Source organism: Ascaphus truei, chromosome 3 (genome assembly GCF_040206685.1).
Source record: "Ascaphus truei isolate aAscTru1 chromosome 3, aAscTru1.hap1, whole genome shotgun sequence".
Classification (NCBI taxonomy): Eukaryota; Metazoa; Chordata; class Amphibia; order Anura; family Ascaphidae; genus Ascaphus; species Ascaphus truei.
Window position 1 is genome coordinate 419,471,095 of NC_134485.1, and position 115,761 is coordinate 419,586,855.

At 47.5% G+C, this 115,761-nt stretch overlaps 2 protein-coding genes and 1 long non-coding RNA gene across 11 annotated transcripts in view; 2 read left to right on the forward strand and 1 right to left on the reverse strand.

Annotated features, from left to right (window-relative positions):
- Nucleotides 1–1,398, forward strand: part of PPME1 (protein phosphatase methylesterase 1) — a 27,015-nt gene extending 25,617 nt beyond the window's left edge. For all 7 annotated transcript variants that reach the window (XM_075592746.1, XM_075592747.1, XM_075592748.1 and 4 more), the window contains one exon: nt 1–1,398. This exon is cut by the window's left edge and continues 130 nt beyond it. The gene's annotated coding sequence lies outside the window, so the exon portion shown is untranslated.
- A 20,605-nt stretch (nt 1,399–22,003) lies between these two features.
- Nucleotides 22,004–95,732, reverse strand: P4HA3 (prolyl 4-hydroxylase subunit alpha 3). 3 transcript variants are annotated; one of them, XM_075592753.1, is made up of 13 exons: nt 94,870–95,728; nt 74,489–74,631; nt 62,038–62,261; nt 60,018–60,167; nt 47,358–47,409; nt 44,309–44,475; nt 39,857–40,033; nt 35,349–35,413; nt 31,049–31,208; nt 28,154–28,216; nt 26,597–26,665; nt 25,006–25,102; nt 22,004–23,755 (listed from the first exon to the last, which is right to left on the reverse strand). In XM_075592753.1, exons 1-13 carry the CDS (start codon nt 95,052–95,054, stop codon nt 23,685–23,687), a joined length of 1,623 nt encoding a protein of 540 aa, XP_075448868.1. In that variant the 5' UTR covers nt 95,055–95,728; the 3' UTR covers nt 22,004–23,684. The 3 variants fall into 3 exon arrangements, with proteins under 3 accessions (XP_075448868.1, XP_075448870.1, XP_075448869.1); XM_075592755.1 differs by lacking the exon at nt 94,870–95,728 and adding an exon at nt 74,765–74,850; XM_075592754.1 differs by lacking the exons at nt 22,004–23,755; nt 25,006–25,102; nt 26,597–26,665; nt 28,154–28,216; nt 31,049–31,208 and adding an exon at nt 33,499–34,500 and having other exon boundaries at nt 94,870–95,732.
- Nucleotides 74,941–82,315, forward strand: LOC142490440 (uncharacterized). Its single transcript, XR_012800054.1, has 2 exons — nt 74,941–75,051; nt 76,496–82,315. It is a non-coding gene; the product is annotated as an uncharacterized LOC142490440 (long non-coding RNA).
- Nucleotides 95,733–115,761: the final 20,029 nt, after the last annotated feature.

Here is a 115,761-nt window from a genome sequence, read left to right on the forward strand (position 1 = left end):
ATCAATATTCAAGCAACCAACGTCACAACAAAGCATACTTGTTTTTCTTTTCTGTAATATGCCTCTGAGCTGTGTGTGACCAGGACATCCCGCCCGGCAGCCAGCTCCAGGAGCGTGCCACTCGCAGCCTCCCATTCAGACCGTGTGTCCATTTGGTCAGTTCTCAGGCGTGGTTGATGATGTCAAATCTCGCAGGGCCGCGTTGCCACCTCCCAACACTTGTGCCTCGGCGCCCATCTCTTTCTGCTTCCCGAAAAAATGTGTGTGCAGGGTGAGGGTTTTAAAGGGAGAGGGGTCCCACGTCCCAGAACTATAGATCACAGCAGCAACACTGCAGGGGTAACTAGGACGGAAGTGACATAGGAGGATTGTCAACTTTCCGCGATGTAGCCAATGTTTAGCAAGAGCTGCTTTAACTCTTTGCTTCCAGCGGTGCCCAAAAGCAACGCAGAGATCTGCCAGAGAGAGTTAAAGGGACACTGCACATTTGAGGTCACTTCCTGCTTCGTGAGAATGAAGAAGCAGCACTTTATTGTTGTACTAATTATCTTTTACACCTCACTAACCGTAACTTATTTATATAGTGCCTGTCTGTTGATGGCAGTTCTGGGTTATTCTTCAAAGGCATTCATGCAGCCACCTCTGGGGTGGAATGGTGGTTACCCATTTCTTACACCACTGGTCTGCATTAGTTACCAGAGAGAGAAAGCAGCAAAGATTCTGTTGTCCTGCTCCTGCTAACCAGGCAGGAAGAAATAATGTCATTTTGCCCAAACGCACATTGTATAAGCGAGGTTACAACTAAATCCTCAAGCTTGTGACTGTGTGTCCAAGGTCCGCACTTTACCCATTACACCACACCATTCCTCCTGCTTACAACTTCGCCTCAATGACAGTAGCACTTAACCCTGTCACTGCTTAGATGGGCCAGCAGTGCATAGCTCTGCAGGGGTTAGGGTGGCCTCAGTCTGCAGACCGTGATGACGAAACTGTTGGTCTGTGTGAGCACTGCCCCATAACACTCATTAACTACACACGGGTGATATCGTCCACTCCATAGCTTTTTTTTGTATTGGTGATTAGAGGGCTGGTAGAGTGTATTGGGCATCAGCCATTGTAATATGTCGAGGAAGCCCAGTATTTTGGGGTTCTCCGGTAGCACATTACACCCGTGTTCATTATTGCTTTCTACTGCTGCAAGTTCATTTTTGAGATGGATTGGAGAGTGTCAAAAAGTAATGCATCTTCAGTATAAATGACATTCCATTCATTGGGAGTGTTCAATATAATACCCCTTATTCACTCATGTTTTGGACTTTTATTTTCAATTACGTCTTCCCTGCTAGGCAAACCTGGACTGTGTACAGAAGCAAAGGATGTTAAAATATTTTAATTGTTTTTCTTTGTCATAGTGGGTTATTTGTACTAAGTGAGGGTAAGCCCCAAGCCATCTTATGGGCCATTCACTTTAATTAACCATAACGTGTCTTATGGCCCAACACCCTGTAGTAAATATGGCCTAAAATACCCTTTTTTTCTGTCTGGTTTCTATATTTCTCTCAAACACACATACAGTACACATAATTAGAAGTTTGATCAATCAGACCAGATTTATTCTGCACAGAAAGCCAACAGTGGCCCCAATTACATTTTTTGCAATTTGGGGAACAAAATTATACTTTAATATCTCAATGATATTCCATAAAATAGTTTTTTTTTTTTACAGAAAATGGAAACATACCCTCCTGTCACTAATTTCTACTCATTTTGTATTCAATACCCAACACTTTATTTTGAAACATGGATGGGCTATTTCAACGTACATTCTGCAACAATCGGCTGTACCACAAATCCATCGGAAGCCAAGATTCATTACTTCTTAGTGAGAGTTATTATGGAACCTTAATTCCCATTGTGTCGCCAATAGTCTTGAAATGAAAGTATATTTCAGCCCAAGGCTATTCTCACACTGCTGTAAGAGGTGATTCTTTTAGAGCTTCCACCATCGATACACCATTGAATCCTTTGGAGCCATTGCAGGGCAATGTTGGTTACCTCTTCATTAATAATAATAATAGCACGTTCTTGTATAGCGCTGCTTGTTATATGTAGCGCTTTACAGAGACATTTTGCAGGCACAGGTCCCTGCCACGTAGAGCTTGCAAGCTATGTTTTTTTTGGTGCCTGTGGCACTGAGGCAAAGTGTCTTGCCTAAGGTCACAAGGAGCCGACACCAGGAATTGAACCAGGTTCCCCTGCTTCAAACTTGGTGCCAGTCAGTGTCTTTACTCACTGAGCCGTTCCTTCTCCATAGGGGACGGCATACAAACCATGATCTGTTAGTAACATTGCCAGAGAATTGGTGTGACACACTTATTTTCAACCCACAAGGCCACAGCAGTTGGCTTTCTCCTGGTCAGGTGCCTTGTACTTTCTGTCTATAGTTAGTTGGGCCTGGCATACAAATTGAGCAGTTCTCTCAAACAAAAAAAGAGAACTTTGTGGCTGTTGTCCTGTATAAAAATAACTTATTTTAAAGGTGCAATCCATCCGAAAAATAGTTTATGAAAGACACAGGAAAGTATTTTTAAAAAAAAAGCTTTTATTTCACCTTAAAAATCTTTAGTCCGTTTATAAATACTTGTGGTTTGGATCGTTACATGACAAAACGATCAGTGCCGATGAGAGGAAACTGGAACCATTTCTCGTCATGGGAAAAATACGAAAACGTACAGTACGGGGTCCAAAAGAAAGTGAGGAATTGCTGTAGAGTGCATAAAAAAGGTTAGATCATCATAGCATTGGGGATTGGACCTTTAAAATAATTGTCAGATGCCGTATAGACAAAAGTAATAGACAGCACTCACTCAAAGTTGATAAATATACACAAAGCGGGGTGCCACGGACTAGAGAGGGCCCAATCCCTCTCAAACACAATAAAGTACTGAAGAAAACCCAGCACACCCTAATAATAGATACAAAGTCACTGGTATATAACCAATTTGAAAATGTAATCAGTGCACAAATAAGTCAAACAACTGACAACGCCACACTAGGAGAACAGATAACATATAGGTAGGGCCATACGTGGGATGTACAGGAGGATAAGGGATAAAGGAAAAGTAGGATGGGACAACAAAGGGAAGGTGAGGTGAATGGTGGAAGGGGAACAAAGAAAACAAAAAAAGTGGGTCACAACGGGGGAGTATAGGGGGGCAACGTTTCGGGACTTGTCCCTTCGTCAGGCCCGTTCCCCTCAGTCCCAAGGGGACAAGAGGGTACTTCCCTAGCCCCAGAACCCACAACAACAGAACTGACCCTAAGTAAAAACAATAGAAGACCCTCCACAAATTCTAAGTAATATTCTAATTAAATACACATACAATATCCCTAAACTAATTGGCAAAATAAATCCACAGTTTAACTTTTGTATAGATATATTCAGGGACAAACTACATGCAAACAGCTACAATGTATTGGTGAACTAGCAACAACTGAGAACACCAGAGAACAGCAAAGAGAGGAGGCAAATCAGGAGTAATGCAAACCAAACAGTCCTTAGTTAATAGGACACACGAACCACGAGCCTGCTCCTCACTCTGGTGTTCACTAATACATTGTAGCTGTTTGCATGTAGTTTGTCCCGAAACGTTGCCCCCCTATACTCCCCCGTTGTGACCCACTTTTTTTGTTTTCTTTGTTCCCCTTACCCCATTCACCTCACCTTCCCTTCGTTGTCCCATCCTACTTTTCCTTTATCCTTTATCCTCCTGTACATCCCACGTATGGCCCTACCTATATGTTATCTGTTCTCCTAGTGTGGCGTTGTCAGTTGTTTGACTTATTTGTGCACTGATTAAATTTTCAAATTGGTTATATACCAGTGACTTTGTATCTATTATTAGGGTGTGCTGGATTTTCTTCAGTACTTTATTGTCAGATGCCATTCCTGTGGAATCTTATTTGTTAGTTTTTAGCGCCTGTGTTTGCAGCTGATTGTGACATCCGTAGAGCTCTACACGTTTATCACTGACATCACTGAATACAATCTTGGCTGCCATCGGGGCCTGCAGTACAATGTGTCGCAGAGGACAGGCTAACTGATGTCTTCATAAAGTACTGGCTGTTTTATTAAAGTTATTTTTTTTAAAATGAATGTTAAACACGTTAATTATAAAATGGGATGGCAGAACATGAATAAGCTAACGAGCTTAATGTGTAAGGGACAGCCCTGCAGCACACGCGGATCTCCAAGAAAAGCAGAATAAGAACCATGACATTAGACCTGGTTATTGGGGGATTGGAACTCCCGCTGAAATCTTTCAATGGGAAACATTAAAAGGTCAAACGTGCTGTTTTTATTACTCTGTGTTCATGAGCTCATTGGCGCCACAGCAACACGAGCGTTGCGTTCATCGCTGGCAGATCGGACTCCCTGCCCTCCAGGCCAGTGGGGCTCAACTCCAGTCCTCAAGACGCCAGTCACTCCCCTCAACAGTGTGTATAGAAAAAAACCTTATCAAACGTGGCGCTCTGTATATCAAAGTGAGGTGAGTAAATACAACAATAAAGTGTAAAATCAACTTATTAAAAAATATTAGTGATACTCATACAAACACATATAACGAATGCCGCTGTAACCCGGTGTAGGACTGCTCTCTCAGTCCTCGTGACAAATGGAAAGGTGAGGATCATCAGGAAGCGCAAACATGTGAAAACAAAACACAAAGTCTGATAGTGCAGTATAGTAATAATAAATGGCGTGGGTGATATATTATCAGATCTATATGCAGAATACTCATGGATTAGGACACGTAAAGGTATCTTTGGGTGGTGTGCTGCAAACAATGCAATCAGAACTGCAAACTGTCACCAACCAGGTGGATCACTCTAATGGACCTTAATATAAAATAAAACCGGACATAGTGCAGACTGTACAGGATAATTTATAAGGGTAGATAAAATCCAATACACTCACATGGTCAAAGGTTTACAAAAGCATTTAGATCTCACGCAGTGGATCTCTGCAACCGGATGAGTGGTGTCTCTGCTATCCCTCTGTGCTGGCGTGCGTGTCACGGATGCGTCTCACCGAAGACCGGAAGTGGCGGTGAGATCATCATATGCCTGTACCTCTGATTCCTTATTGCCTGATATTCTCTTATACTTTGTAAGTAAGCACTTGTGAAGTGTCCTTTAATTCATTAAATTGTTGCACAGTTCGCGCTATGGTGTGTTCTTGTCCTCTGCGGTAGTGCACCCTATCCATCCCATCCTGGTCCCCAGACGCCCCTCTACGTGGGACTACTGTTTCGTGTACACTTTATGTGTGAAATGCCTTTACTCACTGTCTGCTTGTGAGTAAAACCTTTGCAGAATTTCATAGTATTATCATTTTTGTGCTTTACAGTACTGTACTATTTTTGTGATCTCTCTTCTGTTACATGTGCATGGTGTCCCGCTCCCTTGTCACCTCTACCCACTACATCCCAGGGGAAATGAAGACTTTCCCATCTTGTCTAGGTTGAGTAGGTATCCTTTGTTTATTCATTTTAGTTTTATTATATATGTCTATCGCACTTTTTGGGGGTTAATTTCTTGTAGTGAGCGCTGGTTACCAGAGGGTGTCACTATTTTACTATTTTAATTTGGATTATTTCTTTGTGGCACTATCTCCTCTTGAGCGCCAACCCTGGTTATTTTCTTGCTGTTGGATACAGTAACCCTACTTTTTAAAGTCACAGTGTAAAAAAAAAAAATGCCCGTAATGTATTTATTTCAAAGTTTACCAGAAAAATACATTCAGATATAAATCATGTTTTAGAGTAATGTGCTGGGATACAAAAATAGAAACTCCACAAACACACAAAAAAAGAATGATCAGATACAGACACTTCGTCTAGCAGCGTGAACATGTGGGATATGCTGATCATTCAGTGATATTCTGTAAGATATCTATCAGCAAGGCCCCTTTAATATCAAATGAAGCCTTCAAATGAATGTTAAGTGCCATTGCTGCATGAGAGGTGTCTTATGGGGTAACAGTGCTTGGTAAATGCCCTTCATGGCCCATTCCCTTGAGTGGGGCCCCGGGTCCCTAAGTGGTCTTCCAGCATAGGTTACTTCTGGAATAGCAGTTCTTCGTAAGTATGTCCCTGTATGTTACTATCACACTCTGCCACTCCTAAGACTTCAGGTGCCAGGAAGGGTCTTATGGCATAGCACCGCTTAGTGAATAAAGACTTTAGGAGCATCAGGCATCTCTCACACAGTGAAAGAAAGTAGTGGTGCCGTGTCTTATTTCGAGGAGTTCTTTACCTCACGAACGGCGCGGCAAAGCACCTCCGCCCTCATTGTTACAGGCTTTATTCTCCACTGAAGGTTGATTTGTAAAATGCTGCTTTTCATACACTGGTCTATTCGTTTTAATTGTATAAATGGGCCTGCAGTTAATGAGTTAAAAATACTTGTCCTTTCCCTAGCCACCCTACCCCCCACCCCCCTCCCAAGCGATCAAACATTGAGGGGGGGGGGGGGTTCATTCAAGTCTCCCAGCTGCAAAACTGGGGATCCACCAGCGCACACGAGTTGCCCCAGATTTATCAAAAGCAAAAAAATCAACTTGTTTTATAAATATGGCGCCATTTTTTTCGGGCAGTCGAGAGGCTTTATTAAATTGACCACATTTGATAAATCAATGTTATTCTTCCAAGCTGTAGTTTCCTGTTGTGACCACTTGAGGTCTCCTCTGTCCATCACAGAACAGTGTGTTCCTGGTCCGCTTCTAGAGGCAAGCCGAGGCCTGTTTTTATTTTTTTTTTAAATACAGAATTGACGCAGGGGGTCTCCGGAGCCGAACCCCATTAATTGTAGCTAAGGCGACCCCGTGCTCCTGGAGATACCTGCGTAGGGGGTGCTGGTAAGCCACTTCAGGGTTCACCATATGTCTGCATTTGGAATCTCCCAGGAGCTGCGGGCCAATAGGAAGCCGTGATGTCATCAAGTTCCACTTCCTGTTGGCCCATGTGACCAAGCTGTAAATGCAGAGATAGTGGAACCCCCCCCTCTTGGCGGGATGTATCTCCGGAAGCAGGGGGTCCTCGGAGCTGAAATGAATGGAGTTCGGCTGCGGAGACCCCCTGCTTCAATTCTGTATTTCAAAATTAAGTTAAAGGCTTGGATTGCCTCTTTAATAAATAGATTATCCATTCCATTTATACTGCAAGTAGCCCCATTTCACTTCCTTTAACAGCAATGAAACAATTATGAATCCGATTTTGGCCAGAAGAGCAATTATATCCAGTAGTCAAAGTGTAATGACCAATTTAGTGGCAAATAATATTGCGTCCAATTTCATGGAATCGTTAACGCCTTAAAGCAACAGTCCAAAAAAAAATATAAAATTACCCCTTTAATATGTACATCAATACAATCCACACAATGATAAGTAATTAGCTAAGTTGTCGATCGATCCGTTTTCCTGTGATTGGTCGGTGAAAATTCAGCTTGGGGGTTCACTAAATGGCTGTCAGTGCTGCAGAAGAGGACGAAAGATGCAAAATTCTGTGGGGAATGTTCATGTGACCAGGCAGGCACTAGATACAATTGGTGCACTGCTAGCGAGAGGGCAGGGCTCAAAAAAGGGTGTGCCAGAGCCTGTTTCTGAAGAGGAAGGGGGTATAACGTTGTAAATGGTTGCTATAGAAACAAAAAATGCTTGTTACATTTTAACACAACAAACAACAACAAACTCAGAGTTTAAAAATAAATAGAATGCTTCAAGTATTTAATCATCTTACAGAACTGTGGGGAGGTCTTTTCCTTTTGGGAGCCCATCAAACTCCAGCTCAATCACTAGCCCCGTTTTAATGAGTTCATACTTTTATTTATAAAAAGGTTTGACCAGGAACTAATACATTGAGAGTTACCGCCCTGTTTTCAAGCCTGTCCTTGGCACAGACTTCTGATGACAATACATGGTTACATTAAATTAATGAGGTTATACATTCAATTTACAGACTTTTCAGGACAGTTAGAGAAGGTAAGGCTACAACCAACCTTTCAGTTAACAGCCGAACGCGCTGACCAATTGCGTCACAGCAACGCAGGGCGAGGAAGTGACAGCTTCTACGCGTAGGCCCACCATTCGCTTCTATCTTAAGATTTTGCTGACATAATCCATGTTTTTGTTTTGTTTATATTTATTTATTTATACAATATTTTACCAGGAAGTAATACATTGAGAGTTACCTCTCGTTTTCAACTATGTCCTGGGCATAGAGTTATGATGGCAAATAATACATGATACAAATACATAGTTACATTAAGTGAGCAGGGTATACATTATATACACAGAGATAATATATATTATAGGCGTAATGTAACTGCTACAGACCAGATTAAAATGTGAGACAGCCTTAGTTTTGAAAGAACTTAAACTGGTGGTGGCAGTGTGAGTCTCAGGTAGATTGTTCCAGTTTTGGGGTGCACGGTAAGAGAAGGAGGAGCGGCCGGATACTTTGCTGAACCTTGGGACCATGAACAGTCTTTTGGAGTCAGATCTCAGATGATAAGTGCTGCATGTGGTAGGGGTGAGGAGCTTGTTCAGATAGCTGGGTAGCTTGCCCAGAAAGTATTAGAATGGAAGTATTGTATATGTCTTGCTTGCTATATGAATGATACCGCATGATAACAGAAAATTGCAAGGGAAACACATGGGCCCAATGGGGCTGCTAATCAAGACGATAACTGACAGCAGAGATCCACCTCCTAATGCAATAAGTAAAGAAGTCCTCGGAGATACTTCAAGCAACATCTCCGCTGACCTATGCTCTACGTCGGTGGCCGTTCAGAGAGATATTATAAGCGAACTTGCATAGATACAGAATAGGGTAGCGGACTTTCAAGCATTCATTGACAACCTGACATCTTCACCTGGTCTCCCCGGTGTGTGTTGTGAGTAATGGTGAGTATAAAGTGTGACGTGTGTGTGTGTGTGTTGTCTCTTGTCTGTTGAGCAGGAATGCCCCGGTATTTTAAAAATCCTGCAGGAGTTCCTATGCTCAGAAAGGTTTGGGAACCACTGCGCCATCAAAAGGTGGGACGCTAATATCATTTTCATACAGGGCACGCAGTTTCATTCTAATGAGGCCCCTTCTTAATGTAAAGGCAACGTTTACCCTCAGTCTTTTCTCAGATCAGCCAGGCCTATGAAAGCTGGGTTGCTGAATAGGAATTTGCTGTTTCATCCGGAAGACCAGACTTTAAATGATATGGACATTGTGCTTATGGCTGGAGGTAAGATTTTGACGCCACCAACGAAGGGCTGTTTTTCCATTTTCTTTTCCCCCATCCTACATGGCCACTTATTTAACTTTTACTGTGCCCCTTAAGGTCGTAAGGGGCCTGGTGCGTTGCCCCTTCTAAGTAAAAGCGATAGTAGAAGCCTGTAGGAACTATATTAGGGCTGTTATATACAGCGTGCAGCCGTGCGTGCCTATGCGAACGCGCGTGCCGCATGCTTTTCCTGTCTATAGAGCCGGGAGCTGTGTATGTGTGTGTATGTGTGTATGTGTGTGTATGTGTGTGTATATGCGTGTATGTGCGTGTATGTGTGTGTATATGCGTATATGTGTGTGTATGTGCGTGTATGTGTGTGTATATGCGTGTATGTGCGTGTGTGTATATGCGTGTATGTGCGTGTGTGTATATGCGTGTGTGTATATGCGTGTATGTGCGTGTATGTGCGTGTATGTGCGTGTGTGTGTGTATATGCGTGTATGTGCGTGTATGTGCGTGTATGTGCGTGTGTGTGTGTGTGTGTATATGCGTGTATATGCGTGTATGGGGCCTATGCAGAGAGCAGCGAATTTTAAAATTGACGAATTTATTAAAAAGTAGCTTTTTTGGAGAGTTTTATTCTCCATATGCAGAAAAGTGCGAATTCTGCTATGTTTAACATGGATGCGTGTGGCGAGTTTAAATTGGCGAGATGCGCGCTTCAGAAACGTGTAAAAACAAATTCGCGCCTTTTTTTTCCCTTTGCAATGGCCGCAAGCGGCAGCTTCTTGCCAATTTTTTCTGGCGAGGCAAAAAGGAGACAATCGCGCCATTTTATTGGCGCGAACAGCCGCTAGATGCCGTTCGCGCCTCTCTGCATTAGGATATTTTTAAAAACTGGCGAGATTGAGGTTCTCGCCAGCCGCGAGGCGAGTTTTACAAATAGAAAAGAAAAATTGGCGCGTTTTTCGGAACTCGCCATTTTCTGCTGCTTTCTGCGCGATTTTCTCCAAAAAATGGCGAATTTCGAAATAGCGCTGCTCTCTGCATAGGCCCCTAAGTGCGTGTATGTGCGTGTATGTGCGTGTGTCTGTGTGTGTGTGTGTGTGTGTATATGCGTGTATATGCGAGTATATGGGTTGTGTGAGTGAAAGGAAGACCTAGGCAAGATTTTTTAAAGAAAAGAAAATATTAATATTTTTTTTAGTTCCGCAATCATTGACACACACACACACACACACACACACACACACACACACACACACACACACACACACACACACACACACACACACACACACACACACACACACACACATTTCAGAGCCGGTAGCGGCGCGAAAAGATGATTTTCTTCATCTTCGCCGCTGTCTGTCGGCTCCCCTCTCCCCGCCGTGCGCGCGCGGCCCTTCTATAGAAAGGCTGACTGATGTCAGCCAACTAAAATTCCGCGCGCGTGCCTGGCGCAGCACACGCCCGGCACTATAGAACGTGCCTTAGATATCTGGTTAGTTGGAACAGCAATAAATCAGATGGCTACAGTTCCCAGTGTGTTTGGGAAGAGAATCCATTGGCACCCACAGATAATGCCCTCAGATCTCAGCTCAGATTTACACTGAATTCCTCTCTGATCTACTCAGAGGTGAGAACTGATAACCTTAAGGTGATAGTAAGGTGGTCTAAAAGCAGATGGGCCTGAGATTATCAATCACCGTCCCCAGGCTAAAGTATGTCTCCTGGCTGCTTTGTCTTTCACCTTTCCCAAGAAGTACTCTCACTAAGGGCCTCATGCAGAGAGCAGCGCTAAAATAAAATGGAGATGTTAATAAATTGTACCTGTAATGGCGTGATATTATCTCCATATGCAGAAAGGCCCGAAAACTGCATTTAAAATGATGTGTGAATATGGAGACTTTCAACCGGCGAGATGCGCGCTGGGGAAACATGTTTGAAAAAAAAACGCGTTTTTTTCTCTTCTTTTCCCTCTCACCGGTGAGCTCCAGCTTCCAGCCAACTTTTTTTGGCGGAGCAAATAGTACAATTTCTCTCCATTTTAATGGCGTGAACAGCCACTAGATGGCGATCGTGCCTTTCTGCATACGGCGGTTTAAAAGACTGCAGAAATATAGGGTCTCGCCAACCGCGCGGCGCGTTTTTCAAACAAAAAAAAAAACTTGCGCTTTTCTCTCTTTTCCCCTCATTCGCGCCAGTTCTTTACTTTTGGATGAAATATTTCGCTGCAAGCTGGCGAAACACAGCTTCTCGCTGCTCTCTGCATGAGGCCCTTAGAGGTTTTATCAAAAGAAAATGTGTATTTCTCTGTGACATCCGAAGATGTATTTTTACTGATTGTTAACGCATATACATCTAATCATGCAATATTACGATATGGGCCTTCATTAACAGTATACCACAACTGTGACAATTCCGGTTTTAAACGTAACCTCTTCACTGCCAGGTCGTCCCGGCGCAGAACGGCTGAAAGGTTCAGTCTCGCTTCCAAAAATGTTTTCCTGCAGAAAATGGTCTGCGTGGTTTCACTGCCTCGTTGTATATATATATATAGCTTGTGTAATCCTGGTGTTTACTGAAGGGATAGAGACGCCATAAGAAACAAGCTGGGCGATAGGCTAACTCCTACAGTGCGTTACTGGATAAAGAACGTACACATTTCATTACGCGATGGATAGAGTTTATGAATCTAATGATGTACAGACTTATTTTCGACCATAGAATATGTTCACATTGCCCTAAAAATGTCAACGCAAGGGGACAAAGGGTTAACCCTCACATGCCTGGGCACCTGGGAATAATTTTCCGGTTCCATTTCCTTGTTTCACCCGCAGACTGGCGTTTGATCTGTCTGGCGTCAGAATAAAGATTCCTTTTCTTTTCCCATCACTATTGTTCAAGATCTTTTTGGGGGGGGGGGGGCGGGCATATGTTCTATATAAAATGTCCTACAAATACTAAGAAGTGATCTTTTGCATTTATTACGCAGCAGAGGCCTCACATTTCTGATCCACATGCGGACTTCTCACGCGTCCCGGCTTTTCAAGGTTTCATTGCGTTTTTAGCATTACCGGTGTCAGAAGCTCACTGTTTTAAACCGAAAGGTAATTTGTTGGGGGGGTGGGGGGAACCAGAACCCCCACATGTGACCCATTGAGATCTATAAACGCTAGCATCTCTGAAAATACTAAAAATCGTCGTCACTATGCAACGTTTGGCTTTTGCCATATGATGCACTGTAATAACTACCTCTTAGGGCAGCCAAACAGTTAAAGGGCTTTGTACCTGAGCCCCAGGGGTTGCATGGGAGTTTAACTAGGGGTGTAATTCCCCGAACACGGTAAATGGCAGGTATTGTATGTATCATTTTATTCATATAGCACCAACACTGTACACAGCGCTGTACCACATTACATTAGGAGGTAAATTAATTACAAGCAGTGGGAGCAAGTGCCACAGGTAAATGACAGCATAAGCGCCTGCCCCGAGAGCTCACACTCTAAGTGATGTGTACTTTCATGATGTTCATGTTTTTAATATCCAGATGTTGCGCCTGACTATTATTCCCCCAGATAATACAAGATATCCTGCACATTGTGAGATATATATTTATATAGTTCAATCACTCAGTTTCCATATGATTCAATGGTGTATTATATCATAATTAAACATACTGCATCAGGGGGTGATCATAAAGCCTGATACAGCTATATATATTTATATATTAGCGAGGGTAGACGTAGGAGAACAAATAATCTGCAGGCTTTCTGAAATAGCTCTGTTAACACCCCCCAGAAGCCTGTATGTTAAACTTATCTTAGTATCTTGCCCCCCTGAGCATGTCCTGCTCTTAGAAAAAAAAAAATTAAAAAAAATTAAAAAAAATGTACTGTTAAAAATCATGAATTTCGTAATATCTTGCATCGGTTACCATGGTAACCTTTATTCTGCCTTGGGCTCTAGGGAGAGCTTCATTTTAACCTCCCTGAACCTAAAATGTCATATATCTCCAGCAGCTGTTCCTATTTTGGTCTATACAGTGCTATTTTCACTGATTTAAAGGGGCTTTGTGCATCTACATTGGGCGGATGCTTTCAGCAGGATAAACAGTAGCCAAATAATACTTTCCCCCTCAGTAAGGGAGTTTCCTGATGTGTGGGGAGCGTCGGACATTATGGGTTTCAGGATCCCTGTTGTTCCACAGCAGTTTGTTCAGAAACCTGCTGTGTAAGGCCTCCTGTTTCTGCCTGGTCACCAGATGCTACTGGGGAACCAGGGTTTTTCAAAGCACACAGGCACAGAGCTGGGAAGATGAATGTTGAGCTGCACATGTCCGCAGGTGTCTTCAGAGACTCCCAGAAAGAGAAGTCTTGTGTGTGTGTGTGAAGTCTGAGGGGAGGGGGGTTGGGGGCAGCTGTTCTTGTTCATATACAGAGAGCAGACAGTTGAAATCTCCCTGGAGCTCAGCTGTGGGGCTGGGAGCCAAGCGAGAGTGTGCAGCTGTCAGACTCTATCCCAGACAGGCTGGCTGCATACTGCAGCGTTTGACTGTACATGCTGATATTATCATTTATTCGTGAAGCGGCCAACATACCGTATTTCACAGCGTGGTCCAGAGTCTGACAATGAATAAATCAGAGTTATATACAAATAAGGACACATGGCTACAAAGAGGTAATGAGGCCCCTGCTCGCGAGAGCTTACAATCTAAAGCAGGAGCGGCCAACTCCAGTTCTTAAAGGCCACAAACAGGTCGGGTTTTTCAGGATATCCCTGCTTCGCCACAGGTGGCTCAATCAATGGCTCAACTCCAGTCCTCGCGCCCACCCCCCCCCCCCAAGAGGTCAGGTTTTCAGGATATTCCAGCTTCAGCACAGGTGGATCAATCAGTTCCTGCTTCAGCACAGGTTGCCTTTGATTGAGCGGCTCTTATCTGCCGCCAAATTCTGTGTTTTAGATTCTGAACAAAATAACATAATAATTTGTACAAAGCGGGATTGCAGCATTAACCCAACTCATATAAATGGAAGATGAAGTAACGATGTGTCATTGTCTTTGTAGCGTGTTAAATATTCAATGCATTAAAAGGCCGGGTAACAGTAAGGCACGTTCTATAGTCCCGGGTACGTGTGCTACGCCGTGCGTGCGCGGATTTTTAATTGGCTGGCGTTAGTCAGCCTTTCTATAGAAGGGCCGCGCACGGCAGGGAGAGGGGAGCCGACAGACCGCGCGCTCAAATGTATGTATATGTGTGTGTGTATGTATGTATATATGTGTGTGTGTGTGTGTGTATTTGTGTGTCTGCGCTAATCTAATACATTTTTTATTTTTAACAATGTTTTTTTTTATTAAATAATAAATTACACACACATACATACACAAACACACATAACATACACACACATACATACACACATAAACACACACAAACACACAAACATTATACTCACACAGTATACTCACGAAAAGCATGCGGCACGTGCACGCGCTTTCGCATTGGCACGCACGGCCGCCTGCGCGCGTTCGTCACCAACCCCTCAAGTGAATGGAAATAACTATCTCAGCACCTGGGCAACCAATATGTTACTCAGCCAGGAGTACTTCAGTATTAGGCAGGGTGACCACGCGTCACGGGTTTTAGGGCTCTGCCTTGACTTTTTGGGCCACTGTCCGGTTTGCTATCGGCGCCGGCCGTGCATGTACAATGGGCAAGCTCCGATCGCGCATGCGGAGACGGTGCTCGCGCGTGTGCAGTCGGCAATTCGCCGCTCGCCATGCGCAGTCAGCGCTCGTGCGACATTTCTCGCGGGTTTTGCCGGGACAGACATGGTCACCCTAGTATTAGGTGACCCTTTTTTATTCGGACTAAGGGCCTCATGCAGAGAGCAGCGCTATTTAAAATCTCACCATTTTCCGGAGAAAATCGCGCAAAAAACAGCTGAAAATGGCGAGGTAGGAAAAACGCGCCATTTTTTTTTCTATTTGAAAATCTCGCTGCGCGGCTGGGAGATATTCGAAAAATATCCGAATTCAGAAAGGCGCGCTCGCCATCTAGCGGCTGTTTTTGGCGCGATTTTCTTCAATTTTCTCCGCCAACTAAAGTTGGCAAGAAGCAGGAGCTCGCCGGCTATAGGGAAAATAAAAAAAATGTGCGATTTTTTTTTTCCCTTTCAGCTGTGCGCATCTCCTCATTTACAATTCTCCACATGCAGTAATGCTAAAAATAGCGGATTTCGCCCATTTCTGCATATGGAGAATAAAACTCTCCATTAAATCTACTTTTTATTCCCTCTCCAATTTTAAAAAGCGCTGCTCTCTGCATAGGCCCCATACACTTGATATTATTCAAGATTTCGAGAGTTCCCTCTCTTCCTCGGGTCAGCGAGACTCGAAATGACAATCTCAGGTCACTAACGAACTTATCTCACGTACAAAACGGTGACATTTATAGGCAACACACGTATTCGTAGCCAAACGGGCACGCAAAGGGTTAAAGAACTGAAAGAGTTAACAAAAAACTGAAAGGATGCATCATTTGCTGGTGTAAAATGTATCCCTTATCCCACACCACTAGAATTCAGAGCTGTGAGTGTACACAGGTATATGCACCTGTATATAATGTATAATGTATAACCCTACTCACTAAGGGCCTCATGCAGAGAGCAGCGCTATTTACAATCTCGCCATTTTTCGGAGAAAATCGCGCAAAAAACAGCTGAAAATGGCGAGGTAGGAAAAAAGCGCCATTTTTTTTTTCTATTTGCAAATCTCGTTGCGCGGCTGGCGGGAACCTAAATCTCTCGTGTTGAAAACGGCCGTATTCAGAGAGGCGCGATCGCCATCTAGCGGCTGTTCGCCCAAAAAAATGGCGCGATTTTCAACATTTTGCTTCGCCAACAAAAGTTGGCAAGAAGCTGGAGCTCGGCGGCCGGTGGGGGAGAAAAAAAAAAAACGCGATTTTTTTACAACAAGTTTCAACAGCGCTCATATCGCCGGTTGAAACTCTCCATATGCAGACAGGATTTTAAATGCAGTTTTATGACCTTTCTGCATATGGAGATTAAATCACGCCAAAAAAGGTACTATTTATTACTTTCTCCAATTAATTCCACCGCTGCTCTCTGCATGAGGCCCTTAATGTAACTATGTATTTGTAACCATGGATTATTTGTCATCATAACTCTGTGCCCAGGACATACGTGAAAACGAGCGGTAACTCTCAATGTATAATTTCCTGGTAACACATTTTATAAATAAATAAAATAATAACTAATAAAACGCGGGGCACAAACAGAAGCGCTTTGTACGCGTCCAATAAATGATGTGGTAATAAAACCCTTTGTCGGACAAATCTGCTCCGACCATTGCGCTTTCAGATTGCGCTGTCCAACGTCGAAGTAATTTATATATACAATATCTGTACAATTGTTGCATTGCTGTAATCCTGGTTACAAAGAGACGAGGGTCATATATAACCCCATTCATTGCTGGAGGGTACTGCAGTGTATCGTGGGCCCACCCGGCAGTGAAGTGGTTAATGGAAGAGCTGGTGTTCACGGCTCAGCCCGTCTCCCCTGCAGCCGGAATGAATCGCCGGGCCTGACACGTTAGTGCACAGCGTGACCTGGGCCTCCGGCAGGGTGATACCGAGCCTGCCTGCACCGAGGTCTGATCCGCCAGGAACCCCCGGCTGTGTGGAGAGGGGCTTCTATCTGCGCTCGCGCCCCGGTGCCAGATGTTAGGGAGACTTCCCGCGCATCTGCTGATTGATTCTGTGTGTTGAAAAATGCAGCCGTCAAACAAATAAATGAAATATGAATAACTGTGTCAGGGTTGCACAATCTTGGCAAAACAAAGAGGCGCCACAGCAGGTTGATAGCGGGTTTAATGGAAGAGCTGGGCGCTCAGCTCCAGCCCTCAAGCCCCCCCCAACAGGTCAGGTTTTCAGGATATCCCAGCTTCAGCACAGGGGGCTCAATCAGAGGCTCAGTCTTAGACTTGACCTCTGATTGAGCCACCTGTGCGGAAGCAGGGACTGATTGAGCCACCTGTGCGGAAGCTGGGATATCCTGAAAACCTGACCTGTTTGGGGGGGGGGGGGGCTTGAGGACTGGAATTGAGCCCCCCTGAGTTAGAGCAGCGTGCAGATGAAATGACCATGCTGCACAGTGTATCAGTGTTGAGTATCTCCTGCCACGTCCCAGCGATGCGCCTCCTGGGAGACAACGTCATTTATGGGAGGCCCCACCCCCCACAACATACAAACTGCACAAACACACTAATCAATGAGGAATGGTTGGCACTGAAGTGGTTACGTAACCCCTCCCGCCCCTGAAATCTGCTCCTTCGTTACTGCCTGGTGACGGGGTCTAGTTTTTCCTTGATACTAAGCGTTCTTCCCTGCCCCAGTCCTACTCACTGGGCCTTCTCCATCCTCTCCCCAGGGTTGCCACCTTCTACTGAAAGCTAACCCGCAGATTATTTCGCTCTTAGCTTCGGCGGCGCCTAACGGTGTCCTCTGGCATCCTCCCGGCATCTCCCCCTGCAACTGCTGCCAATTCGGATTTGCGCTGCGTTGCCATGACACCGGGACGCTGTCATGGCAACGTGGCGCCATTTGATGCTGCCCAGAGCCATATTGAGAGCAGTTGCAGGGGGGGTGGGGGAGGTGCCGGGTGGATGCCCACGCCGACGCCACCCAGACGTTTACAGGGTAAAACCCGTAGCCCGGAGATACGCAGCCGAAAACCCATAGTCTCCGGGCCAAACCCGTAGTGGGGGCGACCCTGTGACTCTCCCCTGTATGGGACCTCTCCGGCCCACTCCCTTTCCTGCAATGCAGAAGAGATCAGTGGAGCCTCGGAGACAGCTTCAAATCCAGGGAGAGGGGCTAACTAATATTTGAACCCATGCGCTGCCTATAAGTGCCGGCGACGCATTACAAAGCATTGCCGTGCTGGCCCCTCTGGCAGGGAAGGGGTTATACCACATATCAGTCATGCAAATACTATTTAATCCGCCCCGGTTCACTCAGCTCCTGGGAAATGTGCAGGGGGGCGCTGCTTGCTGTAACAGGGTTACTACATCTGAATAACCAGAACCACCTGTGATCATGTTGTTTGCTTGTCTGTGCGTTAGCTTCCCCACGCCTGGGAAGATTTCAGCCCCTCTCTGCTGGCATATTCAAGGAGTGGGGCGCGGGCCGAGGGAGCATGTGATCCGGATCACAGAGTCGGTCACTTTATCTCCCAATAATTCAGTTGTATGTTCTTGAGCGAGGTATTCATCGCTCCGGCATTATTCTGCTGGGTGCAGAACACATAAGAACTTCAGCCAGTACTGGTTCCTAAAGCCCAGTAATCCTGTCTGCCGAGCGGCAAGGATTGGGAGCAGCTGGATGAGAGCAGCAGTCATCACTCCCTGCAGCATGGTGTATCCCTCACTCCCTGCAGCACACGGCATCCCTCACTCCCTGCAGCACACAGTATCCTTCACTCCCTGCAGCACACAGCAACCCTCACTCCCTGCAGCACACAGCATCCCTCACTCCCTGCAGCACATGGCATCCCTCACTCCCTGCAGCATGGTGTATCCCTCACTCCCTGCAGCACACAGCATCCCTCACTCCCTGCAGCATGGTGTATCCCTCACTCCCTGCAGCACACAGCAATCCTCACTCCCTGCAGCACACAGTATCCTTCACTCCCTGCAGCACACAGCAACCCTCACTCCCTGCAGCACACAGCATCCCTCACTCCCTGCAGCACATGGCATCCCTCACTCCCTGCAGCATGGTGTATCCCTCACTCCCTGCAGCACACAGTATCCTTCACTCCCTGCAGCACACAGCAACCCTCACTCCCTGCAGCACACAGCATCCCTCACTCCCTGCAGCACATGGCATCCCTCACTCCCTGCAGCATGGTGTATCCCTCACTCCCTGCAGCACACAGCATCCCTCACTCCCTGCAGCACACAGTATCCTTCACTCCCTGCAGCACACGGCATCCCTCACTCCCTGCAGCACACAGTATCCTTCACTCCCTGCATCATGGTGTATCCCTCACTCCCTGCAGCACACAGCATCCCTCACTCCCTGCAGCACACAGTATCCCTCACTCCCTGCAGCACACCGCATCCCTCACTCCCTGCAGCACACAGTATCCTTCACTCCCTGCAGCACACAGCAACCCTCACTCCCTGCAGCACACAGCATCCCTCACTCCCTGCAGCACACGGCATCCCTCACTCCCTGCAGCACACGGCATCCCTCACTCCCTGCAGCACACAGCAACCCTCACTCCCTGCAGCACACAGCATCCCTCACTCTCTGCAGCACACAGCAACCCTCACTCCCTGCAGCACACAGCATCCCTCACTCCCTGCAGCACAGTGTATCCCTCACTCCCTGCAGCACACAGTATCCTTCACTCCCTGCAGCACACAGCAACCCTCACTCCCTGCAGCACACAGCAACCCTCACTCCCTGCAGCACACAGCATCCCTCACTCCCTGCAGAACACAGCATCCCTCACTCCCTGCAGCATACAGTATCCTTCACTCCCTGCAGCACACAGCAACCCTCACTCCCTGCAGCACACAGCATCCCTCACTCCCTGCAGCACATGGCATCCCTCACTCCCTGCAGCACACGGCATCCCTCACTCCCTGCAGCACACGGCAACCCTCACTCCCTGCAGCACACGGCAACCCTCACTCTCTGCAGCACACAGCAACCCTCACTCCCTGCAGCACACAGCATCCCTCACTCCCTGCAGCACAGTGTATCCCTCACTCCCTGCAGCACACAGTATCCTTCACTCCCTGCAGCACACAGCAACCCTCACTCCCTGCAGCACACAGCAACCCTCACTCCCTGCAGCACACAGCATCCCTCACTCCCTGTAGAACACAGCATCCCTCACTCCCTGCAGCATACAGTATCCTTCACTCCCTGCAGCACACAGCAACCCTCACTCCCTGCAGCACACAGCAACCCTCACTCCCGGCAGCACATGGCATCCCTCACTCCCTGGAGCACACGGCATCCCTCACTCCCTGCAGCATGGTTTATCATTCACTCCCTGCAGCACACAGCATTTTTCACTCCCTGCAGCACACAGCATCCCTCACTCCCTGCAGCACAGTGTATCCCCCACTCCCTGCAGCACAGTGTATCCCCCACTCCCTGCAGCACACGGCATCCCTCACTCCCTGCAGCACACGGCATCCCTCACTCCCTGCAGCACACGGCATCCCTCACTCCCTGCAGCATGGTGTATCATTCACTCCCTGCAGCAGTGTATCCCCCACTCGCTGCAGCACACGGCATCCCTCACTCCCTGCAGCACACGGCATCCCTCACTCCCTGCAGCACAGTGTATCCCTCACACCCTGCAGCAGAGTATCCCTCACTCCCTGCAGCATAGAGTATCCCTCACTCCCTGCAGCATAGAGTATCCTTCACTCCCTGCAGCAGAGTATCCCTCACTCCCTGCAGCATAGAGTATCCCTCACTCCCTGCAGCATAGAGTATCCCTCACTCCCTGCAGCATAGAGTATCCCTCACTCCCTGCAGCATAGAGTATCCCTCACTCCCTGCAGCATAGAGTATCCCTCACTCCCTGCAGCAGAGTATCCCTCACTCCCTGCAGCAGAGTATCCCTCACTCCCTGCAGCATGGTGTATCCCTCACTCCCTGCAGTACATGCAGCCCGTCCCTCCCTGCAGCATAGAGTATCCCTCACTCCCTGCAGCATAGAGTATCCCTCACTCCCTGCAGCATAGAGTATCCCTCACTCCCTGCAGCATAGAGTATCCCTCACTCCCTGCAGCATAGAGTATCCCTCACTCCCTGCAGCATAGAGTATCCCTCACTCCCTGCAGCATAGAGTATCCCCCACTCCCTGCAGCACAGTGTATCCCCCACTCCCTGCAGCACACGGCATCCCTCACTCCCTGCAGCACACGGCATCCCTCACTCCCTGCAGCACACGGCATCCCTCACTCCCTGCAGCATGGTGTATCATTCACTCCCTGCAGCAGTGTATCCCCCACTCGCTGCAGCACACGGCATCCCTCACTCCCTGCAGCACACGGCATCCCTCACTCCCTGCAGCACAGTGTATCCCTCACACCCTGCAGCAGAGTATCCCTCACTCCCTGCAGCATAGAGTATCCCTCACTCCCTGCAGCATAGAGTATCCTTCACTCCCTGCAGCAGAGTATCCCTCACTCCCTGCAGCATAGAGTATCCCTCACTCCCTGCAGCATAGAGTATCCCTCACTCCCTGCAGCATAGAGTATCCCTCACTCCCTGCAGCATAGAGTATCCCTCACTCCCTGCAGCATAGAGTATCCCTCACTCCCTGCAGCAGAGTATCCCTCACTCCCTGCAGCAGAGTATCCCTCACTCCCTGCAGCATGGTGTATCCCTCACTCCCTGCAGTACATGCAGCCCGTCCCTCCCTGCAGCATAGAGTATCCCTCACTCCCTGCAGCATAGAGTATCCCTCACTCCCTGCAGCATAGAGTATCCCTCACTCCCTGCAGTACATGCAGCCCGTCCCTCCCTGCAGCATAGAGTATCCCTCACACCCTGCAGCAGAGTATCCCTCACTCCCTGCAGCATAGAGTATCCCTCACTCCCTGCAGCATAGAGTATCCCTCCCTCCCTGCAGCATGGTGTATCCCTCACTCCCTGCAGCACACGCAGCCCTCACTCCCTGCAGCACACAGCATCCCTCACTCCCTGCAGCACACAGCATCCCTCACTCCCTGCAGCACACAGTATCTTTCACTCCCTGCAGCACACAGCAACCCTCACTCCCTGCAGCACATGGCATCCCTCACTCCCTGCAGCACACGGCATCCCTCACTCCCTGCAGAACACAGCATCCCTCACTCCCTGCAGCACACAGCATCCCTCACTCCCTGCAGCACATGGCATCCCTCACTCCCTGCAGCATGGTGTATCCCTCACTCCCTGCAGCACACAGCATTTATCACTCCCTGCAGCACACAGCATTTCTCACTCCCTGCAGCAGTGTATCCCCCACTCGCTGCAGCACACGGCATCCCTCACTCCCTGCAGCACACGACATCCCTCACTCCCTGCAGCACAGTGTATCCCTCACACCCTGCAGCAGAGTATCCCTCACTCCCTGCAGCATAGAGTATCCCTCACTTCCTGCAGCAGAGTATCCCTCACTCCCTGCAGCATGGTGTATCCCTCACTCCTTGCAGTACATGCAGCCCGTCCCTCCCTGCAGCATAGAGTATCTCTCACTCCCTGCAGCATGGTGTATCCCTCACTCCCTGCAGCACACGCAGCCCGTCCCTCCCGGCAGAACACAGCATCCCTCACTTCCTGCAGCAGAGTATCCCTCACTCCCTGCAGCACACGCAGCTCATCCCTCCCGGCAGCACACAGTATCCCTCACTTCCTGCAGCAGAGTATCCCTCACTCCCTGCAGCATGGTGTATCCCTCACTCCCTGCAGCATGGTGTATCCCTCACTCCCTGCAGCACACGACATCCCTCACTCCCTGCAGCACAGTGTATCCCTCACACCCTGCAGCAGAGTATCCCTCACTCCCTGCAGCATAGAGTATCCCTCACTTCCTGCAGCAGAGTATCCCTCACTCCCTGCAGCATGGTGTATCCCTCACTCCCTGCAGTACATGCAGCCCGTCCCTCCCTGCAGCATAGAGTATCTCTCACTCCCTGCAGCATGGTGTATCCCTCACTCCCTGCAGCATGGTTTATCCCTCACTCTCTGCAGCACACGGCATCCCTCACTCCCTGCAGCATAGAGTATCCCTCACTCCCTGCAGCACACAGCATCCCTCACTCCCTGCAGCACGCAGCATCCCCCACTCCATTTCTCCCAATGTATCCACGTTTAGCGTTCCTCTCCATGAGCAGCTGAATCCCTCCTTTAATGTCCGGGATTTGCGTCCGCGCTTTCCCCTCTGGATGCTCGGGTTAGGTGTCAGATGCCCGCGCAGTCCCTCTCACAGGTACTGGCACCAGCTGCCCTTTCATATCCAGGCGACAGCTTTCCGAGGAGACCCTGTCTCCCCCTCTTCCTGCTCTCCTCCTCCCTGCAGCAGCGAGCTGCTCCTCCGCAGCACAGGGCCCTCACAGCTCCTCCCTGCAGCAGCGAGCTGCTCCTCCGCAGCACAGGGGCCCTCACAGCTCCTCCCTGCAGCAGCGAGATGCTCCTCCGCAGCACAGGGCCCTCAGAGCTCCTCCCTGCAGCAGCGAGCTGCTCCTCCGCAGCACAGGGCCCTCACAGCTCCTCCCTGCAGCAGCGAGCTGCTCCTCCGCAGCACAGGGCCCTCACAGCTCCTCCCTGCAGCAGCGAGCTGCTCCTCCGCAGCACAGGGCCCTCAGTGCTCAGGGCTCTCGGTGCACGGCCGGGCAAACTCCTGCCCATGTTCATGGATCCATTTATTTGCCACTGCAGGGAGACAAGTGAAGCACAATTACATTCTCAGATAGAGAGGAGATCCGTGGGGGGGTTGGCTTCAATTTATTAATGTTTGCTAAACATTTCTTAACGGTGCAATTTCCCTTAAAAATAACATTGAAAGAGAATTCAATGGGATTTCTAGCTGTTTTTTATTTTTACTTAAAAAAGACCTAAAAGCCTGCTCATGGCAACTCTGATCATGTCCACTTCCCCCACCCCAGCAGGAAGCATTGAGCTGTTTTCCATGCAGACTACAAAGACTCTTATCCGTGAAGTTGTGCCATTCTCGGCTTGACATATTTTTCTTTGGCTTCCTCGAATTCTAATGAAGCCAGTAAGTGAGAGTAGGGGAGTTGTTTAAGTTTTTGACCCACTAATTATGAATAAAAAACCCACAGTTTAAAAACCGTGTATAATATGGCGAATAAATCTTTAAAACATTTTTTAAATTATTTCCCTGTCATTGGAAGAAAAAGTCCCCGTAACATACGTATCAGTCTCCAAGCTGCACAAAGGGTGAAAAAGGACCCGATTTATTTCGAAAATTCCCATTATGTGTAGTGGGATTTTTAAGCCCCTGATACTGTCCCAGTTTTAAAGCTGCAGACCAAGTAATATCCCACGTGTGTTATTTTGATAAATTAGTTCTGTACTATGAGAAAATACTTGTAGCATTTTTTTTTCTAAAACAATTCTGAATGACATTTATAATGTATTATAAGGTAACAAGCATTTTTTGTTTCTAAAGCAAGTATTTACAAAGTCACATCCCCTTCCTCTTCTGAAACAGGCTCTGGCACCCCCCTTTTTGAGCCCTGCCCTCTCTCTAGCAGTGCACCAATTTTATCTAGTGACTGTCTGGTCACATGATGTTCCCCACAGAACGTTGCATCTTTGGTCCTCTTCTGCTCCACCAGCAGCCATTTAGTGAACCCCCAAGCCAAATCTTAGCCAAACGATTACAGGAGAACGGATCGATCGGCAACTTGGCTAATTACTTATCATTGTGTGGATTGCATTGATGCACATATTAAAAGGGAATAAATAATAATAATTAAAAAAAAGGACTGCTGCTTTAAAGCATTGAAAACCAACAGTGTATACAGATCAAAGTAAAACTACCTTTTTACTGGCACTTCAACCAATAGTTATGAAAAAACCCCAAATTAAAACGGTCAGAAGATGTGATAAGCTGAGCGCTTTCACTTCATTGCAACTGCGTTCCCTGGAAACCTTACCCCATTTGTTCCCGATTAGTACCGGGCAGCCGGCGTGCAGAGTGTCCTCATCGCCTTCGCCGTTCCTGTGAAGATTCCACCAGAACAGCGCTGCATTCTAAATATAGGAAGCAAGAGACCTGGGATGTAACCAACAAGCAGAGCCGGTTTGAGAGCTAGGCGGTCCCCTAGAGCGGCAACATTTTTGGGGTGGCTGAAAACAGATGAGAAGAATTTTCCACTCATACACATTATCTATAGCCTTGGTTTCTGTAAGAAAAGCTTGCGGACAAGCCGATTCTAAGAAAACACAGTACTGGTGTCCAGACAACAGAACAGTGCTGCTTTTCTGACAATAACTGGCGAAAGCTGATGAAACGGCCTGCATGTTTGGAGGTCGTTTCTTGCGTACATATATCACTTAGTTCAGGGAAAAAGTTCAGACAGACAAGATGGAGGCTTGGAGATTCTGGCCGCTCCCTTTCAGCGGTGGTGGCAGAGAAGAAGGGTGGTGGGGGCAGAGGGTAGCGAGGGCAGAGCCCACCCCAGTGGCCCAACCCAGAAGTCAGTGAGAAGTCCCAGTGTCTGCCGCCAGAATGGACCTCCGCCGCTCCACGGGTAGGGACTTTATAATGGAGAGACGGGAGGGAGAGAGAATGGGGGAAGAAGAATAGAGAGAATGACGGGAAGGAGGATGGAGAGAGAGATAATGGGGGGGGGGGAGAGAGAGGGGTGAGGGAGAGGGGAGAACATGCGATTGCACAACTCATTGACCTGAAGAAACATGTTTCTGCATTTGCTAATCTGAAAGCACGGAACTTGTAATATGCATGTATTTCTAGTACATATCCTGTGATATGTGCAAGTTCATTGGGGGGAGGGGAGCACAAGGCTGAAGGCACGCTTGGGGCACCTAATACCCTTCACAACAACTGCTGGGTGGTGGGGCCGACGGTGAAGCTCGGTGGTAAGAACACTGGAAGAGTATGAGCCGGTGTAGAATCCCAGTGTCAGCTTTTCTAGGGCTAGTCACTTAGAGGCGTAACTACTGCCTGGGATGCCCGGGCTCGTCCTGGGGCCCCAGCTTGGCGGGTGAGGGCGCCCCAAAGGGAGTCATAACCCTCCTTGCCAACTCGTAAGCAGCGGCAGAGCGGCATTCCCACGTGACCGCTGGGACCCAGATGTGGTTCAAACGAACCTGGATGAGGTTTAGAGGGGAAAAGGAGACAGAGCTGCTGCACTCCCTCTTACAGCCGACTGGTTTCCGAGAGTAGAAGTATAAGAGACTCCTTTCCCCCCCTGAATTGCGTGGCCTCTTGAGGACTGGAGTAGGCAACATACATGGCGATATTGTGGTACATCACCGGACTGCTACAGCATAGAAAGTAAGGCATATTGAAAAGGGATTGGATTGCAACTGGACGTCCCTAGGACGATATGTACCTGTGTCCCCAAGTGAGTAGAGGTTCCTGAGTGTGGCTAAGAAGTGGCTGCAGTGAAGTTGCTGGCTGCTCTGGCAGTGGAAGGGTTAATATAATAGTTCCCGTGGCTTGCCGTGCTGTGTGTGAAAGGTGCCCCGCTCACACTGCGCGAGCCGGGAACACGAGCTTACCTTTACCACCGGCACGCTGAAATTGGCGTAGACAAAGGCCGTGGACCCTCCAACATCTACCGAACTGAGCTAAAACAAGAGTGATAGACACGAGGGCTTGGTAACTCTGGTTTTTGCCTCCGTTTTGCAGACATAAGACTGTAGTACATAGCCCCTTCTGCATCCTTTCTATGCTGCCTCATTTTCCACGTCCTACTTTACTATAAGTATATTTAAGGGGGAGGTCCCCGTTGTACAGAAGTGACAGCGGCCTATTCAATAGGTCAAAGGGAGTATTTTTACATCCTTTTAAACGTTTAACATTTCCATGGTAAACAAATTTTTTTGAGGGTTTTTACAATGTTGTCAGTCCTCAAAATGATATGTAAACTGTTCTAATGGTTTTGTTCTTTGTTTGCAAATTATGATACCAACATTAGTCAAAAAGATAAAACATTAGTAGTTGGTATGCTTGAATTCAACGGTGGCAAAGAAAAGCAAAATGTTTCTATTTTCTACAAGGCACAAATAAGTGAAATAGTTACTTTAAAGATGATTGAATCTTTCTAAGAATCCAATTACACGGATAAGGTGTCTAAAAAAAGATTTTTTTTGATCCGCTCCCTGGGACTGTCATTTAAAGAACATACATCAATCCTCTACTTCCAGTGTCCGTACAAGCAGGCTCCATAAAGCTGACGCACCAGGGTCTGTCTAGAATAATGTCAACCACCATTGTAACATCAGACCTGAACTAGAAAAGTGTCACCCTGCAGCAGAGGTGTTCAATCTTTCTTTGGTTAAGGAACCCTATAATTATATTGTGAAGTTCTGCAGAATCCCCAACCCTCTCTAATAGCGCGTCTGAGATCAGATGCATTGTAAGGAACCCCAACCCTCTCTTATAGCGCGTCTGAGATCAGATGCATTGTAAGGAACCCCAACCCTCTCTAATAGCGCGTCTGAGATCAGATGCATTGTAAGGAACCCCAACCCTCTCTTATAGCGCGTCTGAGATCAGATGCATTGTAAGGGAACCCCAACCCTCTCTAATAGCGTGTCTGAGATCAGATGCATTGTAAGGAACCCCAGCCCTCTCTAATAGCGCGTTTGAGATCAGATACATTGTAAGGAACCCCAACCCTCTCAAATAGCACGTCTGAAATCGGATGCATGGTAAGGAACCCCAACCCTCTCTAATAGCGCGTTTGAGATCAGATGCATTATAAGGAACCCAACCCTCTCTAATAGCGTCTGAGATTAGAGCATTTTAATGAACCCCCACCCTCTCTAATAGCGTGTCTGAGATCACATGCATTGTAAGGAACCCCAACCCTCTCTAATAGCGCGTCTGAGATCAGATGCATTGTAAGGAAACCCCAACCCTCTCTAATAGCGCGTCTGAGATCAGATGCATTGTAAATTCTTTTGTATTTCAAATGACCTGAAAATTACAGGGAACCCTTTAGAGATCCCTGGGGAACCCAAGGGTACCTAGAAACCACCTTTGAAAAGCACTGAACTATAGTCTAGAAAGGTCGTCATCAGATCCAAATGCAGCAACAATTGGATACTTACATAGATCATAATGGTTGCTAACCGGTTTCCAGTGTTTGTTCTGTACAGCGGGCTCTTTCTTGACTGCAAGAAAAAAAAGAAAGGGTTTTGTTTCTGCAAAGTGGACAAGTCATGTGAAATACTGTATAGTCCTCTCAGCTGGCTCGTCTGTTGAGTTAGTTAGAATACACAGGTGGGGGGTCGGAGCCAGAGGATGGCATTGAGCAGACAATACATACAATCAGCATGGCTTTGTGCCCTAGGAAGCCTGGTGATGGTTGGTGTGGATTTCCGGGATTCTGATGATGTATGTGACCGTACTACTGTGTGGCACATGTAAGTCTCCACCACGTAGACCCAAACATGACACGGTGTAGAACGCACTATTTCTCACGTGAAGTTTGTTTTACTGGATTGCTTTGTTTTGCCACATTGGGATGAGTTTCCAAAGGTTACACATATTAATTACACAACTGAGGTGAGGGATCTAAGTACGAGTAAGGTTAAGTAAACGTAGCCCTCCGGTGAGATTTGGCACTACCGCGCGCAAAGTCCCATTCAAGCCAATAGGGGTGTCCGTGCAGCCGTGCTGAATTCTCACTATCAGCCTTTATTGAATAAGCCCCTAAAATGGAATATTCCAGGCAAAAGGTGACACGTGTGCTCATTTGCATGTCATTTCCCAGAATCCCTTGCTGCAGTGGAAGCACTGTATGCTAGGTGATAATGGTTGAAAGGCAGGGTTGCAGACCTGTCTAAGGGCTGGGACCCGCTGCGCCCGGCGGCGCGGGCGGCTGCACGGGCACTCCCCACCAGCAGGGGAATCCTCCCGAGCCGGTCCCGGTCCCTCCTCACGGCACAGTTCACTACACGCTGTGACGCGTCAGCCGCCAGGGGATTCAAGAGAATTGTGATCCCGAGCTTCGACGAGTCACGTGGTGTGGCTGTGAGCCAATGAGGAGGGGAGGCTTCGGGAGGAGGAGAGGCTTCGGGGAGCAGGGAGGAGTGTGGAGTGAAAGCAGCGTGAGTGCGTGTCTGTGTGTGTGTGTGTATGTGTGTCTGAGTGCCTATCTGTGTTTGTGTATGTGTGTGCCTGTCTGTGTTTGTGTATGTATGTGTGTGTGTGTGTGTGTATGAGTCCTTGCGTGTGTGTGTGTGTGTGTGTATGAGTGCCTGTGTGTGTGTTGCTTTATTTACTGTACCTTCAATCAGCTGCTCCACCCCGAGCCCGTGGAGGGAGGGGGGGAGAGAGTAGCGGGACCCTCTGCTCAAGCCACGCCCCCCCTCCCGCTCAAGCCTCCCACTCCCGCCCACCTCCCGCTCCCTACAGTCCGCATATCGCGGTCTGTGTCTATCAGCGCCCCGCCTCTCTGCAGTGCGGGAGCGCTGACGGAGGGAGCGGGGCCTTAGCCTAAGACATGTGAATGTGCTCACAAGTTATATTCTTTATTGGAGATATATATATATATATGTATATACACACATACTGTATTAAATGTGTGCATTTTGGCATTTGTGCTCTTATTGACATTGCAGTATGTAAGTATCATTGGATTGATTACTTCTCTATGACACTAACATGTCAACAGCCTTTGATTAGCCTACATGTTGATGCAGAAGAACTTGGCACTGTGGAGACGCTATGAATGCTGGAGCGCTCGTGCAGCTGTGGGATTATTAACCAGCCCACACCGATTCTTTATAACATTTGCCTTCACTATTAAAGAGCCTCCGTTGTGCTGTTTCGTTGAGGTTGGATTTTTAAATATGGGACTTTTATTGATGAACTGGACGGAGTGATGTGCGCTCCACCTCGGGTACCTGTGCCAGGGGTGCGCAAACTGTTTAGTCTGCACCCCCTGCCTGCTCACCCCCACTGCTCGCGCCCCCCTGCCTGCTCACCCCCCCCCTGCTCACATCCCCCTGCCTGCTCACCCCCACTGCTCATGCCCCCCTGCCTGCTCCTCTCTTACCTTGTGTCCGGCGTCATCTGACATCTCATTGCCATGACAACGCGGTGTCATTTGACCCCACGGCGTCAGATGATGCCACGTTGCCATGACGCTGCATTGCTAGAAGCCGCCCAAGACAAGGTGAGTGAGGCATACAGAGGCCTTGCTCGCTCCCCTGGCATTTAATTTAAATGCTTTGGGGAAGACCACATGGCTTCTGTAAGTGCAGTGCCCCTCCCCCCCTGAAACTTTTGCGCCCCCAGTTTGCGCACCCCTGCCCCGTGCTACCCTTACCTTCCCCATTCCTATGCTGTACACACGTTTTGATCCTGTAGGTGTAGATTGTAAATCACTTCCTCCTGCGGCTATGTTTACTTATTGATACGTATGCTGCGGTTAGCTGTTATATGGTTACAGTACATATGCTCCACTTGTGTGGTTGATTTATTTACTGTTAGCTGTTGCAGCCTCTGAGTGGGAGAATGGAACATGGTCAGCAGAGATTCTTACTTTGTGCCTAGTAGTACTATGAATTTTTTTTGCCCGAGCGCTCTGTTCTCATTTGCATTTTGGGCCCTTTTGGCCCAACTAGACTATCCTCTCAATCTTCATGATGTCAATCTGGGTTCACTGTGTTTTTGGCGCCCTTACTGGGGCCACTGGGTGTGGGTTAGGGTATTTCTCGGTGTGCTCTGTACGACTTTGGTTGCTCTTGAAAAAGGTTCTAGTGTGAGCCGAAACGTTGACACAAAAAACACCTTTTGGTATTTTGGAGTGCATGTCCTGTTTTCCACTATTAATTGTGTTCCAGCTGAAACTTTGGATGGTATGCACCAAGCATGAATTTTGCCTACTACAAAGTGAGTGCCCTGTCTTTGGACTGTATATATATTTACATATACAGATTAAAATATTTATTGCTATAAATTGATGTCAGTTTTCGTCTGCGTGTTTCAGTACTTACCGTAGCATGGTCAAAGTGAGGCTCGTAGTGCCCACCTATCCCATAATTTACCACCTGCAGGTACTCGGCATACGGAGCTTGGGCATTTAAACCAGTGAGAGCTGCAATCTGAAAGTCCATTTTCCTGATGACCGGGTGAGCCGTGTCCTTAATCCAGGCACTAAATGACACCACATGAAAGAGCAGATTGACGCAAAACCCATGCATGAAAAAGTAATAGCTGCAACTGTATTAAACCACGTCTCAGCATTTTACCTCTTAACTGACTCATGTAGTGTAGCATTGAAATGAATGATACAGTAATGGGTAACAGTCAAACCACATGATTTACAGGTAACCCTCCTTGCCCGGCTCTAAAGGAGGTCACATCAGATTGACTACATACATTGGCCTTTGCAGGGTGCTGGGTAGGTGCAGGCTGGGCGTGGATGTAACTATGTATATACATTGGCAGTGCTTAGTGTCTCGGGCCATTGCAGGGTGCTGGGTAGGTGCAGGCTGGGCGTGGATGTAACTATGTATATACATTGGCAGTGCTTAGTGTCTCGGGCCATTGCAGGGTGCTGGGTAGGTGCAAGCTGGGCGTGGATGTAACTATGTATATACATTGGCAGTGCTTAGTGTCTCGGGCCATTGCAGGGTGCTGGGTAGGTGCAGGCTGGTCGTGGATGTAACTATGTATATACATTGGCAGTGCTTAGTGTCTCGGGCCATTGCAGGGTGCTGGGTAGGTGCAGGCTGGTCGTGGATGTAACTATGTATATACATTGGCAGTGCTTAGTGTCTCGGGCCATTGCAGGGTGCTGGGTAGGTGCAGGCTGGGCGTGGATGTAACTATGTATATACATTGGCAGTGCTTAGTGTCTCGGGCCATTGCAGGGTGCTGGGTAGGTGCAGGCTGGTCGTGGATGTAACTATGTATATACATTGGCAGTGCTTAGTGTCTCGGGCCATTGCAGGGTGCTGGGTAGGTGCAGGCTGGGCGTGGATGTAACTATGTATATACATTGGCAGTGCTTAGTGTCTCGGGCCATTGCAGGGTGCTGGGTAGGTGCAGGCTGGTCGTGGATGTAACTATGTATATACATTGGCAGTGCTTAGTGTCTCGGGCCATTGCAGGGTGCTGGGTAGGTGCAGGCTGGGCGTGGATGTAACTATGTATATACATTGGCAGTGCTTAGTGTCTCGGGCCATTGCAGGGTGCTGGGTAGGTGCAGGCTGGGCGTGGATGCTTGAATGTAACCAGGATAGGCGCCAGGAATTTTTATAAACAAAAAGGTGCTTTAATGGACATCCGTCAGTAATGCTTCCCAGACACTGACACGATGGTTACTGGACAGAAACACGTGGCAAACAATATCATGATAGAATTCATCCCCTGGTATCTCTCACTCCTACGCTGGGGAGGTACTTAAACTTCTTACCCACAGCAGCAGATAAAGTGGCAGTCTCTTGCATAGAGTCAGTAATGCCCCATATTGAATGGGCCTCTTAGGAATACACTTAGGGCTCTTGGATTAGTAAACCGCTACTGTGTACAGCACACTTCTTCCATCTATGTGATCAGGATTGCACTAGGAACCCTTCGGTTGGGCCGGTCCCAACAGACTCCGGGGTTACTATGCAGAGAACTCTTACCAAGAGCACGCTTCCTCCTTTTCAATAGCGAGAACAATCTTGGACACCACTGGCACTTACATAATGGGCCCGTTTCCTAACTGAAAACAACAAACGCTGACAGGACACATCTTAATACACATAACTATACACAAAAACCTATTAACAGGACTCCCAGTGAGAAGTCCGAAGAACCAGCTTCTAGAACATAGGATGGAGCTATATATACCCTCTATACTCCTTAAAGTGACATCATTGGTCACAAGTCATACAAGGGAGTGGCAATCCCTTTTACATAGTCATCCTACCTCACATGATGGGGAGGGGAGTAACCTGAGTGTGTCCACACAGTTAACCCATTAAGGCCGTTAACTCCTTTTACTGAAATAATAGCCCCCAAAGAGGGGGCTACACACTCATTTACTGCTCATTAGTAAAAAGTGGAAGAAAAACTTTTCTTGGAGATGGGGAACCCATTGAATGTATGTAAGTGGTTCAGGTTTAAGATTGCAAGAGCCTAAGTGGTGATGACAAGAGTAAGGCTGCGGCCATGCTGCCGCGAAGCGCACTCGTGCTCGAGAACGGTGACGTCACACCTCTCTAAGCATGAGTGCTACGCTGTCCTTCTGCAATTTGGGAGCGCGAGTGGGGGGGGCGTGGTGTTTAAGGGAGGGGGCGTGTCATTGGTTGGATCGGGTGTGTGTGTGCACGAAGTGTCAGCGTGACCCTGCACATTTAATAACATTACAGTGAGCACGCCAGGCGCCAAGCATGAGCGCTCGTCGCGGCAGCATGGCCGCAGCCTAAAGGACCTCATGCTTTTATGACCCACATGTATGTTTCTGCCCAATCTACTATCCTTTGAAATACTGCCCTCCTATTAGTAAACAAGCATTGTAATGGGAAAAGGAGAATACATCTGAGTTTCAAACATCCCACTCAGACCGTGGAGGACACTTTGCACTTATAGGACTTCTCCGTTGTACCGGCCTCACTGTGGGCCAATCAAATTTGGTGCTGATATGTTAAATATTTTTTTTAAATATTACATTTTTGTCACACACAGTAAGTAGCGTGTAATTAGTGGGGCAAAGTGTTTTGGACGCCCATCTTACAATATTTCTACTGTGCAGACAAATGGGGAGGGACGCTTTAAATGAAACCAATAAAACCATTTTTGTTATTAAAAAGAAAGTGGAATTGACTTTGCATGTAAAAAAGTAGTGGCACTCTGGATTTGCATATTAATAGTACCGGTTACACTTCCGTTACACTTCAACCACTGCACATACTGTACGTATAACAATTTTACCAAGTTGTAGGCGGCAAATAAATATGCTATTTGCATTGTGTTGAATATACACGATGGGTGGTCACTGAACCTCCCTTAAAAGCAGCCCTATTACCAAGCGTCACAAAGGAACATATCCTAACGCACAAAATAGAAACCACCTGACTTTTTATGGCCCCAGTAAAATGTGTGTCAATTCTTTCCCCAGCTTGTTCTCCATGGCAGCTTTTAATTCCCATCAGGGAGGAGGGAATGTTCCAGGACTTGCAGTGTTCCAGGACTCGCAGTGTTCCAGGACTCGCGGTGTTCCAGGACTCGCGGTGTTCCAGGACTCGCGGTGTTCCAGGACTCGCAGTGTTCCAGGACTCGCGGTGTTCCAGGACTCGCAGTGTTCCAGGACTCGCGGTGTTCCAGGACTCGCAGTGTTCCAGGACTCGCGGTGTTCCAGGACTCGTGGTGTTCCAGGACTTGCAGTGTTCCAGGACTCGCGGTGTTCCAGGACTCGTGGTGTTCCAGGACTCGCAACTCTGCTGCCGTAAGACACCTGCTAACCCATTGACTTGAATGATTTGTGATATATTATCCAGTGCGAGAAGGTGCATTGTGGCAGAAGACTTCTTAGTATGACAATGGCTGGTTCTTTGTAGCTGTATATAGCTTTTCTGATTAAACATGTCTGCATCATACTGAAAATATATTTGTAGCCTTGAAGCCTCTTTTATATATACAAAGACTAAAGGCCCTTTTTACTAAGCTGTCCTCTGTCACAAGGAACCTTCCGACTCTGGTAGACACCTTACAGCATTTTCAAGTCAACGGGCTGTACGGTGTCTTCAGGAAAAATACTGCTTATTATATAGGATGACACCGATTTTATTTTACCCACTGATAATGCAGAATATTGTATTAAAATGCAGATTGTCAGAGAGTTTCCATAGGATTAAATTAATAATCTCTTCAAAGTGCAGGTCTCCTCTAGGACAGAGATACAAAGCAGAGATCTACTCACACGTTCATAATGAGGTTCTCCTTTAATGTGACAGCCAAGAACAGAGGAAAGATGACGTTTCAGGTGATGGAAGGTCCATATGGTCCTAAAACTTCGTCTTTCCACTGTTCTTGGCTGTCACATTAAAAGGAGAACCTCATTATGAACGTGTGAGTAGATCTCTACTTTGTATCTGCCTTAGAGGAGACCTGCACTCTGAAGAAAATGTTTGTCTGTGTTGTGTTGGCTGCACAAGCCGGATTCTCCTCGCCTGAGGCTGTTTCCCCGCACTTTGGTATCAGAGGATTAAATAGCAACCAGTGATAACGCAGAATGTCACAGAATACCCCTCCATAACACACCAGCAGGAGCAATAGGCCTGGCTACATTCCCTTGCTACATACCTCTTGCTGATGCGATATTCAACCTTAGACTGCTCCTCTCCGGACGCAACCACTGATCTCTGCAGCTAGAAAACAGACAAAACAGTAACAGCGCAACATATTCCCCTGCATACACCCCGCGGCTAATATATGACAGGTTACATTCTCTGTGAGCTGGAACATTCTGTGTTGAAGTAGCACAATTGTATATATAGATGCTGTTCATGCAGTTTACTACATATCACAATATGACAATAAAACTGTGCAAAAGTAAACACTGATTATTATCTGCATTCCTCTGTCACACGGGCGGGCCCTTCCAATGGATGCTGTAGGGCCTCTTCTCCCCCCCCAACTCAGGCATCACTAGCATCATCCACCTATCAACAACAATATAATACTCTGTCCTGGGCCCCATTGGTACTGTCAGCAGGCTTTCGTCCTGTAGTAACAATGGAGCATCACCTACATTGTTTCTTGTTTGTTGTATTTTGACCCAATGGGGACAGTTGGCTTTTTTTCTCTAGGTTTTATTTTTTTTTGTGTGTAATATTCATAATTTCTGATTGACTGCTTCTGGCACATATAGAATCAGCCCCTTACTGTATGTAAAATACAAGAATCACTCACTTCCCACGGATGTATTCAGTGCAGACGTGGCGACAACTTCCCCAGAAAGGAACCCACAAAGTTAAGTTGAATGTATCAGAACAGTTAAAATCCCGCACTGTTGCCTCTGGGACTCAGTACCCACAATGTGAGCCGTTCGGTTACGGAGCACTAAAGTGGAGCCGCTGACGTCACCAGAATCGCCCTGCACTGATGCGCCCAAATAGTGCTGACTCAGAGTGGCGTACCGCAGGCTCCGTTAAAGCAGAACACAGAGAATTGGGACAAAAAAGCAATGGTTGCTCCATAACAATAAAACTCCTACGCGTTTCATAGAGTGAGTCTACTTCTTCAGGGAGATCCCTGAAGCTTGGATATCGGAGCGGCCGGATACTAGGACGCCCTCAACTACCTGGCTGGGACTGGAGCGATGACGACGGCGGCTTGCAGAACCGAGACCGGTTGTATTTCTGTACGTGTATATAATACCACCCTTTTCATATTTCACAATATATTTTACATTATTACGCTATGAGAGTTGTGCGCTGTCTTTTTTGCTTTTCACACCTTACTGTATGTGAGTGTGGTGCGAATTTACATCATGTTTAAATGTTCCCATTTGTTTTATTCCATGTCTATTTTGTGCCATTATAATGCTAGGATCTATTTTGTGCCATTATAATGCTAGGATCTATTTTGTGCCATTATAATGCTATGATCTATTTTGTGCCATTATAATGCTAGGATCTATTTTGTGCCATTATAATGCTAAGATCTATTTTGTGCCATTATAATGCTAGGATCTATTTTGTGCCATTATAATGCTATGATCTATTTTGTGCCATTATAATGCTAGGATCTATTTTGTGCCATTATAATGCTGGGATCTATTTTGTGCCATTATAATGCTAGGATCTATTTTGTGCCATTATAATGCTATGATCTATTTTGTGCCATTATAATGCTATGATCTGTTTTATGCCATTATAATGCTATGATCTATTTTGTGCCATTATAATGCTAGGATCTATTTTGTGCCATTATAATGCTATGATCTATTTTGTGCCATTATAATGCTATGATCTATTTTGTGCCATTATAATGCTATGATCTATTTTGTGCCATTATAATGCTAGGATCTATTTTGTGCCATTATAATGCTAGGATCTATTTTGTGCCATTATAATGCTAGGATCTATTTTGTGCCATTATAATGCTAGGATCTATTTTGTGCCATTATAATGCTAGGATCTATTTTGTGCCATTATAATGCTATGATCTATTTTGTGCCATTATAATGCTATGATATATTTTATGCCATTATAATGCTATGATATATTTTATGCCATTATAATGCTATGATATATTTTATGCTATTATAATGCTATGATCTGTTTTGTGCCATTATAATGCTATGATCTATTTTGTGCCATTATAATGCTATGATCTGTTTTGTGCCATTATAATGCTATGATCTATTTTGTGCCATTATAATGCTAGGATCTATTTTGTGCCATTATAATGCTAGGATCTATTTTGTGCCATTATAATGCTAGGATCTATTTTGTGCCATTATAATGCTAGGATATATTTTGTGTCGCCATCTTGTAGTTCAGAATTCCAGCGGTTCCAGTAGTTGTTCTAACCCTAATCCTGGAGAAGAGCAAATTCATTTTGGATGATATATTAAACTCCAATAACTTAATTTCATGTCTGTTTATATTGTTTCCGCACTGCAAGGTTCCCTTTAATTTAATTTTTTTCATTATCTTTCCTATTTTATTTTCTGTGCTCCAAATATATATTAGAATTTATTTTTTCTTTATTTAAGCAAACAGAAAAACATTAGTTTTTTTTTTGTCCTTTGCATATCTGGTCATTGGTATTCTCATTAGTTCAACTTTCAACACAATATAATGTACGGGTTCCTTGGAAATGACACATTTAGAAAACACAAGGTGTACAACAGTATTTTATCAACATTATAACTGCAGTGAGGAACATATGTGTCACGCCTGCCCCAAAGCTGCAATCCAAGCAGCCTTCTCCCCCCCCCCCTTTAATATGTGCATCAATATAATCCACACAATGATAAGTAATTAGCTAAGTTGCTGATAGATTTGTTCTCCTGTGATCGATCGGTGAAGATTTGGCTCGGGGGTTCATTAAATGTCTATCAGTGCAGCAGAAGAGAAAGTTCTGTGGGGAAGTTCATGTGACCAGGCAGTCACTAGATACAATTGGTGCACTGCTAGAGAGAGGGCAGGGCTCAAAAATGGATGTGCCAGAGCCTGTTTCAGGATAGGAAGGGGATGTGACTTTGTAAATGGTTGCTAAAGGAAAAAAAATGCTTGTTACATTATAACACGTTAAAAATGTAATTCGGAGTTGTTTAAAAAAAATGCTTCAAGTATTTTCTCATAGTTCAGAACTGATTTATTAAAAAAAAATACACATGTAGGATCTTGCATGGTCTGTAGCTTTAAACAACATCCGAGTTCGTTGCTGGAGAGACAAAAAACATGACGTTTCACCAATATGCAAGCCAAATCCCGACCCCTGGCACAACAAGCACCAGATACAGTGAGACAAGGGAAAACTGGAGTCATTGTGGGAACAGCCTCGTATAAGCTCAACGTTTCATAACGTGCAACTGAGACATTTATGATCTGTTTTTGCAGCTTTGAATGTTATAAGATCCAGATGAGGACATCATTATTTTGTAACCAAGGCAACTACTTCCGTTATCATCAGGCTCCAGCAAATGGAAATGTTAGAGTTAGTTTGAAATGATTATACTATAAATTACACCTATGTTACGCATATAAGTTCATTTATGTGGGGAAAGGGAAAGAAGGAGCTTTCCTGATTTGCATAATGAATCATTGGAACACATTTCATGTGCAGGTAACTGTGGCAATACATTCAGATGATCATTGCAATGTTAAACTAGAGGGGGATTGCTTGGGACATTGTATAGTAATAATAAATCCATCATTAGTCGAAAACATAAACATAAGTAGCTGATACAGTGTGTTTTAATTCAGAGCACCCACAAAAAAAGGAAACAAATTCATTTTTAAAGCTGAACACCAACTAATATCCTACGTGTGTTTTTTTTAAAAATAAATCAGTTCTGTACTATGAGAAAATACTAGTAGCATTAAAAAAAACTCTGACATTCTGAATGTATTATAATGTAACAAGCATTTTTTGTTTCTATAGCAACCATTTACAAAGTCACATCCCTATCCTCTTCTGAAACAGGCTCTGGCACACCCCCTTTTTGAGCCCTGCCCACTCTCTAGCAGTGCACCAATTGTATCTAGTGACTGCCTGGTCACATTTTATATTTAAAAAATGCAGATGTACACTGAAGCGGTTCAGATTCAATGCAGCTGTGAACACAAAGTTCTTTGTGTCCTCCTCGCTCATTAACATTCCAGTGGGTGGGGTTGACATTCCACAAAGTACAAGCAAATGTTAACCCTTAGCACGCTGGTCCTGTGCAGAGAGGAACAGCTCCTGGGAAGCCCCATCAGGCTGTGCGCATTTGGGGCGATGCAAATGTACACTGAAGGGCATCTTCCCCACAGGATTGTGTATCTTTGATCCTCTTCTGCTGCACTGACAGTCATTTAATGAACCCCTGAGCCGAATCTTCGCCGATCGAACACAGGAGAACGGACCGATCGGCAACTTAGCTAATTACTTATCACTGTGTGGACTGTATTGTTGCACATATTAAAGGGGGGGAAACAAGCTTGGACTGCTGCTTTAACAGGATGCAAATAGGTAAAACGGTTACACTCACAGGTTGTTTAAAAATCTATTTGTGACCTTCTACATGTGGCACTGTCCCTTTAAGTAATACAGGAATACAAACTGGACATTGTGGGGTTATTACGTGGACAACTTACCCAGGGAGCTGCGATTTCCTTAATCTTCTCAGCCTCAAGGTCGCTGACGAAGTCATGGTAGAGGACCACGTATGGCTGCAGACTCACTATCTCTTTCTTCATGGGCTGGAGCATCAGGTGAGGGCTCTTGTTTGTATCGTACGAGCACAGCATCCTCGGGTTTTGATGGAGCATTGGCTGAAACCATTGCAACAACCATATTTAATGTGTCCCTTAGGCAATGATGTAATGCAACATTGTAATGAACTTGTGGGGCCTGGAGAAAGTGTACAATTCCTGCAGAATACATGAAGGCAGAAGACATGAAGAATGGGAGCTGTGAGGCTTCCAGATCCCGGGACACATTATTACAGCTAGGAAAAGATCTCCCTTGTTGGCCTCCCTTGTGGAAGTCTAGTGGTTGGAGTTCCTTAAAAAAAAGTAATAGCGCTGTATCTGATTTCAAGAAATTGTAGACCTCATAGAGATGAAATGAAGACACAGTATCTATTTTAACCGAGAAGCGAGTGATCGGCTGGTACATTATGTGTTATTTTAACTAAGACGCGAGTGATCGGCTGGTACATTATGTGTTGAAAGAATAGTGTTATGGTGACGGATGACAACAGAAGCCATGACCTTGAGCACTGCTTCCACTAGTAATGGACGTACAGATGTAGCACGGGTTACTGTGTCCGGCACCGGGGCAAGCTGCGTGACCGTGGCTGTCCCGGTGCCGAAGGATTATCACTGCAATGGGTCCGATGGGGAAGCATGAACCCTCTGGAGCTGCGGCTTTGTTCCTCTTCAGGATACCTTACATCCCTAAAGAAGCTAGCTGTGATCTAGCTAAACGCGTAGGAGGAAAGGAGAAGTCATACTTTGCGGGCATGCACTGTGTGAGTGTATTTTAATCATTATTTTTTCCATTAAAATCCCATACTTATCTCACCATGGTGGCATTACGTAGCGCTTTCTTCTAGGCATTCTTTATTCCTTCTTGGGGTCCAGGATTTCCCCTATGCAAAGCAGCAAGAGCCTGGTTCAACAATTACTTAAAGTGACTATTCCTCCTTTTTTTCCCTTCTCTTTCACCAACTATTTTTCAACGTATATTTTTTCCTACTGCTGCCCGTATATTACTTATATTCTATATATTTTTTTAATCTGCTTTTATTGATATATAGTGGTTTTAACACCATTAACTTTGTTTATAATACCCACTAGAGTTTCCTCTGAGCGCACAACGGGTTATTATTTCTCTCTGCTTAACACTTCCATACATATTACATAGCTTATGTTATCGATGCTTTCAAACTGTTGAAATATAATAATTTTCAAGTCTTTCAAATCTATGTAAAATGACATTGCAACGGCTTGTGGCCGTTCTACTCCCAGATATTTTTCAGATCTGGCTCCTTTGGAGAACTAGTGGATAAGCCCCGCCATTCTGATTAACGCTCTGCGAGACCCTCCGTTAAGGGACATGTCACTTTTTTAGAGGTGGCCCCTTTCTCGCATGGTGAGAAAATGAGCAGCAAACTCCCGTTGTGGTAATATCAGTGAGCGCAGTGCGATGCTTGTATGGGATATTGAGTACCACTCAAACCTACAGTTTCTGTATCATTAAAAGATAATGTATGTACAGTATTTTGAGATGATTTGTCTCCTTCTCTGTCTTAGGAGCCCATATATCGTATAAATATTTATAACATGTGGATGAATAAATGCACTTTCATAAAAAGGTTTGAAATATCTTCAAATCAGGCACAGCACCACTGCTATTTTAAGGCACTTCCTCCAATGGGTAGTGCATTGAATGGCATATGTTACTGTATGTAACTACGTTGTCCTTAACTGGGTGATTCAAAACAATATGTAAATACAGGTGCAGCTACGAGTATCCGAACACTGCTTTGAAAAATCTGGAGCAATCTCCCAGTAATGCTGCAACATTTCTCTGACATTTCTGCAGAAAGACTAATGGCCTGTCGGATTAACACAGCGGGGGTCCCTGGTCAGTTTGAATGGGACTGCCAGCATTACTGGGACATTGCCCCAGATTTTCCAAGGCAAGTGTTCGAATACTCGTAGCTGCACCTGTATTGCATTTCCAGTACTATATGTTCTCAGTGTATACAGTAGAAGCACAATACGGTTTCCCTTATTAGGGCTGCACCTTCAGGAATGTTACTCTTGTAACCCCTTTTGCTGCCACAAATCTATTTCTAGTCGGTCCAAATAGAAACAGCCAATTGAAATACTTGTTGGAAACAGTGGCAGCTGCGTGATATAGTGAGAGGTGACGTAACACCATTAGCAATACAGTAAATGACATTGCCTTGAAAGTTATTACACAGTTAACTGTGCGTTACCCTCCTGCTTCTAACAATACTGAATATGGGCAACATATAAAATCGTATCTTGCTTGATTTATTTAGCTAGGATGGATGTTATCAAAGGAGCACATCATCATTTGTATTTCTATCAGTATTAATAGAGCTGTTAACTCCCTGTCTGCCATATATTAAAAGGCTTTCAAAACATTGACTGGGTCAAATAGTCGAGCATGGCAGGTTTGTGGGAGTGTTGGAAGCATGTGTTTGCCTTGTCCTGAGGGGATTATTACTATTGTAGGATATGTTTTTGTATTGTTTATGCTAATAATATGACAAACATTCCTAACAGCCCCATCCCTGTTCGACCAATCGTTCCCCATTTATACTTGTTTGGACCTCTTCCGTTGGCTTCCCACCTGCCTCCCACTCCTCCAGACAGCTCGCTCTTCCCTCCTGTCCGCTTCCAGCTCCTCTGGACTTCACCCTACCCTTTCCACTCGCTCACCTCTCCTTCGGCCAGCTCGCTCTTCCCTCCTGTCCGCTTCCAGCTCCTCTGGCGTTCACCCTACCCTTTCCACTCGCACACCACTACTCCAGACAGCTCGCTCTTCCCTCCTGTCCGCTTCCAGCTCCTCTGGACTTCACCCTACCCTTTCCACTCGCTCACCTCTCCTTCGGCCAGCTCGCTCTTCCCTCCTGTCCGCTTCCAGCTCCTCTGGAGTTCACCCTACCCTTTCCACTCGCACACCACTCCTCCGGCCAGCTCGCTCGCTCTTCTTTCCCCCTTCCACTCCCCAGCTCCTCCAGAGTACACCTCACCCCTTCTGCTCACCCCCACTCCTCTGAACAGCTTGCTCCTACAGACTGCCCCCCCCTGATGCTCTTTAATGACATTCCATAGTCCCCCACCTTCATAGCCCACACCGTTCTTCTCCTAACCCCGCCTTTCACCGGGCGGCCGCGCAGCCTTGGACCTTCCCTCTCCCCTTGATTGGACATGGCACTGGTGAGTCAATCATTGAGTGGCGAGCCTATTTCAATGTTTGTCAAGGTGCCAACAATTCTAGGCATTACTAGCTAGTAATGCCTGGAATTCTGACCAATCAGGATGCAGCATTTCGATAATGCCCCCTCCCTGTTGAGCCTATAATAAAAAAGGCCATTCTTATTATACACTGAGATTGTATGAGTCCAAGCTTTTCAATTTGTATTACTCTCTAGCTGCAAGGCATCAAAATGCTCATGCTCTTGATAACCATGTCCCGTAAATCTGCATAATGGGCACTAAGAGATGTAAGTTAATGTTTACTACATAAAGACCCATATTTACTAAGCAGTATTCTGCAAAGACACCTTGCAATGCTGGAAGACACCGTATAGCCCATTAACGTGAATAGGCTGTGAAGTGTCTTATGGAGTAGCCCGTCCTAGCAAATGTGGCCCAATATGATCAATCTGCAGGGCCATATTTACAGAGCAGTGCTACAGTATAAGGCGGAAATTATAGTCACCGCGCGCGATGGAGCGCATGCATGTGGCACACGCCTGTCGCTTAAGCGAATGTAAACTGGGCTTCAGGCGATGGGGAGACGTGGAAGAGGCGTGGCTGTGACTTCACGAAGCTGGTTTGCCATCTTTGGCTGAACCGCTTCACGTGATGCGGCCGTCGCTTGGATAGACACATTGATTGGCCTGTCCAAAACGCGGTCACGCCATCACGCCTCACCGTGCACCATATGGGCGCCTTATAGGCTTGAGGCATGTGGTTTGCGACACGCATGCACCATCGCGGCCACTATAATCACAGCCTAAGACCCTTTCTGGCAATGAATAGATTTGAAGGTATCCTCACAGCATTCATCAGCAAATATGTCTCACTATCCTTTCCACTACACTTCTAAATATGGGAGCAAAGCTTTGTAGACTCTATATTTAAAAGGCTTAATGCTATATTTATATATATATATATATATATATATATATATATATATATATATATATATATATATATGTTATAAAAACAAAAGGCAATTTTAGGACTGTGAAACAAAAAATGGTGGTATTGCTGCAAGTGCCCCTTACAAGTCAAAATCACTATTGCATTTCAGTGAATATACCCCTTTGGCGTTCATACCTGGGATCCTAGGGTTTGACACAGACCTTCATAAAGGTCTCTGGTCCTCAGGTGGGTGACATTGGGTCTCTGTATCTTGGTCCCCTCCAGCCCTGCACTGGCCGGGTCATCTTCTACAATCCTTTCATACTTTGCTATGTTCTGAGCCATTCTTCCGTTGTCTGGATCTGAGAAACCGAACAGCATGAAGTATGAGAGGGGCAGAAACCACATGGCAGTCACCGTTTGACCAGGCAATGCAGGCACTTTAACCCAGGGGTGGGCAACTCCAGCCCTCAAGGGCCACCAACAGGTCAGGTTTTCAGAAAACCCCTGCTTCCGCACAGGTATCTCAGACATCGGGTCCCCAGGGACATGTGTGATTGAACAAACGCAAAAGCAAGAAACATCAGTCAACAGAAAGGGAGAGAGTGTAATAAATAAATAAATACAGATAGGTGAGAGTATATTATATCCACAAGAGAGAGTGGATATTGGGAGGTGCGGGCACTTGTGCCAAACGTTCTGATATTCAAGTGGTCCCTTATTATTACAAGGGATGAGGTCGTCTCCAGGTGAGAAACAGAGATTTCTCCTTTTAATTAGTTTCAATGTTGTGTCCTGCACTTATTTTTAGTTATATCTAATAAATGTTAACTTTTATCCGGAGGTATCTTGAGTGCTATAATAGGGATCTAGCGCAGGGGGCGGGGACAAAATGTTCTACGGGGGACGCCGCGCTCACAGAGGCCCCACGCTCTTCCCCACAACATTTAAAGTGGTTGCGGAGGAGAGCGCGGGGTCTCTATAACTGCCTATAACCGTCTATCTGGCTTAGCACAATGATGTGTCACCGTGACAACGTGACGACAGAGCAATGAGATAACGAAGAGCAGATAAGAGGCGGGGGAGGGGCAACTTAAAAGTGCACGTATCCCTGATGTAGTGTATATAGTTTACTTATAAGTGTCCATTAACTAGGTTCCAATCAGCTACGTTCAAGTTGTTACCCGTGCTACTGTTCTTAGTTCACTTTCATCCCACCAGGGACTGTCCCTTTAAATTGTCTCCTTGTGTGAACAAAGCAATGTCACAAACAGTGTGAGATTCATTACGTTAACAGATATATCTTTTATAACCTCCTTCTGAACAAAAGGTTGTAAGTTCAGTGTCTGTACTCAAAACGAATGATGTATGTTGGAGGCAGTCATACTGTGTGCTCCGATTACTTGGTGATTGATACATGTAACCCAGCAGGCTCTCTATAGGAGTCTGTCTGATCTGCAGAATTCAACAAGAGCAGGAAATACGATGTCTAAGTCAGTGGTTTTCAACGGGGGTTCCTAAGAGCTCTTGGGCTCCCCGAAGGACTCGCTGCAATTTTCAGGTCATTTGAAAATTGTACCAAATACAAAAGAATTTACAATGCATCTGATCTCAGACGCGCTATTAGAGAGGGTTGGGGTTCCTTACAGAGCATGTGATCTCAGACGCGCTATTAGAGAGGGTTTGGGGTTCCTTACAATGCATCTGATCTCAGACACGCTATTAGAGAGGGTTGGGGTTCCTTACAGTGCATCTGATCTCAGACGCGCCATTAGAGAGGGTTTGGGGTTCCTTACAATGCATCTGATCTCAGACGCGCTATTAGAGAGGGTCGGGGTTCCTTACAGTGCATCTGATCTCAGACGCGCTATTAGAGAGGGTTGGGGTTCTTTACAGTGCATCTGATCTCAGACGCGCTATTAGAGAGGGTCGGGGTTCCTTACAGTGCATCTGATCTCAGACGCGCTATTAGAGCGGGTTTGGGATCCGCAGAATTTCACAATATAATTATAGGGTTCCTTAACCAAAAAAAGTTTGAAAACCGCTGCTCTAAGTATTGCAGAGCACAGGAAATCAGGCCGCACATCTGTCATGTCCTGTACATGACTCGGGCTTCCTCACAGCTCTCTCCTGGGGGTTGGAAGCCCACCGAATGTTATCTTTTTACTGTTTGTATCTTTGACTCAGTTAAGTACCTAGAGTACTGGCCAACGAGCGACTCCTCCTGAGAGGGAGACTTGGGATGGAAATGAAAGGGCGACCAGGGGGTTTTATCAGGGAGAAATTACAGGTGTGATGATACTGTACATGTCTTTAGCTACAAATCGGTAGATGTTCCAGGTAAATACAGAGAAATTGTATTAAGGGCGAGTCTTATAGATTAGATAACATCCGCCGTGTTCGAAGTGGGATGTACCACGGGCACAACGAACCACTACGTTTTATTTCAAAACTCGGAGTACAAATGTTTTTTATTCATGCACTTTAGGAAGTTTATCCCTCTTTCTATTTTAAAGTATAAATATGAAATAACAGTTTTTCAAGTATGGTCCAAATACCTTTTACCCCAATGTTTATATGCAGTAGATATGAGCAGTGTGTTTTATATACAGTATGTTTTATATGCAGTATATACGAGCAGTATGTTTTATATACAGTATGTATGAGCAGTGTGTTTTATATACAGTATGTTTTATATACAGTATGTATGAGCAGTATGTTTTATATACAGTATGTTTTAAATACTGTATGTATGATCAGTGTGTTTTATATATGTATGTATAGGCTGTGTGTTTTATATACAGTGTGTATGAGCAGTGGGTTTTATGTACAGTATGTATGTGCAGTGTGTTTTATATACAGTATGTTTTATATACAGTGTGTATGAGCAGTGTGTTTTATGTATGAGCAGTGTTTTATATACAGTATGAGCACTTTGTTTTATATACAGTATGTTTTATATACAGTATGTATGAGCAGTGTGTTTTATATACAGTATGAGCACTTTGTTTTATATACAGTATGTTTTATATACAGTATGTATGAGCAGTATGTGTTATATACAGTATGTTACATTTTTCCAAATAACACTCAGTACCGAAATTCTTTTCAAGCCCAGTGACACACGTGATTATCCGATATTATAGACAATATTTCTGCTCAACATCCCTCTCAAACAGCATGTAAACCCCACAACAGTCCCACTCATCGAGCAGCAGCGTAGGAATACTTAGCAGTCACATACCGTGGAGCAGACACTCCCTGGAGAGATGTAAGGCACGGGAAACGTTTCCGGCCTGGAAGAAACGCAGAAATATTAAGAGATCAGCATACCTATAATCACACAGCCAGATATGGACGTTTAACCTTTTTATTGCTGGAAAGCATCACAACATATCACACAGCCCATCCCAACACAGTAACCCAGGGGCTCTCAGCTCTAGTCCTCAAGTCCCCTCCAACAGGTCAGGTTTTCAAGATATCCCTGCTGCAGCACAGGTGGCTCAATCAGTCCCTGCTCCAGCACTGGAGGCTCAATCAGTTCCTGCTTCAGCACAGGTGGCTCAATCAGGGGCTTAGTTTTCGACTGAGCCACTGATTGAGCCACCTGTGCTGAAGCAGGGATATCCAGAAAATCCTGACCTGTTGAGGGTCTTGAGGACTGGAGTCGAGAACCCCTGCAGTATCCTATCATTCATTCATTATCTTAAGTGCTATTTAAACATGGCACATCCTTTTTTGTTCTCTTTGCACCGCCCTCACATACAGGGGCTTCCCTGGGACATCTCCAGCCGGTTTGGCATTTTGCATAAATATTTAGAGCTATATTTGAGAAAATCCGGGCTTCTTTCAGCATGAATGAGCAGGTCAGCGGTAATGTCAGTGCCTTTGACGCGAGTGAACCTGGTTCTCATCCCTGTGCTTCAGGCAGCGACATTAGATTGTACGCTCTGTGGTTCAGGGACTCACTGTGCCAGTGAAAAAAAAAAAAAAAAATATATATATATATATATATATATATATGCAGCCATGCAGTGCTACAAAAGAAAAAAAAGGTATTCATTATAACTTCTGCACCGTATCAGACCCAGCGGTGGCACTTGCATGTACAAAAATGTAAATGGTACAGGCGCCCAATAGTGCAGGATCAATATATCAATCATTTAGTCACACACAGAGACACAGGAATTGAGATTAATAAAAACAAATGATTAGAGTAAGTGAGTAAGAGTCTCAGCAATAAAGTCCATAAGAGGCAATGGTACCCTGAAGGTATGAGCTAGTGGGCAAGAACCCACCATCAACTAGGATAATCAATATATACCCAGTGTTAACTCAATATTATAAGTCAACATAGTGTCTTCATAATTTTATATTAATAATATTGTTCTCTATTCTTTAATATTTATCTCCATTAATAATCTTTATCATGATCACATTCTCGGCCATGTCCATAGAACTATCTCTCACAGATGTTATTGGAGTTAAGTCCTACGTCATAAGGATACCAACAATGAATCAACATTATAGCTTCATCAAATTAATTTACAATTTTATTCTCCATCATTTTATATTTTTCACTGTTGTAATCCTTGTCATAATCACTTTATTAACCATACATACCATAACGCGGTCTGAGCGTGGCTCCCGTTTTTAAAAAGCTTAGCTGCATTTTCCCCCGCGATCCCCGTTATAACACGGGCGCTTTATGTGGACCCCAAGCACCGCGTTATAACGGGGTTCAGCTGTATATATTAAGGGTGATTCCTAGATTAGGTGTTAAATAAAAACCTATCTTAAATAAAGTGCACCCTAAATTGAAGACAAGGATACAATATTAAAATAATATTGTGACAATAAGTGATAATATGATTAAAAAAAAATACATACAAAAACCTTCAATAGTGATGAGTCTGCTGCTTGACAAAGTGGATGGCTCAGCACCACATGAATATACAGTACATGAAAAAGAAAAAGACACAGCACACAACTCAGATCAAGACAGTAATTATATTGTTACAAACAAGTGAGGTAATATATGCACTTATAAGATAACTCGGTTATATAAGCAGGGCATGTTTAGGGTACATGTTACCACTCGTGTACTCGCTCAATGGATAGCCTCCGCAGTCATCAGCCTCCAGTAAGAAGCACAGCGTCACTCTGTCCAAGAATTACCAGTCCAGATGATCCTCCACTGGTCACGGGTCTACTCGAGCGTCCCACGGTCCCGGTACAGAACTAGACCAAGTGTTCCCCTTAGTATTGGCTCTAGGGCTCACTTAGCCCAAGTATCAAGCCGCAGCTCCAGTAATTCAAAGCGGAGCTCCTGACGTTTCTGGAGGTGTGTCTGAATGAACGACTCTCCAGCACAGGAGCAGTGGGTATACCGCAAGCAGCTGATCGGAGCGCAGGCACGGAGATACCGGGATATAAAGTCTTCAAATACTTGAACATCATAGGTCCTATGCGTTTTGTAGAATAAAATCTACTTCATCAGGGATGATTACTGTGTCGTTGCCCCTGTTATTTAAACTCTATGTGAATAGGCGATTGGTTATTCTATCTAAATCATGCAGTTAACAAATCAGCACTCTGCTACATCACCAACACAGGTGTAGCATCACTAACACATACACATTGATTAGTTTGGGTAATAATATACAGATGTTCTGAGTCATCATTGTATTTATAATGATCTATTTATCATTCTAAATGATAATATTCATAGATCATGTTGGAAATAACACATTAAGAACCAACAAAGAAAGACTGTGTATACACACATGATGATAGCTAGTCAAATGCATGTAAGTGATCAAAGATTTGAATAATTAAAGAGATCAATAGACCAAGGTGTATCAATTATTAATTATTCCCTCATGCCGGATACTGAATTACTAGATATTTAATCACCAGATTGCATATAGAAGCAATGATTGATACTAGGAGACATGTTTATCTCAAAAAGTGACCCAAATTCCATTCTATATGTGACCTTCTGGGACACGTGTCCTCAATACAAATATCCAGTGTGCTCCTCTATGATCTGGAACAGTCGTGCGAGGTCCCTCGCGCTTCCCGGGGGCACTTAAATGAAGTACCGGGGAAGCGGCGAAGGCGTCTGTAAACAGCACTCACCTTGGCTCCCGCGGCTTCTGGAGACGCGTTGACATGGCACCGCGGAGGTCATGTGACATCGTGTTGCCATGGCAACGTGGTGTCATGACGTCGGAGCCGAGGTAAGAGGGAGAGGGGGGGGGGCACGGAGAGAGGGGAATAGCCGGCAGGGGGCGCAGGGGAAAAAGATTGCGCTCCCCTGATCTTGAATATTCACAATATCTCCACCTCTTTGTATCAATGTCATTTTATCAATCCCCATAAAGGAGAAATTCCTAATCCCTCCCTCTTTACACTCAGAGAAATGTTTAGGAGGGAGGAGATCCCCTTTCTTAATCAGTCTAATGCAGTGGCTCCCAACTACCGTCCTCAAGGCCCACTAACAGTGCAGGTCTTAAGGCAATCCTCTCATTAGCACAGGTGGCCCAATCATTGTCACTGAACCACCTGTGCTCAAGCCGGGGTATCCTTAAAACCTGCACTGCTACTGGTCCCTGAAGACTGGGATTGGGAACCTCTGGTCTAATGTGTTCCTGTATCCATGTCTTAAGGGCTCGCGTTATCCTTCCAACATATCTTCTCCCACAGCCACATGATAGATGCTATATTACAAATGTTGAGTTACGATGAATAAAGTTGTTAACCCTGTATGTCTTCTGCGGGATGTGGGAACAGAAAAAGTTACATGGTTTCATATACATGCAGATGTTGCAGGTACCACACCGATATGAACCTCTAGTGACATATACATATATATATATATATACATGCAGATATACATGCAGATATACATGCAGATGTTGCAGGTACCACACCGATATGAACCTCTAGTGACATATACATATATATATATATACATGCAGATATACATGCAGATGTTGCAGGTACCACACCGATATGAACCTCTAGTGACAAAGATATTTTTCTGTCTAGTAGAGGTCGAGATTTCACTAGGGGAATTGTAGGATGCTTTTGTCTTAGCTTTATGATATATACATCTTGGGCCGGTTTTAACATATTAACACAGACCTGGATCCATGTGCAGGAACCCCCAATGTTTGTGTATGTAACACCTCTATCCCCCCGGCTATAGAAGATAGGGTGTACAGTACATATATTCAGTCTCTATTTACACTGCAGACATGGTTTCTACCTGCTTTCTCAGTCAGTTTTACCTTTGGTCTCAGGGCTTCCCCAGTGAATCCAGGCCTGGGCTGCAGTGAGTGGTAGAATAAATAAAAAGAACTTTTAACAGGATGCTGGCTTTATTGTCAGCGGGATCAGCATACATCTGACTGCCTATCATCATGTGTGTATACACGGTCTTTCTGTGTTGGTTCTTAAAGCGTGATTTCTAATATGATCTATGAATATTATCCTATAGAATGGTAAATAGATAATTATAAACACAATGACGACTCAGTACATCTGTATATTATGGTGATGATGACCCTTTGCATGTGTTGTTGGTATAATGATTTGCATATGGGTTTAGAAATGTGAGTTTATGTTCCAGTTGATGAATATATCAGTTTATGAATTGGTATATAAAGAAAATAAACATAAATTGATCACTCTGGAAGATCGATGGTATCTGTACCGTTTAGGATCTAACTCCAATAACATTGTTGGGATAGTTCTTTCTGTATGGTTAGGAATGTGGTTACGACAAGGATTTACAACAGTGAAAAATATCAAATTATGGAGAATAACATTGTAAATTAATTTGATGAAGCTACAATGTTGACTCATTGTTGGTATCCTTATGACGTAGGACTTAACTCCAATAGCATCTGTGAGATAGTTCTATAGACGTGGCCGAGAATGTGATCATGATAGAGATTATTAATGGAGATAAATACTAAAGAATAAAGAACAATATTATTAATATAAAATTATGAAGGCACTACGTTGACTTATAATATTGAGTTAACACTGGGTACATATTGATTATCCTTGTCAATATATTTTGTACTCTTGTATTATTGTTCTCTATTATTCTTCCTATTGGTTATTTGTTGACTTTAATATTTATTTGATTCTCTCTATAATTCTCAATTTTTGTCAAAACATTCTCTGTTCCCCCCCATATGTGTTGTGGCAGGATGACCGTGGTTAGTGAGGAGACAACACGACTCTTCTGGTGAAATAATGCTGGTGGATTTATTTGTCCAAAAGTGTAACCAAAACAATGGGTACTCTGTCCCTTTAAGTGCAATAAATGTAAACAAAAACCTATCCCCGGTCGGGGAACTGACTAAACAAAAGTGCAGGCTATCTACCTGGCTGGCTAGCTAACCTAGTCCAGCCCAACAATGTTTCAACAACACCAGTTGGCTCCTTACCTGGGAGCTTTATTCCCCCTTGGGACAGGATCAATCTGAGCAACCTGTGTCTCTGTCAACACTCCTCTGTCTTCTCTCTGTGCCTGAGAGAGACTTCTGCTCCAGAGCCATTTCCTCTTCCTGTTTTAAAGCAGGTGAGCTAGCTTAATTTGAATCACCTGTGGACTGCTTAATAAACTGGGTTAACCCCTCGTCTACTGGAAAGCAGGCATACTGCCATTTCCTACTAATGTATACAGAGTCAATGACCCTGTCACAGTGTATATATATATAACTATTTCTAGTCAGTTTAATGTTTGTCACATTACTTGTTGATATATTCATAGGGATTAGAGTTCAGTAGAGTAAATATGCCAGTGTCCTAGGAGGTAACATTTGTACATGCATAACAACAATGATTGTTTTTTTGTTTTTCTTATATATATCTGAGCACTCATTTTGTTAATGTCTTTATAGATGTCGTCTTTTCCTGTGCTTATTTGTGACTCTATTTGTTTAGTCATGTGATGTGGTGAGTGGCTCTCGCGGAGGCTCATGACGTCATGATGGGGCAGGTCATACTTGCGCATGCTCACAGCATCGGCGGATGAAACGGGGAGCCGATCAGTTGTGCCACAGGTCGCTCTCTGTCTGCTGCAGGCTGTGCGCTTGCGCCAGAATACACGACGTCACTGCGCTTGTGCAGAATGTCGTGACGTCATAGCATCTTTTGGCACGAAATCGCCGATCACCAGCTATTTTTAAAAGGTATGTTTCTGCATTTCTACTGACTCCTTGATAAAGTGCGTTCATGCACGAAACGCGTAGGAGGGTTGCGGTACCTCCGTTTTTTTAATGCAGATCTAATAAACTAATTTTTATTTTTCTACCTGATCCACTCTCTTTTTTATACAGCACACAAAACAAAAATAGCTTTTCATCAGCAAACAAAAGAAAAATGTCTTTTTCTTCAGCAGACAAAACAGTTTCTCTTTAGCAGACAGAGTCAAAATAGCGCCATATTTTGTAACTTTTTGACTATGGTGGCACTCACACGGACTTTGGAAAAGTAGCAAAAATATTTATTCAACCAGATCAATGTTTCAAACCTGGTTGCCAAGTCTCCATTATTGAACCGGACAGTCCTGTATTTGGACACTCTGTCCAGTAAAATATGAGCGGTAATACGGGACATGTTTGTGTCCGATATTGCCTCTCTGGACATGGGGGCCGTGGGATTTCCCCGAGCAGGGTGGTTGCTAGGCAGCTCGGCAGCTTCCTCCATTATGATGAGCTGCTGCTGGGTAATGGAGCCAATCAGAAGGAGGAGCCTGGGTGTGGGGCCAAAGAGAGGAGGAAACAGCATGGAGCGGAGAGGTATGTGTGTGTGTGTCACACCATTCACCATTGTGTCCAGTATTTTTGGATACACCACCTGGAACTCTACATATGGACCTTTTCTCAAGTCTATCTGAGTGCCGCCTTCTACCAGCTTAGATACTGTACACATTGTTGTTCCTCAGCGGAACACCTGGGGCATTTTGTCTATCTTTAGTTATTGTGACGGCCCTTTTTCTGCAGACTATTAGATCCAGGCTGATGGCTGTACACTGGTCTACATCTGTCTATATTCAGAATAGGTTGCAGCTGGCTGTAAAAGCAGGATTAATAGCTCAATTTGTCAAGTTAATAATAGTGCAGTTTAATACATTACATATTCACACATTTTAAAGGCTCCAACTTTATAAGAAGGTAATAAAAAAAGTGGACAGCTTTTTGTAACCCTTCTCTTGCTCTGACTGTAAAGGGTTCTCATAAATCACCTCCAACGTTATATAAACTGGGTACGTATGCTTTTCAATACAGGGCATGCTGGTGATGTAGGCTGGGGAAGTGTGGGAGTTGAGACAGCAAAGGAATGCAGTAACATAGTCATCTTTTCAGAACTCGCTTACCCCTCACTGGGACTGCATTCATTTGGCTGAGGAACAAGACTGAGGTTGCAGCAGGAAATTGTTTTCACTGTGTAGCAGGGTTCCCCTTACCTCCGACATTGGGGGGGGAGCTGCTCTGTTCCTCCGTGGGACTGGGGGGGGAGCGTGGCGGCGGCCATCTTGGGAATGGCACCGCCATACAATTTAATGGGACTGAAGTTGCGGTAGCCATCTTGGAATGGTTCCGCATGTAATGAAGCAGGACTATGAGTCCCAGAATCCTCTTGGTGGCGGGGGGGATAGAGCACATGGGCTGTCCCAGCCAATGGGATGATGTAGTCCTTTTGGAGCAGGACATCCTCTGCGGACGGAGAGCCTGCAAACCAGTCGCGTGGGAGTAGCAGTAGTCTCTTTAGTCAAGGGGAAAGAGGGCTACATATATCTGGGGTGATATTGTTATTACTGATTGTATTGGTTCCTATGAGGTAATCTCGCCAACGCTGGGATCCCTCATAGGTGGGGGCACTGTACTAAAGAGAGAGAGCTCACCCCAGGCTCCCAGAAGCTCGGGTTTAGGCCTCCTGTGAGTGTACAGGTACTAGAAGCACAAGTAATCGCCGATAGTTTCTCTAGGGAGGGGGAAACTGGGTTAGGTTTGGAGGCGCTGCTGAGATTCAGACCTGGGATGCCTGAGAAAAGTAGGCTAACCCTGGAAACCGCCTCAGGGAAAGACAGGCTAGGTGTGGGAGAATGTTGGCTGGGACTTTCCCAACGGCGACCATGTGGCGGGGAGACTCTTGAAGCTCCACGGCCTATTGACGGACCTCCTGGCAGGATGGTACGAACATGGTTTCCTTTAATTTGGTCCAACGTTAGAAGAACACGAAGAACGCCTTCTGAAGGTTCTGGATCGACTGGGAAAAGAAGGCCTGAAGTTGTCCCTGGACAAATGTCACTTCTGCCGCACTTCGGTCACCTATGTGGGCCACATAGTGTCCGCAGAAGGAGTGGCTATCGACCCCGCTAAGGTCGAAGCCGTGGTGAACTGGCCCAGACCAGATCATGTGATGGTGTTCTGGGGTTTTGCGGGTAATACCGAAGATTCGTAGGGGGTGTTCAAGCAAGGCCAAAGTCCTCAACAATCTGTTGAAGATCTACCCGGCAGAGCCTCGGCAAAAGCCGCAACCCCATAAACACTGTTCAGGGATAAATGGACTTCCACCTGCGAGAAGGCCTTTACATGGCTGAAGAAGAGTCTCACTTAAGCCATGTCTTAGCCTATGCAGACCCGGGATGACCATACATCCTACACATGGATGCCAGCTTGAATGGGCTGGGAGCGGGATTACACCAAAAATACCCTGCAGGCCTCTGGCCGGTAGCATATACGGCGAGTGAGCAGAACTACCCAGTCCATAAACTGGAATTCCTAGCGCTGAAGTGGGCTATTGTAGATAAGCTTCACGATTATCTATACGGGGTTTCCTTCGAGGTACGAACTGACTCGTTAACATACATCTTGACCACCACCACGTTAGACGCCACCGGCCACAGGTGGTTAGCTGCCTTGTCTAACTATCAGTTTACTCTGAAGTACAAGCCTGGGTCCTTGAATGTCGGAGCAGGTGCCCTGTCCAGAAGGCCAGGGGGAGGATGTAGCGGTGCCTGCCTCTGGGTCGGCGAGCCGCTCCTGTGCTCCGGGACATTGCACATGCACAGGACATAGCGAATACGGTGGCCATCTTGGATGTGGCGCAGCGTGTACTATGCGCATGCACGAGACCCAAGAACAGGAATAGAGGAATGAGGACTAGAGCCCGTGAGTCGGTCGCGTGGGAGTCAGCAAGGGAGCAGGTAGTGGCTCCTGGGCTAGGCCTAGAGACTTCCTCTTAGGCCTCAGCTAGGCCCTGAGCCACCACAGATAAGTGTTATAGGTGTAACTGGTATTCCCTTTGAATACAGACGCTACTACTTGCTGTGTATACCTGTGTGGCTCTCAGGAGCCTAAGCCTCCGCTCGGGGAGCCTGGGGTATATACATATAACACAATCTCGTGGTGCAACGCCTCCACCTGCGATGGCTCCCGCCAGAGGAGGAGTGGTTCCTCGCAGGACAAATATATATATATATCACTCCACACACTGTATGTAAAATAACCAATGACTTTACTGTATAGCATATACTTATTCATATACAACAGGTGTCCCTCTCTGGAGGAGACACTAACTACTGCGTCTCGCAGGACGCTCCCACCTACACCGGGTGATCCCACCCCGTGTCCAATAACCCCACACAATATGTCCCGCACTCTTTAGGTGAGATGATATGTGTGACGGCGCAGCCACCGGTACCGTGTGAGTATAATGTAGGATTGTTGGTGCACTTGAAGAATGATACCTGCCCGGGGCTCCTACCCTGGGGTCCGCAGACTACGACCAGGATTCCGCCTGATCCGACGTCGTCCTCCACACCACGTTGGATGAATTCCGGCGTGGATAATATCACCTTAGTCTCAGTGTCTTTGGTGGCGTTCTGAGCCCAGAACCCACCTCGCAGGGCTACACGGCTACAGCGCTGTGTCCCTGACTATCCAAATAGCTAAGGGGGCAGTGTCCCTATCTAGGGCCTGTCCCTATAGCACAACAAGCTACACAGTGGCTCAGGGCTGTCTGGGGCCTAGGGGGGCTGCTGGCCTAGTACAGGGAGTCACTGACTCCTGCACCCTACCTCCTTCCCCTAGCTGCTCCTGACGCCGACTAACGTGGGCTCAGCGCGCCAAATGTATCCAATCTCCCCTGCAGGGAGATCCTACAGCCCTATTGGCTACCTGGCGTCACCTGACTGCCCCTGTGCACCCTGGGGGATGACAGTCCTGCACTGCGCATGCGCGAGCTGTCTGTGGGCCTTCCGCGCTATCGGGCTCCTGCGCATGCGCAACATCACTCGTAATGGCGGCGCCCTGCTCCCCGAGCCGCCGGGACCGCAGCAACACGACTGCGGCCCTAGTAACGGGCCGCACGTGTCCCCAGCAACCAGCCGCATAGAAGAGAGAGACGCGCTGGCGTACGCCCCCGCTCCAACAGGGGACCTGGCTACATCGGGAAGGCCCCACATAGCGACGCTTCCCCTTACTGATAGTTCTGCATCAGTGATCGGACGGCCACATGGTGCTCTGCGGCCTAGGACCAGGCCACAGGACTCTGAGACATTCAGGTGAGACCCTTCAGCTGGAGCTCACCCCACGAGGCGGATCAGTATCCTAAGGAGTGAGGGGATTGGTGTTGGAGGCCCCACTGCATGGGACTTGACTGTTCCTTACTCCACCAGCAGGAGGCCCAGGAAGGTATACAAGTGCACCAACGGTTCATACAGGGGTAGCGCTATGTCACATTTGGGTGGGACTTGCTGGGACAGGACACCAAGGGTATTGGTGCCCAGGGCACCCTCAATACTTTGTAAAAAATCAATTTTTACATGAAACCCTTATAAGGAAATGCTCGATGTTCAAACAGCTTTTAAGCACAGCATGGGATTAGATGCAAAGTCAGTGAAACCACTCACACCCAGCTGTTTCGACCTTTTAGGTCTCATCAGTGTGAGGTTGGTTGTACTGGCTTTGCAATTGCAAAGCCAGTCACTGCTTAGCTGTAAAATCAGAATCCACCACTCACCCCCCATCCTCCTCCTCATACTCCCTTCCCCTTCGGGTGGGTCTCTTACCTTCAGCCCTACAACTTCTGCGTCAGGATAATAAGGCCAAATTCTATCATTCGTTACTAATCATCACCAATGTATGAACTCATTACCTACGCGCACACTACAAATACATAGATATTTTTCTTACTGTGCAATAGTGCTTCTTTACTGCTAGTGCTAAATCTCATTGTGTATGCACGTACAGTATAGGTTTCTTTAACGTGGCAAAAGTGAGATGCACAAACCCTAGCCGGCCAGACCTGTGAAGCTGAGAGGACCAGGAGAAGATAAGTCAGCAGAATGAATGGAAGGAATGTGTGGTCTCCAGTTCTTCTCTCCCTTGTGACATTGTTGTAATTGTAATAGTTAACACATGGCCCTCAGACATTTGATACCCGGGGTAATTGTGCACTTAGTATTTGCCAAACTGTTTATACAATTTATCCCTCACTGAACAAAACCAACTTTTTTTTTGCTCTCCCAACACCCTAGTAAGTCGTAATTTGTACACATACTGTACACACTGCACACATGCACACATGCACAGTGCACACATACACAGTGCACACTGAAGACATACACACTGCACGCATACACACTGAAGACATACACACTGCACGCATACACACTGCACACATACACACTGGACACACACTGTACACATACACACTGCACACATACACACTGCACACATACACACTGCACACACACACACGGCTACACATACACACTGCACACACAGCTACACATACAGACTGCACACAAAGCTACACATACACACTGCACACACAGCTACACATACACACTGCACACACAGCTTTATACATACAGTATAGGTTTATTTACTAAAATGTCCTAGCTGCAAAACTGGGGACAAAATCAGTGCAAATAAAGCACTATACTTCTCAAAGGAAAGGAATCCAGTTGAAAGCAGTTGGAGATTATCTTTTGATCATTTGCATTTAAACCCAATTCCGCATCTCGGACACTTTATTAAATAACACCCATAGGAGATACAGTGCGGCCAGTCTCATTTCAGGAGGTAAGGGCTGCTATTAGCAGAAGGCAAGTGTGCAACCAAATGGCTCACAGCCCTACGCAGTTCTTGATTGCAATATTGGTTTGAAAATGATTTAAATAAAGAAATAAAATCAGCCCAGTTATTAGCTATTAAGCATTGCACACTGACTGTTAAACATAATTTAATATATTGCACTGTTGGAAACATGGGGTCTTGTCCATTGTCAAACTGCAATGGGAGACTTCCCAGTTACAGATCATTTTAACTTTATGAAATAATTTACTTTACTCTTAGCAAACGTAGCAAAGTTCCACCTGGGAAGTTAACAGGTTCCAGTTTACATTTTTGTCTATTGCAAGGATCCCCCAGGAAGGCAATAACTAGGTGAAAATATCTCCAGATAAAAGGCAAGACCACCGCTGGGGTGCAACAGTTATAGAGCACTGCACTGAAAGACCTCTAGACACAAAATAGTGGAGACTGCTGTTTGAAAGAAGCCAGGAAAATATGCCCTTCTAGTAGTCCATCCATCCACCAGTAGAGTATTTGCTCCTGCGAAGTCTGTTGGGAGTGAAATCCAATAAATGATGTCACAGAAACTGTAGGTACCTACAGTACCTGCCAACTACCTCAGTGGTTCTATATCCCATTAGATGATCTACAGGTTATTTTGGTATAATAGAGAAAGGGCTGAAGAGAGACCGCGCTGGGTCATTGGTACACTGGTATCTGGAGGTACTATGCAATCCGAGATAGCTAGAAAGGATGAAACAGACCAAGGACGAAAATGCACCAATATTATAACTTACCTTATAGTAGGAAAATGCCAGATAGTCCAGAGCATCTTCCAGGCTCCCCTTGTCTTCTGTAAACCAGCTGCCATAAGAGCCCCGGAACAGACTCACTGCTTCCTCCAGCCACGGTATGGAGTGATAATAATCCTCCATATCGTAGGCAACCTACAAGGCACCAACAAGTCATTTAATGTTTGTCTGTGGGGACAGAAACCACTGGGACACGACTGCGGGACATCTCATCTTATAAGGTCCTGATTATTAACAATGCAACATGATGTTGACCATTTTATGTCACAAGAACTGTGATATGTTTGCTGAATTAGAATACCTACCTATAGAATCCAGACTAGAGGTACCAAGGTCTCATTGCTGCAAAACGGAAACAGAAAGTCTGTACCAGGTTAATTGCTTTCAATGGGATTTGTCTCTTTAATATATCTGGAGCAATTCCTTTGCCCCAGTTTTGCAGCCGGAAGACATCCTCCCCAAATGTCTATAGGTTTTATCATTTATTTGGAATAACACAATTATAGTTAATGTACATTATCTCAAATATGGGAATACACATTATTTTAGATCACTCAGTCCCATAAATATTTTAATGAAGGAAACTGCCCAAAGCCAATAATAATAGGGTCTTTCTACCCCATATTTTGCACACGGCAGTTGTAGGGTCAGGCAAGCTTGTTGTTGATGGTCTTAACTACAACACAATCATGAAAGAATACTGAATACTGGTTATTTATCAAAGTCTCCCGGCTGGAGAACCGGGGCTGTGTTTTTGCATCAGTTCTGCCTGGTTTGGCAGCGGGGAGACTGTGATAAGACTGTGATAGACTTTGAGAGGTGATCCTCTTTGTTTTTACCATTGCTCATACCATCTGTGCTCCTGCTCCATTCCCAGTGTCTGTGCTCACAGATAATGTAGTGCGGTAAGTGGTCCATGCTATGGAGGGAGCCTCATAGGTGCTCAATGCTTAACCCTTTCTCTGCAAGGCATTAAAAATGGCCAAAGAAGATCAGACTTTTTTTGCCCTACTAGAAAAATGTATTTTATCCTAATTATAGCATGTTTGGCTCTGGTTGTGCAACAGTTTTGCACCATATACAAACCAGATGTAAGGGTTCTAGTCCAGGGTTTTGCTGGAACTTGCTCTTAAGTGGCTGTCGTGGCCATCTTGGTTCCTGGCAAGCCTCTTCCTGAACTTGGTTATTGGCTGCACTTGTTCCATGGCTTAAATAGCAGTCAGTGACTCCCAGCCCCTGCTTGAGCATAGTATGCTTTCCTACTGTATGTGTTGCTGGCCCCCTTGAGTTCTTGTGCCTGTCCTGTCCTGTTGCTGCCCTGTTCCTGAGCCCTCCCTGTTCTTTTGGATTCCCTGTTGCCGACCTCCACTTGTTACCCCAACCACTGCTCCTGTGCCGCCTGCGTTGACCCCTGCCTGTATTCGGACTTGCACCTTTGCCGCCTGCCTTGACTTCTGCCTGGATCACGACTGCTCTAACAGGACTCTGTCCCCTGGCTCTGGTCGGTGATCTTATACCCCTACCTCAGCCCTGCAGGTCTGCTTCCTATCAGATAAGCACGATTATACCAGATACATAATACAAGTTGCAGTGGGTCAATATAGTTCCCAAAACCACCTGCACACTATCTACACTGGAGATTTACAGACTTGTGTTGCCTCCTTACCAGCTTCAGTATGGAGAACCAGGGACCGTTCTCAGACCGGCAACGCTAAAAACAAATACACTAAGGGCCATGTTTACTAAGTGTTGCTGAACATAAGGGTTCACTCAACTTAATGATCAATAACATGCCTTATTGCTCAGAACAGCTTAGCAAGTCCGCCCGTCAATGTATAAATCTGAACAACCAGACCCCGAATCTGAATATCTTTGTTTAAACTCCGGGACACTGTCAAATGTTTAAAGAACTGGAAGAGGCTCGGCTTTTCTGATTACTGTTCTCCATCTTTAAAGTTACCACATGTGAAGGCATGTTCTGCCCCTGAACAAAGGTGGCGTGTACCTTGCCAATTTGGAAGCAGTCATCTGCTGACATAGTGGAGAGCTGGGCTGAGCTGTACAGGAGACTGAGGTCTGAGCTGCTGCCTCTTTGGAATATTCCCTTCACCAGCCCCTTCACACTCAGTGAATAGACATCCTGCAGCCTCATCAGAGCTCTGGCGGCTCCTTCCAGGTCATCAAAGTCGGGCAGGTTCTTCTCCAACTTCTCGTAACCATTCTTGAGTGCTACAAAGGGAGAAGACCCATTCTAAGTGAATATACTGCTTCAAATGGTCCATGTTGAGCCTTACAAAAAAAGACTACATACAATACAACACTTTTTTTAACCCATGTGTTACCAGGGGTTCCACGAGAACAATGTGGTAATGGGACATATTTTAGTCTCTAACTCTCCAATATTTACATTTTTACTTAATTTTTGTATATCATTCAAAAAGCTTTATTTTTTTTTAAATGTTATACATTATAATTTCAGAAACAAAAAAGAAAAGAGCACAACAGCAAATTGAGGTTAGTATTTTACGTCCAGAAGAAGAGACGCTTATGGCAAGTTTGAGGGAGGAGCCCCTAATGAAGTGGACAACTTGGTTCCCATGAAATGCGTTGGAAAGTGCTGTTGTCTTATCTTGGTCTATACATCTATAACTGGGAGGATTTAAGCATTAAAGGCTTTTGGGCCAGGTTGAAACTCTCTACAGCGGATTTTAGTGACGTCATATACCCAGGACCCCGTTGACAAGCAATTACGCTTGTAGAGAATGCTGCAGCATAAGGATTCCCACAGCTGCAAATCCTCCCTCAGACCTGCGATAAGCCCTTTTATTCTGTACGTCCAACACTTACTGTTTCTTGTGTATATTAAAACAAAACTACCTCACAAGTAGCTGCCTTGTGCTTTTTTTGTTGTTGTATATAATGAGACGTCATCTTTTCTAAATAGAGCGGCAGACACTGATCTTCCAAACTCTCTGGAGAGACACGGAGGACAGACTTTTGAGTATACGCTGTGGTTTTTTTAAAAAAATCACAATTTTTAACACTTTATTTATTTTGATGACATTTTATTACTCTTCAAATGTATACTTACCTATATTGTTCTTAAGAGTCTTAATTATCTTTCACTTGTAACCCATGGATCCCCACCCAATCGCAGATCAGGTCCCCTAAGGTGTTCTGGGGTCTGGCTACATGTCTCTGTGTGGTGCATACCTGCTGGCAACAGGAGGACCTGAGTCTCCCGCGGTGTCATGGGGGAACAACAGGACAGGTTACTGGGGTGGATGCCTTCGTTCGTCTTCAATGGTGCAGCGCCTCCATCTGTAGTAAGCCCCAGGAATACGGGGTGGAATCCCTACCACAGAAATCCCCCTCCCAGGGAGGAGAGATTCCAGTCTCACACAAAGTTCTCTTTAACAGCAGACTCCTTTATTGAAGTCTCCAGCAGCAGCAGACAGGTACAGTTGATATATAATGTCCACTAGCTGTTCTCCTTTGTGATGGTCCCTGCCTCCACTCTGGACTCAGGGCCATCCAGTGTGGGGCTAGCTCTTCCCTTACCCCCTATGCAGGGTAAGAGGTATTTGGTCCACCTCACTATCTACTATCAGCTCTACTCATGAGCTGCTCACTCCTCTCCTCCCTAACACTAACTCACTCTCCATCTGTCAACTCTGACACACTAAATAGGAAATGCACTGCTCTTTATGATATCAGCAGGCACCGCCCCAGTGCCTCTTGATTGGACACAGGGTCAGGTGACCTACCTCCACCATTCAGGGCAAGTGCTTGAAGTGGGGAAAACCCATGATAACTCCTGGCAACCTGCCCTTAACAGAGATAATGCCAGGAGGAGGAAAGAAATATAGCCCCTAATCTTACCAGGGCTACACACTTATAGATTTTTTCCCTCCTGCTGGTTCATTATGTTTGTAACATGCATGGTTTGCACTATATAATATATTTTTTTATAAAACAGCAATCACACACACACACACACACACACACACACACACACACACACACACACACACACACACACACACACACACACACACACACACACACACACACACACACACACACACACACACACACACACACACACCTCCATTCTCTCCTTCTGTAAGGATCCGCGATCCTCGGCGCGCTCCTCGCTTACCCCAACCTGCGACCGGGTGTTTCACTTCTCCTGCATCCTGCAGCACATCTCGCCTGTTGGCGAATACCAGCATTCCATCTAGGGGCACTCGCGGACCACACTCCGCACTAAATGCTGTCCCTGCTGCCCCCGCCTCCAGGCTGCGCTCGCATGGTGATGTCACCATCACACAGTGCGCACGTCTATGCGCAGCACTCGCACACATGCGCAGAACCTTCCTTGCTCCTCTGCCTATAATACACCTGTTGCTGATTCCTCTGCCTGATTATACACCTGTGCTAAATCTCTCCAGCCAACCACAGCCAGGCATACTCCTGAGTATGCTGCAACCTCATTGGACAATCTCCCTTTATATGCTCAGCTGCCACACTGGCAAATTGGCTGAGCATAAATAGTGTGAAAAATACATTTCGCGGAAGGGAACAGGGAGGCAGGAAAAAGGGTCACTCACAAGGGTAGGTAAAAATGAAGCAGCTGCGAATACAAATATCACCGACACCTGTATGAATCGGCGGTGAAGATCCTCTTTAGGTGCATACAGCAGCCTGCAGGAACCGGGACACGTCTCCGGCTGCGCTCCGGAAACCACAGACTCTGCCCGCAGAGGATCCCAAATCTCGCGGCTTGTACAAAGCTTTGGCCAAAGGGTTATACTAAATGACCCTTTTCCAAGAGAATATATAAGTATTTTACCCTGTATTTTTGTCATGTTGGATGTAGCATTGGGCTTCTCTGTTGCCTGTTGTATAAATAGAGAAGCCCGGCACCTAATAGAAACTGCAATCTTTAAGCAAGTTAAAAAATCAATACGGAATGAATGACTAACTGTGTTCATTGCTCTTCCCCTCTCCTGTGTGCACTTTTAGAGAGTTGATTGCTTTCAAGGGAAGGTTGTTGCGACTTTTACGTTCACAAATAAAAATCACCAGAAGAGTCATTGGCTACAAACCTCCCAAAAGTGGGCAACACATGTAAATGCGTTGGCAAATATGTACATTTTCCAACTTTTGTTGATCTCAGAACAATCCGTTATAGCTTCAGTGGCAGAGGCAAATATTGTAAAAGGAGGTTCAACTCCCCTCCCGTCCCCTCGTTTTCTGCAGTCCCTTCTATTCTGAGTCATTTTGCTTGATAAAAAAAACTTGAAAACCACCAAAACCTCAATAAAGTCAATAAGTGCAATGTTTATTATTATTATCATCACTTATTTATAATGCACCAACATATTCCGCAGCGCAGCACAATAATGTTGGAGGACGAGAGTCTATAAAATAACAAACATTAACATACACTGTATCAGTAGGTAAGGTGGGCCCTGCCCCAAAGAGCTTACGATCTATAAGGAAGGGTAAGTGGAAACATAGAGGGCGCAGGGGGATGAGAAGGTTGGTACGTTCTGGAATTATAACAGAGCAGCTGTAACAGCAGCAAACAGCAGCAAACAGCTGACACCCTTTGGCTGCCCTTCAGCTGCTGCCTTTGGGGGCGATACAGATGTAGGCTGAATAGGTTCTGAATGAATTCAGCTGTGTAATACAAGTCCTGCAGGGCAATAAACCTTGCAGATGGTGGGGCTGGCGAAACACATCCCCCATGTTAACCCTTAGCACGCTGTTTGTGTGCAGAGGGGAGTAGCTCTGGGGAACACTTTCAGACAGCCACCTTCGGGGCAATGCAGAAGAAGGAAAAAAAAAACAGAATGTGACTTTTGTCTGTCTAAATTAGGAGCAAACTAGCAACCGGTGCAAAATCAGCTTGTACTCCAAAAACGGCACTTTGCACAGTGACTTGAGAAAGACAGAGCAGCCCTAAGCTTTGCCTCTGTTTACCAAAGACATGAGTGACTGTTATATGACATAATCCCGATGTTTACCCAAGTACTGAGTGCTCTATTATGTTAAACAAAGGGAGATTACGGGAGGCTGTAAGCACACTCGCCATACACTGTCTTTTAAAACTAATAACAGGTTACAGATATCTTTACGAGTCTGTCATGGTTTAAACTTTAAAGGCTAATATGTGCTCCACAAGTAGTTTTTTCCTGCAGGTTCAGGTACAAGTCTTGCTTGTCTGCGTGATCTGATATGGATAGTTATCTGACAGATAAGGAATTATTTGCAGAGTTTAGCAAAGTGCCTGAGGAAACACTGCAGAATGCTCAACCATGTGTGGGGTTATTCAATAGATAATGGCTTTATAAAGAGCTCAAACATAACATGTTCTTCTAACGCCTTGTTCCCTGCCCGCTGTAATCCTGACTACATGTTTTTTTTACAGTGTTAGATCCAGGGTTTTCCCCTGTGGCTGAACCCCTTTAATTTAAGCTCCAGGAACTGGTGAAGTTACCGGTTTTACATGTGGCCTGGGTTCCCCTTTGGGTCCCCCCGTGTCCCCTTACCTTCCGCTGCGGCTGCAACCGGCAGCCGAGGCTGGGGAGAGTCGGGGTAGATTGCAGGAGTTTGCGGTAGGGACCGGAGTGGCGAGCGCATCGCCGGAGCTCTGTCAAGGGCACCGCCATCTTGGAAATGCGTGCGCATGCGCAGCAACGTCTAGCACATGCGCAGAAGGAATCTTCTGCAACAAGGCAAACGCAGTTCACAGGTCCTAACACTACCAGATACAATTGTAATCCTAATAAAGGTATATTAGTATTTTATCTGGTAGTGTTAGGATCTGTGAACTGGGTCTGCCTTGTCATGGCTCACAGGCTTACAATGCTTTGGTCAAGGGGTTAAACTAAATGACCCTTTTCCAAGAGAATATATAAGTATTTTACTGTGTATTCTTGTCATATTGGATGTAGCATTGGGCTTCTCTGTTGCTTGTTGTATACATTTGCCACGCTCAATAGCTCTCCTTTTTGACACTTATATACATATATATTTTGTGGGGGCTCAGGGGTTCCCAAAAAGAGCTTGCTGGGGTTCTGTGTGTTGTTTGTTAACTTCTCTATTTATAACTGCAGTTTGAGACACTGCCAGGTTGCAGAAGAGAACAATAAATACTCTTTAGTGATGTTTCCATTGTGTCACAGCTGCTGTTAGACTTTAAATAGTCTAGAACAGGGGTGCGCAAACTGGGGGGGTGCAGCGGTAACAGAAGCCCCACGCTCTTCCCCAAGGCATTTAAATTAAATGCCGGGGGACGCGCGAGGCCTCTGTAACTCACTTACCTTGATTCAGCCGGCTTCAGGCAACGCGTTACCATGGCAACACAGCTTAAAATGATGCCGCTGGGTCATGTGACGTGATGTCACATGACACCGGCGCAAAGGTAAAGGGGGGGGCGGCGAGCACTGGAGGACATCAGGCAGGGGGGCGTAGCACCAAAAGTTTGCGCACACCTGGTCTAGAACAGAGGTTCACAACTCCCGTTCTCAAGGAGAACTAGCAGTGCAGGTTCTTAAGGCTCATTAGCATATATGGCCCAATCATTTTGACGGAACCACCGGCGCTCAAGCAGGGGTACGCTTAACACCTGCACTGTTAGCGGTCTTTGAGGACTTGAGTTGGGAACCTCTGGTCTAGAACAGAAAAAGAAACCAGGGACCATCACCAGTAACACAACTCTTCTGTATATGAGTTTATCCCATTCTGCAGAGGACAGACCAGCAATACGTTGCATTGCAAGGCCAGCAGGCAAGTGACCCAACTAAGATTGTATTGATAATGCACAATGAATGAACACTCAGCTAAATTAAACTGAAAGCCTCTATATATGAGGCTTGAGTGCGTTTCCTATGTCATCCAAAACTGGCAATTAGATTCTACTTCGCCATGACTACTTTCTAGTTTGACTTTTAAACGTCCTTCTGAGACGCTGAAGGAATAATTAAAAGCCCCAGTCTTAGTTGTGTACATACAGTAGCACAATGACACCTCTGTCTCTGAATGCATATCAGCTCGACACATGCTAACGAGCTACTAGCAGCTTCCTACACAAGCATTCCACTCTCACCAGAACACACCATGATTTCACTGAGCTGTTGCAACTCACATGAAGGACATGTTGCTAAATCTTGGCTTTATACATTTAATTTGTGTGTGCAGAATAACCAACTCACAGGGGATATTCTGGAGAATCTGCCAGCTGCAAAACAAGGACAAAACTGGGGCAAAAATCAGTGGCAGATTTATCAAAGTCAAAAATCCCAGAGCTTTCAACATCACTCCGTGTCTTTGATTAAAGGGGTAAGGTTATTTGTGTCAATTTTGTAGCTTGGGAGACTTTGAGAAATAATGAAGAAGCCCATATTGTATTGGACAAAATGTGTGCATAAAAGCTCGATTTGGTCTATTTTACAAAGTTTTGGGCTGCAAAACCTGGGCAAAAAAAAAATGTATAATAGTGAAAATCTCTCCCCTGCTGTTAATAATTTTGGTCCTGTTATTTGCACCATTGATAAAAATTTAAGTAAATAAGGCAGCTGGCCCCAATAGCATACATTCAAGAGTTTTTAAGGAGTTAAGTTCAGTAATAGCCAAAACATTACATTTAATATTCAAGGACTCCATTTCCACAGGCTCAGTTCCACAGGATTGGCGTAAAGCAGATGTGGTGCCTATATTTAAAAAGGGAGCTAGATCACAACCGGGGAATTACAGACCTGTAAGCCTGACTTCAATAGTGGGGAAGTTACTTGAAGGTTTAGTACGGGATAATATTCAGGAATATCTAATGGATAAAAAAAAATATTATTCATAGTCAGCATGGGTTTATGAAGGATAGATCAGGGGAGCGCAAACTTTTGCAACTGCGCCCCCGTCTTGCCTGCCTCGGTGCTCGCGCATCCCCCAACCTTGGAGCTGCGTCAAATGACGCTGCGTGGTCATGTGACATCACATCCCGTGACTCATGATGTCATTTGACGCGTGTGACGTCATGGCACATGACCCCGCTGCATCATTTGATGCCGCGTTGCCATGGCGACGCGTCACAGAGCGTCTGAATCATGGTAAGGAGAGAGTTGCAGAGGCCTCACGCAATCCACTGGCATTTAATTTAAATTCCTTAGGGAACAGCGCGGGGCCTCTGCAACTGTCCGCGCCCCCCCAGAAAAATCTCACGACCCCACATTTTGCGCACCCCTGGGATAGATCATGCCAAACTAAGCTTATTTGTTTCTTTGAGGAGGTAAGTAGGAATTTAGACCAGGGTAATGCAGTTGACGTGGTTTATTTACATTTTGCAAAAGCTTTTGATACAGTTCCACACGAGGTTAGTGTACAAAATAAAGCAAATTGGACTCCTGGATTGGAAACTGGTTGAAGGACAGACAACAGAGAGTTGTAATAAATGGAACATTTTCAGGTTGGGCTAAAGAGTGGAGTACCTCAGGGATGGGTACTGGGACCCCTGCTTTTTAACTTGTTTATTAATGACCTTGAGGTTGGGATCGAGAGCAAAGCCTCCATCTTTGCTGATAGCAGATGATTATGTATGTATGTCTTCATTTATATAGCGCCATTAATGTACATAGCGCTTCACAGTAGTAATACATGTGAGAATCATATAAATAGCTTTATGTATCAGGTGTATAGTGTTAGTCACGGAGGTACTCATATGCTTCATTAAGCAGGTGTGTTTTAAGGGGGATCTTAAAGGTGAATAGAGAGGGTTCTAGGCGGGTATTGAGGGGAAGTGCATTCCAGAGGTGTGGGGCAGTCAGTGCGAAAGGTTTAAGGCAGAGAGGGCTTTAGATACAAAGGGGGTAGAGAGAAGACATCCTTGAGTGGAACGCAACAGTCGGGATGGTGCATAGCGAGAAATTAGGGCTGAGATGTAAGGAGGGGCAGAAGAGTGTAAAGTTTTAAAAGTGAGGAGGAGAATTGAATGTGAGATGCGGGATTTGATAGGAAGCCAGGAGAGGGATTTCAGCAGGGAAGGCGCTGAGACAGATTTAGGAAAGAGTAGAGTGATTCTGGCAGCATCGTTTAGGATAGATTGTAGGGGAGACAGGAAGGCCGGACAGCAGGAGGTTACAGTAATCGAGACGGTAGAGAATGAGGGCCTGAGTCAGAGTTTTAGCAGTAGAGCAACAGAGGAAAGGGCGTATCTTTGTGATATTGCGGAGGAAAAAGTGACAGGTTTTAGAAACGTTTTGAATGTGAGAGGAGAAAGTGAGAGAGGAGTCGAGTGTGACCCCTAGGCATCATGCTTGCGCTACTGGGTGTATGACTGAACTTCCAACAGTAATGTGGAAGGAGGTAGTGGGGCCAGGTTTGGGAGGAAGTTTTTGGGAGGAGCTCTGTTTTTGCCATGTTAAGTTTAAGGCGGCGGAGGGCCATCTAGGATGATATTGCAGAGAGACATTCAGAAACGTTGGTCTGTACAGCAGGTGTAAGGTCAGGGGTCGAAAAGTAAATTTGTGTGTCGTCAGCATAGAGGTGATATTTGAACCCAAGAGATGTGATTAGGTCACCTAGAGAGAGTGTGTACAGAGAAAAGAGGGGAGGTCCCAGGACAGAGCCCTGGGGTATCCCCACAGAGAGGTCGATAGAGGAGGAGGAGGTGTTAGCAGAAGAGACACTGAAAGTATGATGGGAGAGGTAAGAGATGATCCAGGCTAGAGCTTTGTTACGAATGCCAAGAGTATGGAGAATGTGAAGGAGAAGAGGGTGGTCCACAGTATCAAATGCTGTAGAGAGGTCGAGTAATATGAGCAGAGTGTAATGACCTCTGTCTTTGGCAGTATGGAGGTCATTAGTTATTTTAGTGAGGGCTATTTCAGTAGAGTGAGCAGTGCGGAAGCCAGATTTTAGAGGGTGTTGAGAATTGAAGCAAGCGAGAGAATACAAGACGTTAAAGGAGTTTAGAGGCAAAAGGGAAGAGGGAGACAGGCCGATAGTTAGAAAAACAGGTAGGGTAAAGCTTGCTGTTTTTGAGTAATGGTATGACTGTTAGATGTTTGAAGGAGGAGGGAAAGATACCAGAGTAGAGGGAGGAGTTAAAAATGTGTGTGAGCATAGGGATTATAGTAGGAGCAAGAGGTTTTAGGAGATGGAGATGGGAGGGAATGGGGTCAAGAGGACAAGTGGTAGTTGGAGAAGAGGAGAACAGCTGTGCCACATCCTCCTCTGTAACAGCGGAAAAAGAGTCAAGGGAGGCAGGAGGAGAGTTGGGAAGATGTGGAGGATGGGAGGAGGAAACAGAGAGGATGTCCTGACATATGGATTCCACCTTTTCTTTGAAATAGTCAGCAAAGTCCTGAGGTGAGATGGAGGAGGAAGAAGAGGCAGCTGAGGATGGTCTGAGTAGGGAGTCAAAGACAGAGAAGAGTCGGCATGGGTTAGACTTGTGCGTGTTGATTAATTGAGCAAAAACGTGCAGAGACAGTTAGGAGGACATTTTGGTAAGTGCGTCTGCGAAGGATGTTGATCTAGGGAGTAATCCAATTACGATTATTTGGAGTCAGGAAGGAATTTATTTTTCCCCTTATGCAATATCATTCGATGATATTTCACTGGTGTTTTCTGTTTGCTTTGCTCTGGATACATATACTGCAAGTACAAATATAGGATAAAGTGTCTGTCATCTAAATTTAGCATAGGTTGAACTTGATGGATGTACAGTATGTCTTTTTTCAACCTCATCTACTATGTAACCATGTGTTACCCCAGTTGTGCAGGCTGGAGATGACACATAACCCCAACATATTAAATAGAGGAGTAATCAAAATATGTTCTGAATCTCACACTGCACAAACAAGCCAGGCTGGGACAGTTATCCTAAGACCGGAGGAGGAACTAGTCCGACCAATAGTGTTTGTCGGGCCCTCCAGCGGCTTCGCTCCTATCTCAATGATTCATCTCGCCAACACTCCCCTGCCTGACAATTTGGTCCTCTTCAACTCCCACATGTGTCTGATTCACAAGCCCTGGGCCCCGGGAAACCTCTTGGCCGACATGGAAATAAGTGTTGGACATAGTACAAAAACCTATATAATTGGAGTGACAGCTTGAGGTATATAGACATCAGAGGCGATGTATCCGTTCAGCCCCAATCCCTGCTTGTGTTTGTTTTACATCTGAAGCAGACGGTTAGCCAGGGATGTTTAAGCCATCTCAGACACATTTTTGGACACTAGTAAAAGGTGAACAAGTGATGCACAGTGACACCGCATTTAATATCATCCCGTTATGAAATATGTGTCTTGTAAATCCTACTTTCATATTGACATTTATAAACTTGCAAAGAATGGCTACTGTATGTATCGCGTGTCTCCTCAATGATACATACAGTATGGGGAAAAAACATTAAAGTGACAGTCCAAGCTGGCCATTTTTGTTGTTCAGTTTTTTATTTACATGGGATTGAAGCCGGGGGTCTCCGCAGCTGAACCCCACTAAGTTTATATCTGGAGACTCCCTGCTTCTGGAGATACAGACCTCCGTAGGTGGTGCCAGTAGCCCTTCCGCTTGGCTACTAGGGTTCACATAATGGCTGCTTTGCGATGTTCCCACGCCCTGTGGATCATTTGGAGTCTGTGATGTCATCCGGTGCAGCTTCCTATTGGCCCATGTGACACGGGAGCTTTAAACTTGCAGGAGATACTGGCACCCCACTCTGGAAGTAAGTATCTTTGGCAGCAAGGGGTCTATGGAGTGGAGATTAATGGGGTTCAGCTCAGAGGTCCCCCTGCTTCAGTCCAATGTAAAAAAAAAAGAGGCTTGATAGCTCCTTAAATACACTGAAGAAAAGAGAAGCGAGATACAAATCATGCTAAATGTGTCAGTTTTGTACCACAATTGCCCCATTGAGATAATAAAGAGTTAAACCAGCAAAGTGTTACCAGATACCTACGCTCTAGGGTTTGTACAGTTGCATATTATGATCAGAATTTTGTTATTCAATAAATTAGTTATAAACCAACCAATGAAAATAATTTCTCAAATAACAGGTAATATAAATATATATATATACATAAATATATATATATATATATATATATATATATATATATATATATATATATATATATATATATATATATATATACATGTTGAGGTATCAGTACCGTGTTAGCCGAGCTTCAATAATCAAAAAATAAATAGATGATACCGTTCTGTGGCTAACGAAATGCTTTTATTTGTGCGAGCTTTCGAGATACACTGATCTCTTCTTCCGGCGATGTTACAATGAATGAAGCAAGGATAACTTAAAAACAGTGTCTCTTGGAATGTTATCTGTGCTTGTCTACACAGCGGACACAATACAAATACCACACAAGAATCGGGAATACAAAATCAGAGGAGGGTTCACCTGTTCCTCCAGCAATGTCGTGTACCTCATCATGTGCATGAAATGCCCAGGGGGCTGCTACTACATAGGTGAGACAGGACAGGGGCTAAACAAGAGAATGAACCTGCATCGCCACAGCATCACACGCGGAACAAGAGACAGTCCTGTTGGCGAACATTTCTCTGACTCTGGCCATAAGATGAACGATCTGAGGGTTGCCATACTCAAAGGTAATCTTAAAACCCCGAAAGAGAGACGGTTGCATGAATACAAATTTATGCAACTGTTCGGGACACTTAGCAGTGGCCTAAACAGAGATCGAAATTTTATGAGTCATTACTGACACTAGCGAACTCTCTTCCCATCAGCGCTAAAGGCCATGTCTGTACATACTGTGCTATATGTATGCACACACAGCTGTCTCTCACACATACTAATACTCCTTATTTTTCCATCCATATACACCAATAGGGACCACATAGTATCCACACACACTTTTAGTTGTGCTACAAACTCTCACATTTCCACACCCACCCACACCATTTATATCCCTCTCACTCCACACACACCTTGTGTAGAGCACTGTTTATACTGTGGGCTCTCCATTCATTTTTATTCACACTGACACACATACACACTCTTTCTTCACTTGCTTTCAGTTACCCTTTGACACCTCTAGCCATAAAACACATCCACACGGGGGAAGGACAAGCACAGATAACATTCTAAGAGACACTGTTTTTAAGTTATCCTTGCTTCATTCATTGTAACATCGCCGGAAGAAGAGATCAGTGTATCTCGAAAGCTCGCACAAATAAAAGCATTTCGTTAGCCACAGAACGGTATCATCTATTTATTTTTTGATTATATATATATATGTATATGTATATGTAGGACTTAACCCCTCTAAGTCGCCAATGCTTGACATGTCTCTTGGGCAGCAAATGGAGTAATAATGATGAAATAATAATGGTTGCCTCCTGTTATTTTTTTGTAAAATATGGCAAACAACTCATTAAGTATGCAGCCCGCACCATCCACCTCAAATATATACCTTGGGTATTGTCATTGGCCTCCGGGCTGTGTATCACATTCATCCATTCTGACTGCAGCCTCTTTAGCAAGGTGTAGGCAAGTATAGGGTCCGCCACTGGGGTGTTGGGTACTTGGTGTAATGCGTGCACCTTCTCATAGAATCTGGAAGACATGAACAGAACAGGATTTGTTACCAAATGTCTTATTGTGCTTCTTTATCTGAAGTGTTGCTGGTGTCACTGTACTCTAAAGAAAACATTTATAGGCCTTAATTAGTAAAGCAGGGTGCCTATACCAGCCCATCTAAGGCCTCGGACATGGTGAAGGGAAGAGCGCTGGGCAGCGCTGCCGCTCATGCTCTCCTGCTCATGCTCTCCTGCGCTTGTGTGCCGGGTGGGAGGCGGACGGGAGGCGGGGCTGGAGGCGGAGCGGGAGGCGGGGCTAGTGCGCCACATCACCGACGTCACGGACTAAGCGCAGCTCGGCGCGGCTCAGGACGGTCTTTTTGACCATGTCCGAGGCCTACGTCACGCATGAATTAGATTGCCCTCCTATCAGGAATGAGGCCCTGTGAACTATAAGGTAAGACAGAACCTTACTCAGCCAGCAGTGTATGGGAATAGTAAAAGATGGGGGAGTGTCATTACGTTTAATTGTATTGAGCAACCCGAAACCAGATCCCATTAGGGAAAACGTGAGTTAAGGTAACACAGAACCGCAGACCATCCCTGCCATACCTGATATATTTTTGGGGTCGATGAGTATCCCTGCTGCTTCTAACCTAGACATGGGTTAATTTTTCTCAAATTTGAATCCACCTGAATATTTTATGCTATATTTGCAAATTTGTTATAAAAATATAAAAATAAATACAATGTTTGATTACTCTTAAATGCAAATTTCCAAAAAAATAAAAACAATTGCCGTTTGGGATAAAAAAAAAGGGTACATTTAATAAAAAACAAACAAATCTAGATAGAATGTTGACAACGCCAGGGATTCTGGGTAATGACATGCAGACTGAGCACTCACGGTGTGTCACATTTTGCTTCTAATCCACTTTAACATGGAGCCTGCCATTTCAGCACAGCATGGGTTAAAGAAGTGCGTGGCCAGTAACCCTACTCCCAGACAGCTGTTTAAATCTCTACTCTAACCAACAGTATTGTATTGTAGTGTATTGTATGTCTTTATTTATATAGCGCCATTAATGTACATAGCGCTTCACAGTAGTAATACATGTGGTAATCAAATAAATTACAGATAATATAAATAACAGATCATGGGAATAAGTGCATCAGACATAAAAGTAACATTTAGGAAGAGGAGTCCCTGCTCCGAGGAGCTTACAGTCTAATTGGTAGGTAGGTAGAACGTACAGAGACAGTAGGAGGGAGTTCTGGTAAGTGCATCTGCAGGGGGCCAAGATTTATGTATCATGTGTTCAGAATATCCACGGTGCTATTCATATGCTTCTTTAAGCAAGTGTGTCTTAAGTTGGGTCTTAAAGGTGGATAGAGAGGGTGCTAGTCGGGTTCTGAGGGGAAGGGCATTCCAGAGGTGTGAGGCAGTCAGTGAAAAAGGTTTAAGGCGGGAGAGGGCTTTAGATACAAAGGGGGTAGAAAGAAGACATCCTTGAGAAGAACGCAAGAGTCTGGATGGTGCATAACGAGAAATTAGGGCTGAGATGTAAGGAGGGGCAGAAGAGTGTAAAGCTTTAAAAGTGAGGAGAAGAATGGAGTGTGAGATGCAGGATTTGATCGGAAGCCAGGAGAGGGATTTCATGAGGGGAGATGCTGAGACAGATCTAGGAAAGAGTACAGTGATTCTGGCAGTCGAGCAACAGAGGAAAGGGCGTATCTTAGTTATATTGCGGAGGAAAAAGCGACAGGTTTTAGAAATGTTTTGAATGTGAGGGACGAATGTGAGAGAGGAGTCGAGTGTGACCCCTAGGCAGCGTGCTTGGACTACTGGGTGAATGATGGTAGTTCCAACAGTGATATTAAACTAAATCATTTCTCTCCAGAACTCTTCAAAGAGAGCAGGAGATAACAGCTGAACGTGCCGATGGAAACGACTATTGTCTGCAGACACAGAAATACTTTATAGCAGCGTTCACACAAACCTCAGCTCTCTCTTTGTTCGTAGGCAGGGACAGGCTCAACAGAACATGACCTACTAAGTTATACTGCGCCTACCGAGATAACCTTTTAATATTTTTAAGATCCAAGCAACCCACCAGTGCAATAATACATGTGCACCGTCACCGTGGCAATAATATGCAGTTCTTCAATGTGTTTCATGCCAGCATATTCGTAAAGCTTATGTAACATGCATGGGCGTCCGCGGGGGGGGGCAAGCGGGGGCGCTTGCCCCCCCCTGGATCCAGGGCCGCAAACAGGGGGGGCATAGGGGGGACAAAGGGTACTGCTTCCCGGGCCCCGTGGGTCAGGCCGGGCCCCCTGCGCGGCCAAGCAACAGTTAATTAAATAAATTTAAAAAAAAAAAGTTTTAAAAAATGGCGACGATTCCCCGCGGTCCCGGCGCGCATGCGCAGGGCAAGCAGGGCCCGCTTCCCCCCGCTCCCAAAGTGGGACGGAGGGGGAAGTACAAGCCAAGCTCCTCTGCGGCCCGCTCCCCCTCCCGCTCCCAACATGGGATGGAGGGGGAAGTACCAGCTCCGCTGCGGGCCGCTCCCCCTCCCGCTCCCAACGTGGGATGGAGGGGGAAGTACCAGCTCCGCTGCGGCCCGCTTCCCCCCCTTGGCCAGCTTCCCGCGCACCCACCTCCCACGTGCCCCCCGGCCCACCTCCCGTGGCCTTGCCCCCCCCGAGCCCACCTCCCGTGCCCCCCCCCCCCCGAGCCCTCCTCCCGCGCCCCCTCCCCAAACCCACCTCCCGTCCCTGGCAGCTGCCGCGGGGATATCGGGGGCAGAAGGGGATATCGGGGGCAGGAGGGGGAAGCGTCCGGCGACAAGCTGCACCCACCCGGTCAAGGTCAGTCACCATCACCCACTGTCACTGTCACCCACTGTCACCCAGTCACTGTCACTGTCACCCACTGTCACTGTCACCCACTGTCACCATAACCCACTGTCACTGTCATCCACTGTCACTGTTACCCACTGTTACCATTACCCACTGTCAATGTCAACCACTGTCACTGTCACCCACCCACTCACTGACTGTCACTCACCAAGTCACTGTCACCCACCCAGTCACTGTCAAGTCACTGTCCCACCCAGTCACTGTCACTCACTCAGTCACCCAGTCACTGTCAAACTGTCTCCCACCCACCCAGTCACTGTCTCCCACCCACCCAGTCACTGTCTCCCACCCACCCACTGTCTCCCACCCACCCAGTCACTGTCTCCCACCCACCCAGTCACTGTCTCCCACCCACCCACTGTCTCCCACCCACCCAGTCACTGTCTCCCACCCACCCAGTCACTGTCACCCACCCACCCAGTCACTGTCACCCACCCACCCAGTCACTGTCACCCACCCAGTCACTGTCACCCACCCAACCACCCAGTCACTCTCACCCAGTCACTCTCTCCCACCGTCATTCACCAACCCACATTAAACATTCACCCACCCACCCACTGTCATTCACCCACTGTCATTCACCCATCCACCCACTCACTCACTGTCATTCACCCACCCACCATCATTCATCCACCCACCCACCATCATTCATCCACCCACCGTCATTATCCCACCCACCCACCGTCATTCAACCGTCATTCACCCACCCACTGTCATTCACCCACCCACCCACTGTCATTCACCCACCCACTGTCATTCACCCACCCACTGTCATTCACCCACTCACCCACTGTCATTCTACTGTCATTCACCCACTCACCCACCCAGGCAGGCAGACACATGTCTTTTGTTGAAAATATAAAAATAAACAGGTTGCATTGTAATGTTTTATTCTGTATCACAATAAGAAAACAGTTAAGTAAAAGTTGCACTCTAAAAGATATTTTTTCGTGGTAGGTGCGCTATGGGTTCGGGGGGGGGGCGCTATGGGTCCCGGGGGGGGCCTGCTCCTTTCATTTGTCCTGGGCCCCATGATTTCTGTTGGCGGCTCTGCCTGGATCACTCGCAGTCCTGGGCTGTTTTTGGCATTTATGGTGCCGTACAGTACGTTTACGGCGCTATAAACGACAAAAACAGACTCTGGGTGGACCGGGACGGAGGTGGGTGGACCGGGACGGAGGTGGGTGGGTGCCCCTGGCGCCGCGGCAGGCAGCTAGTGGTAGGCTAGCCTATGCTGCTACGCAGGAGGAAGCGCAGCGCACTGTCATTGGTAGCACTCGGGAGTGATGCGGCTCTCATTGGTAACACTACCTACCAATGAGAGTAGCCTCACTCCCAAGTCGGGACCAATCTGTGCCGCAGCCGGGACCGCCATTGCGCTGTGGTTATAAATTATGCCCCCCCCCTGAAAAAATTTCTGCGGACGCCCATGGTAACATGGTCTGTATCTTTTGGCCTATCTCTCCTCCCTGTCATGTAACTCCTAGCAGTCTAGGCTTTGACAGGTTAAGCTATGGGCTTTTGACCACCCCTCATTCCCCTCTTATGAGTGACAAGTGTGGTGGTGACTCATGGCCTATGTCAGCCTATCTGGTATAGGTATAGACCATACCCCCGCCCATTTTGGTTCCTCCTAGGAGGGAGTGGCAAATTCAGTCAGTCCTGCTCTGGAGGAGTAAGAGAGCAGTAGAGCTGTGAGTCTCTCCCATGGCGGGATGAGAGTCTGATCCAACCCACAGATGCCCTGGAAGATCAGGGGCAATCACCATCCAGAGGCCTGGGACCTCTGAGACCCTGCACCGCTGTGAGGAAGAACTGCAGTAAATGCCAGCCAATAAAGACCCTTTTTCATTATACTCCTGTCTGTGACAGTTCCTGGGCAGGAGGGAGACGTGTGCAATAGTGGGGACTGATCTCTGAACACCCTGGAGCCCACTACGGCTGGAGGTTCTAAACACCAAGAGAATTACTACAGAGAAAGAACCTGAGCCTTTCCTGATCTCCATACCACCGCAGATCCAACTCAGCTCTCCTGATCCTAACAGGTATCCTCACCACACAACAGGTAGCAGAAGCTGTGTATCTCCCATTGGGGGGAGGGAGGGAGGGGGGTAACAGTACTACACTTACTTAGAACAATGATCAGATCGATTGCCTGGACGCATTCCATCTCTATGATCTGAGCTACGGAGGCGTCGGAAAGTAATCCCACCAGCCAGACTCATTGTATGATCCTTCTTAGTAAAGTGCAACATGACTTAACCTGTCTGCTGCCGGATGGCCTTTCTACGCATTGGAGAAATCGAGTACATAGAAATAATTAACCTTGTGTCGTGTTACAACCACAATAAAATATACTGCTTCACGTGAACACATGTGAGGCCAGGTCTTGGCACCTTATCAAAGGAAAGTGTAACCCAGAGCTCTCAATGTAAACGTGTAGTGTCCAACCAATGGGGCACTGTTCCCCCACCAGCCTCTCTCGCTGATTTGGAGTCAGTCTAATTGATTTTTTTGTATCATCAGCACTATAAATTATAGTGGAGTCTTACTGATAAACATCAGTCCATTTAATTTGGGAAAGAACCCTTATATCTCAAAGATTTTGGTCCTTGGAGATTGACAACAATGCATAGGTCAGACAGTGAGTACAGTGTCTTACTTAGAATTTTGCAGCCACAATGAGTCCCTGCCCTGTAGAGAGAACGGCTCCGGGAGAGGAAGTGACTTTACCCGTAGTCACAAGAAGAGCCGACACTGAGATTTCAACTGTGTTCATCCGCTTCAAAGGCAGTGAATGACATTACGCCTGAGCTGCTACTTCAGCCTCGGGGAAGGGGTTAAGAGTTCAAGGATTACTAATTAAGCCTGACTGATGGATTCTGAATATGAGTGTATGTTATAGAAGACTTTTGGGTACTCCTATTCCAACCTAATTTTCCCTGACATCAGACACCAGGAATCCTGTACCACAAATGAGGCTGATCCCAAAGCGATGATTTATCACACAGCCATAAAAGCTGGTTGCTTACCAGGCTAACAATATATCTCAATAGCGAAATAGATTGACTGCTACATGAAAATGTTACCCGATGAAAGACCCACGAGTGGTTTCAAAGCTTGTAACACAGGGGTTCTTAGCTCCAGCCCGTAAGACCCCCTAACAGATCAGGTTTTAAGGATATCCCGGCTTTATCACAGGTGCAGTGTAGGTGAGAGTGATAGGCTGAGGGGGATGTTAGGGAGATGGGAGCAGTGTAGGTGAGTGATGGGATGAGGGGGATGTTAGGGGGATGGGAGCAGTGTAGGTGAGTGATGGGAGGAGGGGGATGTTATGGTGATGGTTGCATTGTAGGTGAGTGATGGGAGGAGGGCCCCCAAATTCTTGGTGCAAAGTGGCCCCTGAGGGTCTTAATCCACCACTGATGGAAGCCAGTAAGCTTATGCCTGCCGTATTTCACAGATTTTGCAGCACAGCCTGGGTTAAAGAAGTGCATAGCCAGTAACCCTACTCACAGACATCTGTTTCAACCATTATTTATCAAAGTCTCCCAGACGCGAAATCAGGGGCAAAAGTCAAAAGTCAGCAACAGAGTTGTCAAAGTAAAAATTCCCATTGCTTTCTACAGGATTCTTATTCCTTGATGAAAATGGTTCTGTTTTATGCACTGGTTTTATGAACTGGTTTTGCCCGACTTTTACAGCGGGAAGACTAAATAAACCCAGTGACCTCTTCACCTCTAACCATAAAGCACAATTATCACACAGATAACAGTAAATACAAGAACCCGCTTGTCATAAACAAATGTTTGTCTTTAGAATAAGGCTCGGTCCCCGGTGGCACGGCTGTGCGTGTAATGGCGTTCGCGCCGCACACAAGACACAGCCCTCTATGGGGCAGGCCCCAGTCGGCGTGTGCGCTCACAAGCCGCGGTGCGCGACTGTCCTGGCCAAAAGACAAGATTTTTGTCTTTTGGCACGGTGGCCGAGTATTGGTCACGTCACGGCAGCGGTTCTGCCAATGAGGGCGAACAAGCCGCATGACGTCATGGCTGCACCCCCGCCGTGCCCCTCCCCCCCCCCCCAACCCGTAGTTATCTCCTGCTCTTGTCCTGCAGCCCAACCACAGAACGCAGATCTCGGCTTTCACCCGCGCATGCGCGGCCAAGCGCACGGGCAGCAGTGAACGCTGGGGCTGTAGCCGTATGATTCAGCCTCCGGCTAATAACACCCTGCGTAAAAACTAACAGCTTAATGCAGAAGTGCCCTTTCCCTCTGCACTTTTAAATGTTAATTGAAGCAGTTAACTTTCTTGAAAACATTTTTTGACCCTCTCACCCTTCCCTTGAAAATGTACATTCTGGGGATTATTTAGTAAACTCTTCCAGCTGCAAAACTGGTGCAAAGTCTGTGCAAAATACATTGCAACAGATTCAAAGGAAAAACTCCCCTTGCTTTGAATGGGATTCCTTTTCTTTGATGGCTATGGCTTGGTGAGTGCACGGGTTTTGTCCTAGTGAATAACCCCCTCTGCCTTGAATAATGATGCTAAATTGACTACCTGCTTGTTTTTGAAGAAATAAAATACAAAGGGGACTGAGTGGCAGTTTTAGCGTGCGCACATACATGCTGCTTTGTGACCTACCATAAGCAGTGCGCTTACCTCTAATGTATGTTTCCATTAATAAATGCAATAATTACCTTTATTTGTTGCCATGATTGTATGGAACACATCTAATGATTAGAGAATATTGAACCACTGGATAGGAGAAAATGTTAATTAAAGATCTAACGATTTACTGTGTGTTTTTTTTCATTGCTGGGCGAGTGCAAAACTCCAACACGCCACTCTTTCACCATGTAAATACCTTGATGATGCTAGGAGCGCTATATGATGTACTGCGCGCGAACGCAGAGGTGCGTGCAGTGCGGCCGCACGAGGTCCTGTAGTATTTTTGTACTGTGTTCTAGCATTTTGCCCTTTTTTCCCCTCTCGTATAAAGTCCACAAAGGGTGTTATGTACCAATGTTTCCCCGGGTGCAAAACTAGAGCAAAAGGGAGCAAAAAAAAACCTGCACCATATTTTGCAGCGGCGAGGTTTTGATGCATAACTTCCATTGTTGACAATCCCCAAAAGGAGTCTACCGGCTGCAAACTGGGACACAATCTGATACATCTGGTGCTGCCCATTGCTCCAATTTGGTTACAGACTAGTGCAGGAGTGGCCAACTCCAGTCCTCAAGGGTCACCAACAGGTCAGGTTGTATGGATATCTCTGCTTCAGCATAGGTGGCTCAGTCAGAATGACCGGGGTATTTGGCACCCAAGGCGAACCGTCAGCCACCCGCCCGTTCCCCCCCAATTCCCCTCCCCAGAATCTTTTGTATGACGGTTGGACTTGCCCGAAACAATCCTCTCTCTCTCCCCCCCCCCTCTCTCTCCCCCTTATTCCGTTTTGCACCCCCCTCCCCCTCCATTTTTGCACTCCCCCCTCCACTGATCTGAATAGCAGTTCCTACAGCAGTGGAGAGGCAGAGGAGAGCAGCCTGCTCTGCTCCAAACCTCTGCTGCTGCCCCCCCTCCCCAAACTGGTGCCATCCTAGACAATCGCCGTGGTTGCTCTGGTTCTAAGAATGACTGACTGTGCACAGTGACAACAACGCACACACTGGCAGTGACACATATACACATGTACTGACTGTGACATACACACAGACACACACTGTGACAGTTACACACACTGACACATATTCTTACAGTGACAGACATGCACACAGACACACACTGTGACAGATACACACACTGACACATATTCTTACAGTGACAGACATGCACACAGACACACACTGTGACAGTTACACACACTGACACATCCCCGCATGGGGATGATCCTGGCGAGGAACTCCTCCGTGGTGCTCCACTCTGTACACTCATTCCAGATAGATACACGAGAGGGTTTCTGGCTGAACTCATCTTTATTGACACGGCAGGGCAGCTGCCCTCCACAAGGAGTATCTTCAGCCACTCATCTTGCCCGTGCTCCCTTTAGTTAGGTATGTCACCTAGATCAGGGATTCACTATTCCCGCAGGAATCACTGTCCTGTGCCAGGTCCCTGGACACAGCCTCCCATGGAGTTACTATAACATAACTGACACTCTGATAGAAACTGAACTCCTGCCTCAGCTCTGACAAGAGCTGAACTCTTCCTCCTCTCAGCAGAACCTTCTAGCAACTCTAAACTATTAGACACAGTGCTGTGCCTTATGTAAGCTCCTGAGGCTGACACACCTCTGACATCACTAACCATGGAGTCAGAGCATGTGACCAGTCCCAGCCATACACAGGGCACCCCACCAGGGTGTGAGGGGAAACCTCCATAATTACTGCTGGCATGCCCACACTTACCAGGCCTTACTGCCAACAGGAGAGATGACTGTAGGCATTTTACACGACCGCTACATATATGTAACGGTGTTTCTGGCCCGGCCTGACCCACCCAATCTCACATTGGCCCCTGTGGTCTAACCGGCCCCCATTACAGTGTAGATATGCCTGATGGTGCACCTGTTGGCTACAGGACTCCTGAGTCTCCCGCATGATGGTGTGTGGGGAGGACCCGTCAGACAGGCAGCTGAGGTAGTGTGCTGAGTCTCACCTAGTTCCAGTGCAGCGCCTCCACCTCATCAGGGTCCCTGCGTCCGCATGGGGATGATCCTGGTGAGGAACTCCTCGGTGGTGCAACCTCCTGTGTAATCATTGGACTCTCACACACAGGGGTTTCTCTGATCAGCTCCATCTTTATTGTCACGGTGGGCATAGCTGCCCTCCACAATGGGTGTATTTAGCCGATCATCTCGCCCGTGCTCCCCTTTGATAGGTATGTCACCTAGATGAGGGATTCACTATTCCCGCAGGAATCACTGCCCTGTGCCAGGTCCCTGGACACAGTCTCCCATGGAGTTACTATAACATAACTAACACTCTGCAGAACTTGAACTCCTCCCTGAACCATGCAAGAACTTTCCAGCAACTGTACTCGTCTTGAACGCTGACAGAACTAACTCTTTGACACAGTGCTGTGCCTTATGTAATTTCTGAGGCTGACACACCTCTGACATCACTAACCATGGAGTCAGAGCATGTGACCAGTCCCATCCATACACAGGGCACCCCACCAGGGTGTGAGGGAAAACCTCCATGATTACTGCTGGCATGCCCACACTTACCAGGCCTTGCTGCCAGCAGGAGAGATGACTGTAGGCATTTTACATGACCGCTACATTCTCCCCCTGGTGAATCCCATCGTCCTCGCTGGGACCTAAATTTGTATACCTCTTTCCAGGAAGCACTGTAACGGAAAACATAATTAACATCACACAAATTTCCTCATAATGCAGTACACATGAATACAGTCATCCGCCAAGCCCGCCCCGACCAGCAGCCACAGACCCGCGTGATGCACAGTACCACCTAAAAATAGTGATAGGGGTCCGGTTTCTTCACTTCTCTACCCCCCATATCCAGAACTGTTACTGAGAAATGCCTGGGTAATCCCCTCTCTGGTCTATATGTTACTCTATGTTTATAGATATTTCTCCCAATGGCCCATATGCGGATTAAATGTTCTATCCGTTCCTCGGCCTTCTTTCCTATCACGGAACTCCCTCTCCCCACTAGGTGCATTTCTATGGCCTCCCTAAGCCACCTATCCCGGTTGTCCTCTATCTCATCCATGAGAGGCTCAGGGACATACGGGTACTCCAACCCGTGGGAAGATTTATAACGAGCCATTATGGTTCTCTCGGCCCTACTAATTCTAGTCAGGTCAGCCTTACCTCCCCTTCCAGGCAGCACCAATGATAGGGGTTCGTCAGGGTCCACGGGGTGTGACAAAATACTGGGACCCATAGGCTCTATTTCCCTATTCTCAATCTGCAGCCATCGCTCCTGCAGCTCTCTGTCCCTCTGTTCTGGGGTAAACTCTCCCACAGCCCACCAATAGTCCACTACATCCTCTCGCCGGATGAGGAACCGAGTGCGGTCCATCCAGGCCGAGTACCCTTCAAATAATGGGGCCCACCACCGGTTCTCCCGGAATCTGTTTGACCCTCCTGAGTCCCTATCATCGTCCATGGAAAATACCCCTGATGACCTTTCAGATCGCGGTACGGACCACCTAAACGACCCCGAGGCCTTTACTACGGGTTGGGGTGCTGTAGTTGCCACTCTCAATTCTCCCCCTCCCCTTGAATCGCCCTCCGTAGCGCCACTGCGCTGCCTTTCCCCAGTCCGTCTTCCCTCTCCCCCTTGTGAATTGTCCACGTACTCCAGGCTAGGCGGTGAACCCGGTGACCGTGTGATGGGGGTAGGGGTATTAACTATGGCGGGGGTTTGGGCATAGGGGCACGGAACGGGACCCCACGGGGTTACGACCCGCTCCTGGCTGTCCTTAGACTGGTCCAAGGATGATGTCTCACCCTCCTCAGTCCTGAGATCGTCTCTCCAATTTCTGGGCCTTGTAAGTGATCGGGGACCTTCCGCCGATCGCCGAAGCGTCGCTGCTTTTTCTTCATGGGTTCCGCCGTCGCCACCGGAAGTGACGTCCTCCCCGGAACCGGAAACGTCACCATCTTGCGTGGGACCCCCATGCGGGATCTCTTCCTCTATGACGACATCCGGTTGCTCCGCCGTCGTTGCCGGAAGTGATGCCGTCCCTCCACGTGCGCTTTAGGCCTGGCGCGGCCCCTCCAGCGCTTTGCCGTCCGCTGTAACCAGGTAAGTAATAGGGCTGCTTGGCTTACCCGTCCGCAGGGGTGTAGGCGTCTCTCTCCCGTCTCCGCCAGGTCCTGGTATGGCGGGACTCCGTCGGTCGGGGTCGCCGATCTGCGGGGGACGTCCTGCCACTCACCCCACGGGGTGTCGTCCTTCCGGTCTGTCTTTTCAACTCCGCTTTTACCACCGCCAGCTCACGGAGGTCCTCGTCTGAGTAATCCCCTTTCCCTGACTTAGGGGTCTCCGAGCGGGGTGACAGTCTCTTTTCCCCGAACGCGGGGGTTGATTCAGCCGCCTCGATCGCTACTGACCCAGCCGACTTGACCGGCTCCAGTCCCTTGTCTCCGGGACTCGCGCGGTTGATCCATAGCGCGCCCGGGGACTCGGCGGAGCGCCTTGTCACGTCCACCGGGGGGTCAGCAGGCTGTATAGGAATAAATGTGGGCATAGGCCACAGGTACAAAGTCCCGCAATGAGGGCAACGTGCCGCCGTATTGACCGTTCCTCCGGGCAGCCCGCATTGTAGGCAGAGCCCGACCACCGTCTCGGTGTTGGCCACCCTCACTACTAGCACCCCGCCGGGCACTGAGTAGGGCTGTGTAGAGACCATCGTGCCCACAGTGGAGGAGCAGGCCATTCTTTGTACAGGAGCCACTTCCTGTACAGGTCTCTCCTTCTCAGTGGTTCCTCGCAACTGACTGATGGAAGTTGCTGGATCCGCCACTCCCTGCTTCGGCTCCTCCCTTCTCTGACAGAGCTGGAACCCGCCCCCAGGGGTTGCAATAATGGGCGGGTCCCACAGGGGAACATCATGCCCCTTAATTAAGGCCGCACCTCTCTCAGTCCTGGTGGGCGCGGTTAGCGTTTTCGCGCCAATTTCCCCACAAGGGTGGGGGTCTTTTCCCGCGGCTAGTTCCCGCCTTTTCCTGGCAGCCGCCCTCTGTGCAAGATAACCATCCTTTTTGCACGGCTCTTCCACGGCCGGAACTACTTTTTGTAGTGGCGCCGTCTGGATATCAGTCCCTGGGCCCAGTGGGTGCATTCCCACAGGCCATAGTTGAAAGTCACTCCCCCTGGTAGAAATCAGGGGAGGGTCCCATAGACTAAGCGGTTGACTCAGCACAGGGGCTGAGTTAGTCACTGTCCATCCCGGCGCAGCCATAGCTTTCGCGCCATGCCCCCCATCAGGGCGGGGCTCTGCTGTTCGCGCCATTCCCGGCCAGCTTTTTGCAAGTCCTGCATCAGCCATTTTTTCTGCGACTGGCCCATGCGGTTTCCCTAGCAAGTGGGAACCGCCATTTTGATTGATTTTTACGCCCAAAAAGTCCATTTGTTTGCTCTCCTCGCGGGGTTCTCCCCCAATTATCACAATTTCCTCACACTCTTCAAGGGTGGCCCCTCGCTGTCCCAAACAGGATAAAAACGGGGCAGCCACGGCCTTCGCTCCGCTCCAGAGCAGATTGGTCAATGATAACTCGGCGACAGTCTGCTCTTCAGTGGGTTGCACGCCACGGGTGCCCTCCCCATCAGCCTCTGTCCGCCATTTCATGTTCTCCGCCCCACGCGGATCCTCCACTCTCTCGTAACAGTTATCATACATGGGGCTCCACTCTGCGGGGCAGCCACCACACCGGTACAATAAAGATTAGCTTCAGATGCACCACCACATGTGTACCTTATCTAGGTGTGACCCAGTGTTGCACTACCTCAGGCTAGGCTCACTCTCTCAGTGTCTGCTGTGACTCCTTCCTCCCAGTCTGTGCTCCCTACGGTGAGTGTCTGGAATGGGCTAGGTACTCTGGCTCTGCCATGCAGTACTTGGGGCGTCTACCTCTCTTGGTCAGCCTAGCGCAGACCCTCTCCAGGACTCCTGACCAAGTTAACAGGCTATCCCTTCTGGCATCCTACCAACTAGCACTGCCTCAAGGTGACTCGGTCAGCTATAGCCCCGCTCCAAACCCCTCACTCCTTTCAGGCCCCTAGGTCGTCCCTGCGAACTGACAATATCCCGTCAGCCCCCTGACCACCCCTAGGTCCGTCCCTACGCAGCACAAAGTGGCAGCAGACACTCTCCCTGTTTCCCAGTGTGCCTAGCTAGAGCCTGTCCTGATGACAGATCTGATCTCAGCAGCTCGCCTCCAAATGTAACGGTGTTTCTGGCCCGGCCTGACCCACCCAATCTCACATTGGCCCCTGTGGTCTAACCGGCCCCCATTACAGTGTAGATATGCCTGATGGTGCACCTGTTGGCTACAGGACTCCTGAGTCTCCCGCATGATGGTGTGTGGGGAGGACCCGTCAGACAGGCAGCTGAGGTAGTGTGCTGAGTCTCACCTAGTTCCAGTGCAGCGCCTCCACCTCATCAGGGTCCCTGCGTCCGCATGGGGATGATCCTGGTGAGGAACTCCTCGGTGGTGCAACCTCCTGTGTAATCATTGGACTCTCACACACAGGGGTTTCTCTGATCAGCTCCATCTTTATTGTCACGGTGGGCATAGCTGCCCTCCACAATGGGTGTATTTAGCCGATCATCTCGCCCGTGCTCCCCTTTGATAGGTATGTCACCTAGATGAGGGATTCACTATTCCCGCAGGAATCACTGCCCTGTGCCAGGTCCCTGGACACAGTCTCCCACGGAGTTACTAGAACATAACTAACACTCTGCAGAACTTGAACTCCTCCCTGAACCTTGGAAGAACTTTCCAGCAACTGTACTCGCCTTGAACTAGTACCTTTCAGCAACTCACTTTTAGACACAGTGCTGTGCCTTATGTAACTTCTGAGGCTGACACACCTCTGACATCACTAACCATGGAGTCAGAGCATGTGACCAGTCCCATCCATACACAGGGCACCCCACCAGGGTGTGAGGGAAAACCTCCATGATTACTGCTGGCATGCCCACACTTACCAGGCCTTGCTGCCAGCAGGAGAGATGACTGTAGGCATTTTACATGACCGCTACATATATATATGTAGCCCTGGCTCCTAGCGAACACAGGCCACTACCATATGCTGTATTACCTGTAGGGTCACAGGGTCTGAGCCTCTGCCACGGAGAGCCTGGGGTACACACAATACCTATAACTTGGTGCAGCGCCTCCACTTGCGACAGCTTCCGCCCGAGGGGAAGTGGGTCTTCGCAGGAACTTATGTACATTAACACACACACAGCAATATACCTTAACCAATTAACTTTACTTGCAGTAATCATATACGTATACCAACAGGTGTCCCTCCCTAGAGGAGACACTATACTCTGCGTCTCGCCGAACGCTCACCCTCCCTTCTCCCTTCACCGGGTGATCCCACCCGTGTCCAGTTCCCCTTGGGAATAGTCCTCCCACCCTCAAGTGAGTCAATAAATGTGTATGAGTGTGACTGCGCAGCCACTGTCTCCTGAATGAATGATGGTACCGTTGGTGCACTTTGGGGATTACCTGCCGGGTACTCCAGTACCCGGTACTGCTACAATCTTCACAAAGGATCAGCGGGGTGTAGATGACGTCACCCGTTGGTGTCTAGGGCAATCCCACCCGGACACGCTGCGGCTTGCTAGCGGGGTCTGAGCCCAGACCTCCCGCCACTTAGAACTGTCCTGGTGATGGTAGTATGGCAATAAAGGGAACCGGAACCTAGCTATGGCAAGTCCCTAGCTCCGCTTGTCTCTATTCGGACTCAGGGCCTAACTGGGCCTGGGGCATGCGGCCTACGTAGGGAGCGGTCTGCCTCCCCACACCGAAGCTCCTTCTCCTCTCTACTCTAGCCAGCTCTGAGCGCAACGTGCGCGCAACCACTTCCTTTTCCTCCTCCGCTCGCAACTCATTGGTCCAGCCGCATCACGGGGACCCGAGGGGGCTGCTGGGACCCGTATGGCTCTACCTCTCTCCAATCGGAACTCTCCTCCTTCGCGAGCTTTGCTTACTCTCCCCCTGTGCATGCGCAACCTCTGGCTAGGTTAAGTCTGCGCTGATGCCAACCATAACATGGCGGCTCCCTGACGCGGGGCCTCCGTTATCGGAGCGTTCCCTACTGCAGCATACCCACCCCCAACAACATCAAGGGTAGGAAGAGGGTCCCGGCTACATGTATATTTAAAAAACGGCAGCTTGAACTGCAGCTTTAACACTTTAACAGATTTAATAGATTTTATTTTTTTGATTCATATCACAAATACAAAAGTCGACCAGTTTGCTTGCGCCTTTTTTCTTTCACCTTCCGGCTATTTTGCAAGGTGCCCGTGTGTGCCTAGGCCTGTGGTCTCTGCCCCACACGATATTTTAGACGGGGGCAGTTATACACGGTACTGATTTGTTTGTTTCACCATGTGAATTTTCACCAGACGATAAACTACAGCTTGACGTGTTTAAGGAACGTATCATGATTTTCTTTCACGTTGGGACATATTGACATAATGAGCGATGAGACCTATAAAGAGATGTCAGTGGCGTCGCCTCAGGTGGGGGAATGTGATCTCTTGTGCTGCTTGTATGCGCTTCCTTTAGTATAACTTCCCGACGTTTCAGCATGTGCCAGAGGGACAACTGGGAGTTATGCTGTAGGCATGTTTCGTGTACCAGTATCCTTCTCATAAGTCCCTGAATGAGCGTGTAATGTCAGATTATATATATATATCTATATATATATATATCTAGGTCTAGGTATATATATATATATATATATATGTAGCCCTTTTTCTGAACGCTCCCAAAGGGACTACGGGTAACTGCACGCACCTGTGGCTCCAGGAGATCTGAGCCTCCGCTAGCTGGGAGCCTGGGGTAACACTTATAGCGCAGCGCCTCCACTTACCCAGGATCCCCGTGATGTGAGATTGCCATGGGCAAGAAATACATACACACACATGTGATGCAACCAACTTTACTGTAATAATGCACAATAACCTTATCACTTTATAATGACACCGTAACAATAACACCTATCCTTATACTATAACGCTATCCTTAGCAGCAATACCTAATACCCTTATAACTGCTACTATCCTTATACGGTAGTGGCTCAGCCACGCTCCTAATGAGTACTGTCTCAGTCCTGCCACCGCGTGCTCCACACCGTGTCCGTGTACGGTAATGTATTGGTATAGGCTCAGTTCTTTAGCCACTCGCTTAGTGACCCTAAAGAGTTACGCCTAAGGCGGGATCAGCGCCTGTTGACCGGTGTTGGTGCACTTGATGTTATAATACCTTCCGGTCACGGCGGTGACCGGCAACAACTTCGCAAAGGGTCAGATGAATCAGCGGCCTGCCTCCGGTGTCTCAATATCCAGCCGCCTGGTCCCAAACGACTAGACGCAACCACAACTCGGCACCTTCGTCCCTAGCTTGCCTTACACAGTAAGGTGAATAGCGTTCCTATCCTATAGGGCGTCCCTGCAGCACAGCAACCTACGATGACTTCAGGGAATACTCTTAGGGGCCTACGGGGTAGCCTGTCCTATGCAGGTGGGTCACTCACCCCCTGCTCCCACACTACCTCTCCCTTCACCTCCCGGATCCCCTCTCACTAACTCAACCTAACACCTGCAGCAAACACACTGCACTCACACTGTACCTGCAGCAACCGCACTGCACTCACACCGTACCTGCAGCAACCCACTGCACTCACACCGTACCTGCAGCAACCCACTGCACTCACACCGTACCTGCACAACCCACTGCACTCATACTGTACCTGCAGCAACCCACTGCACTCACACTGAACCTGCAGCAACCCACTGCCCTCACACCGTACCTGCAGCAACCCACTGCACTCACACCGTACCTGCACAACCCAATGCACTCACACTGTACCTGCAGCAACCCACTGCACTCACACTGTACCTGCAGCAACCCACTGCACTCACACTGTACCTGCAGCAACCCACTGCACTCACACTGTACCTGCAGCAACCCACTGCACTCACACTGTACCTGCAGCAACCGCACTGCACTCACACTGTACCTGCAGCAAACACACTGCACTCACACTGTACCTGCAGCAACCGCACTGCACTCAACCGGGTACCTGCAGCAACCGCACTGCACTCAACCGGGTACCTGCAGCAACCGCACTGCACTCAACCGGGTACCTGCAGCAACCGTGCTGCACACACACACTGTGCCTACTTGTCAGCGCACACCGCACTGACAGCCGTGACACTGACAAGACTGCACACTCACCCACACCTAAGGGCAGGGTCCCTAACCTAGGGGCCGTCCCTCAGTACCTACCCACTACCCTGGTGGGGATTGGGGCCTGCCTGGGATCTGGGGATCTACCTTACCTGGTGTAGGAGCCACTTGCTCCCTACACCCTTCCTTCCCCTTCCTGCTCCCAGCTCCAACTGCCGTTCCTAAGCCCGCGAATTGTATCTCTTTCTCCCTGCCTGAGAATCCTGGCCTCTCATTGGCCACTTTGGGACACCTGGGGTCTTTGGCCCTAAGCCTCATGGGAACTGTAGTCCCGTGGAGGCTGCTGTAGCATTGGGGCCGCGTGCGCGCTTCTCCTGCGCATGTGCGACTTGGTACTGGCTCCTGTGAGCCTTGTGCGCATGCGCGACCACTGCGCATGCGCGAGCACCTGTAATGGCGGCCCCCGCTAGCCGGGTGCACCGCCGAGACTCCGGGGACTCGGAGCGCACCCTGCTCCGGCCCCCACCTTTGCGCCATGCCGGCGGGTCCGTCGCTGCCTCCGGCGGCACCCGCGACCCCTCGGGGAGACTGCAAGGGGGTCAGAGGAGCTGAAATTAGACCGGGGCTACATATATATATACATATACATATATATATATATACCTAGACGTACACCCTTTTATCCAGCTCAAACCCCAGTCCCACAGTAGATTGTAAGCTCTGCGGGGTAGGGAATCCTTTTCCTGCCACGCTTATTCTTAGTATGTCTCCTATACTGTCAGGTGTGTTACTGCTGTAAAGCTCTATGTAAATGGATGGCGCTATATATAAAAAAGGGTATACATACATTTATTTATTTGTGGCAACTGAAGCGCTACTGAATATACAGCTGTAAGCAAAGACGCCCCCATACACACCCAATTTCCTTCACGTTATTTCCTTCATTTCTATGTTTTGTTTTACTCTCGTAAGTATTGGTCATTTAGTTCAGGGGTGCTCAACTCCAGTCCTCAAGAACCCCCCCACCCCCCAAAAAAAGTCTGGTTTTGAGGATATCCCAGCTCAGCACATGTTGCTCAATTAGTGGTACAGTCGAAGACTAAGACGCCTGTGCTGAAGCAGGGACTGATTGAGCCACCTGTGCTGAAGTAGGGACTGATTGAGCCACCTGTGCTGAAGCTGGGATATCTTGAAAACCTGACCTGTTGGGGCAAAGCCCCCCTGATTTAGTTCATTCTTTCGGCCAAAACATGTCAAGCCTACAACCACGTCAAAGTATACCCTATCAGCAGGTTCCTACACGTGTGTGTGTGTGTGTGTGTGTGTGTGTGTGTGTGTGTGTGTGTGTGTGTGTGTGTGTGTGTGTGTGTGTGTGTGTGTGTGTGTGTGTGTGTGTGTGTGTGTGTGTGTGTGTGTGTGTGTGTGTGTGTGTGTGTGATATATATATATATATATATACCTCCCTTGAGCAGTGGATTGAGATAATTCTATAAAACTTGGCATACACAGTGTGTTTCAGGCGGGCAGTAGTTGGGTGACTTGAAGGGGGGTCACTGACTATTGAAGCAGGTGAACCTGGTTCCAATCATACAGCTATTGTCTTGTACAGTACATACCACGTTTTTTCAAGGATGTCCTCCAAGAGCTCAAAATGGGGGAGATTTGGTGTATCTGGACCCCCAAAAAATATGTTTTAACAGAGATGTGCTGCCTTCTCTCATTGAAATCTATGAGACTGCAAGTCAGTGAGACTCACACTCAGTGAGGTTAACATGTCTGTACCTTTTCATGCCTCTGATACCAGCACACGCAGAACAGTTGAGTGCAAAAAAATATTCTTCTATAAAATAAAGAATGCATCAATTAATACACCGCTAGGTGATTGCATTAACAAAAGTAGGCAGCATTAAAAAAAAAGTACAAAAAGGCAACACCTGCAAAAAAAGTGTGTTCTTTGGAAAGTACTCCTGTAATACAGGTATACATACATAAGACATTGATATTAGAGACAGGAGCAGCAGCACAGGAGAAATATGGGATTTGGGCAGTATACACTTTATCACACTCACTACTACCTCACACATTACTCTGCAATGTGGTTCATTAAGTTTCTCTGTGACTATCCTTTTCTTTCTGTGTAAAATGTGGTGGAAATAAAGAACTATCTTATGAATGCAATGAGTCTGTGACCTAGCAGCAATGTATTGTTCCTTAAGTAACTCAGGCACTATATACCTCACAGATTGCAAGCTCTTGGGGATAGCCATTCCTTGTTCATTTAGTTAACTATTAACGTCTGATCCCAAATCTTTCTGTATATCAGCAGAACTGCAAAACATACAGGTAATATTTCCAATGGGAGGTGGTGGTGGGAGGGGGGGGAGGGGGGTGTTAACCTCATCACTGCCAGAAAAGGTAATTCATGAATCATAGTTCCTAATGATTACCTTCTCAGATCGTTGAGCCGGTAGGTTTCTTGTTCAATGTAAGTCTCCAGGTGCTGCAGCAGCACTCCCTCGGTGGTTAGAGCCTGCTGGATACTCATCATGGAGCTGTACATATCTGCTAGTGTGATCCTTAACAAGCCCAGGCAGAGTAACCCAAGGCACATAGCTTCCCTGCGCTGAAACATCCCCAGCAAAGAGACCTGAAGTCAAATCCTTAGCCTCTTCCTTCCCCAACACCAGGGGTTTTATTCACCCATCCTATTTAATCCAGCAATAAACCACATTGTTTTCTTCGCGTCACGAATGTCAGTTATTTCAACAGAGCTACAATGGAAAAAAAACATGAGGTTTGAAAAAAAAAAAATGCTTGATTTTCACTCCAAACACATCCTTTTTATTTCCTCCTCGCAGTGCTGGATTCTTTGCAGTTTGTGATACCTTCTACTGCAAGGCGAAGAGAGAACTTCATGCAGTGCCTGAGCTTCCCAGACCACAGAAGTCTCTTCTTCGCATGTCACTCTGTTTCCCAAGTGTAGCCAGCTGCAGGTATTAAGCTGCGTACAGAAGTTAGGAAATGTTTAGGAATGAGAAATATGCTGAAGGAGAAGCAGATGCATCCCCATGTGAAGAGGGGAAGGGTTCCTGGCTTTCAGAGTGTTGGCTGGCAGTGAGACATGTTCTGTGGTATGTCTCCTGGCAGGCAGCAGCTCTGAGCGGTGTAATGGTTCTGGGATAGCCCAGGCGGTGGGATGTCCCTTGTGGGGGAGGGGGTTTGTGGTGGGAGACAGATGAGAATGTGAATAGTTATTGCAGACTAACCAGCTCCATTCATTCCACACTCCCTACTGTCTATTGTATTCTTCCTTCTCATCCCTCTATTTGTCTTCTCTATTGGACCATGAAGAGGTAATATATCAAGGACATGCCCCTCATACTTTAATTAACAAATAATATTGTCACCCCCATTTTTGCTGCCGTTTATTGGATGGATTTCTTCATCCCTGAGGTTTTACTTTTGGTTGTTGCTATACAGTTGGAAAGTTTTTTAATATTGAAACTGTATATTAAAATCCAACAGCTTTGCTTTATTATTTTTTTATTATTATGATTCCCTTTTATTTCTATGGTGCCTACATATTCTGGGGTTTCCCAGCTGCAAAACAGGGGGAAAAATGGGGCATAAATACATTTATCAAAGAAAGAAAATCCTATTGGTTTCAATGTAAAAGGTTTGTTTCTTAATAAATTTGGTGCAGTTTTTTGTCCCAGGTTTGCAGCCTGGGAGACTTTAAAAAAAAAAAAAAAAAAAAAATAGACAGGGGCTGGCTAACAAATTTTAGCCCAGGGGGGTAAGCCCAATCAACTGGTCCAGGAACCAGGCGGCTCACACCCCACAGTGAAGAGAACAAAAAGCACAAAAGATATACTTATGTGATACAGTGAGAATACAAACATAAAGTGAATACAAATCCTGCAGGGGATGCAGCTTGTCAATGGAATTCAAGCGATTCGGAATCCATGTTGTCTGTTTGTTTCCATCTTTGTTACCCCGACTCGTTTCTTTTTTTGTTACTTACATTTTTAATTATCGATTTGAAGTGTTAGCGGGGGGGGGGGGGGGGGGATGCACAAAAGAAAAAGGAGTGGGGTACAATGATATACACAATTGGTTGAAATCAGATGGGGGGGGGGGAGTTAGGGGGAGAGGGAAGGATGCAGCATTTGTATATGTACAATATATTAAACATCAGCAAACAGGGGGCAAAAGATTTTTTTTGGGGGGTGGTGGCGGTTACAGAGGCCCCGCGTTCTTCCCCCAAGGCATTTAAATGAAGTGCCGGTGGACCACGCGAGGCCTCTGCAACTTCACTTACCGTGACGTCACATGACCCCATGGCGTCATTTGACGCTTCAGACTAGGTAAGGAGGGATGAGAGCAGGCAGGTGGGGCACAAGAAAAAAGTTTGCTCACCCCTGGCTATAGATCACGATGTTCACAAGATTTTAATCTAAATATGGAGATATACCGGCATACCGGAACCAAGGGGCCCAAGTCTGCGAGAACGGTGAGGTGGATAGGCAGAGAGTTTTTCCATGCATATGTAACGGGTATTCCACCCCACCCAGTCTCATATATATTGTGGGTGAGTAGAACATGCGGTGTTACCGGTGTGGTGCGTATACCTGTCAGGCTCACAGGAGGTCTGAGCCTCCGCTAATGAGAGCCTGGGGTGAATCCTCTGGAACGTTTCTTCTTTCAGCGCCTCCACCTATGTAGGATTCTAGGGAAATGTAGAATGACCCTAACATAGGAACCCACTCAGAAACCACATACACCAGTATTAGGGATAACAGGTTTACTGAATGAACAAACACTAATAAGGACAACTATTACATCATCTCTAGTACCATCACAACAGTATAACATCCCCACACGGTGCCCACAGCCCAACCCTTGTCCCGTGGTCAGCGCTGCCACTATGTGTTAATAGAATGTTATGATCTGTTGGTGCACTTATAGAGTACCTGCCGAGTGCTCCTGCACTCGGGCCTGCAAGGACTTCACAAAGGATCTGTCGTTCTGGGATCCCGTCTGATCCGGTCCGGTGAATCCTTGCTTGGGTCCGCCAGGGGTGATCCCACCTTGGAGATAGTCTTTATCTTTAAACACCGACTTGAGCCCAAGTCGCCTTATGGAACTGCAGCATCCGCTGATCCCTATCTATCCCTAACTAACCCTAAAGTGACAGGAACCCTAACCTAGGGCCTGTCCCTGATGAACCGCAACCTGAGGTGACTTGGGGAAAACTCCTAGGGCCTGCGGGGTAATAACCTGCACCACTCTCCTAGTTACCCAAGTCCCTAATCCTCCCTATAACTAGCTACTCCTAACACCTAGCTACTCCTAACAGCCTGCAGCAGACACACAGTTCTCACCGTCCACCTGCAGACATTCACACACGCTGCACACACTGCGCCCAGCACATGCAACGTCAACACACAACACTCATACACAGCAACCTGGAACCCGCAGCAAACACACTGCTCACACGCTGTGCCTATTTGCCAGTGCGCACAGCACTACCCACTGTGGAACTGCCAAACCTGCACCTTACACACACTTAAGGGTGACCTCCCTATCTAGGGACGTCCCTTATCAGTTACCCACTAACCTGGTGGGGAGTTGGGGCCTACCTGGAGGGTGAGGGTACCTATCTGGATGCAGGAGCTGCACTCACTCCCTGCATCCTTCCTTCCCCTTCAGCTCCGCTGCTCCAACTGACGTGACTCAAAGCCCGGGAAATGTATCTATTCTCCCTCCAGGGCAGTCCTACAGCCCTATTGGCTCCTATCAAGCACCTGGTGCCTGCCTCGATATGCCTCATGGGAATTGTAGTCCCGAGGCCCTTACTATAACATTGGGGCCGCGTGCGTTCCTCCCCTCTGCCTACACTAACTCCTAATGGCCGCCGCAACCCTTCCTGAGCTGTCCCTGCGCCTGCGCAAGCTATCTGGGGCTGCCTCACCCTTCCCCTGACTATCCTCACGCTCGCGCGACTCTTCCCTGCCTCTCGCAGCCTCCCTGCGCATGCGCGAGCTAACTGGACCGCCGGGGACTCACTGCGCATGCGCGACCCGGCGCAACATGGCGGCGCCCTATCCGCCCGGCTCCGGGAGCGCCGGGAGCCCTGAGATGCGCGGGCGGCCTTGGCAACCGGCCGCACGCGTCACCGGCAACCCCCGAGCCGGGACCTGACCGCCCTCTCCCCTGCCACTGCCGAACGGAGCCGCCATTGGACGCGGCGGCCCCCGCGATCGGCAGCAAGGTGAGGGGGGTGCGGTAGCGCTGGGGAGACCTGGCTACACTCTCCCCCTGGTGAAACACCCAACGCCCTCGCTTGGGGAACGACATAGCATGGTACAATTTCACATACTGAATATTTTCGTGGCATAACCCGTACACATAACACATCGATTTTGCACATCAGGTTACATGATACATCACCCCCAGTAACCGAGACCAGCTGAGACCATTGATGGGATGCCCCGAACTGAACACGTGGGGGTACCTCACTTTTGCGTCCATGAGCCTCCCCCAGAAAAATTTCTTGGAGAGCATACTCTAAAGTGACAGCTACTGGCTCTTCGCTACTTCCTCCCCCTGGTGGAAGGAGTAGCACAGTGTCTCTGAAGCAGACCTTTACCCGGTCATCCGCGGCAGGGATGCGGTAGACCAGGAGGCCAGGACCTTTCCCGCGGTCCACTACCTGAGGAATGGGGCGCTCCTTTTTGGGCTTGAAGGAGGCAGCTTTCCCTGAATCTCTCTCCACACAGTCTTTGTCCCCATATCTTTGCGAGGCTTCCTCTGAGAAGCGAGCACTGGACAATGTCTCGGTTTCACCTGACAGGGGGAAAAGAGTAGACACCTTACCCCTGCGGTGATTCACGGTGGCCAACAGGTCCTCGGGGACGCTGTCAGTTCCCACCTTGGTGGTATCGGGACCTGTCCCCAACTCTTCTGGGACAGTCCGCTCACTGACTCGAACTTCGGGAGCGTTGGATCCCAGTCCTGGGACCACTTGTGTCGGAGCACACGGGCTCATACTCCGTTCAGCAGCCGCAACTCTGGCCTTCTTCACGGCCACCTCCATCGGAGTCTGTGGGGACCAAGGGGGTTCCTTACCACTCGGCTGGCTGACGATGGGCTTCCCTTCTTCCGGAAGGATCGGCGGTAGACACTGGTCCACTCTCTGCTCTGGACAGCTACCTTCTAATGAGGACACCTCCACCAGGACGCGATGAAGAGGGGAGCCCTTCGCCCGGGCGACCAGACTTAAGGAGCCATCGTGCTCCGCGGTCACCTGGAGGCTCACCCCCGACACCCCTGGGGCAGTCGACTCACCCTTGTCGGCGTTAGGTACTGGTCCCACGCCTAGGACCGATGGTACCTCTGTATTAGGTCTGACTGACCATCGTAGGGCACACGGGCCCACAGCAGGGTCCGCAACATCGGAATACACCTCTTCCAGGGTACACGGACCCACAGCAGACTCTGTATCCTCTGCATCACCGCTGGGGTGGTTCGCCGGTAGGCGCATCGCCACCGATGAGACTTCCACCTCTTCCCCGGAAGATATCATGACAGTATCCTCCGCAAGGTAGTCACCAGATTCTCCTGAAATGCAGCCAGTGGTTGTGGGTACGAAGCTGGCGTGCTCCGGTACCTCCACTGCGGTCACGCTCTTCTCCGCCAAGGGTTCACTTAGCTCCTTAGCTGGCTCTGTAGGCTGGGGTACAATAGGCATCAAGAAAATTGCACCGCAACAATCACATCTGGGCTCACACGCCAGTGCTCCCCTAGAACAGTCACAGGTGGGGCTAAAGCACTGTGTACACGGCTCCCCATCTACCTCGGTGATCCTGAAGTCTAGTGGCACTTGGGACATGACGGCTGCCTCGTCATAGGCTTCTTGTAAGCAGGGGCACAGTAGCATAAGGAGATCTATTCCTGGCGCTCGCCAGGGCACATACACATTAGGGTGTATCCCCTGACAGTCTATCTCATCCTCATGCATCATCTCATCCTCAGAGATCAGAGTGTCTATCACAGCGTCCACGTAAGGTTGAAGATAACCGTGCTTGCTCCCCCTGGTGGAATCTAAAGGAAGGGCACTTTTTACAAGGGATTGGTTTTCGCTCTGCACTGAGTCACTCACACCACAGGGGAGGGGCTCTGATTTTCGCGCCAAACCCGGACAGAATGTTGCGACATGTTGCAGAATGTTGCAGGCTTGCAGTCAGCAGCACGTGCGCTCTCCTGATTTGGCGGGAGACGCCATTTTGTTGGGTCGGCATAGACTAGGGGGTACCCTTCTGAGGGGCCCCCGGGCATGAACAGTGCGGACGGTGCCTCTGCCAGGCATATATCCTCAGTGTGAGTTACAACAAAAAGTATGGTTTTCCATGTGGACGTGGGATCTTGTTCCTCCTCTAAGACACATGCCCACGGCCACCCAGGAATTTTACACATACCCTCCCGGACCTTCATTGCGGGTATACTAGCGGGTATGCCTCCTACCGCCACTACCTGGCCAGGCTCCATATACTGCCGCAAAGCCCAGGCAAGGACCTCGTCTCCGGACATCGCAAACATAGCGACAAAAATAGGAACGGGACAATTTAGAAAAAATGGACAGGGCACCCCAGGTGAATCTCAGCAGCGCCTCCAAATGTAACGGGTATTCCACCCCACCCAGTCTCATATATATTGTGGGTGAGTAGAACATGCGGTGTTACCGGTGTGGTGCGTATACCTGTCAGGCTCACAGGAGGTCTCCGCTAATGAGAGCCTGGGGTGAATCCTCTGGAACGAATCTTCTTTCAGCGCCTCCACCTATGTAGGATTCTAGGGAAATGTAGAATGACCCTAACATAGGAACCCACTCAGAAACCAGATACACCAGTATTAGGGATAACAGGTTTACTGAATGAACAAACACTAATAAGGACAACTATTACATCATCTCTAGTACCATCACAACAGTATAACATCCCCACACGGTGCCCACAGCCCAACCCTTGTCCCGTGGTCAGCGCTGCCACTATGTGTTAATAGAATGTTATGATCTGTTGGTGCACTTGTAGAGTACCTGCCGAGTGCTCCTGCACTCGGGCCTGCAACTACTTCTCAAAGGATCTGTCGTTCTGGGATCCCGTCTGATCCGGTGCTGTGAATCTTTGCTTGGGGTCCGCCAGGGGTGATCCCACCTTGGAGATAGTCTTTATCTTTAAACACCGACTTGAGCCCAAGTCGCCTTATGGAACTGCAGCATCCGCTGATCCCTATCTATCCCTAACTAACCCTAAAGTGACAGGAACCCTAACCTAGGGCCTGTCCCTGATGAACCGCAACCTGAGGTGACTTGGGGAAAACTCCTAGGGCCTGCGGGGTAATAACCTGCCCCACTCTCCTAGTTACCCAAGTCCCTAATCCTCCCTATAACTAGCTACTCCTAACACCTAGCTACTCCTAACAGCCTGCAACAGACACACAGTTCTCACCGTCCGCCTGCAGACATTCACACACGCTGCACACACTGCGCCCAGCACATGCAACGTCAACACACAACACTCATACACAGCAACCTGGAACCCGCAGCAAACACACTGCTCACACGCTGTGCCTATTTGCCAGTGCGCACAGCACTACCCGCTGTGGCACTGCCAAACCTGCACCTTACACACACTTAAGGGTGACCTCCCTATCTAGGGCCGTCCCTTATCAGTTACCCACTAACCTGGTGGGGAGTTGGGGCCTACCTGGAGGGTGTGGGTACCTATCTGGATGCAGGAGCTGTACTCACTCCCTGCATCCTTCCTTCCCCTTCAGCTCCGCTGCTCCAACTGACGTGACTCAAAGCCCGGGAAATGTATCTATTCTCCCTCCAGGGCAGTCCTACAGCCCTATTGGCTCCTATCAAGCACCTGGTGCCTGCCTCGCTATGCCTCATGGGAATTGTAGTCCCGAGGCCCTTACTATAACATTGGGGCCGCGTGCGTTCCTCCCCTCTGCCTGCACTAACTCCTAATGGCCGCCGCAACCCTTCCTGAGCTGTCCCTGCGCCTGCGCAAGCTATCTGGGGCTGCCTCACCCTTCCCCTGACTATCCTCACGCTCGCGCGACTCTTCCCTGCCTCTCGCAGCCTCCCTGCGCATGCGCGAGCTAACTGGACCGCCGGGGACTCACTGCGCATGCGCGACCCGGCGCAACATGGCGGCGCCCTATCCGCCCGGCTCCGGGAGCGCCGGGAGCCCTGAGATGCGCGGGCGGCCTTGGCAACTGGCCGCACGCGTCTCCGGCAACCCCCGAGCCGGGACCTGACCGCCCTCTCCCCTGCCACTGCCGAACGGAGCCGCCATTGGACGCGGCGGCCCCCGCGATCGGCAGCAAGGTGAGGGGGGTGCGGTAGCGCTGGGGAGACCTGGCTACACTTACTATATGCCAAATTGTATTGTTTATTTTGTGTAGAGAAGGAGGGGCAGGTTATTTCCAATTCTTAGCAGTAGTGCACCTAGTGGCATTACCCAGACTCTATTCTGATGTTAGTTTGTAATACTGTTAGAGATAATTATTTTATAGAAGTGTAACGGGTGTTCCCGCTGGTCTGACCCACCCAATTTCACATTGGCCCCTGTGGTCTATCCAGCCCTCATTACATGTTCGTGTCTGGTGGTGCACCTGTACGCAACAGGACTCCTGAGTCTCCCGCATGATGGTATTCGGGGATGTCAAGCCAGACAGGCAGCTGAGGTAATGGGTGCGAGTCCTACCTATATCATGTGCAGCGCCTCCACCTCAGCAGGATCTATGTGTCCGCAGGTAGATGGTCCTGATGAGGAACTCCTTCTTGGTGGTGAGGGCCCCTGGAGAGTAATTGCAGACTCACACCATGGGGTTCTTGTTGAACAAGCCATCTTTTTTGTGCGTGGTGATAAGGGCCAGCTGCCCCTCACAGTCATTGCTTCAGCCGCACATTGCTCTGCGCTCCCTTTTAAAAGGTACGCCCTCCCAATGGAGTGGGATCCCCTCTCCCTCGCAGGGAGATCACCCCTGTACCAGGTCCGTGGACACAGTTGGCCTTCTCTGGCTGGATATCGAATGGTGCCACTAGTTACTGCACTAGTGGGCACCTTTGAACTTGCTGCTTCACCTTCACCTTGTAACATCAACCCGCAGCAACCACACTAACGTTAGGCAGTGCAGTGCCTTATATACCTCAGGAAGCAGGCACATCTCTGATGTCACTAATCATGGACTCAGAGCATGTAGCCACTCCCATCCATACATATGGCACCTCACCAGGGTGTGAGGGCAAACCTCCATGATTAGTGCTGGCATTCCTGTAACTTACCAGGTTTTGCTGCCAGCAGGAGAGATGACTGTAGACATTGTTATGCATGGCTACAGAAGCTTAGAACATATGAATTGTTAATAATACATTTTGGGTACAAGATAAAGTCTGCCCAGGGCCAAGATAACAGTATCCCAGACTTTTCCAATGGTTGAGTATTGTATTGTTTCATGCTAACAAGCTATGCATAGGTTCATTTATTAGCTAGAAATTACTATATGAATCCTGTATCATTCTCTTCTCTATGGTTAACCTGTAATGCACTAACTGAAGCCGGGTCTTGTAAAATGCCTCAAGAATAAACAATATATTTTTAACGACAATAAATTTTATTTATATAAACAATATATTTTTAACTACAATAATTTTTTAAAAACAGCAAGAAATCTGTGTCACCATAACTATTGGAGCAGGAATCTGTATAATCACCCACACGGATAAACGTTTTATTTACTGTTGCGGCAGCTTTTATTCTTACAAATCACCGGCTTTTACCTGGCTTGTTCCTGGAATGCCACGCTGTTCACCTGGAGCATGCCGCGCTCCTTTTGCGTTCCCAGCCAGGGGTCATGCCCGGCTGACGCGCGGTTGATGGGTTTATTGATAATGGTTCGGATTTAAATAGGCTGCAATGCTTCGCGTGTCCGCCAGATGGCAGAAATTCATGAATTGTAATGCGCCGAATCAGTAATGTGTCGGCTTGCAGGTGTTTCGTTTAAAAAATATACTGTACCACAGTGTGCCATTGTAACTTGGCCTTGGCCTTGAGACTGAAGGAAGAGTTGCCAAAATGTATCAATTTAGGCTTTTCATATTAAAGAAAGATAAAGACCAGTTTCAGTTTGTGTTACACTATTCTGCAAAGACCCACCATGAGTGTTCAAGTGCAGCCCGCTTTCCAAAAACCTGACAGAAGTTATGCGTATTTGATATGGGCCGCGATTAATGCAACAGATGATAAGATGGCAACAGTTGCTCAAATTTATCAGTATTTTATCGAAAACTATGACTTTTACAAATTTTCGCCAACTCCTCATACGTGGAAGCGTGCAGTAAGGAAAAGGTTATGTAGCCACCCCTGTTTTCACCGTATTGAGCCCCAATTTGTTGGAGGGTATTGGTGTGTGTCACCGGATTTTTCCCGTATCTATGATCATGGAGGCGGCAAAAGGCGAAGGGTCATGTTAAAACCAACTAAGAAGCGACAGTCGCTGCCAAGCAATGCACCAGCACCAGCACCGGCTTCCAATGACGGTCCCACTGTCAGTGACAACCCTGAGCCTGAGGCTGAGCCAGATTTCGTGTGCAGTTTTGATGAAGCTTGCATGTACCTAAGCGATTTCCAGCCTCACCAGCTGACTACAGGTGGACTAGTCACGCTGCAAACTGTCGATGTGGATGATGAAGAAAGCTGGACTGGCAGTGGACCGGCGCTGGCGCCAGCTGAATGGGAAATTCATGGTGAGTTGCCGTATTATTTTGGTGGGGCTGGCTGGGTACTTCTTTAGGGGGCTGACCATTACTGTACATTAAAACTTTTCTTTTTGTTTTTCATCAGAAAAGAAAACGGCTAATGGGGGGATTTCGATGGATAATATTGTACTGTATGCTGATGTTTTCCGGCCGTACAGTATACTGTGTAATAAACCCGAATAAATAAAACTATGCATTTATTCTACATGTTCAGTATCGTGTCATTATGTGTCTTCTACAGTATACTGTACAGTGGTATACAGTGCCTAACATCTATGGGCAAAAAGAATTTTATTCCTAGGTGCCCTAGAACAGAAGTTCCCACGCCAATTGCCCATGAACTTGACCGCGGCCCTAAGTAGTTCCCACGCCAATTGCGCGAATATAATGTAAAATAACCCGTTCTGTGGGTCTGAGCGGGTTGAAATTTGCCTGGTCCTCATGCGGGAGGACCCTTGCCATAGTGGCAAAATATCAGCCTTGCACGACCCCCGGAACCGGAGGTACCAAAATACAGTTTAAAAGCACATTATCACAGTGTCTTTTTTTCTGCCATGCAAGTCAATGGCAGAAACCTGAACTTTAACATCACCCTGACTCCGTTCTGTTGCCACGAGAGGGTCGCAATTTGCCATGCAATCCTGCCGCAACTAGGACTACATGGTGACCGAATCTGAGCCCTCTAGGTCGAACAGAACCGGAGTTGTGGGTTCCAGGTTTCTGCTCAGTCTGACTTAGCCGGTTCAAAGCTTTCTCCGCCATTACGCTCAATGGTAGGACTCTCCTCGTCGGCGTGACCCTTTCCCGCCGCCATTACTGCTCGGACCCTGTTGGGGTCAAGTGAGGGGGTTCCTAACATCTAGGGGCAAAATGAATTTTATTTCTAGGTGCCCTAGAACAGAAGTTCCCACGCCAATTGACCTAGTTCCCACGCCAATTGCCGTAGTTCCTACGCCAATTGCGCGACCAGGCAGTAAAAAAACAGTGCTGCAAGCCTCTACAATTGTTACACTGTCAAAGGAGCAAATGGAAACAATGTGAGGCAATTCAACATGTTCTTTTATTGGTGGAGTCAGTACAAAAACATTTATTTACAAATACTGTACAATGTTGTAACATTTAAAGTGCACAGCAATTCTAACCATCAACACACAATAATACATACTGCAGCCTTTATTAAATTCTTCTGCCACAAAACATTTTTGGTGCATGGGGCACAGGGAGTTAAAGTGACTTGCTTTTTATTTTGCCCCTAGATGTTAGGTACCCCCTCACTTGACCCCAACAGGGTCCGAGCAGTAATGGCGGCGGGAAAGGGTCACGCCGGTGAGGAGGGTCCTACCATTGAGCGTAATGGCGGAGAAAGCTTTGAACCGGCTTAGCCAGAATGAGCAGAAACCTGGAACCCACAACTCCGGTTCTGTTCGACCTAGAGGGCTCAGATTCGGTCACCATGTAGTCCTAGTTGCGGCAGGATTGCATGGCTAATTGGGACCCTCTCCTGGCAACAGAACGGAGTCAGGGTGATGTTAAAGTTCAGGTTTCTGCCATTGACTTGCATGACAGAAAAAAAGCCACTTTGGTAATGTGCTTTTAAACTGTCTTTTGGTACCTCCGGTTCCGGGGGTCGTGCAAGGCTGATATTTTGCCACTATGGCAAGGGTCCTCCCGCATGAGGACCAGGTAAATTTCAACCCGCTCAGACCCACAGAACGGGTTATTTTACATTATATTCACGCAATTGGCGTGGGAACTACTTAGGGCCGCGGTCAAGTTCACGAGCAATTGGCGTGGGAACTTCTGTTCTAGGGCACCTAGAAATAAAATTCTTTTTGCCCATAGATGTTAGGCACTGTATACCACTGTACAGTATACTGTAGAAGACACATAATGACACGATACTGAACATGTAGAATAAATGCATAGTTTTATTTATTCGGGTTTATTACACAGTATACTGTACGGCCGGAAAACATCAGCATACAGTACAATATTATCCATCGAAATCCCCCCATTAGCCGTTTTCTTTTCTGATGAAAAACAAAAAGAAAGGTTTTAATGTACAGTAATGGTCAGCCCCCTAAAGAAGTACCCAGCCAGCCACACCAAAATAATACGGCAACAAGACAGTACTCACCATAGAATTAAAATTAATTTTCCCCCAGATGTTAGGAACCCCCTCATTTCACCCCAACAGGGTCCGAGCATGTACAGTACAGTACTGTACTTTAAAATAAATTAAATATGCAATTTTACTATTACTGTGCGCGCACGCACAGACTGTGTACTGTAGGTTGAACCGCGAAGGTATTAGACTTCAGAGACAACAGCTCGCAAACGCCCCCATGCGTTTTTACACGGCATTGCAGTATTGCAGCCAGCGGGAATAAAATGCTTAAATCACAGCCGCGAAAATAACGCAATACACCCCGGGAGAAAACGACACAAAACCGCACATCACCGGGATATTCTGAAATTCACGGAGCTAGCCAAGTAAGAATAAAGTTGGTCGCCACTGTATTAACGGTCTCCTAGTCCGTTCAAGTAGAATGTTTAATATAACAGAGGCACAAAACACCCGCAGGTAAAACCGTGCTTCAATAAAATGGTGTGATAATTGGAGTATAATATCCATGTCCCCCAACTGGTGACGGTCTCTCCAATGTTCAAATTCACCAGAGGTCCTGGTAAATAAGATATCAGAAAAAAATGGACATAGTGTGATCTGTTTAATGCTAACACGCATCAATCAAACATGAACCACACTTACCGGATCTACGAATCAAATGAGCAGTGGGGGTTATTTGAGCCAGGTGTCACGCTGCGCTCACCACAAACAGGACGGAAGACCGCGGGGCTGAGGTGGGGATTGATAGGCACCGACCCACAACCACGCAGTCCTGTCCGGAATGCGTAGTCCTAGTCGTACCTCGTCGTAGGGTTGGAGAGGTCAGGGTAGTCAGGGTACTTGCCGTGTTCCAGGGTTGGAGAGTCCGGGTAGGTAGAGTGTCGTAGCCAAGGCTCTGGGTAATAGAAGGTAGAGTAGTCGAGTAACGAAGCCGGGGTCAAAGTGCTGGAGAGTGTAGAAATCCAAGTAACAGGCAGGGACAAACAGGTCAGACAAAGTTCAAGACAAAACTAGACAGCAGCGGTGAGCACAATGCATAAACAGGAGTTTATGCTCAGCAATGAAGGACAGGCAGAAGCAGGTATATATGTGGGAAGGGTCCAATTACCTTGCAGGGGTGTGTACTGGTCCACCAATGGTGTCAGAGAGACACTGATCAAAAACAGCTTGCAATTAGGCTTTCCTGATGCTAGGTCTGGTTGCCGGGCAACCCGCGCGCGTGCGCGATGCGCGTGCGCGATGCGCGTCGCGACGTGATGACATCATGCGGTTTACTCAGCAAGTCTCCGCCTGTGGGAGGCTCCAGCAGCTCCCTCACGTTCTCCTGCTTCCTGGTTGCCGAGCAACCCGTGCGCGTGCGTGATGCGTCTCGCGGAGCTCCGCCATCACGCCGCTGCGCCTGCACTGCCCTGGCAGTGCGTGGGCGCATGACTCTGCCCCGTGGTGCTTCCCTGAGTCGGTCTCCGCGCGGATCAGAGGCAAGTGTGACACCAGGACACCTGTGCCTAATAAGGAAGCAGTCCAGGGCTCAGCTGCTCCAGAGGCGGATAGCTCTAGCACTCTGTAGCTCTCACAACCAGCTGATACCTGGTACGTTACTGGTGTCTGCTGTGTTGTAAGGGCGTTTGCGTCCTTCTGAGCTGGATCAATCGGATCTCAACCGAGCCGCCTGCCCGCAAAGTGGATGCAACAGTCCAAAGAGGCTCGGAACGGCAGCCAAACGAAATGGAAAGTCACACACACGCTCACTCGGATGCAAGTAAATGAACCCTACGCGTTTCGCCATTCCAATGGTTTCCTCAGGGTATCTCCATAATTTCATTGTTCATGTCCTTTTTATAGTTCAGTTGCTAATTTGACCAGAAGCAGTTGAATTGTGTTCATACTCATTCTCAACTACCAAAAAAAGGGATGTACAACATCTAAAGAGAGAGATATCATTTGACATATGAAAAATAAAAGCTAAAAACAAATTACATACAATTCTTTAATAACAAAATACATTAAACACATGTAACGGGTATTCCACCCCACCCAGTAGCAGATATAGTGTGGGTGCGGGGAACTCAGTGTTACCAGGTATGGTGCATTACCTGTTAGGCTCACAGGAGGGCTGAGCTTCCGCCACGGGGAACCTGGGGCAATTATAGTGAGAGTAACCCTGTACTCGGTGCAGCGCCTCCACCTGTGATGGTTCCTAGCAGAGCAGGAATAGTTCCTCGCAGGACACATATAAATAACCAGCACAACGTATATAAACAATCAAGAACTTTACTTGCAGCAACCATAAACGTACTTGCATATATATATCAACAGGTGTCCCTCCCTAGAGGAGACACTGACTACTGCGTCTCACAGGACGCTAATCCCCTTATCACCGGGTGATCCCACCCCGTGTCCAGTAACCTCACACAATGTCCCGCACTCTACAGAGAGAGGATATGTGTGACTGCGCAGTCACTATTTAAAGCTAATAGGATTGTTGGTGCACTTGTAGAGTTAGAGTACCTGCCGGGCACTGCAGTGCTCGGATCTGCAACTGGCTTCACAAAGGATCAGTCAAGCTCCTACACGATATCCAGGATCCACCGCATGATGATCCGTCAGGGGCGATCCCACCCTGAAGATAGTCCAGCTCTCTTTAATGACAGAGACTTGAGCCCAAGTCTCTCAGCAGGAAGCTCAGTGTTCGCTGTTTCCCTAACTAACAAATAGCTAATGGGGCAGGGTCCCTAACCTAGGGCCTGTCCCTACAACACTTAGCTACTGTGACTCAGGGCTATCTGGGGCCTAGGGGGATGCTGGCCTAGTGCAGGGAGTCACTGACTCCTGCACCCTACCTCCTTCCCCTAGCTGCTCCGGTCACCAACTGCCAAAACTGCTGCAAACCCGCGAAAATTTATTAATCTCCTTGCAGGGAGATGCTGCAGCCCTATTGGCTCCCAGGGGTCATGGGCCTCTGCCCCTGTGCACCCTGGGGGTGGACTGCCCTTCCCTGCACATGCGCGACCTCTCTGTGTCCTCCCGCACTATCAGGCTCCTGCACATGCGCAACAGTCCCCGGCAACCGGCCCGCTAGCGTCCCTTGCAACCCAGCCACATCAATAGAGAGACGCGCTATGCTCGCGTCCGCACCGACAGGGGACATAGCTACATCCTCCCCCTGGTAAAAACCCCAACGTCCTCGCTTGGGACACAACTCAACCATGTACAGAAATTATATATTAAAAATGCATTTCAAAATATAACTTAGCACATGCATGACTCTAAACGATATTGCACAATTCTGTGAACATCACAATCACAGATTGGATCTTGCTCCGAGACCACTGCTGAGCCTCATAGTGGGGTGCCCCAATTTGATCATACTGCACCGACACACTTTATTCGAGCAAATACCCGGTATGTACCTGGCAGATACCTGGAATGCGCCGCTCCTCACCTCTGACAAGCCCCGTTGCGTTTGCCTTCCCAGCCTGGGTTCATGCCTGGCTGATGGGCGGCTGATCTGTTAAATGATAATGATTAGGATTTAATAGGCTGCAATGCTTCGCGTGTCTACCAGATGGCATAAATTCATGAATTGTAATGCAGTATATATATATATATACTGTGCAGTATTGCAGCCAGCGGGAATAAAATGCTTCAATCCCTGCCAGAAAATAACTCAATGCACTCGGGCAGAAAACAGTCACAAACCTCAATACACCCGGGTATACCCGAATTCGTGGGACTAGCCGAGCTCGAATAAAGTGTGTCGCCAGTGTAGGTTACCCGAGTTGGAGGGTACCTGACTCTTTGGCTCCTTCGGAGCTGTTCTTCTGCAACTCCCTTGGGGGAACACAGTCCTGAGGCTCAGCCTCTTCCCTTGAGGGGAGAAATGTCTCTGAACAGTCTCTGTTAGGCACAAAGCACGGGCTCTGTGCATCCAAAGGCTGGCCTGTTGGTGCCCCCTTAGTAGGCATTGGCCTACGGGGCCCTTTACCCGTAGCTCCTCCAGGAGATGCCCCTTCTGTGGAGAAGTCCCTTTGAGAGGGTCCTTCCATAGGATCTTCAGGAGTTTCAGAGTGGGTCTCGTTATGGACAGTCTCTTGACCCATCTCTGATAAGTCGGGATCACCATTGAGCGGTGTGGCCTGTATCTCTGTTTCCTCATCTCCCACTTGTGGGATGGGGAGAAGATGATTACGGTGCCATACCTTTACCCGGCCTTCAGTGTCTTTGATGCGATAGACCGGGAGGCCAGGCATCTGAGATTCTATTTCATATACCCCATCTCTTCATCGGTCGGCCAGTTTGTGTTTTCCCGGGACTCCCAGATTTCGAAGCAGCACAGCGTCCCCAGGACGAAGTTCCCGATATTTGACCTTATGGTCGTATCGCCTTTTATTTCCAGCGTTCAGATTAGCTTTAGACTTCTCAGCCTGGTGATAAGCCTGCTGTAAACTGTCTTTAAGTCGTTGCACGTATTGGAAATGGGTAGCATTGTGTATCCCATCAGTCGAGACTCTAAGACGTACATCCACTGGCAGTCTCACATCTCGCCCAAACATGAGGAAGTATGGGGAGAATCCAGTTGACTCGTGTCTGGTACAATTGTACACATGCACCAGGGCCTCCACGTGTCGACTCCATTCAGTTTTCTGAGCACTCTGCAGAGTTCTGAGCATGTCCAGTAAGGTTCAATTAAATCGTTCTGGCAGGGCATCTCCTTCGGGGTGGTATGGGGTAGTTCGTGATTTGGCGATGTTCAGCATTTTGAGCAGTTGTCGGATCAACGTGCTCTCGAAGTCCCGCCCTTGGTCAGAGTGGAGGCGGTTGGGAAGACCGTAGTGCACGAAGTACTTCTCCCATAATATTTTTGCCACTGTGATGGCTTTCTGATCTCTCGTGGGGAAGGCCTGGGCATACCGGGTGTAATGGTCCGTGATGACCAGCACGTTGCATATTCCCCAGCTATCGGGCTCGATGCACAGAAAGTCCATACACACAAGGTCCATTGGGCCAGAACTCTTCAGATGGCCCATGGGGGCTGCTTGGGTAGGCAGGGTCTTGCGCTGTATACACCTAGTGCAACGGTGACAGTGGCGTTCGACGGCCTCTCGCATCTTGGGCCAGAAAAAGCGGTCTCTGACCAATCCAAAGGTCTTCTCTATTCCGAGATGTCCATGCTCATCATGTAGGGACTTCAACACCATGTATTGCAAGTTCTTAGGAAGGACTAGTTGTCGCCTATCCTGGTGATTGTGGTACTGCACCATCCGATAGAGTAAGCAGTTGTCTTTTTCGAATTTATCCACTTCCCGCATGAGCAAGGCCACCAAGTCATTGGGAGCACGCTTCAGAAGGGCTGGGTTCTTCTTTTCAACGGCTTGCCTAATGATACTAATGACAGGATCTCGTATTTGGTAGTCCACCAGATCTTTCCACCGCAACACTTTGTCATGCGTTATGTTCATCCCTTTTGGATCGCAGTAGGTGGCTGGGGCAGCCTGCGACTGGCATCCCAAAGAATCTGCAACCCTTAATTCTGAGAAGGCCACTTGATCGTGGACGATGGCGGCAGTACTACACATAGCTCGCACATCAGGTCCTGGGAGTTCTTCCCATTCCTCATCATCTTGAGTAGCACTTAGCCCTGGCCGTCGGGAGAGGGCGTCAGCCCCAACATTCAAGGGTTCCGGCTTGTACTTCAGGGAGAAGTGGTAATTGTACAGAGCGGCCAGCCATCGGTGTCCTGCTGCATCCAATTTGGCTGAAGTATTGATGTACGTGAGGGGATTGTTATCCGTCCTTACCTCAAACGTAACCCCGTAAAGGTAATCATGGAGCTTCTCGGTGATCGCCCACTTGAGAGCCAGGAACTCCAACTTGTGGACGGGGTATCTCTGCTCACTGGGTGTCAGACTGCGGCTGATGTAGGCTACAGGCCGAAGGCCCTCAGGGTGCTTCTGGTGCAGGACGGCACCCAGTCCATTGAGGCTGGCATCCACATGCAGGATGTATGGTTGTTCGGGATCAGCATACGCAAGCACTGGTGCTTCGGTCAGACATTTCTTCAACTTCAGGAAGGCCTGTTCACACTCGGACGTCCATTTATCACCAAACGGTTGGCGAGCCGATACGGCCTTCCTTCCGTTCTCTTCGGGGTATATCTTCAACAGATTGTTCAGGGGTTAAGCTCTACTAGAGTACCCTTCTACGAAGCGACGATAATACCCACAGAACCCCAGGAAGGATCTTAGTTCTGTGACATTCTCGGGACGCGGCCAGTTCACGACCGCTTCTACTTTGGCTGGGTCGGTGGCGATCCCTTTGGCAGACACGATGTGCCCCACGTAGGTCACGGAGGTGTGACAAAACTGGCACTTGTCTAGGGACAATTTCAGCCCTTCCTTCCCAAGACGGTCTACCACTTTAAGCAGCCTTTCTTCATGCTCTTCCAGAGTTCTTCCGAAGACAATGATGTCGTCCAGGTAGACGAGACACTCCCGTGGGTTCATGTCCCCGATAGTCTTCTCCATCAGTCGTTGGAAGATAGCAGGGGCCCCACATATACCTTTGGGCATACGTGTAAATTGGTAGAACCACAGGGGACAGACGAAGGCAGTTTTCTCCTGATCCTCTGCATTCATAGGTACCTGGATCGTAGATAGTACCTGGATCGTAGATCGAGCACGCTGAACCATTGGCTTTCAGGATCTCTTCAATGCGAGGAAGGTTGTACTGATCCGGTATCGTACGATTGTTCAGGGTTCGATAGTCGACACACAGTCGTATGGATCCGTTCTTTTTCCTCACCACCACTATGGGTGACGCGTAGGGGCCCCGAGACTCTGTCAAAATTCCAGCGGTCTCCATTTCCTGTATGGCGTTCCTCACATCGTCCACCTCCCGCGGGGCGATGCGACGAGAGCGTTCCCGGAACGGGGTGGCATCACTCAGGCGAATGGTATGTTGGGCGCTGCGACTGCACCCCACATCCATCTCACTCGTGGAGAACACAGTCCGTCGTTTATTCAACTGGGTTGTCAGCTGCTCTTTCCACTCAGTGGGCAATGTCGACTCGCCGAAATTGAAGTTCAGATCGACTAACCGCTCATTCACTGCCAACGTATTCACTTGGGGCGTGGTTTCCACAGGGCTGACTGGATATATTTAACCCAGACTCTGGTCGACATCAAGTTCCATCGGGAAGGGGGAGATGTTCTGCACATACACGTGGGTGCGTAGAGGGATTTTAGTCGTCCACTCCCTCACTTCGGGTAGTACCCTATACCCTCTCTGAACTTCTTCCTCAGGGGTACTCTCCAGAGAGAAAAGCTGATCACTCTCGTCTCGTTCGGGATAACAACACCAGACGGCCATTCGTTGCACTCCCCCTGGTAAAATGGTCGTCACTCCACGTTGACGGTTGTAGATATCCCCGTGGCGCTCCAAGGCATATACCCGGTTACACTCCTCTCGTAGGACGGGGTCTAGGAGCAAATGGGCCAGTGGCAACTCGTTGGTCTCTTTCAGGTAGGATCTGATCACAGCTTGCACTATATCAGTATTGGTCCCCAAGATGATCGGATACTTGCACTGGTCTTGAGGCTCCGGGCATACCATGGCTGCTACGTGCATGTGGTGTCTCTTGCCAGTGTTCAGTTGGAGTATTTCTAGTTCAACCCTTGCAATCCCGTCGATGGGGTAGTCTTCATTACTTAACCCCCTGACCTTCATATGTTCGGCCGACTTCAGGGGGCAGTGTCTAAGGTGCTGGTCATAGAACTTGCGGTATATAATAGTCACTTGGGACCCGGTGTCCAGTAAGGCAGAGGCGTAGATTCCCTCCAGTACAACAGGCACTATGGCTGGGGGACCTACTTGACGGTACGCATCCCCGGGTAAGGTGTCAGACGAAGCCTCTTCGGGTCCCATAGGGGTTTCGGGATCCGACTCTGCCAGTCGCCCGCTGCAGACCATTGCCCGGGCTGAATTCTCTTTATTTGGAGGGTTTTCCTCCGGGGGGTCCTCCCTTTCTGGACAGTCACTGGAGATGTGGCCCTTCTTACCGCAGTTACAACAAGTGATTTCTCTGCGTTCTGGACGACTCCTGTACGGGGAAGATGATTTCCCGGAAGGTCTAGATTTGGAGACCGGGACCTTGGATGCGCCCTCTTCTTCCTGGATTGGGGTTTTCTTGGCCTTTGCTGCAGCAGCCCCCGGAGGTTCACTCTTTGGAGACTCCTTAGTCTTCCTGGGAGTATGCAACTGGGCGTAGGCTTCATGTTCTTTTATCTCATCTATTAGCTTCTCCCAGGAAGGGGGATCACCTCGCATCAAAGAGCACCTCATCATGAGTACAATATGATGTGTGGGTAGAGCTCCTCTCAG

What these genes read in the sequence shown, in the direction of transcription:
- P4HA3 (XM_075592753.1), bottom strand. Translation starts at nt 95,054, where the DNA reads ATGTTTCAGCGCAGGGAAGCTATGTGCCTTGGGTTACTCTGCCTGGGC. An exon ending in ACTGCTTCCAAATTGGCAAG is followed by an intron (nt 60,168 to 62,037) that starts GTACACGCCACC and finishes GGTGCCTTGTAG; the next exon opens with GTTGCCTACGATATGGAGGA. An exon ending in GAATATCGCATCAGCAAGAG is followed by an intron (nt 31,209 to 35,348) that starts GTATGTAGCAAG and finishes GGTGTCATTTAG; the next exon opens with TGCCTGGATTAAGGACACGG.